The following is a 121,896-nucleotide window of genomic DNA, read 5'->3' as shown; positions in this document are numbered from 1 at the left end:
AGCATTATACTCTCAACCAAATACCTGACAATCTCCTATGTTCGTATGTTGCCCCACCCTCCTCCCAAATTCTTGGGCAATATTACCCATCCTCCCATCCCTAGCCCCCCTCAAGCTCACAAAGCCCCACCCAAAGGTAACCCTATGCCCCCACTTTATCCCTTCCTTGTACAAATACTTACCTCCAGTTCATCATAGATTTCACCCATGTAGGTGTCAGCTTACATCCTTCCTCTACCCCCCAATTTCCCATAAGCCTATCATCCAGTCTCTAGCTCTCCGAGGTAGCTTAGTTTACTTATTTCATATCATTGAGGTCATGTAGTATTTGTCCTCAATGCCTGGGTTGCTTCACTCAACATAAGGTTCTCAAGATTCATCCATGTTATCATGTGTGTTTGTAGTGTATTCATTCTTAAAGCCAAGTAGTATTCCATTGTATGTATATACCACATTTTATTTATCCATTCATCTGTTGATGGACATTTGGGTTGATTCCAACTTTTGGCAATAGTGAACAATGCTGCTATGATTGTTGGTGTGCATATATTGGTGTGTGTCCTTGATTTCAGTTCTACTGGGTATATACCCAGCAGTTGAACTGCTGGATCATATGGCAAATCTATGGCTAGTTTTTTGAGAAACTGCCAAACTGTCCTCCAGAATGGCTGGATCCTTCTGTATTCCCACCGCCAGTGGATGAGTGTTCCCATTCCTTCACATCCTCTACAGCATTTGTAGTCTTCTGTTTTTTTCATAGCTGCCAATCTTATGGGAGTAAGATAGTATCTCATTATAGTTTTGATTTGCATTTCCCTGATAGCTAGAGAGTTGGAGCAGTTTTTCATGTGCTTTTCAGCCATTTGTATTTCTTCTTTGGAGAAGTGTCTGTTTAAATCTTTTTCCCATTTTTTAAATGGGTTGTTTATCTTTTTATTTTTAAGATATAGGAGTTCTTTATATATGCATGTTATAAGTCTCCTATCAGATATATGATTACCAAATATTTTCTTCCATTCTGTAGGCTCTTTTTTAACTTTCCTGGCAAAATCCTTTGAGGAGCAGAAGGCTTTAATTTTGAGGAAGTCCCATTTATCTATTTGTTCTTTTGCTGCTCATGCTTTTGGTGTGAAGTTCATGAAGCCATTTCCTATTAAAAGTTCTTGTATATGCTTCCCTACACTGCTTTCCAAAGTCTTTATGGTCTTGGCTCTTATATTTAGGTCTTTGATCCATCTTGAGTTCATCTTTGTTTAAGGTGTGAGATGGTAATCCTCTTTCATTCTTCTACATATGGATATCCAGTTCTCCAGGCACCATTTGTTGAAGAGGCCATTCTCTCCCAGTTGAGAGGGTTTGGTGGCTTTATCAAATATTATATGGCTATATACATGAGGTTCTATAGCAGAATTTTCAATTCGATTCCATTGGTCTGTGTGTCTCTCCTTATGCCAATACCATGCTGTTTTCACTACTGTAGCTTTGTAGTATGTTTTGAACCAGGAATCAGGTAGTGTGGTTCCTCCAATTTTATTTTTCTTTTTCAATATGTCTTTGGCTATTTGGGGCCTCTTTCCTTTCCAAATAAATTTCATAGCTAGTTTTTCTAGTTCCTTAGAGAATGCTGTGTGGATTTTTATTGGGATTGCATTGAATGTGTAGATCAGATTTGGAAGGATAGACATCTTAATAATATTTAGTCTTCCTATCCATGAACAGGGAATATTCTTCCACTTATTTAGGTCTTCTTTGATTTCCTTGAACAGTCTTGTGTAGTTCTCTGTGTATAAGTTTTTACATCTTTAGTTAAATTTATTCCTAGGTATTTGATTTTTTTATTGACTATTGTAAATGGTATTTGTTTCTTGATTTCCTCCTGAGCTTGCTCATTATTGGTGTACAGAAATGCTAATGATTTTTTGCATTGAGCTTATATCCTGTGACTTTACTAACCTCATTTATGAGTTCTAGAAGCTTTGTTGTAGACCTCTCAGGGTTTTCTGTGTATAGGACCATGTCATCTGCAAATAATGAAATTTTGACTTCTTCCTTTCCAATTTGGATCCTTTTATGTCTGGTTCTTGCCTCAGTTGCTCGAGTAAGTACTTTTAAGTCAATGTTAAATAGAAGAGGTGAGAGTGGGTATCCTTGTCTTGTTCCTGATCTTAGAGGGAAGGATTTTAGGATTTCACCATTGTAAATGATGTTGACTGTGGGTTTTTCATATATACTCTGAATCATGTTCAGAAAATTTCCTACTATTCCAATCATTTGCAGTGTTTTTATCAAGGAAGGGTGCTGTATTTTGCCAAATGCTTTTTCTGCATCTATACGTATAATCATGTGTTTTTTTTCCTTCATTCTGTTTATATGGTGTATTACACTGATTGATTTTCTTATGTTGAACCATCCTTGCATACCTGGAATGAATCCCACTTGGTCATGGTGTATAATTCACTTAATGTGTTGTTGAATATGGTTAGCAAGTATTTTGTTGAGGATTTTTATGTCTAGGTTCATTAGAGAAATTGGTCTGTAATTTTCCTTTCTTATGGTGTCTTTGTTTGGCTTTGGTACTAGGGTAATGTTGGCATCATAGAATGAGTTAGGTAATGTTCCTTCTGTTTCAATTTTTTGGAAGAGTTTCAGCAGGATTGCTGTTAGTTCTTTCCAGAATGTTTTGTAGAATTCACCTGTGAAACCATCTGGCCCTGGGCTCTTCTTAGTTGGGAGGTTTTTAATGACTGATTCTATCTCTTTACTTGTGATTGGTTTGTTGAGATCTTCAATTTCTTCTTTCATCAATATAGGCTGCTTATGTGTTTCTAGGAATTTGTCCATTTCCTCTGAATTGTCATTTTTGTTGGAATATAGTTTTTCAAAGTATCCTCTTATGATAGTCTTTATTTCTGTGGGGTCAGTGGTGATATCTCCTTTCTCCTTTCTTATTTTGTGTATGTGCATCTTTTCTCTTTTTTTCTTTGTTAGTCTCACTTAAGGTTTGTCAATTTTATTGATCTTCTCAAAGAACCCTCTTGTTTTGTTTATCTTTTCAAGTGCTTTCTTATTTTCTATTTCATTTAGTTCTACTCTTTGTTCTTTCTTTCTTTCTTCTTCCTGTGGGGTTACTTTGTTTTTTTTTTTTTTTTCCTAATGCCTCCAAATGTGCAGTTAGTTCTTCAATTTTGACTCTTTTTCTTCTTTGATGTATGAATTTATGGCTATAAATTTCCCTCTCAGTACTGCTTTGCTTCATCCCATAAGTTTTGGTATATTGTGTTATCATTTTCATTAGTTTCAAGGTAGTTATTAATTTCTTTTGAGATTTTCTCTTTGACCCACTGTTTTTCTAAGAGTGTGCTGTTTAATTTCCATACCTTGGTGTGAAATCTGGACCTCTGGCCCTTGCAGATTTCCAGCTTCACTCCACTGTGGTCAGAGATATTATTTTGTGTGATTTTGATCTTTCTGAATTCATTGAGCCTTTCTTTGAGACCTAACATATGGTCTATCTTGGAGAATGATCCATGTGCCCTTGAGAAAAATGTGTATCCTCCTGTATTCGGGTGTAATGATCTGTATATGTCTATTAGATCCAGCTCCTCTAAAATACTGTTCAAAGTTTTTGTTTCTTTATTGATTCTCTTTTGAGATGTTCTGTCCAAAGTTGATAGTGGTGTATTAAAGTCTCCCACTGTAATTGTAGAGGCATCTATTCTTTCACTTAATTTTTCCAGTTTTTGCCTCACATATTTTGAGGTGCCCTTGTTAGAAGCATAAATATTTATGATTGTTCATTCTTCTTGAAAGATTGTCCCTTTCACTAATGTGTAGTATCCTTCTTTGTCTCTCACAATTGTTTCATATTTAAAGTCTATTTTGTCTGATATTAATATAGCTACTCCTGCCTTTTTTTGGTTATTGTTTGCTTGTAAGATTGTTTTCCAGCTATTCACTTTCAACCTCCATGAATCCCTGGGTCCAAGATGTGTTTCTTGTAGACAGCATATAGATAGGTCATATTTCCTTATCCAATCTCCCAGTCTGAATCTTTTGACAGGTGAGTTTAATCCGTTGACATTGAGTGTTATTACTTTCAAGGAATTATTTATGTTAGCCATATTTTGTTTGGACTTGTGTTTGTCATATTTTGTTTGTTTTTTCCCTTCTCTTATTGTCTTTTTTGTTGCTCTTACACTCTCCTCCAACACTGCCTCTCCTGTTTTTTTCTTTCTTCCTGCAGAATTCCCTTTAGTATTTCTTGAAGGGCGGGGTTCTTGTTGACATACTCTTTTAATTTCTGTTTATCTGTGAATATTTTGAACTCTCCATCATTTTTGAATGCTAGTTTAGCTGGGTAGAGTGTTCTTGGTTGGAAATTTTTTTCTTTTAGTACCTTGACTATATCATACCACTGCCTTCTTGCCTCCATGGTTTCAGATGAGAAATCAGCACTTAATCTTATGGAGCCTCTCTTGTATGTGATGGTTTTCTTTTCTCTTGCTGCTTTTAGGATTTTCTCCTTATCTTGAGCATTGGATAACTTGACAAGTATATGTCTTGGGGTGGGCCTGTTGGGATTTATGGTGTTTGGGGTGCATTGTGCTTCCTGGACATGTACATCCATCTCGCTCAGTAGATTTGGGAAGTTTTCAGCCATTATTTCCTCCAACACCCCTTCTGTCCCTTTTCCCTTCCCCTTCCCTTCTCCTTCTGAGGATGCCTATAATACGTATGTTTGTGCATTTTGCTTTGTCATTGAGGTCCCTAAGTCCTAGCTGGATTTTTTCTATCTTTTTATCGATCAGTTCTACTATCTGTTTGATTTCAGATGTATTGTCTTCCACATCACTAATTCTCTCCTCTGCCTCTTCTAATCTGCTGCTATTTACTGATAGTGTGTTTTTGAATTCTTGAACTGTGGTGTTCATCACCATCATATATGTTTTCTTTTTGCGTATGTCTGCAATTTCCTCTCCAAGTGTTTTCTTCATATTGTTAATCTCCTCCTTTACTTCATTAAGTTGGTCTCTAATACATGCTTTGAGATCTTTAATTACTTGTCCGATGTTCTGCTCCCCTTCCCAGTTTTTAATTTGTTCATTGGATTCAGCCATGTTTTCCTGATTATTGGTTTGGTTTGTAGTTTTTGGTTGCTGTCTGGTCATCATTTTATCTTGACAAGTTTAATCAGTTCCTTAGCTTCTTTGTCTAGTCTTGGGGATTAATTAGTTGTTGTTTGTTCACAAGTGTTATGTCTTCTCTTTGTCACTTTGTTCTTCTTATTCTAATTTCTTGTTGCTGGCTGAGTTCACTTTGAAGGAAAATATTAGGGCCAGGGAAAGCAAAAGAGTAAGAAAAGAAAATGAATAAAGTAGTATTGGTAATAAATGTTAGCAGAGCAACAATGCAAGATCTGGGAGAATGGGTATTAGACTCATGTAAGTTGTGTAGGGTTATAGCAGTAACTAGAATACCTATAATGAGACAGTCAACTGAATATGGGGAGGAATATAGTATGAATTAAAAAGCCAGTGTTTTCATGAGAGAGGGAAAAAGAAAAGAAAGACAATAATATCAAGAGTGGATAAAAGACAGAAAACAGAACAAAGGTATTAGAAATTAAAAGCCAGACAATTTGGGGGCCAAAGAAAGGGAGGTGGAATGTAAGAGAAACAGTAGATGATGGATGATGGTAAGATGTGGGGAAAGGGGATAGTGTAGGTGGCCAAAATCAATTCACACAGAAAAGAGGAAATGGAGGGTGAGGAAACACAGCTAGTGTGAAGCACTCCCTGCAGCACCTATTATGTAAAGAAAATAAAATAAAATAAGAAGAAAAAGAGAGAAATGAAAAAAAAAGAGAAGAGAAAAAGGGGGTGGGCAAAGAAAAGGGGAGGAAACAAGCAAGAAAAAGAAAAGGAGAAAAAAAACTAAATAAATGAAGAAGGACCTTGGGGGACAAAATGGGAGAAAAGACCAGGAGACAATGCAATATTAGCAACCAAGACAAGAAAAAAAGAAAAAGAAAAAAGAAAAAAACCCCACAAATGCTGAGGGCTAGGGTAATCAAGGACCTCAGATGGACCTCAGGGCACAGTGGATTCAGGGATGTGAAGTCTGTGACATTGCAGACTCAAGGTATGTGAGTGTCTGGAGTGTGGGTCACCAGGGTTTAGGAGACTCAGACCTGGGAACCACGCATCCAGTTAACAGGGGCCTGGGAGCACCGCAGCACAAAACAGCCTTCAGGGATCCCTGCAGCTGGGTGCCAGCCCTAGGGGGAGGTGTCCTGCCCGCACCCTCTGACCTCCGTGTCAGAAACCCAAAATTCTACCTCTCACAAGAGTCTCTTCTGTCACTGTCTCACCAAATCGACATCCAGGTACCTCCTGCCCTGCAAGCCCCTGAAACAGCCCACTGGGGGTGCCGCTGCACTACGAAGATTTCAGGGACTGCTACAGATGGGCTGCCAGCCCTAAGGGGAGGGGTTCCACCTAGAACTTCTGACCTCGGTGTCAGAAACTGAAAGTTCCACCTCTTGCAAGAATCTCTTCTGTCACTGTCTCACCAAATCGACATCCAGACACTTCCTGCCCTGCAAGACCCTGAAACAGCCCGCTCAGGGTTTGGGAACACCCCACACAACAAAGATCCCAGGGATCACTGCAGCCTGGCTGCCAGCCCTAGGGGAAGGGGCTCCAGCCAGAACCTCTGACCTCCATGTCAGAAACCCAAAATTCCACCTCTCACAAGAATCTCCTCCGTTACTGTCTCACCAAATCGACTTCCAGACACCTCCTGCCCTGCAAATCTCCTGAAACAGCCTGCTTAGGGCTTGGGAACTCCCCAGTGCAGCAAAGCCTTCAGGAATCACTGCCACCGGGCCGCCAGCCCCAGGAGGAAGGGTCCCACTCACAACCCCGACCTCTGTGAAAGAGACCCAAAATTCTACCACCTGCAAGAATCTCCTCTGTCACCATCCCAGTAAATCGATGTCAAGGCTCCTCCTGCCCTGCAAGCACCCAAAACAGCCCAGTCCAGCAGGACTCCAACCCTACTCAGATGCTTCTTTTCAGGAGAGATTATGAGGTGCACTCACTTAGATGCCATCTTGCCCCGCCTCTCCTGTAATGTGTTTTGAAACCCGGTAGTCAGTATGCTTTTAAAATTATTCAATTTCAGAACTTAAACAAAGAAAAGAAGTTTTAGCTTCCTGTAAAGAAAAAAAAGAGAACATTCCTTGCATAAACTATAATGGTTTCAATTTTATTTAGCTTGGGTGTAATCTCCCTTAGTTTATAAAATACCCATTAAATAAATTAACATTATATGTACAAAATCTTTAGAGTAATAAAAATTGTAAGTTCATATTAATGAAATTAAGCTAAAGAAGAAAATTGTAGATATATTCTCTTAACAAACTTTTTTGGTTGGTAATTGTAATTTAATAAGTTTATTTAAATGTAAAGTAACTAGTCTATGTGGTTATAGTCAATTATAAAGAGTTTGTAAAAGCATCTTCCAAACTAAAATGTTTAAAGAGTTCTAGTTCTAGAAGCCATTGTTAACTAAAAACCTGGACTGAGCGTATTGATGGCAAAGAATAATTCCGTGATAATAAAACCTGTCTGAAGGTCACCACAAAATGCATATTTAAGTAAATGGTAATGAAAAGTGACCCTAATTCTATCGGGACTCATCCATTTTTATTTTAACAATGAAAAATAGTTTTTTTCCCCTTCTACTACTAAAGTAAAATGCCTGCTAGTATCTTCATGGTAAAAGTGTAAAAAATAAACAGTCATTTGATACATAATGTGTTGCATTAAAAATGTTTAAAATATATATAAAAACAAGAGATAAACTTTAACATTGTCAGACTCTCTTGTGCATTCAAACCAGGTCTTGAATACATTATAGGTTGCCTCTCCATGTGAGTTATTGGCTAGGCTGCTCACTGACCCCTCAAATAGAAATATTTGCTATTTCAGCCTCTGGTTATGCTCCTGAAGTTGATGGAAGCTATGTTGCAGTTTCAAGCTCCCGCAGCAGCCAATGATGACTCAATATAGCCAAGAGTACAATGGATATCACCTCCAAACTGGCACTGTTCCATAGTGCCAGAGAGTACTATGCACCAGGCTAGTAGAATACTGGAAACTCTCTCTTGGATCAACAATGCTGAGACTTGCTCACTGTGTGAAGAACATGCTAAGTGGAGCCACAATTACCAGGATACTGTAAGTAAAACTTAAACACAATTGGCATTATGGCCTGCTCCCATGGAGAGATAACATATAAAATATTACAAACCTGAAACTTAAAACTATTAATTGCAACTCAGAATCCTTATGTATTAAGTAATACATTAATTAATATTAAGTGCTATACTTTTATCCTGTAGTAAATATATGCCTAATAATTATAACGTTATCTTTTCTATTCTGGATCAAGTACAAAAGTATATTAGACATGTTAAATTCCTGGTAACTTCATTTTCTAAATAGTTAATAAACATGTCTATAAAATAAGGTGGCAGTCTTAGCCAGGCTCTGCCAACTTACTATTGTACTGTACTCTACTGTGTAGCAAAAATGAGGCTTGCTTGCTAATAATGGGTCACCTATTGAACAGTCAAAATTATCAGAAATTGTACAATTAAAATTAAAATGTAAAAAACTTTATTCTGTAGTTCTTATCACTCCCACAGCTAAAAACTAAAGAATTTCCAACCTGGTGCACTTATCCTGAATGAAACCAACTGCCCAAAAGGTGCCAGTTCACCAGGAGCATCTGACAGAGCACATGAGTGCCAATCATTAAGCAGCCTGAAATGCATCTTCAAAACAAAGCTAAGTATCTGTTGCAATTTCTCTCTGAAAATAAATAACTTAAAAAAAAAATATATATATATATGCTGTTTCTACCAGCTTTTAAAAAGGAGTGCCATCTTTATAGGCACCTAACCTTGTCTACCTCTGTAATCCAATGTCCTCTTTTAAAAACCGGTATTCCAAAATTTTAATTAAGTTTGTTTCTTTCAGAATGAACATCTTATTAACCATATGAAAACTTCATCCAGCTTCATGCAGAATGCCAGATCCATCTTCCTCTAGTTAAAATAAAATAAGAGTTTTACACCTTGTTAGGCAATGACTACTGCCCATGGCCAGCAGGAAGCAGTTACAGAAAAGAGATCATCTCCCTTCAGCATCCCTTTAAGATTAAAGGTATAAATTCTTTAAGGGTAAAATAAAATTAATAGATGGATCTGGAGCATGACTGGAAATCCACGTGAGTGGTGGCGGCCCCAGGATGACTGCAGGGGGGCCCCGTCCCAGGGTTCTGCTGTCCAAAATGAAAACTTCTAAACTTTTAAAAACAGGATCCTGGGTGCTACACTGAAAATTGATAAGTAAAGTAATAAATCAAAACAATAAACAGCCACCCACCTCATAGCTCCATCAATAATTATGCCAAAGCTTAGCAACTTAAGCTTCGGCATAAGGGGTGAAAATGATGTGGGCTATGGGTGGGAGGCTGTTCATCTCTTCGTAGATAACCTAAGCTGTCTGTGTCCGGACTTGTGGGTGTGGGACAGTGAGAGGCTGCAGCCCTGCCCTTGGTGACCATGGCAATGACTCCAGTCCCTGGGAAACAGTTCATCAATGCAAACTCTATAAACTTTAAATATTCAGGGAGAATGCAAACCAAATGTGCTAAAAGCTTATCTAGAATATATAAAGTCCATGCTAAAAGCTTACCTAGGATGTGGAAGATATATGCTAATTCAAGCCTATTAAGCACTGAAACAAAAGAACCATTTGGCCCTTCCTCTCTGTATAAAAGGAACTCAAAATTCTTGTTTGGGGCTTGGATTTTGGAATGAGAAGCTCCAGAATGAGAACTTCCAAGCCCAGCTGGTCATAAATAAATCATATTTCCGGTCGTAAATAAAAGATTTTTCCTTCCCAAAAATTATTCCTGAGTCATGGCCTTTCTATACACAAATAATTGAACCTCTCTCGACTTCCACAACAGTGTAAGTACATATCAAGTAAGTGTTGATTCTTTCATCCTTTTGACAATCACTTAAAAATATTTTCTAAGATTTTCAGCATTGACCATTTTTGCTATTTCTTTTTCAACTTACCTCTACAGTTTCCAATAGTATTTTAGTCTCATTTGCTGTACTCTTGCAGTCATTTTTTTGAAAATAAATGAGTAGTTTCTGATTTTAATGTTTAGATATGACTGTTAACTATTACACAAGAATGGGCGCTACACACTGATTTTTGTCTTGCATTTTTTTTCTCTCCACATCCTCTCACTCTTCTGTTATATGTTCTTTGCTTATGGGAATAACTAGAAACAAGCTTAGGCAGTGACTTGATTTCTAGTTTTGGTTTGGATTTTATGATATTGTGCCTCAGTTATTTTTCCTGTCAAATAAGAACTTGAACTTTTGAAGAGTAATATTTTCTCCAAATATAAGGTTTACTTATTGTAAGGAGGTATAGATGCATATTTCAATTGACAAGACTGTAAAAATATATTTTGCATTCCCCACAAACTGCTTCTCTTTTGAATATGACTTATCTCCATTTTCTTCAAGATAAAGTTGCATACAACATCTCACATTGCTGATATCCAAAATATCCCTCCCTCCTTTCTTTCTTTGAATATCCGTTGAGTGCCTTATGAGGAAATCAGAGAGACATACACATACATGGAAGAGAAGCAGAATTCTGTCTTAAACAGCTCTTCCTCAGAATCCCAATGTCACCCACCACTGCACTGGGCTCATACTATATACTCAGTAAATATTTGTCATTTTGAATTTGAATTTTAAAATAATTTCATCATTCCTATTGTTATTTCAGTGGCAAGTAGCATCTTTTGGTAGAATACTCTTATTTTCAAAGTTCTGAGTCCAGCTTTGACCTTAAGGAAAGGAATCCCTTTTAAAGCTTATTTTAATCTATTTATCTGTTCTTTCAGGCAAAAATTATGTATTGGGGGTGTGGAGGGGAATGGGAGGGCAGGGGGTAGGGAAGAAAAAGGTAGTGAAGGTGAAAAAGCCAGGATACTACACTCTGATTTATTGGACTTACCCCACTCAGCTAACATGGAGTTGAAGAAGGTCAACCACCACACCATGGAGCCTAGAGGGCCTACAACTGAAAGCAGGAGGATTGCATCCAGTATCCATGTGGAATCTAAGCCCCCACTTGACATAGATGTGCAATGGACACAACCAATCCAACCAATCACAGAGAAAATGTGGCATTGGTGTGGGAAGGGTGGCCATGGTGACTGCTGGGTGCGGGGAATGGGAGGAAGAGATGAGAAGGGGAGGTGTTTTCGGGACGTGGAGATGTCCTGGGTGGTGCTTCATGGACAACTACGGGACATTGTAGATCCCTCCAGGGCCCACTGGATGGAACGTGGGAGAGTGTGGGCTATGATATGGACCATTGACTATGGGGTGCAGCGATGCTCAGAGATGTACTTACCAGGTGCAATGGATGTGTCATGATGATGGGAGAGTGTTGCTGTGGGGGGAGTGGGGGGTGGGGGCGGTGGGGTTGAATGGGACCTCATATTTTTTTGAATGTAATATTTAAAAAAAAATAAAAAGCCAGGATACTCATGTCCTCCTTTTCTGCTAGGCTTAAAGCTAATCATGCAAGTGTTTATTGAATTTGCCTCAAAGGATCAAATAAGAAAAATAAAGATTGCAAGGCTATCTAGCACAGGGTCTGATGTATAGTAGGTGCTCAATAGACACTAGTTTAACTCATTTTAATGTAATGGTCTATAAGTAGGAGACATTACTTTATTTCTACAGGATCTGCCATCCCATTTTCTTCTTTTCTCTTTCACTTAAGAATGATCTGTGTATGCTTCATTTTCAGAAACTATAAAATGAATTCAATGCTTAGCTACCTACTAAAGTGCAGAAAGAGCCTTAGGTCAGCATTTTCCTTGAATGTCTTCTATGGTTTAAGGTACCTCAGGGAAGGGATATATATACACTCCTCTATCAACGGATGATGATTTTTATCTTTATCAAGTGACCCACAATCTGGTTATGGGTGCAATAAGAAATTAAGAAAATAGCACACTTTGATGACTGTCATTTCACAGTCACTCAAATCTGAACTGGAATGCCACAAAAACAACTCCCTGTTAGCCCAGAGGGAAAAAAAAAAAAAAGAAAGATAGAAAGTAAAGGGGAAATTCAGATTAGTCACAAAGAAGTTCCCCCGCCTGCCTGCAAAAGCTGCAGCGTTAAAACTGAGAAAGTCCGCTCTGCTCTTTCAATCGCCTTTCATCTCTGGTCCTGGGCCCGCTGTTTATTTCTGATTGATATATCTTATTTTCCTTCATCTTCTCCTTTGTTGAGAAGAGGTCATTGTTCCCCAGGTTCCCTTCTGCTGCAGCTTTCATCTTCTCTGCATCCAGAGTGTGAACATGGAAGGGGCCCAACCCCTGGACAAGAATGTGGGAAACGCCCCGAGACTGAAATTCGGCAACAAGTTATTAGTGGCAGCCTCGGTGATTCAGGGGTTGGGGCTGCTGCTGTGCCTCACCTACATCTGCCTGCACTTCTATGCTTCTCAGGTAAGATGCACCGCTGGGAGTCTTTCTTCCTCTTCCTCATGCTGGTGGAGGCTCCATCAGCTGCATATAGTCACTTGGAAATAATCTGATGCCAAATTGTTGTATACAACTTTTTTTTTTTAACCCCTCAGCGATTGTAAAATGTGGTCAAACACCCTTCTGTCTCCCCTTTCCTTCCTTCTTTTTGGTGGTGGCAGTGGTAGGGCAGAGGGGAGAGAAAATGCAGACACTGCTTCTAGATTACTCAATTTTTCTTTGCAATGCAAGGATCCTGGTATTCTTTTATGGTCATTTTGAAGCTTTGAGCCACTGGTCTTGGCTTATCCATCCTGCTGGTAATGTGTCTGATAAGGGAATTAATATACAAAGGAAATAAGAGCCCAGTTCCACTTTACCATCATATTTGTAAACTTCATACACAATAAGGGGGATTTATTTTTAATGTGAAGCTATTAATATTAAATCCTTTTAAAATAGCTCACCTGTGCATTTAAAGGGCAAGGAAATGTGTCTGCATGTGGGTACATGCATATGTCCAAACATAGACCAGACAATTTAATAAGGTAACATAATAATCACAACTTAATGACGTCACTTTTCCTTTTTTTTCTACTTTGTCAATGTAATGATATAGTGGTAGATCATCTTTCTAATATTTTCCTCAGTTAAGATATTCTTTACATTTTTCCTTCTTTTCCCCCTGGTCTCATGCTTTTCCTTTTTTATATATATTTTTTATTAACTTGTTCAGATATACAAATATTAGGTTTCCGAGAACGTACTTGATTACAGGAGACTCCGCTGAAAAGAAAATAAATCTATATTCTCCTTGTGCTCTCCTCTTCTTGGGGTTAATCTTATAATTCCTGTTTTTCTGGCTTCTTGCTTTGGGTTGAAAAAGTCTCTCCCTGGTAAAGGCCAACGATTAGGAACTTTTATTCCTGAGGGTCATGTCAGAGACTGGACACTTTAATCTAAACTCGATAAGAAGGGCAGAGTCCTAGCAAATGCCTGGGCTTGTCTCTGCCGCAGGAAATGGGGGTTTTCAGTGCACGGCAGCTGGTGGGAGGGCAGTTGTGATCACCGCACCGCAGACAGTGTTTGAGTCCCCCAATTCCACAAGCTCGAGTCTCCAGACGACGTAGCTCCACGGCTCGCTCATCCTCTCCGCATCACCACGCACTTCTTTTAGTGCAGAACCCTATGGGTGAAATGAGAGTAGAGGATTTGGGGCGGGGGGTTGCCGTGGAAGAGTCATGTGCCCATGGCAGGGTGCCCAAAGCAAAGATCAGAAGTAGGCTGTTCTGAGAAGTAAACAAAGTAACCAAAAATAGAACAGCTGAGTGCCTTCGCCAGGTCAGGGAGCCCTCAAAGTGCTTTTTCAAATAACCACAGTGTTGCATACTTCCTTACACCGTGGGATGATAGAAAGAGAGGACAGATGGCTCCGACAAAGCTAATTAATTGCACTAGGGCTCTGAGCAGGAGGGAGCAAAATGTACAACAGACAGTTCCGCCGGGATGGTGGCCGGGATCGTTCCTGGAGAACTGATGCCCAGGGGACACCGAAGAGAGGTGTCCTTATCAGCAAGTCACCTAGCAACTGTGTGACAGTCAGGAAAGAAAGCTGAGTGCTGGTTTTCAGGACACTAGAAGTCACCACGAACCATCTTTGGGAGAGAATTAATGTTCTCTCATCCTGGCGCAAACTTCAAGAAAACAGCAGGTAAATTTTGCAGAATCGAAGCAAAAACGTAGGAGGTATCTTAGACCTGTTTGCTGAAGAAACTTGCTCCCATTTACTTTAGCTATTATTTTTGGCCCAGATATCTGAAATTCCTTTGGCATAAACTTTAAAATGTTTTCTTATTTCTTGCTAGACTGTTCTAGCTAGCATACTTTTTTATGCTGTTGTAGGACCAAGGTAAGCACAATGGGTCCTTACATCTAATCTCACATACTTTATTATGAGGACATCACACATTGATAGGTCATGTGTGGTCTCCCTGGAACTATATCAAATGATGGTATGGCCCCTTGTGTATGGGTGTGTGTGGGTGTATGGAGACAGGGAGAAAGAGAGAGGTATTGAGAGAGTGAGGGTATAGAGTGCTAAAAACGGGACACAGACTGGTAACCTTTTTAGACCCACCTACAAGATTGTTTGGAATTTTGGTTGAGGGGTGGGGTAGGTGGCATTATTGGTAATGTAAATCAAGCTTCAACTTTTATAAGACAGTATCTCATTGATGTACATGGGAATGAAATAGAGTGAAAATGCTCATCACCCAGTTAAACTGATTCTCTTCTATTATAGGAGAAAGGTATTTGGAAGATAGTCATACTTTTTTCCTTATTTTAAAAATTTTGTTTTTAGCCTTATAAAATAATTGTCTACCTTGGTGACTGTAAAAGAACAGATACAGCTATTAAACTCCATTTGGCAGTTAGTTTTCCCTTTGGCCAGGTTTATTTAGTAACCTCTATTTTCTTGCCACTAGGTTGAGTTTTAGTATAAATATGTGAAAACAGAGGTTTTCATTTTTGAGATACCAGAAAAAAAAAAGATAGACCTTACCCACTTTCCTGTTTGGACCAATTTTCTTATCGGTAACATGAGGTAGTTGAGATAGTCAGTGAGATATTTTTTAGCTCGATATTCTGTGAGTATATAGCTTGTATATTTATAGAATGGCTATGAGAACTTGAGAAAAACAAAATGTAAGTAAACAGTTTAGTAGATTTTTCATGTCTAAACCTACGGATTTTCCTGGGAATCAAATTTGCACATATATACTTAATTTATATACTTTCTACATATCTAAATAACCTATTCTCGGGTAACAAAATACCTTGTGTAGAAAGGGGAAATAAGTGCATGCTGAAGAAGAATGCTCAGGACAAGTTTTAAGAAATTGAGTGCTTTGGTTCATTAAGAACAACACAAAATGTTTGGATAATTATCCGGGCTCCTGTTGAAAGTATCAGACTTCCTGTTGTATCTGGAACCTCAGCTGGGAGTCCATTGTAGTAGAAAACTGACCTATAGGGTGAGAATATTTTGTAAATTATATTCATGAGCCTCTAGGCCATTGAAGCCTGGCTCTTCCAAGATTTTTATCTCCTTTATTATAGCACTTTATGGGTGTGAGTGTTTTTAGCAATAATTCCTGCCGATTAGTCATTCTTAGCCCTTTTTGCTGCTGGGAAAAACAGAAGTGGAGGTACCAGGAAAGTGAGCTGATCAGTTCTGTGACAATGTCAGCCAAAATTAGAATTCACATTTTCTTGATAGAGTTTCAGGCCATAACTTATTTGTATCATTGAGGAAGAGAAAGAGGAGCTTGCCTAAAAGGATCTCAGAATCGCTTAACATAAATTTCTCCCCATGTAATATAATATGCTTTGTAGAAATACTTATTTTTATGACAGACATGCAAATCATATAATTCTGAACACAATTGAATTTGCATTTCATAAACAAATCTATGGGAATTAAAATCAATTCAACCCCTCTGATGTTTCTTTTTCATTCCCATAGAGGTACTATGAAAACAGAATTGTTGGCTAGTTGAGCAGATATTAGTATATTTTCAGATGAACAGAAGTCCAGAGATGATAAGGGAATTACTCACGATTAACAGAAACTCCTGACTCCTATACTAGCGTTCCTTCTCTTAGCAATCTAGAGTACCTTTCTTGAATTCAGAGTATTTACATTGTGTCAGGTACCATTTGAGGCATTGGTTGCAAACATGCATTGGAGAAGGTCTCTGAGCTCTGAACTCACGGTGGAGAAGTGAAGGGCAGGATGCAAAAGGGGGAACAAGTGGAGACATGCTCAAGGTCCAATGAGGAGAGGAGAGGAGGGAGGAGGGTCTACCTAAGTCTTCTAGGGATGCAGGAAATACTGGGCAGTGTGGGGTAATGCTTGAACTGATATCAGAATGGGTAGCAAAATTCTTTAAATCGACAAGAGAGATGCAGTGGGTAGGAGGCAGGACGCTTTCTGGGCCGGGACAGCCCGTTGTCAAAATGGCTGGAGTAGTGTTCAAGGATGGACGTGACGGAAGAGGAAGCTGAAATTCTAAGCAAAGGGGGCAGATCACAAAGAGTTTTGTACGTCATGCTGAGGGTGCTCTCTATTTTCTGTTCCATGCAAAAGAAGATACAAGGAAAATTACCAAAAATGTTGCTGCTCCAAATTGCACTTCTTTTATATGTAGAGGCAAATATAGAAAGTGAGTCTAATCTCATGCTTCACTAGGGGGCACCACAGTAAAACTAAACATTCTCTGGTGGCTTTTAAAATAGAACCTACCCTCTTTGTCCTAAGGAATTAAGATTAGGAAAATTTTCTCCCTTTTTCTGTTCTCTGATCTCAGCCCCTAGTTACCAGACAAAGCTTTGTGTAGGGGCTGGCCACCCTGCCCTTCCAATTCGGTTTTGTTTAATAGCAGTTATTTCTGTGCCCTTCAGAGAACTTCAGGGATTTTCCCGTCATGGAAAATGAAAGTTAATCTTCTGGAGTCCTTTGAGTTAGAAGATAGAACATACAATATTGTAATCCTTATTTAGCAAATGGGAAACAAAAAGTACAAAGTAGCAAGGTTATTTTCCCACAGTCACAGATGAAAAGTGTCAGAATTGGGATGGAATCCTATCCCACAACATCCCATGCCTTGTGGATTTTCTTTGTAGCCACCCGTACTTTTGTAGTGTAGCCATCTTCATCTTTTCAAATGAAGGAACTAAAACACTTCCTTATGCTAAAATACAGAACATCTCACTGAGTCCCTGAGGTGCAGAAGAGAGTGCTCTGGACCAAAGAGGAGAAAAATCGCCTCCAGTCCAGGCTTTTAGCTTCTCTGAATTTCCCTGAGCCTCAGCTGAATCATTTCCAAAATTGGAGGTGGGAGTGTGATGGTGGGTGATACCATTCCTGTGTATCTTATTTGATCATTGTGGGTATTGAAAAGAAAAGAAGAGTGAAGGAGAGAATTTATGAGGGCAAAAAGTGTTATTAGGTTCAGTGTCTGCTTCTCAGGCTGTGTTTGAAAGTGGTTCAGAAATCTAAAATTATGCACTTAGAACACATAGCCCAGGCTATCTTTGTCTCTCTCCACTTCAATATACTTCAATCAATTCTTAACTGACATGGCTGCCAAAATTGTATTTACTTAGCTTCAGGAAACTATTATTTAGATGAGGCATGTGGTCTGGTGGCTCCTGTTTCACAATACTAGAAACATTGGGGATAGACCTGCTGTAATTTAAAAATTCTTTTCTTTTTGTAGACCTTTCATTCTAAAGCTCACCTTAGTTAAACTATTAATTTATTTAAATTTGTCTAGCTCTGATAGGATGCAAACACTATTTAAAAATACACCTGGCTGACAGATGGACAGACAGACCCCGACTTTAATTCTTCCAATACTAATTTAATAAGAGCTTGTAAATAGAAAACCTTGATATCCAAAGGATTATATTGTACAAACTGGGAACTGAGGGAACCAGAGAATTTAAGTGGAGCATACTCAGGGAGCCAAATCACCCTGCCGGGAGCCGAAGCATGAGCTTAGAGCTCCAGGGAAGCAGTGTCAAAGACCAGGATGAAAATGGCAATGAATTTATTTAAAAATGATAAGAAACATTAAAACAGTCATCAAAGGAAAATAGAAAAAACTTCTTGGATTATAAAGCAAGTTATGAAACACTCCTTTTACAGTTTAGTAATATAAAATATATATTGAATTCCTTGTGTGTTGGGCGCCAAGGTCTCGAAAGGTCTTAAACTGTTTATGGTCATTGTTTCAGAGGAGACTGGCTGCCTGGTCTCTGGGAACCCAAAAATTGTTTTGTTTTTTGCAAAGTTTTTCTCTACTTCTGTCCTTACTTATTGACTCTGACCTTGGAGGAAGATATGGCAGATATTTAAGTGCAATTTTACAAATGAGGACTTTTGAGGTATAGAGACTTGCCTAGGTTTTCACAGAAAGATCAGGGTTAGAAATTCCAGTCCTGTCTCTTTCCATTACACTCAGCTATGTCTCCATGACTCTGAGTTTTAAGAATGTTGACTGACTGTTTTTAAAATTTCTTTTCTTTTCTGATGTCGATTGCTTTTGGGAAAAATTTGGGGAAGGATTTATGTATGACCTGGTGCAGGGAAGACAGACTCTTTTATTAAGGGTTTTAAACCCATTTGCACAAATGTAGACAACATGATCAATGAAGCTTTAACAATGGCATAATACTTCAGATTTTTTTTTTTTAATAAAACAATCAAGCCAAGGTCCACAGGAAGGAGGAATACAGTAAGGATTAGAGTGGACTCAATGATATTCTATTCATGAACTATTGTGGTTAATAATCGAGAAAATGTGGCATTGGTGTGGAAAAAGTGGCCATGGTGGCTGCTGGGTGCGGGGAATGGGAGGAAGAGATGAGATGTGGAGGCATTTTCGGGACTTGGAGATGTCCTGGGTGGTGCTGCAGGGACAATTGCTGGACATTGTATGTCCTCTCATGGCCCACTGGATGGAACGTGGGAGAGAGTGGGCTATGGTGTGAATCACAGGCCATGGGGTGCAGTGATGCCCAGAGATGTACTCACCAGATGGAATGGATGTGTCATGATGATGGGGGAGAGTATTACTGTGGGGGTAGTGGTGGGGTGGGGGAGGTGGGGGTGAATGGGGACCTCATATTTTTTGAATGTAATATTTAAAAAAAAGTGAATAAAATAAAATTAAAAAAAATAAAATAAAACAATCATAGCATTGCATGTGTGATATATTCATAGAGGGGAAAGGGGACCTTGCTTTCTGGTATTAGCTCAGTCATTTATTTTCTTTTCTTTTTTTTTTTTTTTTAACAGTAAGGAGATTAGACTATATAGTCTCCCAGGGTCTTTCCAGTTCTATCATCTTCTGGTTATAACAATTACTTTGATGTGCGGGAGGGTGTGATTTGCATACTGTGGGCAAATATCTATTTAATCATTTATTCTTTTACTTATTCAACAATATTTATGGGGCAGAAGTTATCTGTCAGGCTCTGAAGGAACAATGGTGAGCAAGATAGACATTGTCCTCATTGCCCTCCCAGAGCTTTCACCGCAGTGGGAAAAGCAGGCCATGAAACAAGCAATAACGTAGTATGTGATAAGTGCTGGCTAAGCAAGGCAGGTACAAAGCTTCCGAGCCCAGGGCCTCAGCACCTGTGTTGTTTTTCTCTCCTATGACAAGAAGCTCCACAGCTTTGACACAGTTTCTCAACTGGGATTATAAATGAGCATACTTATCTTTTGCAGATGGGCACTTGATTTCTCTTCCATTTAAAGGAAGACTTTTGCTTAAAATGCTGTTATTGTCACATCATCTTCATCATTCCACTGCTATTTTGAGATGTCTAGGTTTTTTTGTTTGCTTTTTTTTTTGCCAGTCATGAGTCTCATTTTGTACCATTGTATTGTTCTTGACAGTTTTCCAAATGCGCTTGGGGCTTACAGCATCATCGCAAACACAAGACTAGGGAAAGTCTGGATTTTTCCTTAACTATAAGAGGAATCACATGGGAGGAGCAGGCCCTGCTGCTTTTGTTATAGCAAAAGGGTCTGTTGTGTTGAAGGTCTTCTTTCCAACCTTATTCACCCAACTTCTTAGAATTTCCCTTTTAAATATTATGATTTGTCTAATTTCTGAAATGGAGGGGTCCTAAGATATTATTTATTCCAAGCAACTTATGGATTGAAGCTGGAGATTGAGATAAGGAAATTAAAGACTGAGGAAGGGGAAGGATTTTCTCTGGCCCCAGACCAGAACCCAGGCATCTCTACTCCAACCCAGTGCCTTCCTTGTCCACCCTATTAGGTTGTCTTCCTAAGGCAATGGTGGTCCCTCCTTTTATATAGCAAATGAGAAGGGGAATGAGTGACTTCAAAAAGAAAAATATTAACTGTAATAATTCTGCTGCTCCATTTATACTTAAGGATGAATGGGGCAATTTTATAAACCTTGACAAATATATGTGTTAGATAGAAACAGCACCAGATATTATGTGCCCATGTGTAGCCAAAGGGGCTAAGTTCCACTTTAGTTCAGCAAAATGCTATTTACTAAGTGCCAACTATGTCTGAGGCACGGTAGGATTTTGAGTCACATGGCGTATACATTGTAAACCCACCCTTTCCGTTGCTTAGATGCTAAGCCAGTACTAGGATATTACGGTGGAGACTTCCTCAATCACGAAGTTAAGAAGGAAGTTCTCAGACATGTTTGGCAGATTCCTCTGTTGGTATACTTTAAAGATTGCCCCATGTGGAAGAGAAATCCAGGTGTAAGAAAAATTTTCTCTTGAGCATATGAAGAGTTGGTACATTAAGTCAATCACATAATTTTGAAGGTATGTTCATGCCACATGGACGATTTTGGCTGATGTGGTTATTGATATGAATACATGAGGTTCCTCTTAGGAATCTGTCAACTGCTAAGCATTAGGGGTAATGAAAATACAGTTCAGAAAGGGTCTGTAAAAGGAGGCCACAGGTAGGAAGGTAACAGATATCACATGGGCTGTGCAGTGGGGAGAAGATGGAGATTAAGGAAGAGATTGCCTCACAAAGGAACTGGCAAGCATGGTAAGAGTCAGAAAGGGAGAAAGAGAAGATTTTGAATAAGAATTAAAATGACTTTTCTTTGGGATCACTAAATCTCAATGAATTCTTTATTTAACTAGGTTTTCAAACCCACTTATCTTCATCTCTGAGAAATATAACTTATGGGATAAAGCTTTCTGAATACTGAAGATTCCTCAGCGAGAGTATGAGTTTTTGCCCATTCTTCCTATTTCTTTCTCTTTCTCTCTGGGTAGGGTTCTGAACTTCCCTAATCAGTACTGAGGGCCCTTTCTTTTGTGAGGGGGTTGCTTCCATGGAGAAATGAGTACACTCTGATTCCACCAGGATGGACCTACCTTCTCAGCTTACTGTAGTGGAGAAGGGTGGAAAATCCCAAATTCTACTTCGGAGGCCCCTTGAGACATACCCTGACAGCCTGTGAGGTCATGTTTCTGTGATCATTCAGATTGTCTCTGATTGATGGGAAGCCCAAGGTCAGGGAAGGGGAGGCTCACATCCTAGTGGAGATGGCATGCTGAACCAGGGAGTGTGCATCACAGATGTTTCCCTACCATCATCCACTGACTCACTCCCCACCCTCATCCCCATCCCCACCCTCCACCTCCACCTCCAAATAGAATCTTGACATTGTGGCCTGGTATCAAGTGAGGAAGGGCAAGACTCACATAATGAGTACAGAGTCCACTTCCTGGTTTCTTACCTGATGAGTATCATTCCATCCTGTCACAAATATCCCCCTTTAGGACAAATGCCAAATGAATATATGGTGGGCAGTCCCATATCACTTCCCAGTGAGTCAGAGCTGAAAGCTTGCACTCTCCAAAGAGGAGTTCTTGAAACAAGCATCACCTTCTTGAGTATACAGTACTAACTCTTGGAAAAATGCTCCACATCAAACACTTCCATCTCTGTTCTTGGGGAGCCCAGGGCTCAAGGAACTGAAGGGGGCAGGAAAGGACCAAATTCTGACTCTTCTGCTTGTCCCTGGTCCTGCTAACCTTTGCCAGGACAGTTGCACTTAACCAAAGCCCAGCTAATGATTGTGGCAACCGGGACTACACAGGCAACCCTGGGGATTGGCTAAAGAGCTCTCTCTGAAGGAGAATTTTTGGGAATTTTGAGATATATCAGAGTATTTTGAGAACTATCCAAAGAATATCTTCATCTCTTTCAATACTGATAATGAAGATAATCTAAATTAATCTTGGGACCTCAGATAAATGCACTTCTTAGGGCCTCATTACTCTTTTTTTTTTTTTTAATTTTGAAAGACACTTTAGATGGCATAAATGTTACATTGAGAATGTAGGGTGATTCTCGTATACCTCACCCCTCCCCTCCCCACTTTTTCTCATTAACAACATCTTTCATTAGTGTGGTACATTTGTTATAATTGATGAACACATAATAAAGCACTACTACTAACCATGGAATATAGTTTACATCATAGTTTACATTCTTCCCTGCATGATTTTATAGGTTTTGACAAAATGTCTAATGGCCTGCATCCACCTTTGCAGTGTCATACAGGACAATTCTAGTGTCCCAAAAATGCCCCCATATTACACCTATTCTTTCCCCTTTTTCCTCTCAGAACCTTTGGTGGCCACTACCATTACATCAATGGTAAGAGTTCTTCCTTTGCTAGAATAATAATAAGTCTATAGTAGAATAATAATAAGTCTACTTTAGTTCATTATTAATTCCCCAATCTTGAGGATTTGAGAGTGGTGATGCCCACTCTGCTTCTAATTGAGAGGGGGCTTAGATCCCATGGAACAGATGGATGGATCCATCTTGCTTGCAGTTGTAGATACTCTTTGTTTTTGGGTTGGGCATTGTCTATCATCATCCATTTGTCAATTGTCATGGGCATGTCCAATAAACTGGAGAGTAGATGTTGCAACTCTGCTGAGATTCAGGGCTCAACTGACATATAAACAGACTGAAGATTTAAGTCTCCGGGACATATATTTAATGAGTATAGTGCAAAATACAGGGTCAAATAAGAGGAGCAGAAGAGCCATGTGTAGGGAGATTATAAATGAGTCTAACTCTGTTGAGGAATATATATTCCAAGGTAAGGCGAACTGACAGGGTGCTGAATTCCTGAGATTATCTGCCCTGCCTATAGTGACTAGATATCTCTAGAGCCCTCAGGAGCCCACTTGTTTGAAGCATTGTTAACTGTGACAGTCAGTGAGTTCCTCCTGAGATGTGCATAAGCATAACTTCTGAAATGACCTTCCAACTCACTTTGAAATCTCTTAGCCATAAAAACTCATTTTTATTTAATATCTCCCCCTTTTGGTCAAGATCTTTTTTTCTAAATGCATCCCTAGTTGGCACTTGGTAATAATCCCTTGATGCCAGGAAGGCTCATCCCTAGCAGTCATGTCCCAAGCCAGGGAGAAGGTAGTGAATTTGTATACTGAGTTTGGCTTAGAGAGATACTACATTTGAGCAACAAGGAGGTTTTCAGAAGGTAACTTTTAGGCAGTATATAGTATTAGGCTAAGTTTCAATTTCACAAGAACAGGTTCATAAGTACATCCATCAATATTAAGGGCCTGGCATACTGGAGTGTTGGTTTTCACTCGGCACTGCCCATGTACTTTTAAAAAAAATTTTTTTTTCTCTTTATTTGTTTTTTAAATGTTACATTCAAAAAATATAAAAGGTCCCCATATACCCCACCCCCCTCACACCACTCCTCCCACATCAACAACCCCTTTCATCATCATGGAACATTCATTGCATTTGATGAATACATTTTAGAGCACTGCTGCACCACATGGATAATGGTTTACATTGTAGTTTACACTCTCTCCCAGTCCACCCAGTGGGCCATGGCAGGACATACAATGCCTAGCATCTGTTCTTGCAGTACCACCCAGGACAACTCCAAGTCCTGAAAATGCCCTCACATCATATCTCTTCTTCCCTCTCCCTACCCTCAGCAGCTACCGTGGTCACTTTTTCCACATCAATGCTACAATTTCTTCCATTACTAATCACAATAGTTCCATAGTAGAATATCAGTAAGTCCACACTAATCCATACTCTATTCCTCCATCCTGTAGACCCTGGGATAATTATGTCCACTTCACCTCTATATTGAGAGGGGCTTAGAATAGTCACGTTTTCATGAAAAGGGTTCTGAGGTGGTAGCAAACTTACATTAATACCTTTCTATTGCTGAGCAAGTTCTTAACAGCAATGTTCTCATTTTCCTTTCTGTGAAACAAGTAATTATTATTCCAATTCCATAGGGTTATTTTGAGCAGCAAATGAGGTGATGAAATTGAAAGGACCAGTGGAGTATATGACATGTAATAAATGCTCAATAAGTTGTTTTTATTTTTCTTGAACACCCCAAACATGGTCCCATTTTTAGACTTTACCTCCAGGTAATTATATAATGTCTTTTACTTATCTGAGTCCTCTTTCTTTTTCAAAGCCTATATCAAAGTCTTTCCTCCCTGGTGGAATCTTTCCTAGCTGTGAAGTCTGCAATGATATTTCTGTTTTCTGTGACCTTATCACTTGCATTGCCTGTGGGTACTTCTCATTTGGTATTTACTAAAGGTTACTTTTGTCATTTTATGTAGATGGACTATTTTTCAACTAGAAGATGTTTGTCAGTGGTTGGGTGAGGAGAGGATTGTGTGTTCCTACCCTTTAGTATTCCCTTAGTTGGCTGTGATGCCTGCCACATACCAGATACTCAGTAATGGTTGATGCCACTTCTAACTAAACCGCTAAGTAACATATAACCCTCTCGTTCATTCACCCACTGAATGATACTTCCAGTAGAGGGAACATTTCTTAAGCACTGACTTTGGAAAGGGCATTGCACAGGATGCAGTAGAAGACACATTCCTGGATTTCAGGCTCTAGAAGTTCACAGCTTAGTGTAGTTATTCTCAAAACTGAAACCTTGAGTGCTTATAACAAATGCAGATTCCTGGCTCCAACCAGACCTTTTGAATCTAAGTCTCTGGGATGCTGACCATTTGAATTTTTAAAAAAAAACAAATTCCCCAGGCAATTCTAATGCACATTAGTTTCATAATCATTGGACTAGCTGACCTTCCCATTTTGTCAAAAGCTGCTTTTACACATGATGCACATGCATTATTCATCCAATTGGTCAAATCACTCATGTATCAAGTGCGTATTTGGTGCTTGGCTTTTCCTGTTTTCTTGGATTCTCTTACAACAATTCCAGGAGGAAGCCTGGACTCTGGGCTTTCCTCATGCTTTGAGGTCATTGTCAGTCCACAGAGCTGGCAATCTGCTATATGCTGCAACTTCTTCTCTTCTCCAAGGTTGGCACTGAAATGGGCACAAGGGATGGAATATTAATGTACTGTTCATAGCAGTTTCATTTCATTTAAATTTGCACTGAAAGAATGAAAACTATTTGTGTAGCATAATGAAAACTATCTGAATTGGAGGGCAGGAATCCCTTCATTTTTGTGGACCTCAATTTCTTCATCTAAGATTCATTTAGAAGATGACTTATTTATACTCTTTCATGCTTCCTTCAAACTTCAGGGGTGTACTTTGATTCTGGTGTGGAGGCTCATCAAAGAAGTTTGCATTGTACCTTTGAGGATGGCATATGCTCTTCAGACTTACAGACTGAAGAAGCTTCATCTGATAGCCCATCCTCACATGGAAGCCTTCCTGTACCTTTGATACTTTCAATTTTATTTTAGTATCTGGAGTAGATCTTGGGATTTTGCTTTTTGTGATATCCAAAGACCACATTTGTCATGCAGATAGAAAAAAAAATTCGGATTGTTTTATGGTATCCTTTCTTATGAAGCCCAGATCCTTTTGGATTGTTCCTGTCAGCTATAGGGAGCCAGAGGACTGATACTTTTGGGAACAGTTGACTTTGGCAGTCTTTAATTTTTTAAAAATTCGTTTCTTTATTCAGTAAGCATATAAACATAGTATTATGTAGAATAAATTGAAAAGATGACATGGATCTTGTCTTCTGTGTGCATACAGGAATAAGAGCTGAAATTTATCAACCCCTTACAATGTTCCAGACTAGGTCCTGAACATTTGCATACCTTAAGGCATTTAAATATCACAATAGCCACCGAAATATAGATTTTTCCTTCCATTTTCCAGGTAAAGAAGCTGAAGATTAGCAAGGTAATGTAATTTTCCCAAGATCATACAGCCAAGAATGGCAGAGGAGATGAGACATGCATCTAGTGACTATTATAAGTCAATAAATGCCATTAGAGTTATTTTAAATACTTGCTATGGGAGTACAGAAACTAAAAATCTGGGAATTGACTTAGGCCTTGAAGGTGGTAAGATTTTACTGCACAGAAATGGATAGAAGGGCATTCTTGGTGTAGAGAACAAATGAAACAAGCATTTTTGAATGCTTACTATGTGCCAGGCAAACTGCTCAGTGCTTTCACAAATTTATCTTATTTCAATTTCACAGTCATCTCCTGGAAGATTCCAATGACAGCATTTTCGTTTATTTTCAGATATGGAAACTAAAGTTCAGAAACAGTATATAACTTCTAAGAAACCCTACAAAACTAGGGAAGTCAAAATTTGAACAGAATCTGACTCCAAAACCTTTGCTCTTTGTTCCATCATCCAGACTCTCCATCCAAGGGCAAGAAGATTCAAGCAAATGACACAAAATCATAAGACACAAAAACTTTACAAGGAGGTTGGAACCAAGCCATGGAGGTCCTTTAACTAGGCACTAGGGGGGTGTCTCTGGGCAGTGGGGTAGTCAACAGGAGGTATGCAAATATGGAAGTTGAGAGGGAAAATGGTGGAAGGGCAGGGAGCAAGAGGAAGCTCCCTCTTTTCCTACTTCATAACATTACCTATACTTGTCAACTTTATGCAAGTGAGAACCTTCAGATAATAAGCAAATTTTGACCCCAGGGTGATCTTCTGGGGAAGGCATGATTAACCCAAGGGATGAAGTCACATGTGCTTTTCCTTGCTTCCAGTACCATGGTTTCAAAGGATGTGAGCTTGCACACTACCACCCCTATGTCATCAGGGTACTTCACAGAGTTGGGAAATTTCCTTAATTTTCAGAAATCTTTGGATTTTTTTTAAAAGTCAAATAACCGCAAATCACAGGGCTTTTAGATCAAAGACTTGAGGCAGATTTAGGGATGAGGGGTGTCTTACTTTCTAGACTGCTTAGACAAATATCATACAATGGGTTGGCATAACAACAAGAATTCAGTGGCTCAGAGTTTTGGAGGCCAAAAGGCTTGCTTGCTTCCTCCTGGATTCAGTAGTGCTCTGACTGGCCAGCAATCCTTATGTCCCTTGGCTTTCCCATCACATGCTGATGTCCTCTCCTTTCTCTTCTGGGTTTCTGCCGCCTTCTGGCCTTCTCTGACTTCTGCTTATAAAGAACTGCAGTGATCAGATCGAGGCCCACCTTCATTCAGTTGGGACACACCTTAACTAAAATAACAACTTCAAGAAGTCCTTTTTACAAGGGTTCATACCCATAAAAGGAATAAACAGGAATTGGCTAAATTTTAATAACGCTCTTTTTTTTTCCTTCCATTTCTGGGGTCTACAATTCAGCCTACTACAAGGGGCCTTCTATTTTACTGAAATTGACTCAAAATGATAATTTATAGAATCTAAATCATGGAAAGGTAGTGCTGAAAAGGATGCCCGAGATCTTCTAATAAGTTTAAAGGTGAGGAAACGCAAGTCTAGAGAGGTTTTGAAATTTGCCTAAAATGACACACTATCTGACTGCCTGGCATTAGAACCCAGGTTGCTGGATATTGAGCTTCATGCCACCTTATAAACTACTTCTAATTTAACAAGGTCATGCTGGGACCCACTGGCCTGGAGAGAAGTGGAGGTATTTTTTTATCCAGGTGATTATGGTGATAGGATAAAATGCCTTTTGAGCAGTCTTCTTCCAGATCACTGTCTTCAGCACAAAGTAACTTATTTCAGGTGTCACAGAACGCTCACAAAGGGGAAAGAGCCAAAGATTCCCATTTCCACCCAAGTCAACACATCTCTTCACGTGCTCTGCACGAAGCACTAATATCGCTTCAGAGGTCTCAGAAACTGGCAGGTCTCAGAACCAGGCAGGTCTCAGAAAGACTTCCCCTTCTTCCTATTCTCCCTCTTGGTTTCAACTTGGTAAGGTGAATGGTTGTACTTAAAAGGGAGGATGGGAATTCCTCATTTGAGTGGACAGTTTGCAGTGGAATTCCCTTGACTGCAACTACTAGTTAGTGTGCCAGGAAAGGGGGGACAGAGATTCCACTTCTTAGGGTGTGAAAACAAATCCCTCCCCACAACTTTGGTCAGGACATCTTGACACACAAAAGACCACATCTGTCATGCTGATAGAACTAACCTTCTGGGAAGAGCTGTTGTTCTTGGCTGGCACAAAAGGCATTCTTTTTCCTTTTTTTTACTCTTTTAAAGGAGTTTTTATACAATAAATACAGGGTTTCATCGGGTTTTCCATGGGTAGTACTTCATTTTATAGCAGTTTGGAGTAAATAAATATTTCCTACACAAGATGGATATTTCATCTGGAGATATCATAAAATGACTGTTACCAGAACAACATTATGTATATTTCTGATTCTATAGGTTAACAATAAGTTCAAGTAGTTAATTATGTTTCATTTTTTTTACTGTGAAACAAATACAGGCATATAATAATATAATTGAATATGCATAGATTACTATTTCTACAAGTGTCCTTCATGCATTTATGTTATAGAAATTCTCACTTGTGCAAATGAGAGGAAAAATTTTGAAAGGACTGTTGCAATACAAAATTGACAAATAGGGAAGCAGACATGGCTCAACTGATAGAGCATCCACCTGCCGTATGGGAGTGTCAGGGTTCGAGACCCAGGGCCTCCTGGCCCATGTGGTGAGCTAGCCCATGTGCAGAGCTGCTTGTGCAAGGAGTACTGTGACACACAGTGGCACCCCTGTGTGGGGGTGCCCCATGTGCAACGGGGTGTGCCCTCCAAGGAGAGCCACCCTACATGAAAAAAGTGCAGCCCTCCCAGGAGTGGTACTGCACACATGGAGAGCTGATGAAGCAAGATGACGCAACAAAAAAGAGATGTAGTTTCCCAGTGCCACCAAACGTGCAAGTGGACACAGAAGAACACACAGTGAATGGACACAGAGAGCAGACAACTGGGGGTGGGGGAAGGGGAGAGAAATTAAATAAATCTTTAAAAAAAATTGATAAAATGATATTCATCCCCCCAGACAATACCATGCATTAGTTAAACTAGGTTTTTACTAGATGTATGTACCTTAAAAAGAGACATAAAATACAATGTTGTAGTAAATGAAAATGTTTTGGGGTGATATGTACAGAAAAAGAAAATTTAGGAAAATGTATAAGAAAATTCATTATGAATTCTTGAATCGATGCTAACAAGGGATATGTGGAAAAGTCCAAGGTTATTGTCAATAGTTTAAGTTTCTATTATATATAAAGTAAATATTTAAAATGTTTGAATTTTTAATTTACTGCTTGATTATTAATGATAATAATAGGTAAAATTAATGGAGTATTTGCTGAGTCTCTGACATTTTTCTAAGGTAATAGTTCTTAGCTTTAGAGGTACTTATGACCACCAATGGCCTCCTTAGTGTAGAGCTTCTGATTTTCTTGGTTCTAAACTATATCCTGGGCTTTAGTATATCTACATACGTACATATATATATATATAATTTTTTTTTTAAGTTGGAACTGGTACTTTATTATTATTTTTTTGTATTTAAAAATTGTATCTTTTGGAAGATAGTTTATCTTATATATGAGTTTATATGGCTAAGAGTCTTCAAAAGAGAGTGGGGAGGTCATCCGAGGGGTCTTGCTTATACACACCTCAGCAGGATCCTAGAGACAGTCAACATAGTTACAACCCCAGGTACTGGTGCTCCTGAGGACTACGGAGACACACAGGTTCTATGGTCATGGCAGATGGCTCTGGAGTTCAGTGCCTTGTCAGTGGGCCCCGCTTTGGAATTTCTGTTCCTGAGTGTGATGGGGTTGGACTCAGATGTGACCTTTCTACACATGCCTCTTCTGTCACTTTTACTGAACCTGTGGTTGGTGCTGGGGTTGGTATATACTCAGGAGACTTGAATCTCTGGACTGTCCGTGTGCCAGCTGTGCCCTGAGCCTCAGCAGAGTTGCACTCCTACTCTCCAGTTGTTGGTCTTACCCAGGTCAGCTAACAGGGAGGTGAAGATGGTCAACCACCACACCAGGGAACTGAGAGTGACCACAACTGCAAGCAGGAGAATCACATCCGTCATCCATGTGGAATCTAAGCCCCCTCTCAATATAGAGGTGGAATGGATGTCACCATCCCAGGGACCACAGGATGGAGGAATAAAATATGGATTAGAGTAGACTTACTGGTTTTCTACCATAGAGCTATTGTGAATAGTAATGGAAGAAATTAGAGCATGTGTGGAGAAAGTGGCCACAGTGGTTGCTGAGGGCAGGGAGAAGGAAGAAGAAAGTGATGTGGGGGCGTTTTCAGTGCTTGGACTTGCCCAAAATGATATTGCAGAGACAGATGCTGGACATTAAATATCCTGCCATAACCCACTGAATGTACTGGGGAAGAGTGTAAACTACAGTGTAAACTATTATCCATGCGGTGCAGCAGTGCTCCAAAATGTGTTCACCAATGCAGTGAATGTGCCACAATGAAGAAAGAGGATGTTGATGTAGGAGGACTGGGGTGGGGTGGAGTGTGGAGTATACGGGAACCTCTTATATTTTTAATGTAACATTTTTTGTGATCTATTTCTTTTTATTGTAGGTAATTCAAGTATTTGGTACAAATGTTTTAAAAATTTTTTTAAAGTAGACCTCAGGATTCCAATTCCTCTTTTAGGGATAGATTTTGTGATCAGTTTCATGGGTACTGTTTCAGATATATTCAATGGCCATGCAAGCGTTACTACTATTTTTTAAAAAAAACAAAAAGGGAATATGCTCTACACATGGTTTTGCCTTTCACTTTATTTCACTTACTGTATCTTGGAATATGCTCCATATTGATCTTCTTTGTTCTTTTAACTACCACATTACAACAGATGTTTTAGTGACTGGACGTCCTCTCTTCCGTGTTTTACTTCTTTTCTTGATGTTGAGTCTCCCTTGGTTCACATTAGACTTTTCAGACTGTTGAAGGGAAGAGAAAGGCCCCACATTTCAAAAGTTACACCCCAATCTTCTGAACTCTTAAGGACTAGGCCAATTTTTATTACCCATGTCCCCTGAAAATTTGATTCCCTCACTCTTGTCTTACAGTAAAAGAGCAATTAACTAGGACGTTTCTGAATTTCACTCCCAGTATGTTCTGGGATTCTGAGACTATGATGGATGGGTTGATTAATCACAGGATTCTCTAAGAGGAGATCTCTATGACTGAATGGGTTCCTTAACAAGATGATTATTTATATGACTATTCTTTTTGTTTGATTTTTTCTCTATTTTTTTCTAAAATGTTACATGAAAAAAATATGAGGTCCCCATATACCCCCCACCCCTCTCACCCCATTCCTCCCACATCAGCAACCTCTATCATCATCGTGGGGCATTCATTGCATTTGGTGAATACATTTTGGAGCACTGCTGCACCACATAGATAATGGTTTACACTGTAGTTTACCCTCTCCCCCCAGTCCACACCGTGGACCATGGCAGGATATACAATGTCCAGCATCTGTCCCTGTAGTACCACCCAGGACAATTCCAAGTCCTGAAAATGCCCCCACATTGTATCTCTTCTTCCCTCTCCCTGCCCTCAGCAGCTATTGTGGGCACTTTCTCCACATCAATGCTACAATTTCTTCCATTACTATTCACAATAGTTCCACAGTAGAATATCAGTAAGTCCACACTAATCCATACTCTATTCCTCCATCCTGTGGACCCTGGGATGGTTATATCCACTCCACCTCTATATTGAGAGGGGGCTTAGATTCCACATGGATGATGGATGCAATTCTCCTGCTTGCAGTCATAGGCACTCTTGGCTCCCTGGTGTGGTGTTTGACCTTCTTCACCTCCCTGTTAGCTGGCTGGGTATCCCCCATCCCCCAGTTGTTTGCATTCGCTGTCTGCTCTCTCTGTCTGTTCATTGTGTGTGCTCTCTGTCTGCTCTTCTTCTTTTTAGGAGGCACCAGGAACCTAATCCTGGGACCTCCCATGTGGGAGGGAGGTGCCCAGTTGCTTGAATCACCCCCACTCCTTGTTGTGTCCCTTGTTGTGTCTCCTTATTGTGTCATATCATTGTGTCAGCTTGCTAAGCCAGCTCATTGCATGAGCTTGCTGTCTGTCTCATCTTCTTTAGAAACACCGGGAACTGAACCTGGGACCTTCCATGTGGGTGGCAGGTGCCCAACTACTTGAGCCACATCTGCTCCCCTACAAGTTTTTGTATGCAAAAATTGTGATCACATGTTTTCATTTCTTTTGGATATATTGTCAGGTCATATTATAAATCTATTTTTAATATTTTAAGAACCTGGCAAACTGTTTTCCAAGGCATTTGCACCATATTACATTCCCATCAGCAAGGTATAAGCGTTCCAGTTTTTGCTCATCCTCGCCAAGACTTGTTATTATCTAACATTTTGATTATAATCATCCTAGTGAATATGAAGTGGTTTCTTGTCGTTTTTTAAAATTATTATTATCTTTTTTAAAAAAAGATACATAGATCACACAAAATGTTACATTAAAAAATATAAGAGGTTCCCATATACCCCACTCCCCACACCTCCACTCCTTCCACATTGACAACTTCTTTCATTAGTGTGGTACATTCATTGCATTTGATGAGTAAATTTTGGAGCATTGCTACACAGCAAGGATTATGGTTTATGTTATGGTTTACACCCTCTCCCAGTCCATTCAGTGGGTTATGGCAGGATATATAATGTCCTGCATCTGTCCCTGTAATATCATTCAAGGTAACTCCAAGTCCCAAAAATGCCCCAATATCACACCTCTTTTTCCCTCTTCCTGCCTTCAGCAATGCCCATGGCCACTGTCTCCACATCAATGATGTAATTTCTTCCATTGCTAGAGTCACAATAATTCTATAGTAGAATAACAGTAAGTCCACTCTAATCCATATTTTATTCCTCCATCCTGAGGACACTGGGATGGCGATGTCCACCCTACCTCTAAATCTAGAGGGGGCTTAGATCCTGCATGGCTAATGGATGGTATATGATTATTCTTATAGGTGACTATTGACTTTCAACATGGGAAATTGCTGCTTAGTAAGTCAAAACAAGGAATTTGGTGGACTTGAGAAAAGATCTTAGATGCTTGCATTAAAGAGGGAAATAGTCCTAACTCTTAAGAGGTGTTATAGAAAAGAAATGGAGGCAGATGAGAAGTCTGGGTATAAACTTGATGGACACAGCCAAGTTTTTTGTCAAGTTCTTGTCTAGTGCAAAGCCCTTTTGGAGTTTTCCTCTAAAGGCTATTGCATTTCAGTTTCATTTGATATGACTTGCCAATTCCATTTGTTCATTTTTTCTAAAAATGTGTCCTTTTTCCTCCCTCAGGTGCCACCTCAGTATCCTTCAATTCAAAGTATAAAAGTACAATTTAGAAGTAAGTATTGTCAAAAGTTCAATTAATTCATATTTTAAAACAAATCTCCTCTTCAGTCCCTTCATTTTCTCCAGAGCACAAGATTTCTCCCTTTCCTAGGGAAGCATTACATCCCAGAATTGTTGGATCCTGCATGTTATTTTCATTTGGGACCAAGAGAGTTGAATAAAGAAAAAAGGTGATTAATTAGATACCAAATGTGGGCTGGTTTCTGTACTAATTTCTTTATATGCCTCATTTAATCCTCCCAAGAGCTCTTTGAGGTAGGAATTATTCTCATTTTTCAGGAAGAAAGTAATGCTTTTCTTCTTATAAGTCCATCTGATTGTAAGACACATCATTTCACAAAAATTCTATTCTGGAACAAGATTATACCTCAATGAGATAAGACCTTAATGAGGTCCCATACATGAAGGCAAGGTGCCATTTCAATACCAGGAGAACATTGACCGGACCCATGATTATACAACCACCAATGATTTCTCTATGAATATTCATTTGTTTCTTAAGTTATCCTGAGTCTGAAAGGAAGTATATCCTGTACTCCATAACTGGTTCTTATTTTCAATTCAAAGATTATCCCATGGTCCTGGTACAAATGAAAACTTACTGAATTGTAGCTAGAAGTGGGGACCTATTCTTTTCTAGCACTAAGGGACAATGGACCAAAGCAGAGATTCCAAGACATGATTTCTTGGTCCTTCAGGATAATATTAGGGATGATAATGAAGTAAAAGAAATTTAGGCTTTTTGATTTACACTTGGATTGGCCCTGCATAAAGCTACCTAGCCTTAACTCTTTCTCCTGATACAACAACCCTTGCCAAGGCATCTTCCCCCACTGGCGTCCCCCCAAAAAAAAAACTGGCAATAAGAATGTAGAATGGGAAGCAGTTCCTTTTCCTTGAGCTCCCCAGTAGCTTCTTCTTGAGCCCATCCTGAGCCCACAGATATTCTGATATGCACAGCTGCATTATCAGGCTTAAGTGACTGCTGGCCAAGACCAGTAGTAAATGCTGTTTGTAATTCTAGTGCCTGAGACATATGAAGGGTATCATTCCAGTGCCAGGTGGAGGGAAAATAAGGAACAGGTAAACTCAATTGCTTTGAGTCAAGCTTTAAAGTGGGAACAGTGTTCAAGACCAGGCAAGGGACACTGCCACCCTCTGTCGTTGCCTATCTACTAAGAAAGAATGGGAGCACTGATGTTGCCAACATTACCTTGTTCCGAAAAGTCAGGGAGACCCTAAAGCCCCATTTCCTGCCGTAAGCCTGTTGTGACAATTGCCATAATCTCTCAGCTCCTGAATCACAGCCCCTTCTTGGCCACAAGAAAAATTAGCTTTACCTGTTCTTCCATTCACAGGTAACAGAGGCCCCAACACACATGTAGAAACACAGTGCTCTTTTGCTTTCACTCTTCCTAAAATCTCTCCCTATCACTTTCTCTTCACATGACTCTGGTTGTATTGGAAGTTTCCAGTTTCCTGCCTAATGTGGTGGTTAGGAATCATTCTTTTTTTTTTTTTTTTTTCCTCTTGCCTCTCCCATTCCAGAGTGTGAAAATGAGAAAGGTTTCATCATCACATCTCAAAACAAGCAAGAAGCCATGAAGGTGCAAGACAACTCCATCATCATCAACTGTGATGGGTTTTATCTCATCTCCCTGAAGGGCTACTTCTCCCAGGAGGTTAGTGTTGGCCTTCAATACCGAAAGAACAGGGACCCTCTTCTCCCTCTGAACAAGGTCAGGTCTGTCAATGCCGTCACAGTGGCCTATCTGCGTTTCAAAGACAAAGTCTACTTGAACATGACCACTCACAATACCTCCTGTGAAGACATCAAGGTGAATGGTGGGGAGCTGATTCTCATCCATCAAAGTCCTGGTGAATTCTGTGTCCACTGAGGATCTTGTGGCAGCACCTAAGGCAAGCACCAGCATGGAAGCCATGCAGGAGATGGACATGAGACTGATTCTTCAGGAGACACCCCAGCTCAGCATCCCATTACCCAAATGGCTTCATGGGACTTGACCAGAGGCAGATTCCCTCCCTTGCACCTCAGGGATATTTAAACTTATATTACATATCAAGTAACCTTATTTATCCTATCTTCTAAATCACCTAAACCTCACACACCTATGCCTGCCTCAAGTCTTAGGTACCTTTGCAAGAATGAGAAAATAGGCTCCACTTCCTCAAGACACGTTGTTGCCTTTGGTCAAGAGAGGATCATAGTAAACTAACCTTATTCAAAAGGACACTGACCACCATATGCTGGAATTTGGACATCTGGCATTTTCAAAATGAAGGGGAACAAGAAGGAAGGTTATGAGGTTGTCAAAGCTGCCTTTGTAACGTTAACTTATTGCAGTTTGCATATTGCCTAAATACCTCTCTTATTTGGCAGTGTTTGAAAGAAAAAACTACTGGTGAGCAGCTGTCAGGACTTGAAGATAGTTGTCTCAGGAACACTGAGTGCTCTGGGCCTTTTAAAAATGTACCACTCTGCTTTCCCAGCCTCAACAACCTCAATAAAAATTTCCCTTCAAATCATCCTGGGGATATGACGCTGAGATAAACCTAATTAGTAGTTTAGGGAAAACCAAGATAGATTTTTCTAAATAAGGAGAGTGAGATGATTTATTGTGAGGGTTATCTTTATTGTGTGGGGTAGCAGTGATGCTGGGTCTCAGGGTAAAATGCGATAGAAATTTAAGCAGTTAGTCTGGGGAGGAAAACATTCTTTACACAGATTGGCAAAGCAACACATACTCATCCTGCTTATGCTGAGATTCCCACTTGTCCTCTTGCCGTCTACACATAGAACACATTGTTAGTTTCAAACAATGATGTGATTCTATTTTAAGAGCTACTTTATGTCAAAAGGCACTAAGAAGCTATTGTATCTTTGTAAAAATTAATTGTGTCTCTCTAGGAATAACATAATACCACATATGATCTCACATTATTAATTTAGAATAGAAGGACCTAATCAGCCCATACCAAGGTGTCAAGAGAATAGGAGCTCCTTATATTTAGTTTACATGTCCCCTTTAACTTGACATAATGTACCATATTTATATCATTGTAGGTGAATGTACATCTGCATTGCACAATGACCTACATTCTCATAGGTCAAATTTCCAAATTTAAGTTCTCTAAGTGTCAAAACTTTTACAAAGTTAAACTTTTTGATAAAAAACTTTTAATTTAGCAATTGCTTCTCTTCCATTTTAAATAGAGTACATGACACATAATTGAATCTTTCTGGATAATTCTGTGTCATCAATGGAGTGATACATTCAGGATTTACAGAGCAATGGAGGGCTGTCCACCCCTACACTAAATGGCCCTTGTTACACATTTGGATTGTATTTTTTCTACTTGATACAGTTTTCCTATTTCTTTTTAAGTGTCTATCTTGAACTATATTCCTGCCCCTCTGTTTTAATCTGTTGCCGAAAGAAACTAAATAAATATTGTATTGTGAAAATAACCAAGCTCTGGGTGGCTATCAAAGCACTTATATATCAATAGCTACCATTTGGGAGGGCCTATGCCCCAGCACTGGGCTAAAGGCTTTACATGAATTATTCTGAGCAAGGACTTTGTAATCTCTGTCTGGCTACTAAGAGGATTTATCTATGTGTATGTGTGTGTGTTTATTTGTTTAATTCTTTGATATTGACTATGTTCTGCAGAGTTGATGTTACTCAATGAATGGTATCTGGATAAGCAAATGTTTATGACTTTAGGGAATATTTAAGAAAATGTGTGTTTACTTTTCAAGGTTGTAATTTCTGTGTGTATCTCTCATGGATGTGCATACACCAAGTCTAAGCCTAATTGTTCTATGGGTTAAGTTGTCTTGGGTGCCATGGGCCCTCCTCATGAGGCACCCACTCCCCTTGGTGGCGCCTGGCTTGTTCTTCTGTGCTGTCTGCCTTCAGCCACACAGAAGTACTACTAGCACCCACCAGCCCATCAGAATAGGCATCTTCTCTGTCTCAGTCCCTTCATGTCTTGTCCTTCTAAGGGACAATTAACTTTTCTCTGGGCATGACAAAGTTTTGTGGAAAGAGAACTGACTAAGAAGTCCGGAGATTAGAGTTCCAATTTTGACTGAGTCACTAATTAGTCAAGGGATCTTGAGCAAATAATTTCCTAGTTTCCTCTCTTGTTGAATGAGAGAAATGGACCAGGTGATATCTAAGTCTCTAACATTCTAGAGTCTTTGGCTCATAAGCTACCTGTTAATTCACAAATTACTTGTATATGTCCTGGTTGCTATGAATCAAGAGGTCTAAGTTTCTCTTTTATGAACTTTTTTTTTTCTGACAAGCTAAATTTTTTCCTCAGCCTTCTTTTTGATTTCTTCAAAAGCGGTAATTAGTTACTACTTATCGACTTTCTATTTAGAAGACTGCTGGTGGGATTCCAATCTTGATCCAAATCCTAACTTATTTTTGAGCATACCAGGTGGGTCCCCAATTTTAAGTCATAATTTTTTACTTAGTCTACTCCTGGCTCTCTGAGAGTATTAATATAGATATAACCAATATAGCTAAAGATAATATTGATATTTACATGGAAATAAAGAAAAGATCTTAAGATTCACTACTCACTGAAGTGTTGGAGTTTTTATTTATCCTTCTCTTCTTTTCCATGATTTGATTAACATGACTGATGAGGGGAGGACAGGATAAGCTTTCTGGTTTCCCAACTGCTTCAATTTTAGCCATCAGAGCTATGTTCAGGGAACAGTTGTGCTGGCAAAGTTAAGTTCTGACCAGACTTTTACTGGAAATCTTCTGGGCCCCTCTTCATGGTTCAAGAGATTGATTAAAATAGAATTCTACCATGCACTATTCTTCCTTCCCTCGGGACTTCTTGCCTCATCCCTAACCCTGAGATGATCTCTTTGCATCACCTCCCCTCCCCTTATTAGGAATTACATTTGTAGTTTGGAGAAGTGTTTACAACTCTGCATGGGCTGGTCTGGTGCAGTTTGGCCACTATGATCCCCGTACCACCTTCCTACTCGTGAGGACTCTCCTTTCTGAAATGTGCTTCTTCCCTGTCTGGTTTACTCTCCTTCTCTGCCTTTCTCGGCCTGCTGTCCCCCTACTCCCTCTCTGCCCACTCCTCTAATGCTAGTGTTCCTCTGGGCTCCATCCTCAGCTTTCTTCTCATCCAAGTTCACAATCAGGCCTCTATATGTGCTTCATTTGTTCGCTAAGTTGAATTTAGTTGCCAACATTGAAATATTGGAAAATGTATGGCATCTTTTGAAAAACTAAACAAAATAGGAGATCTGGTGATGCTGGGCCTGATTTTGGCATAACAGCAATCCTCTCAGGCGGAGTAGCAGCTACACCCGTTAGGAAGACTGTGAACTCTTCTTTCTCCAGGATTCTTCTTACACCAACTTGCTTCACTCATTTGCTTGCCTGCCCCATGTCATTGAGTATGTGATCTCTACCCTATACTGTTGCCCATCTTATTTTTTCTTATGCTTTTGATACACTAAGGATACAAAAATCACCCTCCAGTCCAGCTGTCTTCCACTCCAGCACCATATCTATTGCAATTATTTGTGTTATTAGTAATAAGATACCTTTTTTTGAGTACTTATCATGACTAGGCATCTTATTAGGCATTTTTTATAGAGAGTGCTTAATTATCTTCCCAACTGTTTTTTGAAGTAGGTATTATTATTCCTATTTGGCATATGAGAATCTGAGACTTGGAGAAGTAAAGTAACTTGTCCAGAGTCAAACAGTTGTTAACTGTTGGAGCTGGGAACTCAAGACTAGTGATAGCTGACACCAAAGACCATGCTCTTAACCACTGCTATCCTGCCTCTAGACAGATCCACATGGAAGTAAAGGGAACTTCAAACTCAGTATACTCACAATAGAACTTACTATTTTTCTCACCAAGCCCACCCCTCCTCTTGGTTCAAGACATTAATTTAAGGCATGATAATCATTCCTTAAACCAGAAGCCTTAGTGTCAGCCTGCTTTCCTCCTTTTTCTTGTCCCTAACTAAAAGCCTGTAGACTGTGACATCACTGGTTCTCAGGGCCAGTTTCAGTAATCTCCCACCAAACCTACTTGCCGTGGGGAGTTCTGACCTGGTTAAGAAGATACATTAGCTGAAGGACCTGGGTGTCTCCATAGCTGTCAGGAGCACCTCTGCCTGGGGTTGTATCTTCTTTGGCTGTCTCTGAGATCCTGTTGAGATGTGCCTAAGTGTAACCCCTCTGATGATCTCCTGACTCATTTTGAAGTCTCTTAGCCATATAAACTCATTTGTCTTTACCATTCCCCCCTTTATTCAAGGTCTTTTTCTAGTTGCATCACCAGCTGGTGATTGGTAGTAATCCCTTGGCATCAGGGATGCTCAGCCCCAGGAGTCATATCCCATGCTGGGGGAAGGTAATGCATTTGCATGCTGAGTTTGGCTTAGAGATTGACCACATTTGAGCAACATGGAGGTTCTCAGGAGGTAACTCTTAGGTACCCTGCAGCTCTAGGGTTAGTTGAAATTTCAAGCACACAGGCTCATAAGCATAGTCATCAGTATCAAGGGCCCATCATTGGGCCATCCTTCATCACTGGTCTTTGCCCTTGCACTTGGGGGATTGTTGCTGCTCCATTGGAGAATGTGACAGAGTTTCCCAGAATGGGAACTTAACACTCCCTCAGTTGTCATGTGAAACTACCCTTATGTCAATATCCAACGAACATTTGAACATACCTACATACACTATATGCATGCCCTGGAGAACTCCCTCCTACCCATGCATTCTCCATCAATGACACCCCATATCAATCCTCCTCCCCTAAGTACCCCCTTGTTTAGAGGTGGAATGGACCTCACAATCCCAGGGTCCTCAGGATGGAGGAATAAAATATGAATTAGGGTGGACTTACTGGTATTCTACTATAGAATTATTGTGACTCTAGCAATGGAAGAAATTATATCATTCACGTGGAGACAGTGGCCATGGATGTTGCTGAAGGCAGGGAGAGGGAAAAAGAGGTGTGATATTGGGGCATTTTTGGGACTTGGAGTTACCTTGAATGATATTACAGGGACAGATGCAGGACATTATATATCCTGCCATAACCCACTGAATGGACTAGGAGAGGGTGTGAACATAAACTATAATCCTTGCTGTGTAGTAATGCTCCAAAATGTGCTCAATAAATGCGATGAATTTACCACACTAATGAAAAATGTTGTTGACGTGGGAGGAGTGGGGGTGTGGGGAGTGGGGTATAAGGGAACTTCTTATTTTTTTTTTAATGTAATATTTTCTGTGATTTATGTATCTTTAAAAAAAAAGAAAATATATTAGCTGAATGAATGAATGAAATCAACAAACAAAATGAAATAGGGTGCCATACTGGAAAGATTATGGTGTTTGGAGCCAAGTTTTATATCCTGGCTCTGACATTCACTAGCAGGGTGACCTTGGGCAAATTTCTTTGTTGCTGTTTTTTTAAGAACCTGAATTTTACTGTAAATGGGGATATTAATACATACCTTCTGGGTTATTGTGAACATAAAAGATTATTCATATATAATAGCAAGTTTATTGCCTGGGACATAGTTCTTTTCAATACATAATAACTATTGTTAATTTACAAAAGTCACTTACTCTACAAGGCAGAAAGTTCCAAATTAATAAAACAATTATAGGGTTTATCAATGGAGACATCACCAAAATACAATGGGAGATCCTTGCAGGATTTGGATTGGAGGAGAAAAGGGAAGGAGGAGGTAGCAGTGGAAGAATAGTATGTGCAGGAGCCCAGGGGTAGAAATTTTCATGTTGTATTCTGGTGACAGGGACTGTCCACTGTGGTTATAGCATCATTAACTTATTCTTGAATTTGAGCACATTCTATCTTCCAAAATGGAAATTCATGTTTTTTCATGGTTGGAAATAAGGATTAATGTGCATTTTCAGGATGCAATAGTGGAGGCATTAAATGCCCACCTAAGGATTTTTGGATTACATTCCGCAAAGGGGAGGTACTGAAAGTTTTGAAATAGGAAAAATATAATTTTTCATTTTGACCCAGTTCATACAAATACCTAATTATCTGTCAGTTGGACAAAAGGTTTGAATTTTTTACTGGGAGAGAATAATAAAGAGAAATTGCTACAAGTGGCAATTTTTAAAATACTTTTGGAAAAGAATATGCAGATAGTTTCTTATTAATAAAGACCATGCTGGTGGTTCTTAGGAGGGTGTTTGCATTTGAAATTTCAGTATGAGGTGATTTGAGCACTAGAAAAATAATCCCTGAGGATTTCAAAAAACCTTTAAAATCAATACACAGTAATAGCATTTTATATTAGTCAGCCAAAAGTGTGCTGATTCAAAGTACCAGAACTCTACTGGCTTTTATAAAGGGTATTTATTTAGGGTAGAAGCTTACAGTCACAAGGCCATAAAGTGTGAGGTACTTCCTTCACCAAAGTCTGTTGCCACATGTTGGTGCAAAATGGCTGCCAGTCTCTGTGAAGGTTCAGCCTTCCTCTTCCTCCTAAGGCTCAGTGGTCCCAGCTCCTTCCATTCTCACCTATAGGTTAGCATAAAGCTTGTCTCTCTCTGGGGCTTGTTTCTTTCTGGGCTTTCTCTGCTATTCAGGAATCTGGTCTCTTCGGCAGGAAACTATCAGGCAAATGGCGTAGCTCTCTGCCTAGGGCTCCAGCATCAAAAACTAAATTCTCTCTGCTGCTGTGTTGTTTTCTCTGTGTTGAGTCCTTGGTGGGTGGGGACTCAACATCCTACTGATGTGGCCAAATCAAAGCACTAGTCATAATTTAATCAAGTAAAAGTGAAACCTCAGAATTTAATACAATCTAATGCACCCAGAGGAACAGACCAGATTACAAACAAAATCCAATATCTAATTTTGGAATTCATAAGCAAGGCCAAACTGCTATACATTTGTTTATTACTTATTACTTAAATATATCTAATTTCTAGAATTCGACAACACTTTGGAATTTCAGAGCCATATATATAGCAGTAGCCTTCCTTACAGAGTATGTGGATGGTTTTGGGAGCTACTCAAATAACATCCTTAGTAACCAGCCATGGTGGCTGTAGTAATGCAGTAAATAAAGGTTACCTAGGCGAGCTGATATGTGAAGCTTATTAATTCTTTATCCTAAAAAACCAGAACAACATAACACAAAACACAAACAAACAAACAAAACCCATCTGGTCAGTTGGGCCATTCAGATCTTGATACCATGTCATGCAAGGTGCATTAATTTTGACTGAGAGCCTGGGGACTACTAGGTTAGCACTTGATCCAGAAACAAACAGGAAGTTGTCTTGGGAAGGGGAGGCTGAGAACCCAGAGTCTTCCACCACTCTGCCACATTCCTTGAAATTCTGGAGCTACTATGCCATGGGGCATTGTCAAACATGGGAATTGACCAGTCTTTTGGTCAGTGGAACTGGTTAACTTTGTTCATCTTCTGTGGCCTGTCTGTGGAAGAAAGCAGAGGGATGTCAGAGTTAGAACAGCCTCCTGGCATTTGGATTTCCTCAGAGTCCTGCCAAAGGCTTAGAAAATACTTTTACTTTCACATACATTCCCTTTATTGCTAATGCATTCATTTTCACCTCATCTATGTCATTTTGATCTTTTCTTGGGTATTTGAGTCTTGAGGTTAAAAGAATAAGAAGAAAAACAATAATAATAAAATAAAAAAACACATCAACATGAAGACATGAAATTGTAGCAACATAGAAACAGGAAACAACCACTTTTCAGTCCATCCATCTAATTTTGTCTAGGATGAACTATTTATTTACAAGAACATATATAATTTCAGCAATTTTTAGAATTTGACAATCTATATCCCCCCTTATAATCAGTTTCAAAAGGTAATGTTCTATAATCCTATGACCATTCCTTAAGGCAACTTGAACCTCTCAATTTATAAAAATCCCATTTGATATTATAAATAAATCAGTAGTCAGATATTCAGCATAAATTTCTTCTACCCCTACAATATGTCAGGTCGTGTGTCAGGCACTTGGTGATCCTTTATTTCCTCATGGGAATGAAAATAAGTTGTTGTTTTTGATCTTTTACCCTCAAGCCCCTAATATTCCAGCTGTTAGATCTACTGTCCATGTCACCCTACATGCACATGTATTGCCCACATGTGCTTCAAAATACTATACCATCAATAAATAGCAGGGCTAAAATGTACGAAATTATTTTTATATTTTTATCATTAATATTATTTCTATTTCCTTAATCATGTTCATGCTATTTTAAGTACCTGAAAATTGATCCAAACTCACTTCTGTAGTTGAGGAATAAACAATTCTCATTCTATTTACAGTTAAAACTAATTTTATTAGAGGTTACATAAGCAGTAGTTTAGATGAAGCAGACATAAGACTGTCCAAAATAATTTCATCTGTGTCCTTTCATTCTTAAAGTATTGAATTCACAAGAGAGGGAGACCAGAGACAGAGTTAGCAGATTTCCTAAAACATTCCTTACACAATTGATGATACTTTAAATACCCATTCTATTAATTACCTTACACTTACTTATTGAAGTCCAGCTTTGTGTTAACATGGACTTCCTGAGCTGAAAATAGAAGGCAAAAATATGAAACACTTTCTTCCCAATATGTAATGAGTACAGTATGTAGAATTAATTGGAATGGGGAGAAGCTAGAGGTCAGAGTATCAAACAAGAAGCTGAGTGCTGTCTAGAAATAAGCATATTATCATGTGTTAATAGTATTAACTTTACATCTTACATTTTAAGTTATGGGACATGAAAGGGGGAGTATGACTCAGCTGGAAAAGGAATGAACATCATTCAAATATATATAAGAAACTTTGTATCATATTTAAAGGAGAGGGTTAACATGTACAAAGAAAGCCGCATCATTGGGTAAAAGCGTAATTTTGCTATTGTCTGTAAAAGGCCTGATAGTAAATATTTTAGTCTTTTTGAGTCATATGATTTCTCTCACTACTACTGAATTTATATTTACTCAAAGAGGAATAAAAACATATGTCTACACAAAAACCTGTGCATGAATGTTCGCAGAGGAATTGGTCATAATAGTCAACAGGTAGAAACAAACCCAAGTGTCCATCAATCAATGAGTGGATAAACAAATGTGGTATATTCCCACAATGGAATATTATTTGGTGATAAAAATGAGTGAAGTGCTGATACATGCTACAACACAGATTAACCTTGAAAATACTGTGATAATTGAAAAAGGGCACTCACTGAAGACCATGTATTGGATAATTATATTAATATTAAATGTTCAGAATAGAACATTTTAGAGACAGAAAGTAGTTTAGTGGTTGTCTGGGACTCAGGGGATAGGATAAGTGACTACTAATGTGTGAAGGTTTTTATGAGGGTGGTGGTAGTGAAAATGTTCTAAAATTGATTATGGTGATGGTTGCACAACTTTAAATACACTAAAAACCATTGAATTGTACACTTAAATGGATGAATTTTATAATATGCAGATTAAAAATCAATAAATCTGTTATTGAAAAAAACACAAAGTTATGGCAGTTTGGGAACAAATTTAGAGTTTGAAGTACTACACACAGTCTACCACTCTGTCAATTAAGGAAAAAGGTTTTCAAATTGTCCCAAAGAATAATTGCATCATATACAACCAAAGCAATAAAAAGACTATGAGTTCTGTATTAGTCAGCCAAAGGGGTTCTGGGGCAAAGTCCCAGAACTTGGTTGGCTTTTATAAAGGGTATTTATTTGGGGTAGAAGCTTATAGTTACCAGGCCCTAAAGACTCCAACTCGATGTACCATAAGAGCTACTTTCTCACCCAAAGTCTTTTGGCACGTATTGATGCAAGATGGCAGGTGATGTCTGTGAGGGCTCAGCCTTCCTCCTTTCTCCTAAGGCTCTGTGACCCCAGCTTCTTCAGATATCAGCTGTAGGCTGGCATAAGGCTTGTCACTCTCTCTGGGGCTTGTTTCTTTCTGAGCTCAGCTGCTCTGTTCTCTTCACAAGGTCAGCTATAGACTATCAGGCTCATCTCTCTTCCTGGGGCTGTGTCTATGGCGTACTCTCTCTTCCTGTGTATCTGCTTCTCTGTGTGTCTACTGTCTTACTTCTGTGTGAAAGTCTGTTTTAGCCCAACCAAAGGGGTAGGCCTCAAACCTGGATGCCCTAATGACATGGTCAAATAAAAGCCCTAATCTTGAATTAATAAAGTAAAAGTGAAACCTCTGAATCTAATACAATCTAATATGCCCAGAGGAAAAGAGCAGTTTATAAACACAATCCAATATCTATTTTTGGAATTCATAAACAATATCAAACTGCCACAAATTCAGTTCAAAATCACTTTTTAAAAATAAGATTTATTTATTTATTTATTTATTTCTCTCCCCTCCCCCTCCCCCACCCTGGTTGTCTGTTCTCTGTGTCTATTTGCTGCGTCTTTGTTGTCCGCTTCTGTTGTCAGCAGCATGAGAATCTGTGTTTCTTTTTGCTGTGTCATCTTGTTGTGTCAGCTCTCCATGTGCGGCACCATTCCTGGGCAGGCTGCACTTTCTTTCGTGCTGGGCAGCTCTCCTTATGGGGTGCACTCCTTGCGCGTGGGGCTCCCCTACGTGGGGGACACCCCTGCGTGGCAGGGCACTCCTTGTGTGCATCAGCACTGCACGTGGGCCAGCTCCACACAGGTGAAGGAGGCCCGGGGTTTGAACTGTGGACCTCCCATGTGGTAGATGGATGCCCTAACCACTGGGCCAAGTCTGCCGCCCAAAATCACTTTTTATAGTCTTTTCTTTTTATTAAGTGGTTTCACCAGAGGGTATGATTGTAGATACAATAGGTGAGTACCTGAAAAATGTGCTGAATGACCTCACTCTGAACCTGTCTGAACATCAATAGTAAAACCACCTGAAGCCAGATGAAGGAGGGAGAAGGAATGTGTACAAAGCACAACGTATGTTTGAAGACTCATATGCCAGAGAAAGGGGAACAAATTGGAGAGAAATATATATGACAACAATTTTTTTCTGAAATGTTAATTTTTTTGGTTTACAAACTAGAAACAAGCTCGGCTTAAATAAGTAAATTTAGTTTGAATAATGGCGCTTTGTGAACACTGGCCACAATGCTTCTTAGAGTAGATTTTACACTTGAGCAGTAACAATTAATATCCCACCTCACTAAAGAAAAAAATACACCATGGACTCAATTCCATGTCAGTTTCTGTCCTTTATCTATAAAGGGAAGTAATTGCATCACTGTTCTCAAAGGAAATAGCAATAATAACTTTTCTTTTATGGAAAAATGACATGGTTTAACCGTGAGATAAACTTGATCCTCAAATTAGCATCTTTAGTTGATTTTGTTCTGGAAATACACACAAGTTATTGAAGGCAGATACAGTAAAAAATATATATTCTCCAGGAGCTGTTAGGGTGTATGAAGAATCTTCTTATTGAAGTCCAGAGTGTCAACATTCATCTTTATTTCTCTTACCACCTATACATATTTTCTTGAACTACATGATGGTTTGAGGTGTTGCTGCTTTCTTATGAAGCTTCCAATGTAATATCCCCCACCCACCTCCCATGTATTTCTATCAAACATTCTCAAGAACTTGTATGAGCCAGTCATGATGGCACTTTCAGAACTGACCATTAGCACTCAAACCTGTAAAAAAAATGCAGTCATTTTTGTACAGAGAATAAAGCATGCTTTCAAGATATTTATGAATCTGATGTGTCTCAACAGAGCTATTTTCCATAGTCAGGTCTCTTACTTCAAATTTAAGGTAGTCTTTTGTCATAACATTTCAACTTCTATGACTAAATTTTACATCAGATGTGAAAGATATTATTTCAGAAAAGAATGACCTACTACTGGGATCATCAGAATCTCCAAAAAATTTAGAATGATATTTACACTAGCCTGAAGAATGCAGATTGCAAAGTCTTATAGTTTTTTATTTTTGCTGGAGACACATGCAATATGCTGGTGCAATGTACCAACTACATTATACTGGTGTAATTACTGCTACTGTAGTACCACTCCTGGCAGTTCTTCCATGTCTGTGGGTTTTATTTCTATAATGTTATACATTAATTCTTAGCTCATCTGCAAAAAGATGGATTTCATGGTCACTAACTTAAATGGAATTTATGTGATGCATGTGTGCATTTGCAAAAATCCATGGTGGTCTTACTTCTAACATAAGGTCCATAGGCTTCAATATTGGGACTTGTACTGCTATAATTCTGAAATGATTTTTTATTTCATAAAATAAACTTTATTTTTAAAGATATTTTAGATTATAGAAAAGTTACATCAAAAGTATAAGGGAGATAGGAGTGCTAGGAAGATGGTCTTGGAGTAGGCAGGAGAAAGGGACAAAAACTGTCTGAGGGACCTGCTTTGGGGGTCAACAGACCAGGACAGTGCTACAGAACTCACAGGAGGCTGAGGGATAGAGAGATGAAGAACCTGAAATAACAAATGTGACTTACCAAACCCCTGCCATGGCCAGGAAGGGCTCCCAACCCCAAGATATTAATCTGGGATAAAACCCCTGACTCACTGCAGTTGACTGTAGGGGGGAACAGATATCTTCCTCCCTGTCAGCTGTTACAAGGGAAAAGGAGGGGAGACAGGGGGCTTCTCTTCAGTGAATTCAGCCAGCAGAGCCCACTTTGAATCTCAACTCTGGTCAGAGCAAAAACAGGAAAGTGGAGGTGGAAAGAAACACCTCCATATAAAGGTATGCTGACAGACACCATTTCTGACTGGACTGGAAAATGCACAGAGATAAGTTGCTTTTAGTGTCTCTTAACCCAAACTCTTGGCAGAAAATCTGCAGTGAGTCCCTGGCCCAATCTTGATAACTTAAGCTGCACAACTTGAGAGACATATAATAGGTTGAATCAAATATCAAAGAAGAGCTGTGGGACAAAAAATAGGCAAGAGGGAGAAACTGGCCAACAGAGTAAATTCCCCACCATATTAGATGTCTAAACATCAGCAAAACAATACAAGCCATAGTAGGAAACAGGAAGAGATGGTCCAGACAAAGGAACAAACCAAATATCCTAAATAGATACAGGAATTAAGGCAACTAATCAATGATAATCACACAACTCTCTTAAATCAATTCAAAGAATTGAAAGAAAATATGACTAAAGTGATAAAAGATATTAAGAAGATACTCAGTGAGTATAAAGAACAATTTGAAAGACTGCAAAGAAAAGCAACAGAGCTTATGGAAATGAAAGACACAATGGATACAATTAAAAATACATTAGACCCCCCAGCATGGGACATGACACCCGGGGATGAGCCTCCCTGGCACCGAGGGATCACTACCAAGTACCAGCTGATGATGCAACTAGAAAATGACCTTGAATTAAAGGTTCAGTGCAGACCAGCAGAATATCCCTGTCTACATATAATAACAGGAGTTTAAAATGCTGTTTGACCTAATGTAAGGGGGAAATGGAAAGGAGAAATGAGTTTATATGGCTATGAGTCTCTAAAAAAGAGTCTGGAGGTTGTCAGAAGGATTGCCCTTATGCACAGCTGAGCAGAGTCTCAGAGACAGATAAAGTAGATACAACCCCAGGTATTGGTTCTTTTGAGGGCTAAAGAGACCCACAGACTCTATGGTCATGGCAGATGGGGTTCACTGCCATGCCAGTTGGCCCTTCTTTGGAGCTGGTGTTTCTGTGTGATGGAGCTGGACACAGATGGGATCTCTTTTCACAAGACTTTCATGCTACTTTACTGGAATTGTAGTTGGTGCTGGGGTTTAAGATATATCTAGGGGATTTGAATCTCTGGACTGACAATAGGATAGCCAGGCCCTGAGCCTCAACAGACTTCAACTCCTACACTCTGATTTATTGGACTTACTCTACTCAGCTAACATGGAGTTGAAGAATGTCAACCACCACACCATGGAGCCTAGAGTGCCTACAATTGAAAGCAGGAGGATTGCATCCAGTATCCATGTGGAATCTAAGCCTCCTCTTGACATAGATGTGCAATGGACACAACCAATCCAAGGTCCACAGAGAAAATGTGGCATTGGTGTGGGAAAAGTGGCTATGATGGCTGCTGGGTGCAGGGAATGAGAGGAAGAGATGAGATGTGGAGGCGTTTTCGGGACTTGGAGGTGTCCTGGGTGGTGCTTCAGGGACAATTACTGGACACTGTAGATCCTCCCAGGGCCCACTGGATGGAACGTGGGAGAGTATGGGCTATGATGTGGACCATTGACCATGAGGTGCAGCGATGCCCAGAGATATACTTACCAAATGCAATGGATGTGTTATGATGATGGGAGAGAGTTTTGCTGTGGGGGGAGTGGTGGGGTGGGGGTGGTGGGGTTGAATGGGACCTCATATTTTTTGAATGTAATATTTTAAAAAAATGAATAAAAAATTAAAAAATACATTAGAGGTGCATAAGAGCAGATTTGATTTGCTTGGAGACAGAACTAGTGATTTCAAAGTCAGAACATCTGAACTGGAGAAGACAGGAGAACAGAAAGAGAAGAGAATAGAAAAAATGGAACAGCATCTCAGGGAATTGAATACAATGCCAAATGCACAAATATGCATTATTGATGTCCCAGAAGGAGAAGAGAATGGAAAAGGGGCAGAAAGAATATTTGAAGAAATAATGACCACAAACTTCCCAACCCTTACAAAAGACATAAATATCTATATCCAAGAATGACAACCCATCCTACACAGAAAAAATTTGATTAGACCTACCCCAAGATACCTACTATTCAGAATGACAAATATCATAGATAAAGAGAGGATTATGAAAGCAGCAAGAGAAAAGGAAAGCATCACATAAAAGGGAAATTCAATAAGATTAAGTGCCAACTTCTCATCAGAAACCATGAAGGTAAGAAGAAAGTGGTATGACATATTTAAGATACTGAAAGTGAAAACCTGCCAGCCAAGAATTCTGTATCCAGCAAAGCTGTCCTTTAAAAATGAGGGTGAGTACAAAGTCTTCACAGACAAAAACTTATAGAATATGTTACTAAAACCAGAATTAAAAAGATTCTAAAGGGAGTGTTGCTCCCTGAAAGGAAAAAGCAAGGACAAGAGACTTGGAAAAGCATGTAGAAATGAAGGCTATTAAAGGGTAAAAAGACTGACAATAGTAAGATAGGACATAAAAAAGCCAAAGAACAAGATGAATGAAGTAAGTAATGCATTTACAGTAATAATATTGAATGCTAAAAGTTTGAACTCCCAGTTAAAAGACATAGACTGATGGAATGGATAAAAAGGTATAAACCATCTATATGCTGTCTACAAGAGACCCACCTCAGAAGTAAGGACACAACCAGGTTAAAAGTGAAAGACTGGGAAAAGTTATTCCATGCAAACAGTAATCCAGAAAAGAGCCGGAGCAGCAATACTAATATTGAACAAAATAGATTTTAAATGCAAAACTGTTAAAAGGGGTGAAGAGGATCACTATATATTAATAAAAGGGGCAATTCATCAAGAAGAAATAAGTATACTAAATACTTAGGTACCTAACCTTTGTGCCCCAAGATACAGGAGGCATATGCTAGGAAAACTGAAGAGAAAAACAAATGTCTCTACAATGGTAGTTGGAGACTTCAACACCACTCTCAGTATTGGATAGAACATCTAGACAGAGGATAAATAAAGAAACAGAGAGCCTGAATAATACAGTAAGTTTACTAGACCTAACAGACATCTATATAGCACTGCACCCCCAAACAGCTGAATATATGTTCGTTTCAAGTGCTCGTGGATCCTTCTCCAGGATAGACCATATTTTGGGCCATAAAACAAGGCTTAATAAATTTTAAAGGACTGAAATTATACAAAGCACTTTCTGTAATCATAATGGAATGAAACTGGAAATCAAGAATGGATATAAAAAAGGAAAATTCATCAATATATAGTAATTAAACAACATACTCTTAAGTAATCAGTGGGTCAAAGAAAAATTTGCAAGAGAAATCAGCAAATATCTTGAGATGAATGAAAATGAGAATGCAACATAACAAAACCTGTGGGACACAGCAAAGGAAGTGCTGAGAGGGAAATTTATAGCCCTCAATGCTTACTTTAAAAATGGAGAAAGAGATAAAATTGAAGATCTAACTGCACACCTGGGAGGAACTAGAAAAAGAACAGCAAATTAATTCCAAACCAAGTCACAAGTAAGAAATAGTAAAAATTATAACAGAAATAAATAAAACTGAGAACAACAACAACAACAAAACTATGAAATAAAACAATAGAATCAACAAAATCAAAAGTTGGTTCTTTGCAAAGATAAAAAAATTTAAAAACTTTGGATAGATAGATAAAGAAAAAAAGAGACAAAAAAAGACACCAAGAAAAAAAGAGAGAAGATATAAATAAAATCAGAAATGAGAAGGGGACATTACCAATGACCCTGCAGAAGTAAGAGAGATCATAAATGGACACTATGAACAACTGTATGCCAAAAAACAAGGCAATGTAGACATGATAGACAAATTCCAAGAAGCAAATGAACCACCTACACTGACCATAGAAGAAATAGAAGAACTCAACAAACCAATCACAAGTACAGAGATGGAAACAGTCATCAAAAACTCTCCAAATATGAAAAACCTGGCATCAGATGACTTCATAGGTGAATTCAATTATTCAAAGATGATCTAATACCAATCTTGCTCAAGCTCTTTAAAAAAACTGAATAGAAAAGAGTATTACTAAACTCTTTCTATGAAGCCAACATCACCCTAATACCAAAACCAGGTAAAGATACTATGAAAAAAGAAAATTAAAGAACAATATTTCTAATGAATATAGATGCAAAAACCCTCACACACAAAAAAATACTTGCAAGCCAAATCTAAAAGCACATTAAAAGAATTATAGGACTTCCAAGAAGATGGTGTTGAAGTAGGTAGGCAGAGCTCAGCTCTCTCACAAAAAACAATGGAGGAAGGGAAAAACTACATTAGGGAGCTGCAGAACAGGAGAGTGCTCTGCATCATCCAGGAGGGAGAGGGATAGAGAGACTAAGAAGCCAAAAGAAAACTGTGAGTTACCCCTTTGGCTGGGAATGGCACATATACCCTGCCCACAAAGCAAATCATCCTAGTAAAACCCCTGGCTCACAGCAGCCAACTGAGTGGGAAAGAATGTTCCCTGGGAGAAGGAGGGGTCTTGCAGAAGGTAGAGAGTGGTTTCTTTTCAATGAGTTTGGCCAACTAAACCTCCATTGAATCTCTAAAAAGACCCCAGCTAGCACTGAAGCAGCCCCAGGGATATCTGATCAAGCAGGTTGTTACACTCAGCTGCCCTGGCAGAGAGGAACTAAGTCAGTGAGGGGGTGGAGACAGGGGCTGAACCAGCCCCGCTCCAGCAAACTACTAGAAGCCCAACTTGTCTGAGGGAATGGGGGCAGGAAGAGCTACATAAGCTTTCAGAAGCCTACTTAACCTTGGGAATGGGTGTAGCTCAGTGTAGGAACTCTTGCCTTGCATATATGAGGTCCCTGGTTTGATTCCCAGTACTTCCTAAGAGAAAGGATTAACTGTGTTATCAGGTATCCAGTTGGCAGCTTATGACAGGGGACATATAGATGAGATTTTTTTGTTTTAGGTTTTTTTGATCTGTTGTTTTAAAATTTTTATCTTTTTAAAAAGTCTTTATCTGTTAAAACTGGGTACTTCACTTGTGGAGGGCAAGCTGCAGGGTGATTGATTAATGAGCACTAGCAGTCTGAGATATTTCCTAAGGGATTAAAAGGGAATCCTATGTTTCCTGTTTTTTGTTTGTTTGCTTGTTTGCTTTTTGTTTATTGCTTGTAATCTTTTCCCTTTCCTTTTACTTTTTTTTCTATTTACTTAATTTCTTTTCTTCATGTTCCCATTTTTGGTTTCCTATTGCTTTACTTTCATTCCACTTCCTATTTGATATACATTTTTTTTTCTTTGACTCATTTCTTTCTTCTTTTTTTCTTTTCTTCTCATCTTTCTGGTCTTTTAATCTATTCTATTTTTTCTTGTCTCTTTTTTTATTCCACCTTTCTCATTCTTATTCCTTTATATTTTTTATTATTTTTAATTTATATTATTTATTTTCTTTTTTTTGCAAGCTTAATTTTACTTTTTATTTATTTTTCATTTTTGTAAATTTAATTTTTTTGAAGATAGATACATCACAAAAAAACTGTTACACTAAAAAATATGAGGTTCCTGAATACCCCTCATCCCCCCATCCCAATCCTCCCACACCAACAACCTCCCTCATCATTGCAGCACCCTCATCGCACTCAGTGAACACATTTTGGGGCACTGCTGCACTACACAGATAATAGTTCACCCTGTAGTTTGCACTCTCCCCCAGTACATTCAGTGGGTTGTGGCAGGATATATAAAGTCCAGCATCTGAACCTGCGTTATTAAAGCAACTCAAAATCCCCAAAATGCCCCTACATCACATCTCTTCTACCCTCTCCCTGCCCTCAGCAACTACTGTGGCCACTTTCTCCACCTCGATGCTAAAATTTCTTCTATTACTTGTCACAATAGTTCTATAGTAGAATATCAGTAAGTCCACTCTAGTCCATATTTTATTCCTCCATTCTGTGAACCTTCCACCTCTATATCAAGAGGGGGCTTATATTCCACATGGATGATGGATGCAATTCCTCTGCTTATAGTTGTAGGCATTCTTGATTCCCTGGTGTGGTGGTTGACCATCTTCACCTCCCTGTTAGCTGACCTGAGTAAGACCAATGAACTAGAGAGTAGGTATCACCACTTTGCTGAGGCTCAGGGTCCAACTGACGCATGGGCAGTCCAGAGATTCAAGTCTTCTGAGTATGGACCATCCCTAGCACCAACCACAAGTTCAGTAAAAGTGACAGAAGAGGCATGTGTAGGAAAGTCACATCTGAGTCCAGCTCCATCACACTCAGGAGCACAAATTCCAGAGTAGGGCCCTCTGACATGGCACAGAACTCCAAATTCATCTGCCATGATTATATACCCTGTGGATCTCCATAGCCTTCAGGAGAACCAGTACCTAGGGTTGCATCTATTTTGGCTTTTTCTGGGGTCCTGCTGAGGTGTGTGTAAGTGCAACCCCTCTGATGACCTCCCAACTCTTTTTGGAAGACTCTTAGCTATATCAACTCATTTGTCTTTGCCATTTCCCCCTTTTATTCAAGGTCAAAGAGCAATTTTTAACACTTGATCCAACATGTAGGCTGAGATATTCTGCTGGTCTGAGTTGACCCTTTTATTCTAGGTCTCTTTCTAGTTCCTTCTCCAGTTAGTGATTGGTAGTAATCACTCAGCACCAGTGAGGCTCATTCCCAGGAGTCATGTCCCACATTGGGGGAAAGGTAATGCATTTACGTACTGAGTTTGGCTTAGACAGTGGCCACAGTTGAGCAACATAGAGGCTTTCAGGAGGTAACTCTTAGGCATCCTACAGCTCTAGGCCTAGTTCATATTTCAGGCACACAGGCTCCTAAGCATAGACATTAGTATCAAGGACTCATTATTGGACCATCGTTCCTTGTTGGCCTTTGCCATTGCACTTGGGGGATTATTGTTTTTCTATTGGGGAATGTGACAGAGCTCCCCTGGGTGGGAACTCAGCACTCCTTCAGTTGACATTTGTAACTGTAACTACTGTAAAAATACCCAACATATATCATATTTATATCCCCTATATACATGCCCTGGAGAACTCCCCACCACCCTTGTACCCCCCATCAATAACACCCCACACCAGAGTTCCTCCCTTGCCATAGTTGAATCTGTCTGTGATCCAAAACTTCTTCAACAATGAATCCTTACATATTGACATATTCAATTAATAGGAAATTGAAATATAGTGATGGGTTTAAAGTTTAGAAATAGAATACATAGTAATTTAGAAATACTAAAATAAAGTAAAAATAAATTGGTGTATTAATAAAATGAAAAATATTATAAAGATTTGTTTCTAACGTTTTGCCTTTCATCATTGTAATAGGTGTTGCCCTGTATGTACAGTGGCAAGGCACTTTCATTTCTTCCTCAGTGCCTACATGCTTTTTTTTCCTTCTAATTATTAATTTTGTCTTCAGAAAAGTTTTAGATCACAGTAATTCACATACACAGTATAGGGGACTCCAAGATATCCAACTTCAAACCCTTTTCCCCTTTCCCCAGCAATGATCTCTTTACACATTCATGCTATATTTGTTGCCAGTGATGTACAAACTTTGAAACATAGCTATCAAACATGGTTCCATTTTGGTTTACATTATTGTTTATATTTTAGACTGTACAAGTTTCTAAAGTTTTAATTTCCTTATGTTTTATATTATGGCTTACATTTTAGTGTATAGACTTTTATACACTTTAGATGTAAGTTGTCATGTCCATCATTGCATGATCTTGTGGAGCACTTCCATTGCCCCCCAGTTCCCTGCTTCCATTCATGCTATACCTTTCTCCCCCACCCCTCAGGGCACACCATGACAATCAATCTTCACTACTTGAGGAACCAGATTTACAGAAACTGCAACAATGCTGAGGGCTTGACATAATAGCCTGCCCTAACTAATTGGGAGCCAGCAATCCTCTTGAGAGACACAATTCCCTCTCTTTGGGAACATCAGGCATCCCCAGGATGTGGGTACACTGTCACACTCATATGGGTCTCCACCCAATGATATAACACACTATGACAAAATGATCACTCACATACTCCTTAGAAGCTTGCCCCTGTGCCAGATGCCCCCCCTTAAGCACCTTAAACACATGATCCTTCCTTATTATATTTTCTAAAGAGTTTTCTCAACAGTATAGTTTCAACCATATACCTGACATTCTCCCATATTCAGTGGCTCCTCCCTAGCTTTCCCCCCAATTCCTCGGGTCATCTGACCCATCCCCCCAACCCTAGCCCCCTTCAAGCCCACAAAAACCCACCAAAGGTTTCCCTATGCCCCCATCTTATTCCTTCCCTGTACAAATACTTACCCCCAGCTTGTCATAGACTTCACCCATCTAGGTGTCAGCTTGCAACTTTCCTCATCCCCTAGATACCTTCAAGCCTATCTTCCAGGCTTTAACTCTCTGAGACAGCTCAGTTTGCTTGTTTCATATCAGAGAGGACTTGTAGTATTTACCCTTCAATGCCTGGTTTGCTTCACTCAACATAAGATCCTCAAGATTCATCCATGTTATCACATGTGTTTGTACTGTATTCCTTCTTATAGCTGAGTAGTATTCCATTGTATGTATACACCACATTTTATTGATCCATTCAACCATTGATGCGCATTTGGGTTGATTCCATCTTTTGGTGTATATATGTTGTATAATGTGTATAATGCTGCTATGAACATTGGTGTGCATATATTGGTTTGTGCCCATATTTTCAAATATTCTGGGTATATACCCAGCAGTGGAATTGCTGGATCATATGGCAAATCTACAGCTAACTTTTTGAGAAACCGCCAAATAGTCCTCCAGAATGGCTGGATCCTTCTGCATTCCCACCAGTAGTGGGTGAGCGTTCCCATTCCTCCACATCTTTTCCAGCACTTGTAGTCCTCTGTTTGTTTTTTTTTTTGATAGCTACCAATATTATGGGAGTAAGATGTTATCTCATTGTTGTTTTGATTTGCATTTCCCTAATAGTTAGTGATTTTGAACATTTTTTTATTTGCTTTTTAGCCATTTGTATTTCTTCTTTAGAGAAGCATCTGTTCAAATCTTTTTCCCATTTTTTAAATGGGTTGTTTGTCTTTTTATTTTCAAGATATAGGAGTTCTTTATATATCCGGGATGTAAGTCTCCTACCATATATATGGTTACCAAATATTTTCTCCCATTGTGTACCTGTTTTTTCACTCTCATGACAAACTCCTTTGAGGTGCAAAAGGCTTTAATTTTGAGAAAGTCCCATGTATCTATTTGTTCTTTTGCTGCTTGTGCTTTTGGTGTGAAGTTTATGAAGCCTTTTCCTGTTACAAGTTCCAGTAGATGCTTCCCTACATTGCTTTCCAAGGTCTTTATGGACTTGGCTCTTACATTTAGGTCTTTGATTCATCCCTAGTTGATTTTCGTATAAGGTGTGAGATGGTAATCCTCTTTCCTTCTTTTGCATATGATATCCAACTCACTAGACACCCTTTGTTGAAGAGGCAATTCTCTCCCAGTTGAGTGGGCTTGGTGGCCTTGTTGAATATCAGATGACTGTATATGTGAGGATCTATATCAGAACTCTCAATTTGGTTCCATTGGTCTGTGTGTCTCTCCTTGTGCCAATAATATGCTGTTTTCACTACTGCAGCTTTGTAGTATGTTTTGAAGTCTGGTAGTGTGATTCCTCCAGTTTCATTTTTCTTTTCCAATATGTCTTTGGCTATTCAGGGCCTCTTTCCTTTCCAAATAAATTTCAGAGTTAGTTTTTCTAGCTCATTGAAAAATGTTTTGTTGATTTTTATTGAGATTGCATTGAATCTTTAGATCAGTTTTGGTAGGATAGACATCTTAATAATATTTAGTCTTCCTATACATGAACAGGGAATATTCTTCCATTTCTTTAGGTTTTCTTTGATTTCCTTGAACAATTTTGTGTAGTTTTCACTGTATAAGTTTTTTACATCTTTGGTTAAATTTATTCCTAGGTATTTGATTTTTTTATTTACTATTGTAAATGGTATTTTTTTCTTGATTTTCTTCTCAGATTGCTCATCATAGGTGTACAGAAATGCTACTGATTTTTGTGCATTGATCTTATATCCTGTGACTTTACTGAACTCATTTATAAGTTCTAGAAGCTTTGTTGTAGACATCTCAGGGCTTTCTATGTATAGGATTATGTCATCTGCAAATAGTGAAATTTTCACTTCTTCCTTTCCTATTTGGATTCATTTTATATCTGAGTCTTGCCCCAGTGCTTGAGCTAGTACTTCTAACACAATGTTAAATAGAAGGAGTGATAGTGGGCATCCTTGTCTTGTTCCTGATCTTAGAGGGAAAGATTTAAGCATTTCACCATTGTAAATGATGTTGGCTGTGGGTTTTTCATATATACTCTTTATCATGTTCAGAAAATTTCCTTATATTCCAATCTTTTGCACTGTTTTTATCAAGAAAGTGTGTTATATTTTGTCAAATGCTTTTTCTGCATCTATAGATATAATCATGTCATTTTTTTCCTTAAATCTGTTCATATGGTGTATTACATTGATTGATTTTCTTATGTTGAACCATCCTTGCATACCCCCAATGAATCCCACTTGGTCATGGTGTATAATTCGTTTAATGTGTTGTTGCATATGGTTAACAATATTTTGTTGAGGATTTTTGCATCTAGGTTCATTATAGAAATTGGTCTGTAATTTTCCTTTCTTGTGGTGTCTTTATTGGGCTTTGGTACTAGGGTAATGTTGGCATGAGAGAATAAGTTAGGGAATGTTCCTTCTGTTTTATATTTTTTTGGAAGAGTTTCAGCAAGATTGGTATTAGTTCTTTCTGGAATGTTTTGTAGAATTCAGCTGTGAAGCCATCTGGCCCTGGCTCTTTTTAGTTGGGAGGTTTTTAATGACTGATTCTATCTCTTTACTTGTGATTGGTTTGTTGAGATCATCAATTTCTTCTTTCATTATTATAGGCTGCTTATGAGTTTCTAGGAATTTGTCCATTTCCTCTGAATTGTCCTTTCTGTTGGAATATAGTTTTTCAAAGTATCCTCTTATGATAGTCTTTATTTCAGTGGGGTCAGTAGTGATATCACCCTTCTCATTTCTTATTTTGCATATTTGCATCTTCTCTCTTTTTTTCTTTGTTAGTATAGCAAAGGGTTTGTCAATTTTATTGATCTTCTCAAAGAACCAGCTCTTGGTTTTGTTAATTTTTTCGAGTGTTTTCCTATTGTCTATTTCATTTTGTTCTGCTCTGATCTTTGTTATTTCTTTCTTTCTTCTTTCGTTGGGGTTAGTTTGTTGTCTTTTTAACTAATTCCTCAAATTGTTCAGTTAGTTCTTCAATTTTAGCTCCCTCTTATTTCTTGATATATGAATTTATGGCTATGAATTTCCCTCTCAGTACAGCTTTTGCTGTATCCCATTAGTTTTGCTATGTTGTGTTATCATTGTCATTAGTTTCAAGGTAGTTACTGATTTATTTTGAGATTTCCTCCTTGACCCACTGTTTTTCTAAGAGTGTGTTGTTTAACTTCCACATTTTGGTGCCAAATCTGGGCCTCTGACCCTTGCAGATTTCCAGCTTCACTCCACTGTGGTCAGAGAAATTAGTTTGTATGATTTTGATCTTTCTGAATTCACTGAGACTTTCTTTGTGGCCTAGCATGTGGTCTATCTTGGAGAATGATCCATGGGCACTTGAGAAAAATGTATATCCTGCTGTATTTGGGTGTAATGTTCTGTATATGTTTATTAGGTCCAGGTCCTCTAATATATTGCTCAAAGTCTTTGTTTCTTTATTGATTCTCTTTTGAGGTATTCTGTCCAATGGTGATAGTGGTGTGTTAAAGTCCCCCACTATAATTATAGAAACATCTATTCCTTCACTTAGTTTCTCCAGTGTTTGCCTCATGTATTTGGAGGCACCTTTGTTAGGGGCATAAATGTTTATGATTGTTCTTTCTTCTTGAAAGATTATCCCTTTCACTAATATGTAGTGTCCATCTTTGTCTCTTACAAGCATTTTGCTTTTAAAGTCTATTTTGTCTAATATTAATGTAGCTACACCTGCCCTTTTTTGTTATTGTTTGCCTGTGAGATTGTTTTCCAGTCATTCACTTTCAATCTCCTTGAATCCCAGGGTCTAAGATTAGTTTCTTGTAGCCAATATACAGATGGGTCATATTCCTTATTCAATCTTCCAATCTGAGTCTCTTAACAGGTGAGTTTAATCCATTGACATTTAGGGTTATTACTTTCAAGGAATTACTTATATTAGCCCTATTTTCTTTGGATTTTTGTTTGTCTTATGTTGTTTGACTTTTTTTCCCTTTTTGTAGTTTTAGTTGTTCTTACTCTCTCCTCCAATTCTGTTTCTCCTGTTTGTTTCTTTCCTCCTGCAGAACTCCCTTTAATATTTCTTGAAGGGCAGGTTTCTTGTTTGCATACTCTCTTAGTTTCTGTTTATCTGTGAATATGTTGAACTCTCCATCATTTTTGAATGCTAGCTTTGCTGGATAGAGTATTCTTGGTTGGAAATTATTTTCTTTTAGTACCTTGACTATGTCATAACACTGCCTTCTTGCCTCCCTGGTTTCAGATAAGAAGATCAGCACTTAATCTTATGGAGCCTCCCTTGTATGTGATGGTTCTCTTTTCTCTTGCTGCTTTTAGAATTTTCTCTTTGTCTTGTGCATTGGATGATTTGACCAGTGTATGTCTTGGGTAGGCCTGTTGGGAATTTATGCTGTTTGTTGTGTGTTGTGCTTCCTAGACATGTACATCCTTCTCTGTCGGTAGGTTTAGGAAGTTTTCAGCCATTATTTCCTCCAACACCCCTTCTGCCCCCTTTCCCTTCTTTTTTTTTTTTTCCAAATTCTACTCAATTTATTCATTTTTTAAAAAAGATATTACATTAAAAAATATGAGGTCCCCATTTGCCCCCACCACCCCCACCCCACCACTCCCCCCCCAATAACACTCTCCCCCATCATCATGTCACATCCATTGTGTCTGGTGAGTACATCTCCAGGCATCGCTGCACCCCATGTCCCATGTTTCACACCATAGCCCACACTTTCCCACATTCCATCCAGTGGGCCATGGGAGGACATGCAACATCCGGCAATTGTCCCTGGGGCACCACCCAGGACAACTCCAAGTCCCGAGAATGCCTCCACATCTCTTCTCTTCCTTCCCTTCCCTGCACCCAGCAGCCACCATGACCACTTTTTCCACATCAATGCCACATTTTCTTGATTATTAACCACAATAGTTCATGAATAGAATATCATTAAATCCACTCTGATCCTTACTGTATTCCTCCTTCCTGTGGACCTTGGATTGGTTGTGTCCATTCCACATCTATGTCAAGAGGGGATTTAGATTCCACATGGATATTGGATGCAATCCTCCTGCTTTCAGTTGTAGGCACTCTAGGCTCCATGGTGTGGTGGTTGACATTCTTCAACTCCATGTTAGCTGAGTGGGTTAAGTCCAATAAATCAGAGTGTAGGAGCTGAAGTCTGTTGAGGTCGGGGCCTGGCTATCATATTGTCAGTCCAGAGATTCAAATCCCCTAGATATATCTTAAGCCCCAGCATCAACTACAATTCCAATAAAGTAGCATAAAAGTCTTGTGAAAAGAGATCCCATCTGAGTCCAGCTCCATCACACAGAAACACCATTTCCAAAGAAGGGTCAACTGGCATGGCAGTGAACCCCCCCTTTCCCTTCTTTTCTCCTTCTGGGATGCCTATAATGCATATGTTTGTGTGTTTTGCATTGTCATTCAGGTCCCTAAGTCCCTGCTGGATTTTTTCTCTTTTTATCGATTTGATTTCAGATGTACTGTCTTCCACATCACTAATTCTTTCCCCTGCCTCTTCAATCTGCTGTTATTTACTGAGAGTGTATTTTGATTTCTTGGATTGTGCTATTGATTCCCATTATCTCTGTGATCTTTTTGTGCATGATCTCAATTTCTTCTGTATGCTCTCCAAGTGTTTTCTCAATATGCTTAATCTCTTCCTTCACGTCATTAAATTGGTCCATGATACCTGTTTTGAGAGCTTTAATTACTTGTTCGATGTCCCACTTCTCTTCCTGGTTTTTAGTTTGTTCATTGGATTGGGCCATGTTTTCCTGATTATTGGTATGGCCTGTAGTTTTTTGTTGCTGTCAAGTCATCATTTTATCTTGTTGGGTTTATTCTGTTAGGTTTATTCTGTTGATTATCTTCTTAGTCTACTCTTTGGGTTTAATTAGTTGTTTTTTTGTGTGTGTTTTGTCTTCTCTTTGTCACTTTTTTCTTCTTATTCTAGTTCCTTGTTGTGGGCTAAGTTCCCTTGAAGGAAAGTATTAGGTCCAGGGAAAGCAAAAGGGGTAAGAAAAGAAAAATATAATAGTAGTATTGATGGTGAATGTTAGCAGAAGACCCATGTGAGATCTAGGAGAATAGATGTAGAACTCATGGAAGCTGTGTATAGTTATAACATAAAAAGTGGAGTACCTATAATAAGATATTAAACTGATTATGGAGAGGATATAGTATGAATTAGAAGGTCAGTGTGGTCAGGAGAGAGGGAAAAAGAAAAGAGAGGACAATAATATAAATAGTAAATAAACAATAGAAAGCAGATTAGAGGTATTAGAGATAGAAAGTCAGAAATACTGGGGGCTAAACAGAGAGAGGTGGAATGTAAGAGAAACAATAAATGATGGAGGAGAGAATGATGTAAAGGAAAGGAGATAGTTTTGGTAGCCAAAATCAGTACACACAGAAAAGAGAAAATTTAGGATGAGGATGCATAGCAAATAAGAAATGTTGTCTGCAGCACTAATACAAAAAATAAAATAGAAAAAAAAAGAACAAAGAAAGGGAGAAGAAAAAAAGCAGAGCAAGAAAAAGAGAAGGGAGAAAAAAGGAAAAAAAGGGCAGTGGGACGATAAAGAGGAAGAAAAAACAAGAAAACAAACCAACAAAAAAGACCAGACAAGGCCTCAGGCAGAGAATCCTCTTTGCAATTGAATAAACTGTTTAGGAGTCTGACCTTCTCCCTTTCTCCTTTCCTCACTTCCCTCTCTCCCAAGGCAGGAAGGCTATGTGAGGGCTCCTGTAGGAAATTCAAATGGGTCCCTGGTGAACCAACTCACCTGAGAAAATAATGTCTCTTAATTTCTTGAGAGAGCACCCACTCCTTGCCAGGAACCCTAAATACATATTGGAAGCCTTTAAAGCATGTCCTCTTGTCCCTCTCCCTTAGGTATGCTACAAGGGGTCTAGTTAATTTTCTGACTCCACCTTCTCCCAGACCAAGTTTCCTATCCCAGAGCATTTAGGTAAATTGGGCTCTCTCAGCAGATTCACTTCTTCTCTCTTCCTAGGCTCTCCCCAAGTCAGCTAATATGCTCCTCCAAACTCAGTAAAAGGTGGGAACCAGAAAATTGAACCTGTACTCCTTGGCCCCTCTGCACCTCCCACCTAAACTCTCCCACTCCTGGAGTTAGTCCATGCCTGGAGGGGTATGGTAATGCCAGATTTCTGGGAGTGCTGGGCTCGGGAAACAGAGGTCTGGGAGAATGTGGGCTCAGGGTATGTAGGTCTGTGAAACATGGGCTGTGGGGGTTCAGGGGACCCACACTTGGGGTTCACAAGTTTGGGAAACATGGGACTTGGAAACTGTGCTCCATGACCGGCAGTTCTCAGTGAGTGCTGTGGCTCTTAGCCCTAGGGGGAAGGAATTTACCTTCTCACAGCTTCCCAGTTCAGTGTTAGAAACTAGCAGTTCTTCCTTGAACAAACACCAATTCTGCTGTAGTCTTGCCAGATCAATGTCCAGACACCTCCTGCCCTGCAGGTTCCCAAAACAGCCTGCTCTGGTAGGACTCCATCACCACACAGCTGGTCTTTTGTAAGAGAGATGACAACGGTGTACTTACTCAGATGCCATCTCACCTTGTGTAATTTTCAATGTACAAACCTTTTACATCCTTAGGTAAGATTATTTCTAGATATTTGATTCTTTTAGTTGTTATTGGAAATGGAATTTTTTCTTGATTTCCTCCAGATTGCTCATTATTGGTGTGAAGAAGTGCTACTGATTTTTGTGTGATCTTTATTTTTAGTTTAATTATTATTATAATTATTATTTTAAAAAATTTTTATTCCTCCCTGAAATGACTCCCTCATCTGTCCACTAACTGCTTGTCTTCCTCAGGAGGCACAAAGAGCCAAATCCGGGACCTCCCATGTGGGAGGTGAGTGTCCAACTCCCTGAGCCACTTTTGCTCATGGCTCCCAGCAGCTCCCAGCAGCTTCCTACAACTCCCAGTGATTCTTTGGGCCTGTCTGTGGCTCATCCTTTTCAGGAGGCATGGGGAACTGAATCTGAGACCTCCTTTGTAGGAGGTGGGTGTCCAACTGCTTGAGCCACATCCAGGTGTTAATCTTATATCCTGCCACCAACAACCAGCTCTAGAAGCTTTGCTATAGATTTTCAGGGTTTTCTACATAAGGGAGCATGTCATCTGCAAATAGTGAAATTTTTACTTTTCTTTTCCAATTTGGATGCCTTTTATTTCTTTTTCTTGCCTAAGTGCTCAAGCAAGTACTTCTAATAAAATGTTAAATAATACTGGTGACAGTGGGCATTGCTGTTTTGTTTCAGATCATAAGGACTTTAGCATTTCAACACTGAGTATGATGTGAGTTGTGAGTTTTTCATACATACCCTTTATCATGTGGAGGAAATTTTTTCTATTCCTATCTTTTGAAGTGTTTTTACCAAGAAAGGATGCTGTATTATGTCAAATGTTTTTTCTACATCAATAGAAATACCATGCGATTTTTTCTTTCAATCTATTAATATGATTTATTACATTGATTGATTTTCTTATGTTGAATCATCCTTGCATACCTGGGACAAAACCCACTTGATTGTGTTGTATGATTCTTTTGATGTGTTGTTGGTTACAATAAGCAAATATTTTGTTGAGGATCTTTGCATCTAAGTTCATTAGAGAGTGGTCGGTAATTTCCTTTTCTTGTGGCATCTTTATGTGTCTTTGGTATTAGGGTGATGTTGGCATCATAGGATCAGTTAGGTATGGTTCCCTCCATGTCTATTTTTTGGAAGAGTTAGTGTTAGGTCTTTCCAGAATGATTGGTAGAATTCACCTGTGAAGCCATCTGGTCCTGGGCCCTTCTTAGTTGGGAGGTTTTTGATGACTGACGCTATCTCTTTACTTGTGGTTGGTCTGTTGAGTTCACCAATTTTTTTCTTTTATCAATGTAGACTGCTTACGTGTTTCTAGAAATTTGTACTTTTCATCTAAGTTATCCATATCATTGGCATACAAGTTTTCAAAGTATCCTCTTACGATACTCTTTATTTCTGTGGGATTAGTGGTGATAGCCCCTTCCTCATTTCTTAGTTTATATATTTGCATTGTCTCTCTTTTTTCTTTGTTACTGTAGCTAAGGGCTTGCTAATTTTATTAATCTCAAAGAACCAGGTTTTGGGTTTGTTCATTTTTTCTAGTTTTTTTTTTTCTCAATTTCATTTATTTCTGTTCTAATATTTGTTATTTCCTTCTTTCTGTTTGTTTGGGATTGTACTTTTTCTTTTTAAAAAAATTCTTCCATGTGTGCAACTAGGTCTTTGATTTTAGCTATTTTTCTTTTTTAATATAGATATTTATGGCTATAAATTTACATAATATTTTTAAATTCATTGAGACTTGTTCTATCCTGGAGAATGATCCATGTGCACACTACAAGAACGTATATTCTGTTGTAGAAGTGTAATGTTCTGTATATTTCTACTAGCTCTATTTCCTCTAATGTATTATTCAAGGTCTCTGTTTCTTTATTAATCCTCTGCCAGGATGTTCTATGTAATGGAGATAATCGTGTATTAAAGTCTCCCACTATAATTGTAGAGACATCTATTTCTCCCCTTAGTTTTGCCAGTGTTTGCCTCATGTATTTTGTGGTACCTGGTTAGGTGCATGCATATTTATGATTAATCTTTCTGCTGGATTGATTATGTCTTTTTATTAGTATATAGTAAAATGTCCTTCTTTGTCTCTTACAACAATTCTGTATTTAAAGTCTATTTTATCTGATATTAGTATAGCTACTCTTCCTCTTCTTTTTTTAGTGTTTGCATGTAAAATTATTTTCCAACCTTTCCCTTGCAACCTACTAGCTTCCTTGGCTCTAAGGCAAGTTTCTTGTAGACAGCAATAGATGGGTCATATTACTTTATCCATTTGACCAATTTGTGTCTCTTCATTGGATAGTTTAATCCATTAACATTAATGTTATTACTGTTGAGAAATTATTTACATTACCCATTTTTCTTTAGATTTATATATTTCATTTTATTTTTATTTCTTTTTATCCTTTTAGTTACTTTTACTAATATTATTCTTTTCTACACTCTCCTCCAACCCTTTCTCACATGTTTTTTTCCCTTTCAACCTTAAGTATTTCTTAAAGACAGGCTTCTTGCTGACAAATTCCCCCAATTTCTATATATCTGTGAATATCTTGAACTCTCCCTCATTTTTGAATGCCAGTTTTGCTGTATATAGTATATAGTGTTCTTGGCTGGCTGTTTTGTTTTGTTTTTTCTTTTAGCACCATATCTATGTAATGCCACTGCCTTCTTATCGCTATGGTTTCAGATGCGAAATCAGTGCTTAATTTTATTGAGCTTCCCTTATATGTAATGGATCTCTTTTCTCTTGATGCTTTCATAATTCTGTCTTTGAGTGTCTGACAATCTGATAAATATGTATCTTGGAGTAGGCCTGCTAGGATTTATTCTGTTTGGAGTGCATTGTGCTTCTTGACATGTACATTCATGTCCTCAGAAGAGATGGGAAGTTTTTGGCCATTATTTCCTCAAACAGTCCTTCTGCCCTCTTTCCCTTCTCTTCTGCCTCTGGGATGCCTAGTATGTTTATGTTTGTTCATTCCATGTTGTCATTCATTTCCCTAAGTACCTGCTGAAGTTTTGTCTTTTTAAAATCCATCTGTCTTACTGTGTGATTTCAGATGTCCTCTCTTCATTACTAATTATTTCCTGTTCCTGTTCAAATATGCTGTTAAGTGCTTCCAGCATATTTTTAATTTCTTGCATTGTGCTTTCATCACCATCAGATTATCTTTTTATATTTGCTTACAATTTCTTCTATATATTTTCCCAGTGTTTAATATCCTTTATCTCTTCCTTCACTTCATTAAGTCGATTCATGATATTTGTTCAAACATCCTTGGTTAGTTGTTCCATGTCCTATATCTCCTCCTGCTTTTTAGTTTGTTCGTTAAACTGAACCATATCTTCCTGTTTCTTAGTATGACTTGTACATTTTTGTTGTTTTTTAGGCCTCTGTTTTTCATGATGTACTTATGCAGTTGGTTAGCTTCTTTTTTTTGTCTAGGGTTTTATTTTATTTTATTTTGTGTTGAGTCCTCTTTGACATTTGATTCCACTAATTCTATATCTTTGCAGTTGTTCATGTCCCCCCTCCCAAAGAAAAATTAAGTCCACAAGAAGGAAAGAGAGAAGAAGAAGAAGAAGATGATGATGATGATGATGGTGATGATAATAATAATAATAATAGTAATAATAATAAAAGATGGAAAATGAACAGTAAAAAATAGCCAAGGAAAAATAAGTAGTAAGAGTGAAAAATCATAAAACATAAAAAGGAAAAAGAATAAAAAAGGTGGAAAAAAAATTGGTTAAGTCCAAGGAACTCTCTGGTTTATTGGTCAGCTAACGGGATGAAGATGGTCAACCACCACAATAGGGAACCAAGAGTGCCTACAACTCCAAGCAGGAGAACCACATTCATCATCCATGTGGGATCTAAGCCCCCTCTCGCTATAGAGGTGGACTAGGCATCACCATCCCAGGGACCATGGGATAGAAGAATAAAATATGGATTAGAGTGGGCTTACTGGTATTCTACTATAGTACTATTGTGACGTAATGGAAGAAACTATAGCATTGATGTGGAGAAAGTGGCCCCGGTTGTTGCTAAGGGCAGGGAGAGGGAAGAAGAGATGTGATGTGGGGGCATATTCGGGACTTGAAGTTGTCCGAAATGACATTGCGGGGACAGATGCTGAGCATTATATATCCTGCCATAATCCACTGAATCTACTCAGGGAGAGTGTAAACTACAACGTGAACTATAATCCATGTAGTGCAGCAGTGTTCCAAGATGTTTTCACCAAATGCAATGGATCTGCCACAATGATGAAGAAAGTTGTTGATGTGGGAGGAGTGGGGGTGTGGGGTAAGTGGGAACCTTTTATATTTTAATGTAACATTTTTTTGGAATCCATGTATCTTCAAAAAATTAGAATAAAAAGTGAAAAAAAGGTGGGAAAAAAAGAAACAGGAAAACATAAAATAAAAGACTGGAAAGTTGAGAAGAGAAGATAGAAGTGAAGACCAAAACTTGAGAAGGTAGAATAAGGAAAACAAAAGGAAGAGTAAAAAATGAAAGAAAGAAAATAAATAACGAAAAGAAGAACACACAGAAAAATAAAAATAAAAAAAAAAAAAAAGAAAAATAGGCCTCCACCTCAGGCCACCTGCAACTATCTCAGACTGCCTGCATTCACAATCAATCACCCCACAGCCCACCCTCTGCAGGTAAGGTACCTGGATGTAGATGTTAAAAAAGTAATAATAATAATTTTTAAAAAGTTAAAACACCTCAGTCCAAGTTCCCCTATGTGTTTGCTTGTCCTGCAGTTCCCCCTACCACAGCAATCTGGCTGAATGCCTGACAGACTGATGGTTTGCTCTCTGGCTCCCTTCTTCTATCAGCCAGTTGGGTACCTGTCAGCTTGGTGGCTGTCTCTGCAGGCTCTCCTTTCCCTCAGGCTGGTTGGGTGCCTCTCAGCCCACCCCTTCACTGCCCCAGTTTTGTCTTTCCCAGGGTAGAAGAGTGTGTGTCAGCCCGCCTGATCAACTACCCCCTGCCCTCTCCCCGGAGCTGCTTTAGCACCAGCTCATGCCTCTCCTTTTCCTGGGAGGCAGCTGAGATCCAGTCTGCCTGCCCTATTTCACCCCATCCCACACCTCTCTCCCCCCTGAGCTAGCTAGGTGTCAGCTCACACTCCTGGTTACTCTGTGGTTCCCCTTCCCTCTACAGTGCCAGCAGCAAATGCATTTGCATCACTGCTCTCTTCTTCCCCAAGCCAGCTGGGTGGAGGTCCCATACCTGATTGCCCCACAGCTTCCCCCACCCCTACCTCAAGAGCCCGGTGGGCACCAGCATGCCCACCTTGTTGCCCAGTGTCCTTCCTTGATCTTGGAGCGCCCTGAGCGTTGGTCTTCCAGTCAAATCACTTCCCTGATTTTCCTTTCCCTCTAAGCTGGTTGGGTGCCAGCTTGCTGCCCTATCTCCATGGCTTCCTTCTTCCCCAGCTAACTGGGTCCCCCTTTATAGCTGCCCTCTCTGATTGCCCCTGAAGTCTCCCAGCTTTACTTCTTCCAAGTAAGCCTGCCTATCTTCCCACAGTTTCTGGAGGAGGAGTGCAGCCTGCCATTCCCTACTCTGCCATCTTAAACCACCTCCCTAAATGGATCTTGAGGTTCAAGTTGTAACCATCTGCTCATTTCTCCCATTCACTTATTTTCTGTGATTTAATAGTTTTATTTCTAGGTAGTAAAAACAAGCAGCATTCTATTGTGGTCACCACCTAATTTTATCAAGTTTTCTCTCAATGTCTAGACCTTTCAAATAGTCAGACTCTGGTTCTTGACTTTGAAAGGTGCTATAAATATTTTGTTCTCCCCTAGGAAAATGTTGCTTTTATTCTCTGTTCCCATTGAAAAACAACTCTCCTTTTGCAAGAAAATCTACTGAGTAAACTTAACAGTTGAAATGACATCAGCTTTGCCTTGTGCTTATTGATGCCCCTTTGAACTTTCAGAAGATCCCTGGAAGTTAAGACGATGACAGGGCAGCTGACCACCCGAGAATCTCAGCTGCATCTGCAGCTGTTACCCTTGCAGCTGGGGCAGTTTACTAATATTTTATTTGGGATTTTTGTGTGTGTGGGAATATTTTCAACTGCTTATTCAATTTATTTAATAATTATAGGCCTCTTCAGAATTTTCTTTTATTTGCTGAAGCAGTTATAGTAACTTATGCTTTTTAATGAATTTGTCTATTTCATCTAATTTTTCAAATTTATTGGTATATTGTTTTTCATAACTTAATTTCTTTAAAATCTATGCAACAACAATGTTGCCTTTTTTTTTTTTTTTTTTTACACCAAGGGAGTCATACTCTGGGGTCCAGCCTTTTTTCTTCTACATTAGCTGGTCGTCAGAACAGAAGTTCAAGGTCACCAAGGTTCAGTATATGTCCCAGAATGAAAATTAGAATAACTCTCTGTATTCCTGCTTTCCTTCAGATTTGGCATGAGGATTCTTTATTTATAATCATCTTAAAATTAAAAAATTAAAATAATACTTTATCCAACATTTTCAATTGTTTTTAATGGGAGGGTTATTCAGGTTATGCAGTAGGTAATACTGCTGGAAATAAAAGCTTCCAGCCTAATCTTTGCTTCATACCTTTAAGAAATTGTACTACTGTTTATTGTCCATACATCTTTTCCACTTGCCTGCATCAATACCTTTACCCTTGCTATTCCTTTCTGTCAGAATTCTCTCCTCCTTATTTAATATATTCCAATCCTCCTTATTTTTTCAAGTGCAAACAAAACTCCTCCTTGAGGTCTTCTTTAGTTCCTTTTGAAAGAAGAAATGTTTTTCTTTCTTTGAATTCCAATTATACATTAGGTACCACTTTTATGACACCTCTTACTCCTGATTTTGGATTATAATGATTTCAATGCAAGATTTGTATCTCAAGCACCTTAAAAATGCATGAATACTTGGCACAGTGCCAAACATGTAAAATGACCCAATAACTTCTGAGTGTGTAATTAAGTGAATTATTTACCTTGAAGAAACTCAGCAGGTACAGAGATAGAGCATTGATATTGCTAATAAAATTCTCAAACTGGGTCCACATTTCCTCTTTCTCAAAGTGATGCAACATCAGAAGAAGAGAGTATCCTCATTAATAATAATAATGTCTCCTCATTAAAGAGTGAAATGTTCCTTCCATAAATCAAGATACTGGCCTCAGGTGAAATTTTTAAATTCAGACTGGAATTGTGGGAACAGCTCCCAAAGGTCTCATCATTGTACTGTTTACTTAAGGAAGTTAGTTCCTACGGATATAATTTGTTAGGAAAGTCTCATAAACTATAATTATCTAACCTCAAAAAAACCCCACAATTATACCCTTAATAATTACTTACCTACAGCTTCCTTGTACCCAGAACAATATACCTTGCATAGAATGTAAGGAAGCTATAGTATTCATTCTGAATGTATAGCCCAGCCATGTACTTGAGATTATAAGCACAAGACATTTGTGAGAGGAGGCTTCAGCCAGATGATCATAGGTCATAAAAAGGACATAACTTCTTGCTGGTTTGGCAGACTGCCCTGTTAGTTTAGTGTCAGCTGAAAAAATAATCCATCATTCAACAAGAGTCTCACAAAGAGGAATGAAACATAGCTAAGTAGCCAGGGGAAAGAGTGTCTGACATTCAGTCTAGACATGCCTACTATTGGATCTAGATCCACATTCCACAAGATGAACTGGCTCTGAATGAATTACTTTTTCCATAAAATCAAACAAGACAGGACTGTTCTTAAATTACAGTAAATCATGCTTTTCCTAAGACCTTTATCAGAAATTCTCCACTGGCTAAGTGGCAGCACAATGTGTGCAATAACTGCCTAAATACAAGCTTCCTCCTGAGGGGGTGAGGGATGATGGTGGTGGCGATGGCTTTTAGCAGCATCAGGAAAGCGTGAGAAAATGTAAGTGAGGAAAAGTAAAAATAAGGGAGACACAGAAAAGAAAATCAATTAAGGAAGGGACAATATGGGTGGTCTTAAAGAAGATAGATTTGCCCTAGAGATTTATTAAACTTGAGAGTGTATAAAATTCAGTTCAATGTATTTGAATAAGTATTTGTTCAATTTCTTTTGCCTGACATTGTGCTAGGTATTCTGGGAATTTTGAGAGAAGTAGAAAAACACAGACTAGTATGGTTGATATACAGCACCCAAGATTTGGGATCAATGGAGACTTGAGTCCAAGTCTGAACTTTACCACCATTTGTCAGCTATGTCTTTCAGTTAATTCCTTTATTGTAACACCCTCTGCATTGCCATTCACCATTCAAACCAACAGGGATAATGAAGCCAATTTCAGTGGATTGCTGTGAGGATTAAATGAAGTACCAAGCCCACTTCACAGTTCATGACATTTTGAAGGTGTTTGATAATTTTAGTTACTACCTGTAAAAGCCACAATCTCTGCCCTGTAGGTTCTTACTGTTTCACAGAAGTAAAGACTTAAGAACTTCTAAAAGAAGTAGAGAAAGCTTCAAGTTCATGATTTTATAAGCAAAATGAGTAAGTGGAATATCTTCCATTATTAGCAAATAGTGAGGATTTTATGATCTGTCTGAAATGCTAGACCTGTAATTTGTTTTTTATTGAAAATGCTGTGGACTTAGAAAAGTTTTTTTAAAAAGGCAGACGCTATTTGACAAATGAGAAAAATAAGATTTATAATAGCAGAATACTAGCTAATCAATGAAAAATTTTCCTTTTATTTCTTGTATTTCTAGCCTCCCTTGCAGTTTGACTGAATTCTAACCAACAGGATGTGAGGTGTGGCCCATCCTACTTGTCTTCCTCTATGCTCTTCTACTATTGCTGACTGGATATTGACTTCCAGGGCAACTCTGGAGCCTTCTTCAGCCTTGGTCCTTAAATGACTGATTTGCCTTCTCTTGCCACCAATCAAGAATAGCTTCTTGGGCTCTCTGAGCAAGAAATTTCAAATATTTTAAGTCACTGAGATACCAGAATTTTTCTTTTACGGTAGCTAGCATTGCTCTCATGGTGAGACTAAGAAATTGACTAAATATAGAACCAGTCACAGAGCCAGGTTTATAATCTGAGCATCAAGGCATCAGACCATAAATCTAGTTTGTTTTTTTTTTCACACCTGCTGCATCTTTAGACAATAGCTTAAAACTCATAAAACTGTGTTAGTCTGTGGCCATCTATAAAATAGGGGTGACTAATAATATTCACCTCACAGAATCATTGAGCAGATTATTTCATATATGGAAAACAGTTAGAAGAGTGCCTGACACATAATAAATACTAGTTACATATTAGCTATTACTGTTAGGATTTCAGGGTTTGTCATGGCCCTGGGGAAAATATGAGGCCTCTGAGTCTCATATTCCTATCACCGTTCATTATCTATGTGGATACAAAAATCATGGTAATAGGTAACTAGAAAGCATGGATGTTTTGATTCTCTATGCATAATGACTTTTAAATATACAGAAATATTGCTAATATTCTGACTCTTAAATTGGATAGTGGATTACGACTGTTAGTTTTATTATTATGTTCCATAATGTTAATATACCTGATATATATTGTTTTGTATGCAATGAATATTTTGCTAAAATGATGGGATTTGTGAAACAGTCACATTTATGTATTTATATGAAAGTGTATGAATGGGTATGCATACGTAACAAGAATGGACTTTTAGCATTTAAAGAATGTCATAGGATGGGTGCCCCAATTTCCCCAATTGTAGAGTTGTAGCCAAAGGGCTGAGTTAATTGTAGTGTTGGCTTGCTTTGCTCAGAAGAATGGGGCTGAGATGGGGATGAGCCATCTCAGATATAATGGTAAGGTGGTTGAGGTTTGTTTTTGGTGACAACAACAGGAACTTTCTCTTCTTCAAGCTCCTGGTTACTCCTGGCCTCACCTCCTAAACCTATCGAATCATACTTTATGGCTGCCATCACCTATTGCCTAGATTTTTCTTCCTCCTAAAGGTCTCCCTGCTAACAATCATGTCCCCTTCATTCCTATCTCTACTCTGCAGCCAAAAGGTGCTTTTGAAAATACAAATTTGACCATGTCACTTTTTGACTTGAAACACTTGGATGAAACACTTGAAACACTCTGCACTGTATTCACAATTAACATGGGTGGCACAGCATTGGCACCTAGTTGCCTTTAATATCATTTTTTCCTTTTTCCTTACTAACAGAAAACAATTATTTTGTTAGGGAAAGTAATTGTGTTCAGCTAGGAAACTATATTTCCCAAGTGCTCCTTGAGCATAGCAATAGTTGTATGGTCAAGTTCTGGCCAATAAAACATAAGCCAAAGTTTTGAATGTGGCATCCAGAAGAGTCTCATGAAAAGGGAACTGACTCAGGCAGACTGTACTTATGCTCTTCTCATCTTCCATTTCCCTGCCTGGAAGGAATATCAGCTAAAGTTGTGGTCAACTTGAGACCATGAGGTGGTCTTATGGATAGAAATCTTGCACTAAGGGTGGCAGAACTGAAAGCTAGAATGAGCTTGGAGTCTTTGATGTTTCCTCTGTTCTGGACATAGGTTGGACTGCCATTCCTGAAGTTCCTTTATGTGAGAGAAGAATAATCCTCTATCTTATAGTAAACCATTTTTTTTGGTGGTTTCTGTTACTCATTACCACACACTATTCACTACCACACACTATTCATAGATGGCACTCATTTATGCCTGGTCTCTGCCTGCCTATTCAGCTTCATCTTCCCCTCATATCATCCAGTTTTGCTCTCAACTCTCAAAGATCTACATCGCAAGCAAAATAAATTACTTTCAGTTCCCCAAATTTGTTGCTTTGTTCTCTATGCCTGAAATATTTTTCCTTCCCTTTTACTGGTTAATCCTTACCCTTCTTTCTACTTTTGGTTATCACTTATTCCAGGCAGGTTTCCTTTCTACTCCAAGTCTGGATAGGTGCCCTTCCTAAGTACTTCCATAGAACATTCTGTACTTTATATCTTGTCTGGTATTAATTTAATTGCCCACTCACTTGTCTGTTTCCTTCCTTAAGTCTTAGGTTCAGTAAGCCCAAGAGCTGCATCATGTCCACAGTTTAATCCTTAACACTCAGCAGAAATCCAGGCACCTTACAGTCATTCATTAAACCAGCACTGGCTAGTGAATGACTGGATGAATGAATGGGTGGATAAATTTACACCAAAGTGGAAATGATGAATTCATCCTAATGAGCTGCTTCTGTGTTATTTTGCCTGTCAAAAGGGGCCAGAGTTTAGCATCTATGAAAGAGGTGGCAGTCCTTTTGGCTCTCCTGATATGGCATGACATGACCTCCTGTTTAACAGAAGTAGGTGAAGATAGCAGATTTCCACTTTTGTCTATGATTTGCCCTTATCAATATGCACTACTCACTCTTCCTCCTCCTCTTTACTCTTTCTCACACACCATGGCTTAGAGGATGATTCAATAAAAGATGAGTACTTCTCAGAGAAAAAATTACCTCTAATTTAAACCAAACCAAACCCAGGGAGCCTGTCTCTTAAAGTTGAATAATGGGTCTGGAGGAGGGTGTTGGCTGTGCCAGATGCCGCACTGATACCACTGACTTTTGCGCAAGTTTGACTTCTTTCCAGTTTTTATTGTTACTCACACTTTCATGCTCTTTGTTTCATTTCTGAAGAAATAATTTTCTAAAACTTGGTTTCTCCTAGGATTTGGGTTTAGGAAGAGACAGACACATGGCTGGAAAAATTTGTTGGCCAAGCGTGAATTATAATGCTTATGATTTACTTGGATGATTTTGTGAGTCTAAGATAATGTATAAAATTGTTATTAAAGAAGAGGACCTGGGATTTCGAATGATTCTTATGATTTGGTGAAGGAAGGAAACGCTTACTCTCAAAAACTGAACAAATGAAGTAAAGTTTCAAGAGTTTGAAAATGAGGTTTTTATTTCCCTCACTTTATTCTCTGTGACTAGGTAAAAGAGTACCTTCTAAACTTTCCTGCTTTATGGTACTCAGATGGAATTCTAAAATTCTAAAAAGGGGATTCGGGGCTGAGAATCAGAGACTTATGTGTCAACTCTTACTCATATTTGTTTAAAAATTTATTGATAATATATTAGAAAAACTCTTGTCAACAGCCAACCACTCCTATCCACCCTGAACAATGTCAGAACAGGCTGAAATGTACATAAAATGTACGGTTTACAATGATTCTTTTTGGAGCTGTAGCAAATGTGGTCAAAGTCAGCCAAATCTTTGAAAAGTTGTTGTAGAACAAATAGGCATACTCTTGAAATGCCAAGTCGGAAAGGAGGCTTGGCTTCTTTTCATCAGAAACACCCAATACACTTGAGTCCCACACCCACTGATGGAAACTTGGCCTGCAGAAGAGAGGTGATGGTGAGGAGGGATGGAGATAAGGTGAGTGGGAAGAGAATAGGTTTAAGTGTCTCATGCTGTCACCATCCTCTACTGCATGGCAGACATGGCTAATTGATTCAGACATTCTCTTCTGCTGTGCCCAATTTAGCTTCATAATCCTTGTTAACCTAGTGTTCCAGGTAGGTACTAATGATTGATTGGCATTAGTAAGATAGAGAAAACTTGTTGTAACTGAAGTATTAAAAAGGAAAGTGTAAACTTAATGAAAATTTAACTATGGAGATAGGCTTAAGTTAGGAAGCACTCTGAAGACCTGGGATTAAGGGACTATTGGTTTGTAATAAACACTAGCCAAATAGACTGAGATATTTACTATATACATCTGTGGATGTGGAACTTTGAGAAATACTGGGAGGATAAAAAGTGTACTGGATCTAATCCATAGAGAAACCAGTCCTTCAAAATTATAAACCAAATCACAAACCAGAGAAAATAATAGTTATGACAGTTTGAAGTTAGTTTATGAATCCCAAAAGGAAAAGGATTATGTTTTTAACTAATCCACTCTTGTGGGTGTGAGACCCTTTTGACTGGACTACATCAGTGAAGCATGACTCAGATTGAGTCTCCCCCCTCATTCTTGTGGGTTTGATATAAACGGAGACAGAGAGAGAGAGAGACAGAGAAAAAGGAGCCACCATATTTGATCCTGCAATGTGAGAGAAAGGACTTTCACTTTTATCCACAACTAAGCCGCAAGGATAGAAGCCCCCAAGAGGCTCAAAGACTTGAGGCCCAGGGACTGATGAGCCAAATGCCGGACAACTTGCAGCTGAATGCTCAAAGAAGGCAGAGCAGCCAAGACTGAGCGGAGGCCAGGGAAAAAAGAAGTTCTATGCCTGGTTGCTCACAGCTGAGCTCTGGGAGCTGTACTCAGAAGAGACAGGGGAAGGCAGAGATCCCTTGGCCATCTTGCTTCACCACGTGGCTGCTGATTTTGGTGAGAAAACATCTCTGTGGATGTCTTAATGTGGACATATCAAGGCTTCAGAACCGTAAGCTTTTACCCCACATAAATCCCCACTACAAAAGGTGACACATTTCTGGTATTTTGCATCAGCAGCTCTTTGGCAAACTAAAGTAATAGTAGAGGTAGGAGTAGTTTGGGGTCTTCCAAACCTGGAGTCCACAGACACCAGAAGTGTGAGGGGATTCTGGAGCCTTCTGCAGGGTGATGAGTTGAGTCACTGTACTTGGAGTAATGAGGCTATTGTGCTGAGAAATGGTAGCAGTGGTATTTGCCTATAGTCTAAAGCAGTGTGTGTGTGTGGGTGCTGGAGGTAGACAAGCAAGGCTGAAGTCCAGCTGCATGTCCTGCTTCTCTCCCAAGATCACCAAAGGTGGGTGAGGGTGAACAGAGTAGGCAGGCCAAAAACCAGTTTTTCAAAAACAAAGACAAGCAAACACTTAAGGAAAACCCAATACTATGAAAAAGAAGCAGCAGATCCAACAACAAAACAATTTCCTGTAGTTAGGAAACAGTATGCTAGAAGAAAGTCAACCAAGGAAGCAGGGACTGATTTTCAGGGGAGGTGGTCTTTTGATGTCAATCCAGACCCAGTTGCTTGTGAGGTTGTATTTGGGCTCAAGAGGCTCTTCAGGAACCACCAACACAAGTTACACAGTTTGTATATGACATGTCCTCATTACTAACAACTTGATGTTACAGAATTGTAAAGATGATCTTGGGATTCAGCAGGGCTTCTGGGATTGGCATTTGAGTGGGCGGTGACTTTGAGGCAGGAGCGGGGTCAGCAATACTGAATTGGGTATATTTTGTGGGCAGGTGCCTGATTAGGCACTGGGCTGGGGTGGGTGATTGCTGAGAAGTGGCAAAGCTTTGATAATATGACTTTGGATTATTTTTCAGAAGCTTACTACTCAGTCGTGTCTTAACTTCTAAATGAGGCAATTACACATTGCTGAATATATACCAAACATGGGAAGTATATATGTGAATGTCTGTGAAACTATATAATTCATAACGTAATCAGAGAACAAGTTCATTTCACTCACCATCCCTTTAATGTTTATTCAAAGGGAATAATCTTTTCCTACTCCAGGAAAAAAAAAAAAAAACTCCAGTGGATCCCACAGCTTTTCTATTCAGGGGGTATAGCCAATTTAAGCACTGAACACAATTTTAAGTCAACAATTAAAATGTTCAGGAGAATATATTAAGCAAATCTCAAAAAACTTTAATGTCATACCTCCTTCCCCCAATTCAGCCTGTTTCAGCCTAGAAATCTCTAGTGGAAAAGGGGTACATGGTTGCTTCTTCTCTCTGCCTGTATCTTCTCTTCTTTCCTCCAGAGCTTATTGGCTAGGAAGTGTAAAAGGAATAATAGTGATAACAATAATAATAATAATAATAAAATCCTTAATCAAACTGACCAAATAAAATCAGTTTAAACATGGCAGATGTTTAAAGCAGAATCTTTCATGAAACACTCATGGCTCTTTGGACGCCATGATCAGGCCATCCAGACATCAGTCCCCTTCTCCTGACTGGATACTTCTCTCATCTGGATGGTCACTTGTGTATCTTTTTATAACTCCTGTTATGTAGCACTCACCTCCAGCTTTTTTCACTGACCCTTTAGGTGACTATTTAGGACAAACACCTAAGATGACCCCACTCATTTCCCATCACCATGCCTTGTCCTGACAAACTCTAATAGTGTTGGCTGATTTCAGTATAAAATACATTGCCCTGTCCTTGCCACTCAAGCAACTAGCCCATATGTAGTATCTAGATTTCCTAGGTGGATATCAGACACTAAACCCCTATGTCCTTCAGTGGTAATGGTCACATATTAAGCTATCTCAGTAGCCCTGTGGAAGCCCACACACCTTCTGTGTGTGAGAAGAGGGGGCATGTGTCTGCCCTGTGGGTCTAGCAGAGAGGCTCACAGAAGATTTTTCTATAAAGTGATCATTCTTACAGATCCTCTTTTTTGTCCATATCCTTCTCTGGCTGAGGAGTCTAAGAGTTGCAAGCCAGGTTCTTGGACATTTGCATTATAAATTTCCCATGTAGATAATAATTTCACAATTACCTGGTATTTGTCTTGATTTGCCAGGGTTGCTATGAAAAACACCACACACTGTTTGGCTTAAACAACAGGAATTTACTAGCTCACAGTTTTGGAGTTCAGAAGTCCAAAATCAAGGTCTTGGTAGGAAGTGCTATTTCCCAGAGTCTATAGCATTCTGGCTTGCTGCAAACCTTGGCTTGAATCTCTGCCTCTGTCAGGTGGTGATTTGCTTCATTCTCTGGCTTCTACACTTCTGGTTTCTACTGGCTTCTGCTCAGTTGTCTATGTCTCTGTCTAGATTTCTTCTCCTAAGGAGTCCAGCAATAATTATTTAGGCCCACCCTGATTCAACTTGGCCTCATCTGTATAGGACCTTTGAAGATCCTATTCACAAATGAGTCCACACCTTAACTAAGAATAACATCTTCCAATGTTCTCCTTACAAATGGGTTCACAAGTACAGGAATGCAAATTAAGACTTGAACATATCCTTTCTGTGGGCTTGATTCAATCCCCAACAGTATTTAATTAGTATAACTGGTGCTTCAGTCAAAACTGAGGCAGGCAGAATCCTTTTCTAATATCTTCTTAAAGAAATAAATTACAGGTATGTGTTTAGTTAAAAATAAAGTACTTTGAAAATTTAATAAACTGAATTAGACAAATACATGTGTAGTAGCTTGTGAGTTAAATAATGGGGATTCAGAAATGAATAAAGCATGGTGCTTCTGCCCCTTGTAGCAGTTTAATATTATTGATGAATTCCAAAAAGAAATATTGGATTATGCTTGTAATCTGATCTGTACCAGGGCATGACTGAGATATGATTAGGGCATTGAGTCCCCACCCCTTCTGGGGTGGGGACTCCCAGATAAAACACATGGCAAAGAACAGAGTTGAGGCTTTCTGATGTTGGATTTTGATGCTGAAGACTTAAGCTGGAGCCCCAGGAAGTCAGCATGCAAAGGAGAGAAAAGCCAGCCCCAGGAAGGAAGGAAGCTTGAAACCAGAGAAAAGCAAGCCCCAGGAACATAGGAGAACATGAAGCCTGAACCCTCGCAGATGTCAACAGCCATCTTGCTCCAAATAGACTTGTGCCATATCTGTAAACTCCTACCCCAAATAAATACACTTTATAAAAACCAACCAATTTCTGGTATTTTGCATCAGTACCCCTTTGGCTGACTAATACACCTATGTAGCTTATTTGTAATTGCAAACGAATAATTGCAGTATGGTGTGTATCAGGGAGAAATGGTGGCATTAATCACTCTGCTGGAGTGATTTGGCCAGAGGAGTAGCTACTTAGAGTATAAGGAAAAATATTTTTAAGAGAAACCAAACCCTATCAATGCAATGGAAAATATATGGATGTTTGAAATTGACAGAAAAATATGGGCACCATGACAAAGAAGACTACGCTAAGAATTTGGCTCATTGAGGAGGGAGTATTCCTTCAATTTGCTGCAGAGCAATTTAGACTGGGATGTCTTATCTTGAAGATACACCTTAAGTGACATCTGGAGGTTCATGACTTCAGGCATCTATGTAAATTATTTGACTGAGAATATCAGCAAATGTCAACACTACTCTTTTGCTTCTTTAAAATGCTCTCTGGGAAAAAAATAAGCCAAGGACTGGGATTGGTTTATAGGAAAATAGCAGAATTATTTCTCTAAATTTGGCTAAAGCAAGGTTGTGGCTTTGTTGAGCCTGAACCTTTCTCAGCCAGGTACCCAAATAGGCATTCTACCTGAGACAGAGCTGGAGAAGGAGTGGTAGACAAAACATTAAGAATAACAAAGATTCTGAGAATGAAGGATGAAGAAATCTGATCTGCAGCAATTTGACAATATCAAATTTCAAGGTTTTATTCCACAACAGGCCAAATCAGTAAAGAGCTGTAGCAGTTTCAAATTGAGTCCACACAAACAGAGAGGCTTCTGTAGCATTTCCAAACACGTAATTTAAAATATTCCACCCCCCTCCCCACTCCCCTCCCACTGGAAGACCACAATGAGTCTGAAGAAGGAAATGAAGTCTTCTCTCTATTACAGGAATCTTTTGCTTGCATTCTCTAACAGTTAGTAATATGACTTGTGTATATATTGGCCTGTGCATGTATTCAAACTTATCTAATTCTGTGTCCAAGTGTGCCTAGTTTCTGGAAAGCCACTTAAGTGGTAGACTTATAGGCTTTGTGTATTCAGGAAGGATATAGACTGAACATGTATTCAAGCTTACATCCAGACAGAATGTGGGTGGCATGTTAATTCAAGCAAACCCTAAGAAACTAAAAAAGGAAGTTCTTTTGGTGCCAAAAACACTGCTTGACCCCCATTTCTAAAACCTCTGCATAAAAAAGGACCTGGAAATCTAGCTCAGGGCTCGTTTTTTTTGGATAGAATTCTGCTGGGCCCAACGGGTCATAATAAATCTTCCTTCTCAGAGAATTCTTGTGCCCTGGCCTTCAATACTGTAGTCACCAATTTCTCTTTGCTGCCACAACATTTCTGGGAGCTCATCCAGGATCACTGTGAAGGCCAGAGATGGCAACATTTGGTTGCCCCTCTCAGACACCTCCAAGGAAGCTGGGAGGGCCCAGGTAAACCCCACCCCAGGGTGCCCCTGGAACCCTTTAGTCCAGAAAGAGGTTGTGGACTCCTCTGGAGCCCTCCTTGAAGAAACCAGAGGCACCGAAGTATTTAGAAGAGACCCTGAGAATGAAACAGAAGAACTCTGCTTAGCAGACAGGTAAGTCCCCTGGGGGCATGGCGTAGGAAACACCTAATTGTAAATCTTAGAAGGGGAGCCTGATTAACTCCTGAGAGGACCCTAGTACTCCCAGGAAGTTCAGGGTAAGCTATCTTCTCTAGGTCTGAAAAAGAAAAGTGGGTGGTTGTGTGCATGTGACTGGAAACCAAGTGAGATGCAGAAACATACTTGTGTGGGGCAAGAGCAGAGTCCTATTCCACAGTTCTGTTGCAACCTCATCTGGTCAAGGGCAGTGAAGGCACCCTCTGGGGCTCTTCATCCAAGTTGGGGGTTTATACCAACCTGCTGTTTGGTTTTGGCTAACTGCAAATTGGCTTTTGGTTTACCATCACTAAAGTAGTAAAAGTTTGACAGTAATGAGAGAGATTTCATAGGCTAAAATCCCACTCCCTTATCAATATCCCAGTGCTTCCCACTGGGATGCATCCTGAAGAATCAGTCTAAATTTGGAAGATCTGATTACAGAAAAATGGATTGGTTTTTGTCCTAAAGCTTGGTCTGAATATGAATTGAGCAATGGAGAAGTCTGGCCAAAAATAGGCCTTTAATTTTAATGCTGGATTGCAATTGAGCTTGTTTTGTAGACAGCAAGGGTAGGCAAAGGGTTCTGTTCGTCCTAACTAAGTTTGCAATAATTAACAAGCTGTAACTCAGTTCCCCCTGATATGTAGTAAAAAAGATAAGCCCCCTCCCATAACTCCCACAGCTCCCTGTCATAGTGTCTGAAAACATGACATTTCCCCAAAGGTTTTAAATTAATGCTGTGTGAGCCCTCTTAGCTCCCAGTCAAAAATCTTAAAAGCAATAAAAATAAAAAATGTGAAATGATGGAAAGCTCGGAAAACCATACCAAAGGAGTAAGAGTTAGGAGTCAAATTAATGAACTTTATGCTTCTTTCTGTGTGCCATAACTCTTTTTGTGTTTGTCAATTTGTTCAGTGCTAGTATGTATTTTCATACCTCTGGATAATAATATTAAATTAGGTAAAATGGTGAACTTTGGTGAAGCTGGGATTCTGGGATGCCAGGTCAGCCCTCTAAAAAAGGTGCTTCTTTATTCTTCCTAAAATAATAAGCATGGCTTCTGTCATACCAGCAAACTCCTCATGAGTCTCTTCTCAGGAATCAGGAAATTTAGATCTGAAACCTAGAAACCTCATATCATGTCTCCTTAAAGAAATGAAAAAATAAACCTCAAACTTCCTTTAGTGTAAACTCAGTTGTGTCTATAAAAGATGTGAATAGTGATCAAGATAATAAAAGCTCATATGCCATCAATTAAAATCAAAGAATTCCTAGAAATGCTAAAAGTATAGAATTTTCTCTTCTGTTTTAATCTGTGCTTAACTCTGTGTTCAGCTTTAAATCTGCATTTCACTTTGTCAATTTGCTTATGCCTAGGAAATCAGATTTGGAGTTCATCTGTTAAAAATTGAATAATGGTGAAAGGTAACCTAAAAATAAATCTTTAAATGTCAATACTGTCTTGCTAGTGAATTTAATGCATAAATCAGAAGTGAAATTTATTTAATTGCTGAAAAAACAGAGAAACTTCACTAAGTTGTTACTAATAAAGTTATTTTAATTGCTTAGTTAATAAATAATTGATTTTAAGTGAAAATTTTATAGAAACTGAGAGTTAAGATCATTGTATAAATGCCTTTATAAATAAAACAGCAGAATAATAATAACTGAAATTATTATAATTGAATAAATGTAACCTAGATTTCAGCTATTGTAAGGTAGTTTATAACTACTTCAAGTCTATCTTGTGCTTGCTATAGTAATGGTAATTATAACTTAGATTTACCTTTAATTATGATTATTTTGTAACTAGCTTTACCTAGCCCTTAAACTTCAGCTATTGTGATGGTAATTATATACTGAATTTGCCTTTGTTTATGGTAATTGCAAGTCTGGCCTCATCCCTTGCCTCTGCTTATGGTTATTTCTTAACAACTTCTACCCCTGTGGCTCAGGAAAAGCAAATTTGAGACATCCCTGTCTCATGTTCTACTGGTATTAGTAACCCTGCTTTCTCTCATGCTCCAAGGGTGGACTATATTGCTGCCTGGTGGAATTCTTAACCATTGAGGTTGGATGTCCACTCTTCCAGTCTAGCAGGCACCAGAATCCTGTTATCTCTGAAGACTGGGGAGTAAAAGAAACCTTCTGTCTTAACTGTCAGGGTTCCTAAAAGTAGCAATTCATGAGAGAAACCAGTTCCCCTGAAATAATCCAAAGTCTGCTAAAAGTCAAAGTAAAATACAAAGTTCTGAAGCAAAAGAAATTTGTATTAGAGCATTGGGGGACATTTTGGTTGTAAGCCATTAATTAAGAAACAAAATTCTTGTATAAAACTGCATGGTCATAGTGAAAATTAGAAAAAGCCTTCTGGGAAATCTTTCAAATCTTGTTTTACAGTTAAACTTGTTTTTTAAAAAAATGAAAGTTTTAAGTAATGAAGTTGTGTTTCTGTGTCAAACTATTCATGTCTGCCTATTTACTCAGTGTATATCTTCATACATTAGGATGATAATATCAAATTAACAAATAATTCTGAAAAGAGCTCTATTCAAAGTGTTAAAAATTAAATATGCAGTTATATATGTGATGAATATTCCTAAAGCCCAAATTAGCCTAAAAAAAAAAAGACAAAAAAGTCATATAGAAATATAAATATAGCAAATATTGTAAAAGGGAAAAGGATTTTCCTGAGCTCTTTAACCTACCCTGCCCCCAGGACATTCTCTTTGCAAGAGCTTTAAGGGAGGGACTAGGTGTAGCAGATTAAAACAGAAGGAATTAAGAATCAATTTGTGTTAAAAAGGGGTTTAGCCCCCTGCTAAGAAATGAAAAAAAATCTCTGTATAAACTATAACAGTTTCGATTTATTTAGCTTGGGTGTTATCTTTTTGGTTTATAAAATACCAAGTTAATAAATTAACATTACATGTATTAAATCTTTAAAATATAAAAATTCTAAGTTCATATCTAATGAAATTAAGTTTAAAAATGTACATCCGCCCTCTCTTAAATGCATAAAGTAAAATCCATCAGTTGCTAATTGTAATCTAAGGTAAATTAACCAATCTGTGTGGTTGTGGTTAATTATAAACAGTTCATAAAAGCATCTTTTAAACTGAAGCATTTAAATGGCTAGTTCTAGAAAGCCATCATTAACTAAAAACCTAAATTATTTTAACGGCAAAAAGTAACTTCATAGCAATAAAATCTGTCTGAAAGTCACCTCCATGTTCATATTCAAGTGGTGGTAATGAAAAACTACCTTGATTCCACTGGGAGTCTTCAGTTTTCATTTAAAAAATGGAAAAAAAAATAGTTTTTCCTCTACTGCTAACGTAAAATACCTACTAGGTAACATCTTCATGGTAAAAGTGCAGAAGGAAAAAGCAAAGTCCTAAAAAGTTCATTTGATAATTAACACATTGCATTGGAAATGTTTAAAAGGTGTATAAAAATCAGGAGATAAACTTCAGCATTGTCAAACTCTCCCTCAATACACTGCAGATTGCCTCTCCATATGAGTTTTTGGCTAGGTTGGTCACTGACCCCTAAAACAATAAAAGTATCTATTACATCTCTGGTTGTGCTCCTGAAGTCAATGGAAACTACGTTGCAGTTTCAAACTCCTGCAGGAGCCAACAATGGCTCAGTGCAGCCAAATGTACAATGGATATTGCCTCCTGACTAGCACTGTTTCATTATGCCAAAGAGCACTATGCACCAGGTCGGTGGAATACTGGAAGCTACTTTCCTAGCTTCTCTCTAGGGTGAATGGTGCTTCAGCTTCTGTGAAGGACATACCAAGTGGAGCAATAAATACCAAAGCACTGTGAGTAGAACTTAAACACAATTGGCAAAATAGCTTGCTCCCATGGAGAAATAACATGTATGGTATTGTAAATCTGAAACTTGAAGCTACTAATTGCAGCTCAAAAGAGAAACTTATGCATTGAGTAGTATTTTAATTAGTATTAAGTACTGTACCTATATCCTATTCTAGATATATGTCTGATGATTATGGTAATATTTCTATTAAATCATATGCAGAAGGACATTGAACATGTTAAAAGTCCTGGTAAACGTCATTTTCTGAGTAATTAATGACCCTGACTATAAAATAGAGGATAACCACCTTGCCGAAAACAGTGGGGCCAACAGCCATTTTAATTGAAAAAGCCATCAAACTAACTTGGGGGCAACCTCTCACAGTTTTCACCCCACACCAGGTGAAAAACATGCTTGGAGCCAGAGGCCACAAGTGGCTTACAGGTAGCTGAAGACCCCTGAAGTGCTGATAAGGGTGTGTCAGACTCTCAACCCAACCACCCTGCTACCGGTAGAGAACCCAAAGTCAGATCCTGAGGGGTCCTTTCTCCACTCCTGCCTTAAAATTCTTAACAAGCTTAGCCAAATGGGTTTTCAAAAACAGCCTAGTAAAAACAGTAAAAAAAAAAAAAAAAAAAAAATTACCAGGAATTACTCAATTAAAGTTAAAAATGTAAAGAACTTTACTCTATAGTTCTGATCACTTCCACAGCTATTAAAGTTAAAAGAATGTCCAGCTTGGTGCACTAATTCTGAGTGAAGCCAGCAGCTGCCCAAAAGCACCTGATGAAATGTGCATCACTGGATGCCCTGAAACACCTCTTCAAAAAAAAAAAAAAAAAGGCTAAGTAGTGTCTATGTCAAAGTCAGTTGCTCCCTCTAACTCTAGCCCAAATACCTATTGCTAAAGGGAAAACAAACCAAACATTCCTTAAAAAAAACCTTATCTGTTTTCATCTGTAGCCTAACTGAAAAGAGAAGTGCTTGGCAAATTATACCTAACTCTGTTGTCTATTACAATTTCTAAAGTTAACCAACAGCATAAAAGAACTCAAGGGGAAATACTGTTTCCCACCAACTTTGAAAAAATGCAGCCTTTGCAAGCACCTAGCCTTTTCTACTTCTGTAGTCCAGTGTCCTCTTAATGAAACCATATATTCTGAAAATTCTAATTAAGTTTTATTGCTTTCAGAATCAGTATCTTGTTAGCCATATAAAAATTGCATCCAGTTTCACCCAGGATGCCAGATCCATCTTCCTCCAACCAAGATAAAATAGCAAGAGAAGTTTTACACCTTGTCAGGCAGAGCCTACTGCCCCTATCCAGCAGGAAGTACAAAGAAAAAGATCATCTCCCTTCAACACCCCTTCAAAATTAAAGGTGTAAACTCTCTGAAAAAGGAAATAAAGCAGCCAATAAGATAGAAAATTGGTGGATGGATCTGAAACCTGGCGAGGAGTCCATGCAGACGTCAATGGCCCCCAGGATGGCTGCTGGAAGATTCTCCCCAAGATTCTCCCTCTTGGAAGAGGACCTCCTCCTGAGGCCAGGAGAGGCTCCAAATATTCCCCAAGGACTTTATCATTGAACCCTCCTGAAAAATTGGTGGAAAAATGGGCAGACAAAGCAGTGAGCAGCTGGAACTCCTACTGTGATTTCATCATACTTCCCTGCTTCCTCCCCTTAATAATAGCTAAGGTACGGACTTTAATAAATGATGCAGTAAAAATACAGACAGTCACCCACCTCATGACTCTGAAAATAGTGACGCCAAAGCTTAACAAACTTACGCAGGCATTAAAGAAGGAAATAATATGGCCTGTGCTTGTACTGGGTGTGTGTGTATTCAAACTATCTAATTCTGTATCCAAGTGTGCCTAGTTTCTGGAAAGCCAATGAAGTGATATAGACTCCATAGGCTCTGTGTATTCAGGAAAGATGTAGACTGAATGTGTATTCAAGCTTACATCCAGACGGAATGTGGGCGGTATGTTAATTCAAGCTTACCTGGTATCCAAACAAACCCTAAGAAGCTAACAAAGAAAGTCCTTTACACACCAAAAGCGCTGCTTGATCCCCACTCCTAAATCCTCTGAATAAAAAGGACCTGGAAATCTTGCTCAGGGCTCAGTTTTTCAAACAGAAGTCTGCTGGGCCCAGCTGGTCATAATAAATCTTCCTTCTCAGAGAATTTTCATGTCTGGTCCTTCAATACCGCGAACACTGACTTCTCTCTGCTGCTACAACATTAGCAGTGGGCAGTGTGAAGCAAAAGGTCATTTGGGGAACAGAATCCCCTTATATTCTCTCCTTTTATCCTGAATCAGGAATAAACGTGTACTGCTAGGTTCTGCTCATCAAATTAAAAGGTGTAAGCCACCCTGACTAAAGCTGGGACCAAGAACATTCTCTGTGCCATGGTTGATGCTGACAAGGGGCTGTACTGACTCAGGCCCCTTCAAGTCACTTCATCCACATTACAGTGCATTTACTAAACTATGCTCCAATCCTGTCACAACCCTGCTTAAAATCCTCTAAGGATTCCTACATTACTTTTAAAGCAAAACCAAATATTTTAGGATGTTATATAGATCATTGACAATCTTAAACACTGGCTGCTTCCCCACTCTAGCCATTTCAAATACTTCAGCTTTCATGAGCATATACATTTACCAAATCTCTCATCAGTAGTGGCCCATCCCCTAAAATCTCCAAAGCTGAATCAATGAAATCTCTAAGACTTTGGGCTTGGGGGGCGGGGGCGGGGGGAAGAGACAGAGAGAGAGGATATGAATCTCTCCCCCATTCCAATTGGGTCTCACTACATGTTGACCTGGCTAACACTTACACATCTTTTAAGTATGTACCTTAGACATTACGCAGAAATAAATAAACAAATTCCTTTTCCCCAGTGAGAATACCTCTGTTAGTTAGCCAAAGGAGTGCTGAAGCAAAATACCAGAAATTGGTTGGTTTTTATAAAGGGTATTTATTTGGAGTAGGAGCTTACAGATACCAGGCCATAAAATATAAGTTGCTTCCCTCACCAAAGTCTGTTTGGAGTAAGATGGCTGCTGACATCTGTGAGGGTTCAGGCTTCCTGGGTTCCTATGTTCCTGGGGCTTGCTTTTCTCTGGCTTCAAGGTACCTTCTTTCCTGGGGCTTGCCTCACTCTGGTTTCAAGTTTCCTTCCTTCCTGAGGCTGGCTTCCCTTTCTTCTGTGAGCTTACTTCCTGGAGCTCCAGCTTAAGTCTTCAGCCTCAAACTCCAACATCAAAACTTCAACATCAGAAAACCCTCAACTCTGTTCTTTGCCATGCCTTTTATCTGTGAGTCCTCACCCACCTACCCACCAAGAGGTGGGGACTGGGTGGGGACTCAATGCCCTAATCATAACTCAATCATGCCCAGGTATAGATCAGATTACAAGCATAACCCAATATTTCTTTTTGGAATTAGTCAATTATATCAAACTGCTACAATGCCATAAAGAGCAAACACTTCAGTTTAGAGTGCTTGGAATAGTATTCATTTATTTCTAACTTTATCCCTGATTCACCTGGTTGTCTCAGGAAAAAAAGTTTTTTTTCTATCTTCTCAGCAATTAAGATAGAAACCTTGCTTTCTGAGCTTTATAAAATATACAATAAGTTGAATATGAAAAAGAGAATATGTTTGGAGTATTCATTGGAAAAAATACAGATTATTAAATATTTTTCTTTAGCCAAAATTCCCCTCAAGTGCAAATCCAGGTTAGCAATATTCAGAATGCAAGCAAGAATGCTAGGAATGAAGTTAGAGTGTACTGATTATCTGCAAAAAATTCCCTTTAGACCTCATGATTGAGCAAGTTTGCTGTTTGAAGTTGAGATGTGGAGACTTACACCTAAGAAATTTCCCTTTCATTGTTAGCACAAGTCAATACCCAGGCAACCACTTGACTGAAAGTGCAGTGGGATGTGGCTTGTAATGATTCCTTCCTTTCTTTTCACAGGTACCCAGCTCAGTTCTCACCACCTCTAGTTCTCCAGGATGTGTACAGCTGAGGGTCTTCAACCCGGGGTACCCCTTCCCTGCAGGTAGGGAAGGAAGCCACAGAGCATGTAGCCACAGGTAGTTTTAGAGAAATCAAGCTCTAGATACTCAGTTTCTAAAGCCCTTCTTGAGAACGAGCTGGGTTGTCCTTTCCAAACTTCTCTTTAAAAAAATCCTTCTCCCTCTTAACATAAGTAGCTTAAGAGAGGGGAGGAAGATCTGAAGTATAGTACCCATAAAGCCTATTTTAATTAGGTACTAGTTAGTGTTTCCCTTGCATATGTTGCATAATTTCCCGAAGTAATATGCTGGAAATTGTATCCTATTTAAATTTATGATGAAAAATTTTAGATGTTTACTTGTAAATATTTGAAGCAATAAAGTCTTCACTTGGCAAGGCAAGGGCATAAAAATAACCATGCAAGCTGAAACTGTGCAAAGCAATTGTAAGGGAAAAATAGTGACTGTTCCATGACCTTTAAAGTTTTTGTCAAAACATTAAAAACTCTCCTGTTGTCAATTGTAAATGTGTGGGGAAGTGAAAAAAATAGTGAAACTAATATTTATTTAGCATACTGTAACTTAAAACATAAGAAACAAATTTTAAAACATTGAGAACTAAAAAACTTATCAAAGTAGTTTGAACAGTACTTGCCTTCTTCTCCTTGTAAGATTTACAAAACAGAGCTAGAATCCTTTCCATGCCTTGGTGAGTTTCCCTACTCCTTTCTAAGTTTGGATCCGAGTCCAATAAATTATCCTTTGTGCTCCCCATGCTGTAAAATATCTGGGAATTCCCTTAATATGAGGTTTTTTTGGCCAACATCAATTTCTCTGGGACATGCTTAAGTTTTTCATCACAATCACTTCCCTCCTTTATGCTGATAACTTTATCACTAAATTCCCAGTGCATCTCTGGAGTGTCTTGAAAGGAGGCAGTGTCACCATTTCCAAGGTGAGCTCTTTCCACTACAAGCTTTCCACAAATCTTTTAAAGCATATACCAGTAAAAAGCTTGAAGACCACTGGTCTAGAGGGAAACCATCACAGACAATCTTGACGACAGATATTTCCTGAAGGCATCTTTTAGGTGTGCCTATCTTTATCTGTGCTAGGCCTGCTGGTAGAGATTTTAGTAAAAAACACAAACCTCTTTCAAAAGTTTAAATATCATTGGAAAGACCAGGCACACAAAAGAATGAACAGTAAAAACACTGTAGAATTTCAGAGCTGGAGGGGATAGAAGACTTAGTCCAGGTGGCCTACATGGATACTTGATTTGTGCAGCTTTGAGTTTAAATCCTGCCATTTTATAACTAAGAAAGCAAGCCCAGCTCTCTAATTCTCACAGATAGTCAAAGTCTGGGTAGAAGCCATGTCTCTGAGGATGATCTGATACATTATTCTGTTAAAAATATGTGGTATAAGCTCTATAGCAGCAGGAAGAGAAAAAAAACTCACTGGCTCTCAGAGTAGATAGGGATGCTCTCATTTACATGTAAGAGATGGTGGTAATTTGAGCTTAGAAGGATAGGTCGAATTTGAGCATGCTCAGATGGAGAGGGAGAAGTTGGAAGAGACTGGGAGTGTGAAAATCAGAATGACTCAGTTTATGCTGGGGGCACAGTGAGGAGATGAGCCTGCGTGGGGTGGAAGGTGTGGTTGGCAAGACAGCTTAGGGCCCAAAACTCTTGAGTCTGTCCAAGGAGGCTATCCAGGTTGTATTTCATCATGCAGAGGAAAGAATATGTAGAAAATCGGGGAAAATTTAGGCAAGTGCAGTTTAGGGAGACAAGATAATAGCACCATGGAGGAATTTCCATTCTATTTAAGTGACACTGTCAGGATTCAGGGTTTAGGATGCTGCAGTGATGAGAGATCATCCTTTCTAGAAGCAAGGCAGAAACAGAAGGAAAGATATCAGTATGACTGAAGTTTAAAAGAGAGATCCCTGGGGGAGAGAGGGAAAAGAGTGGGGGAGTGGGAATCCTGGGCAAAACTTTGTCAGGGTACGCTGAGGTCCTGGGAAGGCAGAGGTGAAGAGAGAGAGCAGTCAAGGCCCATCTCTGACAGTGCTAAATGCTCCCCAGTCCCACAGCCTCAGTTTATAACCTCAAAAGGACTGTGGCTGTCCATGTACCAGCTGGGCCCTGAGCCTAAGCAGAGTTCTAACACCTACTCTTCAGTTCACTGGACTCAACCAGGACAACTAACAAGGAGGTGAGGATGGACAACCACCACACCAAGGAACTGAGAGTCCACAACTGCAAGCAAGAGAGTCCCATCCATCAGCCATATGGGATTGAAGGCCCTTCTCAATTAAAGGTGAAGTGGGTATCACTGTCCCAGAATCCTTAGGACTGGGCAATAAAATATGGACTAGAGTGGACTTATATAATATTCTACTATATACTTTCTGTGATTCAAGCAATGGAAGAAATTATATCATTGATGTACAGACCGTGGCACTGGAGGTGCCGAGGCAGGGAGAGGGAAAAAGAGGTATAATATGCAGGCATTTTCAGGACTTGGAATTGTCCTGAATTACATCACAATGACAGATACAGGACATTATATATCCTGCCATAACCTACAGAATTGAGTGGGAGAGAGTGTAAACTACAACATTAACTATAATCCATGCTTAGTGGCAGTGCTCCAAAAGGTGTTCATCTATTGCAACGAATGTACCACACTAATGAAAGAATTTGTTAATGTGGGGAAAAGTGGGAGGTGTGGGGAGTGGGGCGTCTGGGAATCCCTTATATTTTTTAATGTAACATTTTATGTAATCTAAGTAGCTTTTAAAAATAAATTTAAAAAATAATAATAATAAAAAAAGGACTGTGGCTTTTCAGTGTCTGGGCCATCAGTCTCCTAGCCTGGATGTGCCTGGATTTAAATCTGACCTAGTCTGTTCCAGGCCCTTTAGTCTTCCCCACCGTAGAAACCATCCCAGATCTCCTTGTTGGGTATTAGGCAGACAAGACTTCATCAGACTACTGAATTTTTTGTTTGGAAAATCAAAGGCTCCCTTAACCAAGATTTAAAGGTAGAACTGGGGCTCGGTGAAACCCGAAAGGAGGAAGTTGTTCATCACTTCTCAGCTCCAAGGCTCCCTCTTCTCTTGGCTAACCCGGCAAGTAGCTGCAGCTCCGCAGGAATCTGCTGAGTGAAGAGAGCAGATGGTTTCACTTTTAAAAGCTGTTACGGCCTAGAGAAACTGGCAGAGATAAAATCCCTCAGGGCTTCCACTTCTCAGTGACGCAACTGGGGGAAGGAGGGGCCCGGGAGTGGCAGCTGTGATGCAAATAACTTGGGCCATCCCAGGAGGAATCTCTGAGGCGTGGAACAGTCAGGGGATTTTCTCTCCGCTAGCATAAAAACTGGCATTCCTGGCCAGTGGGAGGAGAAGGCAGCGAAGACTTTTGTTTTCTTGAATCTGCCCACGGAATGGAGACACAGGGACATGGGATGAAATCTGTGTTCCTGCTTGCTCGGCTCCTCTGACTTTAAGGAACAGATATTTTTACCCTTCTTCTATGGAAGGAGACTTGTTTTAGACCACCTTAAGCAAAGAATAAGTTGAATTACTCTCCTCAGGAAAGGAAATTGTTTCACCAGACCTGGGCCAGCACCTATTTTTCAGAGTGTATTCCTGATGACTGGTCAGGGAGTCGGGAAGCTACAGTTCACAAGAGTCCTATGATGGTAGAAAGTAGAAGGCAGAGCAAATTAAATAAATGCCAGCACTTAAACTGCGTGTGCAGGAATTGAAGAATTGACTCCATCTGCAGGATATGTTGTCGCTCTGCGTTAACACAGAACTGCTGACTTCAGTTCACACGGTGAGCCAGAGTGTTTGCAGGAGTGATGCCAGATTTAAGATGGCCTGTGGAGACTTGTACTTTCATTTAGTTAAACAATTAAGTAATCAATTGCACCCTTTCTCCTTCTAGAAAGGATTTTCGGTGGCTTACAAAAACAAACAAAATGAGCAACCGTATGATCACAGGAGAAATGGAAGATCAGAGACAGAGAGAGAGAAGAGTTTGGTTAGTGAATTTACCAAAAGGAAAGCTAGTATTGTTACATGAATTGAACATTAAAATGGATTCTGAGCTTCCAAGTAGCCAAAAAAGGAAGAAGAAAGGAAAAAAGGAAACTAAAACTTATTAAATACCCGGCATTAATACTATCATGCTATGCAATTTTCATTGCTTGTTTCCTCTAGAACAACCCTACAAGGGAGGTGTTATTGTCCCATTTTCTGAATGAGGACAGAGATTAAGCTAATCAGCCCAAGGTTACAGGACTGGTAGCTGGGACTAGAATGCAGTTTTTTCTCTCTGTTCCCAGTAAGGTTCCAGGAAATAGTGAGATCCAGTGGTTAAGAACACGGGTTTTGGAGAACCAGACTACCTCGGCTCAAGTCCTGTTTCTACCAAATACTGGCTCTATGCCTTCTGGCACATTCTTTAAACTCTCTGTGCCCCATCTCTGAAATGGAGATTAAAAAGATGTATCTATCACTTTGGAGTTAAGAAGATTACATGAGATAATCTGCATAAGGCAAATTGAACAGTGTGTGGCACATAGTAAATGTTCGAAAATATTAATTATTATGCAGAAATTGGTGGGGATGGGTGGGGCACCAAATATGTTGTTCCACAAACTCATGCCTATTGGTGGCTGACAGACCTGAGATCACAATTCTGGTCCTTGTGCCAAAGCCCTTTCAACTCTGGCCTCGCTCTTTTAGTGAGCCCCGCTCACACTTATTAACAGTGACAATTTCACCCAAAGGCCTCTGAATTTTAGCCTGTTGCTCAGGTGTGGAATCTGAGACTGAACCAGACAACATATTCTCTTCTTAGGTTAAGTTATTAAGTGCAGTGTATTTTGGGCATTAAGTTTCCTAGGGCTGCCATAACAAAGTACCATAAACTGGGTCCTTAAAACAATAGCAATTTACCATCTCCTGGTTCTGGAGGCAGAAGTCAGAAACCAAAGTGTTGGCAGGCCACACTTGTTCTGAAACCTGCAGAGGAAAATCCTTCCTTGCCTATTCCTGGCTTCTGGTGAGTTGCCAGTAGGCCTTGTCATTCTTTGGTTTGCAACTACAGCACTTCAATCTCTACCTCCCTCACCACATGGTGTGTGTTCTCCTCTCTGTCTATGTCTTTTCCCTTTCTTATAAGGAGTCTAGTGTGACCTCATCTTAGCTAATTCTCTCTATAATGACTCTGTTTACAAATAAGGTTCATTCACTGGTACTGGAGTTAGGACTTGACTATATGATAGGTTTCCCCTATCATAGATGTGTTTAAAATTAACGGAGAATGATAAAGTCCTTTGTATTCCACCCTCCCTTTTTCCCCCTCTAACCTCAAAAATACATGCATGCTCATGTGCACAGCTACACGAGATTCCTGTAAATACTGGAACCCTTGTTCTCACTCTGAGGTTTTTCTGGAGCTTCCTTCCTCCTCTTACTGCTCTAGGGCATTTTCCAGCCAAAACCATGACTTGAAAAAAAAAAAAAAACCACATTTCAAGAATAAAGAAAAGGGAAGGGTTACTGTCAGTACATGGAAAACAGAAAATAACATTCTCATATTCCCCTACAGAGATGTTGCAAGCTTTATCAAGTTCAGGAACTGCTGACACCAATTGCATGATTTCTGGTTCTTTGCCTTTCTCCTGTCTTTCCCACCAATGTTTTTTCAAATGCAGGTTCTGGGCAGTGACTCTTGATTGAAACCATGTGACTGAGGGCTGCTATCACCAGAACACTACCAACTCCTGGAGAAAACATTTTCTTGTTAACAGCTTGATTTTGGACTTGCCTTCAAAACCATGAGAAAATAAATGCTTATTGTTTCTTGAGAGGAATCATGTCCAGGTTATGGGCAGAAGATAGATGATCCTATGACATAGATACTCTAGGAAACGTTCCCTATTATCTGGGAAATTGGAAGGACTGAATGTAGAATATATGACTGCATTTTTTACCCCAACCCTTCCAGTTCTTCTTCTAGTCACAGCAACATTCCATCCCTAGTTAAAAAGCAAACCTTGAGAAAAAGCTGTTTGTGAACTTGTGACTGACCAGGAAATTTTGTACCATAAATGCTTAACTTTCTCTTATAGGGAATTTAAGAACAAAATATTCTGAACTCATATCATAGGCCTTCTGTGATTATGTAACTTCTACCCTATTGATAAATATGTAACTTCTACTTTATTGATAAACTTCTACCCTACTGATAAACATTTGAGTGTCCATTCCTCTGAAATCTGTCCTAAACACTGCATTCTGTGGGAATCATGTTCCCCGTTGTGTGCAGGTAGACATGTACTATAAAAGACCTCCCTTGCTTGTATGGAAGTAACTTCTCCCACCACCAAGGACAAGGACCCATGTTAACCTCTTACTTGCACACCAAGCTAGAACTGTCAGAGTCTTTCTTTGGTCTGATGTATCCCTCAGTTTGGTGGAAAACTGTCATTTTACATAGCTTCTTTCCTACTCTCTGATGTTTTTTTCTAGTTTTACTAGAAATTTAGTTGGTACTGAAAATTCAGGTCTAGACTTGGGCTTGCAACATCTCCTAGATCCTAGTCAGTAAATATTGTTAAGATTTTTTGTCAGCCTCTATCCATCTTCCACTTTTGGATGGAATAAGAAATGATAAACATGTTAAATTGAATTATCATCCCTTGTTTTTTTCTCACACTTTCAATGCCCTCTCACTACTTTTCTTATAAAACTTTGACTCATCCTTTGAGATTCAAATAAGATGTCTCCTTTTCTATGAAGCTTACCTTAATCCCTGATCAAATTGGGGCTTTGTCCATTTGCTCCCACATCACTTTTTTCTTAAAGTACTCAACATACTGCATTTTCATTAGGTTACCTTTTATACAGAATTATAAACTCAGTTTTAAGGATTGAGTTTTATTTAGCATTTGACCAATGGAGGTTTAATATGCCCTACATATCATTACAGTTAAAAGAGCACAACCATGGTAAAAAGCACTGCTTAAAGGAGAAAAGTATTCTGTATTGGTAGAGTAAGGCATTAGGGAACCCACTCTTTCACAAAAGCATAGAAAATACTAGCAAAACAATGAAAAACCAATCATTTAAGAACTCTGGATATTAACCAAAGCCACATAATGAAATGAGAAAAATGAACTGAAAGAGAAACTACTGAATCTCCATAAGAGATCTAGATCTGTATAATTTTAGGTTGAAGCTATTCCTCTACCTCCTCCTGCTCCAACTCAGTGATGAGGTAATATGAAAACCCAGCAGTCTCACAGTCAATGCAGAGGACTGACCTCTTTGGGAACTCTATCAAAAACCCTATTCACAGAACACAGTCAGTATTTTGTCTGATCTAAGAGCTCTCTGGAAAATCTCTATTCCTAGAGTGTCAGAAATATTTGGTGTAATTCATAGCTCAGCTCAGCAAAAAAAAAGCCCTATGTGCTGGCAACATCACAGCGGCTGTGCGAGGCTGAGATTTCAGTTGGGGCAAACAAGATCATGACTAAAAATCTAAAAGGATGTCATGTAGAACTAGAAACCACAGGGGACTTTAACAAGTTCCAACTTATTTCTAGGGTTCTAGAAGTGTGCATGTACAGCGCTGGACCTACAAAAAGAGAAGCTTCCAGTCAATATCTGACTACTATTGAGAACCTGCCAGGCAGGAAATGAAAGCTAAGGCTGTCTTGTAAACTTTCTGAAATTTGAAGGTGTGCCTTCACACAGATCACCTTGGCAAAGGGTGAAAGACACACAGACAAAACATTTAAGTAAATCTTCTGACAGATCATTGACTGACAACTGAATTATACTGAACCAAGGATGTCCCCTTGGAGCTAGAATTAAAATATAAAACAATTCAATGATAAAAAGACAAATGGCCTGATTTTAAAATGGACAAAATACTTGAATAGACGTTCCTTTCCAAAGAGGAAATACAAATGGTGAAGACACGCATGAAAAGATGTTCAACATCACTAGCTATTACATAAATGCATATCAGAGCTATAATGAGATAATTTCACACCTATTAAAATGGCCACTATTAAATAACAGTAAATTACAAGTGTTGGAGAGTATGTGGAGAAATAATAATGCTTATTCATTCTTGGTGGGAATGTAGAATGGTGCAGCCACTTTAGAAGACTGTCTGGCAATTCTTAAAGAAGTTAAATAAAGATCCAGCAATACCACTACTAGGTGTATTCCCAGAAGACCTGAGAGCAGGGACATGAACAGACATCTGCATGCTGATGTTCATAGCAGCATTATTCACAATTGCCAAAAGATGGAAACAACCCAGCTATCCATCAACCAACAAATGGATAAACAAATTATGGTATATACATACAATGAAATATTACTCTGCTTTCAGGAAAAATGAAGTCTTGATGCATATGACAACATGGATGAACATTGAGGACATTGTGTTAAGTGAAGCAAGTCTGACACAAAAGGAAAATATTGGATGAGTTTACTAATATAAACTAAATATAATGAGTTATCACATGGACCTAATAGCTAGAATAAAGGTTACTAGAAAATAGAGAATGGAAAGATGAGGCTTTAATTTGTGCAGAATTTGTAAAAAGATTGTTTGTAAATATTTGTAAAAGGATAGAGGTGATGAAAGCACATTATAGTGTCTGTAATGGGCAGCGCTAATATATGGGTATTATGGTGGTTGAAAGGAAAAGTTTAAGGTCATGCATATCACTAGAAGGAAAGCTAAAAGATGAAAATTTTACAACAGCAAACCCTCTTGTGGGCGTTGAGTCCAGGTAATAGGGCATGTATAAGAATGTTTTTCTCTGAAATATTACAATGTACTTTTAACAATGTTAATAATAGGGTGATATTTGGCAAAAATATAACAAAATGTAAATATAAATAAATTTAGAGGGATGAAACTAGATTAGCAGTTATGTATGGCAGGGGAAGGATAGAGGGATTGAGAGGTGACTATGAAGGGGTAGATTTTTACTTTTTGAAGTAATGAAAATACCCTAACATTAATTGCAGTGATGAATGCACAACTCTGTGATTATACCAAAAGACTTTGATTGTATACTTTAGGTGGATTGTGTGGTTTATGAATATGTTTTGATAAAATTGATTTAAAAAACAACTTGTTTGACATTTATTGGAAATTGGCAAAACATTTAAAACAAGAGTTCAAAAAAAAGCTAGCAGAATACTCAGTGGGCATACTTTGCAGCATTAGTCCAAAAAAGTTCTAAACAAATAAGCAGCAACAAAGAAAACAAGCAAACAGACAAAAGAAACCAGTAATAATAACAAATATTTGGAGGTTGGTCTGATATCATAGTTGTTGCAATGTATTACCTAAATTACAAAAATTATGAGGCATGAAATGAAAAATGAAATATACCACATACACAGGAAAAGGGCAGTCCAAAAGAAAAATATCACCAAGGTAGTCCTGACAGTGAACTTAGTAAACAAATGCTCTAAATGAGTTATTATCAATATGTTTGAATGAATAAAGAGTAAAAGGAAAGTATGATAATGATGTCTCACCAATTAGTGAATATCAGTAAAGCAATATAAATGGTTTAAAAAACAAAACAGAAATTCTGGAGTTGAAAAGTACAATAACTAAAATAAAAAGTTTACTAGAAGGGCTCAACAAAAGATGTGAGCTTGCCAAAGAAGGAATCAGTGAAATTAAAGAAGGTTCCATTGATATTATCCAGTCAGAGGAACAGAAAGAAAAAATAATGAATAAATTAACAGTTACTCAGAGACCTCTGGACATAGATACAAATGGAAGTACAGGGAGACAAAATAGAGAAAGGGAAAGAAAGAATATTTGAAGAAAAACTACCAAACTTGATAACAAACATTAATCTACAGATGCAAGTTCAAGTAGGATAAACTCAGAGATCCTCACTGTATTAGTCAGCCAAAGAGGTGCTGATGCAAAATACTAGAAATTTGTTGGCTTTTATAAAGGGTATTTTTTGGGGGTAGAAGCTTACAGTTACCAGACCATAAAGTGTAAGTTACTTCCCTCATCAAAGTCTGTTGCCACATGTTGGGGCAGGGTGGCTGCTGACATCCGCAAGGATTCAGCCTCCCTCTTTCTCTGAAGGCTCTGTGGTCCCAGCTTCTTCCAATATCAGCTGTAGGCTGGGCTAGTCTCAGCCCATTCCTGGGCTCATTTCTCTCCAGACTCAGCTGCTCCACTCTCTCCACAAGGACAGCTATAAACTGTCAGGCCAATGGCTGGTCTTACTTCCTGGGGTCTCTGCTGTGTCTAATGGAGACTTCTCTGTTTCCTCACATATGTGCTTCTCTGTGTTCTGCTTCTGTGTGCTTACTTCCTGGGGCTCCAGCTCAAAACTCCAACCTCCCTTCTCTGCAGTGAGATTTCTTTGTGATTCTGGGTGGGGATTCACTGTCCTACCAATGTGACCCAATCAGAGCTTTAACCATTATTTATTCAAGTAAAAGTGAAAGCTCTGAATCCAATATAATCTAATATGCCTGGAGGGACAGACCAGTTTATAAACATAATCCAATATCTATTTTTGGAATTCATAAACAATATCAAACTGCCACAACTAATATTAGACAAAAGAGATTTTAAGAAAAGAACTATGACCAAAGAAAAAGAAGAATATTTTGTAATGATAAAATATATAATCAATTGGGAAAGCAAAATAATTATAAGCATTTATGAGCTTAACAACAGAACTTTGAAATACATAAAGCAAACACTGACAGAATTGAAGGGAAAAATAGATTATTAAACAATAATAGTTGGAGACTTCAATCCACAAAAAGATCAATAAAGAAGGAGAAGACTTGAGCAAAGCTATAATCAACTAGTTCTAACTGATATCTGTACAACATTCCACCCAACAACAATGAAATACTCATTCTTCTCACACATAAGTATGTTCAAATAACTATAGATAAAAGTATGAGATGATACCTTACCAATTATAGAATGATTTAAAAAATAAGTTTACTAGAGGTTTGCAGCAACACATTTGTGCTTGAGAAGAAAGAATCAGTTAACCTAAAAATGTCAGAAGAGATTATTTGTTAGACCATAAAATAAACCAGTAAATTTGAATGGATTGAAATCATACAAAGTGTTTTCTTTGACCTCAGTGGAATTATACTAGCAATTAATAAGAAGAAAAATTTTGTAATTCACAAATATGTCAAAATTAAAATATAAAATCTTTTAAAAATATATTTTTTACTTTTTAAAAAGATAGATTACACAAAATATTACACAAAAATGTATAAGGGATTCCCATATGCTCCACTCCCCAGACTTCCCACCCTTCCCCACATTAACAATTTCTTTCATTAGAGTGGTAAATTCATTGCAATTGATGAACACATTTGGAGCATAGCCACTAAGTATGGATTATAGTTTACATTGTAGTTTACACTGTCTTCAACTCAATTCTGTAGGTTATGGCAGGATATATAATGTCCTGTATCTGTCATTGCAATGTAATTCAGGACAATTCCAAGTCCTGAAAATGCCTGCATATTAAACCTCTTTTTCCCTTTCCCTACTTCGGCACCTCCAATGCCACTGTCTGTACATCAATGATATAATTTCTTCCATTGCTAAAATCACAGTAAGTATATAGTAGAATACCAGTAAGTCCACTCTAGTCCATATTTTACTGCCCAATCCTGAGGCTTCTGGGACAGTGATGCCCACTCCACCTCTAATTGAGAGGGGGCTTCAATTCCATATGACTGATGGATGAGACTCTCTTGCTTGCAGTTGTAGCCTCTCTTGGTTCCTTGGTGTGGTGGTTGTCTATCATCACCTCCTTGTTAGTTGTCCTGGTTGAGTTCAATGAACTGGAAAGTAGGTGTTGCAACTCCCCTGAGGCTTAGGGCCCAGCTGACACATGGGCAGCCCAAAGATTCAAGTCTCTTGGATATACAGCTACCAACTCCAGCATGAACTATAGGTTCAAATAAAAGGGACAGAAGAGGCATGTGTAGTGAAGTGACATCTGAGTCCAACTCTGTCACACTCAGGAGCACCAACTCCAGATTAGGACCCACTGACAAGGCACCAAACTCCAGGACTATCTGCCATGACTGTAGGACCTGGGTGTCTCCAGGACCCTCAGGAATCTCACTATTTGGGATAGTATCTACTTTGGCAGTCTATGAGATCCTGCTGAGATGTGTATAGTGTTACCTCTGGGATGACCCCCTGACTCACAATGAAGTCTCTTAGCCATATTAACTCATTCATCTTTACTCTTTCTCCCTTTTAGTCAAGGTCTTTTTCCAGTTGTATTGCTACTTGGTGCTTGGTAAATCCCTTGGTGCCAAGGAGGCTCATCCTTGGGAGTCATGTCCCACAATGGGGGAAAGGTAATGCATTTATATGGTGAGTTTGGCTTAGAGAGAGGTCACATTTGAGCCACATGGAGGCTCTGAGGAGGTAACTCTTAGGCACCCTACAGCACTAGGCAAAGTTGCAATTTTGAGAGCAAAAGCTCATGAGCATAGTCATCAATATCAAGGACCCATCAATGGACCATCCTTCTTCACTAGTCATTGCCCTGCATGTGGGGGATTGTTGCTGTTCCATTAGAGAATGTGTCAGAACTCCCCAGGATGGGAATTCAATATTCTTTTGGTTATTCCATGAAACTCCACCCACTGTGACAATAAACACATGTATATACCTTATATGTATGCCCAGGAGAACTTCCTCTCATGTATCCACCATCACTGACACCCCACACCAATAATCCTCCCCTGCCACAGTTGTAACCATTCTGTGGTCCAAAACATCTTCAAAACTGAAGCCAATAAAATAGTCAAGTATAATTAATAAGAAAATGAAATAATAATGATAGATTTAAGCATAAGAAATAAAATACAAAATAATTTAGAAAAACAAGTAAAGTAAAAAAATTGGGATACTAAAAAAAAGGAAAATATTAAATTTTTTTTTTTACATTTGCCTTTCATCACTATGATATCTGTTGTCCCTTATGTACAATATTTTCTTCCATTTCTTCCCCAGTGTATTACTTTTTTCATTTTGTCTTCAAAGAAGTTTTAGGTCACAGTAAGTCACATACAGAACACAGGGGACTCCCATATACCCAACATCCTCCCCCTTTTCCTCCTTCATGTGTCAATAACCTTTGTATATGTTGATGGTACATTTATTACAAATGATGTACAAATATTGAAACATAGCCACTAACCATGGTCAATGTTTTATTTATGATCTACACTCTAGACCATACACTTTTATAAATTTTTTATGAAATTCAATATGGCCTGCATCCATCATTGCAAGATCATGCAGAACACTTCCATTGCCCCCTAAATAATCCCTCTTCCATTTACTCTATTCCTCCCTCCCCCTTCCCTGTGACCACCAGGTTCACTCCTTGAAGGACAAGATTCAGAGTTACTTACAACAACACTGAGGACTTAGCATACTGGTCTGTCCTCCCCTATTAGGAACTGCCCATGCTCTAGAGAGACACCCACTCCTGTTTGAGAATGTGTCAGGTCTCCCCAGGATGGAAGTCCAACTCCTTCCTGCTCATTATGTGGGTCTCCATCCACTGATACAACACACTATGACAAAATGATCACTTGCAATTTCTAGAAGACTGCCCCAGGTGCACGTCCCCCCATCCAACACCCTAAACCAGTAACCCTTCCTTGTCATATTGCCAAAAGAGCTATCCCAACATTGTAGTTTCAAACACATACCTGTCAATCTCCAGTGTTCACCTGCTACCTCTCCCAACCCTACCCCAGTTCTATGGACTGTCCAACCCACTCTCCCCACCCTACCCCTTTGTCAAACTCGTACCACCCAACCCAACATATCATTACACCCCTGTCATATCCCTTCATTGCACAACTACTCACTTTCACCTTATCATAGCTTTCACCCATATGGGCATTGGATCACAATCTTCTTCTTCCTTTCTTTTTCCTGTAAACCTATCTTCCAGACTCTAGCTCTTTGAGTTGGCTCGATTTGCTTAATTCATATCAGTGAAGTCATATAATATTTGTCCTTCAATGCCTATCTTGTTTCCCTCAACATAAGGTCCACAAGATTCATCCATGTTATCTGTGTTTGTACTGTATTCCTTCTTATAACTGATTAATATTCTATTGTATGTATATAACACATTTTGTTTATCCATTCATCAGTTGATGGCATTTGGGTTGATTCCAATTTTTGGCAATACTGAATAATGCTGCTATGAACATCAGTGTGCATATATCTGTTTGTGTCCTTTCTTTCCATTTTTTTGGTATATACCCAGCAGTGAATTGATGGGTCATGTGGCAGATCTATAGTTAGTTTTTTGAGGAACTGCCAAACTGTCCTTCACAGTGGCTGCAACATTCTACATTTCCACTGGCAGTGAATGAGGGTTCCCATTTCTCCACATCCTCTCCAACTCTTGTAGTCCTCCGTTTTTTAATATCTTCCAGTCTAATAGATGTAAGATGGTATCTCATTGTAGTTTTGATGTGCATTTCCCTAATAGCTAGTGATGTTGAACATCTTTTCATGTGCTTTTTAGCCATTTATATTTCTTATTTGGAGAAGCATCTGTTCAGATCTCTTGCTCATTTTTAAAATGGGTTGTTTGTCTTTTTATTTTTGAGATATAGAATTTCTTTATATATGCTAGATATTAGGCTCCTATCAGATATATGGTTACCACATATTTTCTCCCATTGGGTAGGCTGTCTTTTCACTTTTTTGACAAACTCCTTTGAGGTGCAAAAGTTTTTAATTTTGAGGAGGTCCCGTTTATCTATTTTTTCTTTCACTGCACATGCTTTGTGTGTGAAGTTCAAGAACCATTTCCTATTACAAGGTCTTGTAGATGCTTTCCTACATTATGTTCCAAGGTCTTTATGGTCTTAGTTCTTATATTTAGATCTTTGATCCATCTTGAGTTGATTTTTGTGTAAGGTGTGAGATGGTGTTCCTCTTTCATTCTTTGGGATATGGATATCCAATTCTCCAAGCACCATTTGTTGAAGAGGCCATTCTACCCCAGGTGAATGGGCTTGGTGGCATTGTCAAATATCAGATGACTATAAATGTGAGGATCTATATCAGAACTCTCAGTTGGGGTCCATTTGTTGGTATGTCTATCCTTGTGCCAATACCATGCAGTTTTGCCCACTGAAGCTTTGTTGTATGTTTTAAAGTCAGATAATGTGATTCTTCCAATTTCATTTTTCTTTTTCAATATGTCATTTGGCTATTCAGGGCCTCTTGCCCTTCCAAATAAATTTCATAGTTAGTTTTTTAAATTTGGTAAAAATTGCTGTGTTGATTTTTATTGGGATTGCATTAAATCTATAAATCAGTTTGGGTAGGATAGATGTCTTAATGATGTTTAGTCTTCCTGCCCATGAAAAGGGAATCTTCTTACATTTATTTAAGTCTTCTTTGATTTCCTTTAATAGTGTTGTGTATTCTTCTGTGTATAAGTCATTTACATCTTTAGTTAGATTTTTACCTAGATATTTGATTCCTTCAGTTGCTACTGCAAACCTTCTTTCATCAGTGTAGGCTACTTGTGTGTTTCTAGGAATCTGTCCATTTCCTTTAAATTATCCTTCTCTTTGGCATATAATTTTTCAAAGTATCCTCTTATGATACTCTTTATTTCTCTGGGGTCAGTAGTGATGTTCCCTTCCTCATTTCTTATTTTGTGTTATTTGTACCTTCTCTCTTTTTTTCTTTGTTAGTCTAGCTAAGAGTTGTCAATTTTATTGATCTTCTCAAAGAACCAGCTTTTGGTTTTATTTTATTTTTTCTAGTGCTTTTAAATTTTCTATTTCATCTAGTTCTGCTCTAATATTTGTTATTTCCTTCTTTCTACTTCTTTGGGGTCAGTTTGTTGTTGTTCTTTTTCTAATTCCTCTAGGAATGCAGTTATGTCCTCAATTTTAACTTTTTTTCTTTTTTGATATATGCATTTATGGCTATGAATTTCCCTCTCAATGCAAGTTTTGCTGCATCCCATAGGTTTTGATATATTGTGTTGTCATTTTCATTCATTTCAAGGTAGTTACTGATTTCTTTTGTAATTTCCTCCTTGACCCACATTTGTATAAGAGTGTGTTGTTTAACTTGCATATCTTTGTGCACAGTTTTGTTCTCTGGCACTTACTGATTTCCAGCTTCATTCCATTGTGGTCAGAAAAATTACTTTGTATAATTTCAATCTTTTTTAACTCATTGAGAGTTGTTCTGTGGCCTGGCACGTGGTCTGTCTTGGAGAATGACCCATGTGCCCTCAAGAAGAAAGTATATCCCACTGTATTTTAGGGTAGTGTTCTGTATATATCTTTTAGGTTCAGATCTTCTAATGTTTTATTCAAAGTCTTTGTTTCTTTATTGATTCTCTGTCAAGATGTTCTAATAGTGATAATGGTGTATGAAAGTCTCCCAATATAATTGTAGAAGCACCTATTTCTCCACATAGTTTTTCCAGTGTTTGCCTCATGTATTTTGAGGTGCCCTCATTAGGTGCATAAATGTTTATGATTGTTCTTTCTTCTTGAAAGATTACCCCTTTTACTAATATATAGAGTCTGTCTTTGTCTCTTAAAATAGTTTTGTATTTAAAGTCCATTTTGTCTGATATTAGTGTAGCTACTCCTGCCTTTTTTTTGTTATTGTTTGCTTGTAAAATTGTTTTTCAGCCATTCACTTTCAGCCTCCTTGAATCCCTGGGTTTAAGGTGAGTTTCTTTTAGACAGCATATATATGGGTCATATTTCCTTATCCATTTTGCCAGTCTGTGTCTCTTCAGTGGTGAGTTTAATCCATTAATATTCAGTGTTATTACTGTTAAGGTGTTACTTACATTAGCCATATTTTCTTTAGGTTTATGTATATAATATGATGGGGTTTTTAAACATTTTTTGTTACACTCTCCCCCAACTCTATCTTTCCTGTTTTTCATTTCAACCTGCAGAACTCCCTTAAGTATTTCTTGAGGGGCAGGTTTCTTATTAGCATACTCTCTTAATTTTTGTTATCTGTGAATATTTTGAATTCTCCATCATTTTTCAATGCCAGCTTTGCTGGATGGAGAATTCTCCATTGAAAGTTTTTTCTTTTAGCAGCTTAACTATGTTATACCACTGCCTTCTTTCCTCCATGGTTTGAGATGGGAGATCAGCACTTCATCTTATCGAGCTTTCCTTGTATGTGATGGTTCTCATTTCTTTTGCTGCTTTCAGTACTTTGTCTTTGTCTTGAGCTTTGGGCAATTTGACAAGTATATGTCTTGGTATATGTCTTGGAATAGGCCTGTTGGAATTTATACTGTGTGGGATGTGCTGCACTTCCTGGGCATGTGCATCCATCTCCCTCAATAGGATTGGGAAGTTTTCAGCTATTATTTCCTCCAACACTCCTTCTGCCCCCTTTCCCTTCTCTTCTCCATCTAGGATGCCTATAATGTGTATGTTTGAATGTTTTGTCTTGTTGTTCAGATTCTTAAGTCCCAGTAGGATTTTTTCTACCTTTCTTCCTGTCTTTCTACTATCTCTTTGATTTCAGATGTACTATCTTCCACATCATTAATTCTTTCCTCTGCCTATTAAAATCTGCTGCTATGTGCTTCCAGTGTATTATCTTTTAAAAGATTTATTTTTCAAAAATGTATTTCTCTCCCCTTCACCACCCCCCCCAGTTGTCTGCTCTCTGTGTCCATTCACTGTTTGTTCTTCTGTGTCTGCTTGCATTCTTGTCAGTGGCACTGGGAAATTGTGGCTCATTTTTTTGTTGTTACGCCATCTTGCTGTATCAGCTTTCTGTGTGTGTGGTGCCATTCCTGGGAAGGCTGCACTTTTTTTTGCATGGGTCAGCTCTCCTTACAGGGCACACTCCTTGTGCATGGGGCTCCCCTACACAGGGGACACCCCTGAGTGGCACAGCATTCCTTGTGTGCATCAGCACTGCATGTGGGCCAGCTCGCCACATGGGTCAGAAGGCCCTGGGTTTGAACCTTGGACCCCCTATGTGGTAGGTGGATGTTCTGTCTATTGAGCTAAATCTTCTTTCCCCAGTGTATTTTTTATTTCTTGGATCGTGCCTTTCATCACCATCATATCTATTATCTTTTTATGTATGTTTACAATTTCTTGGTTCTTTGAAAATTTCAACAAAATTTACAAAAAAAGACAAAATTGCTAATATCAAGAATGAACATCAATATCAACTTTACAGAAATAAAAAGGATTATTAGGAATATGGTGAAAAACTATATGGAAAGACGTTATATAGTTTAGATGTAATGGACATATTCCTAGAAGAACATCACCTACTAAAATAGACTAAAGCCGATATAGAAAATCTGAATAGATCCAAAACAAATAAAGAGATTGAATTAGTAACTAAGAAGCTTCTGGAGGAGACACGGCCATTCTAGGGTCCACAGGATGGAGGAATAGAGAATGGATTAGAGTGGACTTACTGATATTCTATTCATGAACTATTGTGATTAGTAATCGAAGAAAGTGTGGCATTGGTGTGGAGAAGTTGCCATGGTGGCTGCTGGGGATAGGGAGTGGGAGGAAGAGATGAGATGTGGGGGCATTTTTGGGACTTGGAGTTGTCCTGGGTGGTGCTGCAGGGACAGTTACCAGACATTGTATGTCCTCCTATGGCCCACTGGGTGGAATGTGGGAGAGTGTGGGCTATGATGTGGACCATTGACCATGAGATGCAGCAGCGCTCAGAGATGTATTCACCATTTGTAATGACTGTCTCATGATGATGGAGGAGATTGTTGTTATGGGGGGGTGGGAGGAGTGGGGTGAGGGCAGTGGAGGGTATATGGGAACCTCATATTTTTTTAATGGAATTAAAAAAAAATAAATAAAGGAAAAAAAAAGCTTCTATAGAGAAAATTACAGGTCCAGATACCTTCATTGGTGAATTCTAGCAAATATTTAGAAAAGAATTAATAACAGTCCTTTGCAAAATATTCTAAAAAAATAGAAGAGGAGGCAATGCTTCTTATTTCATCCTATGAGGCCACCATTTGCCCTATATGAAAATTAGAGAAAAACATTGCAAGGAAACCATAGACCAATAACCTGCATGAATATAAATTCAAAAATCCTCAACAAACTGAATCCAGCAATAAATAAATTAAAAAAAACACTATATCCATGATGAAGTTGGATTTATCCCAGGGATGCAAGGTTGTTTTAACATGTGAAAAATTAATAAATATAAAATACCATATTAACAGAAAAGAATGAAGTGGAACCCTACATCACATCACATTCTAATATTAACTCAAAATGGATCATAGACCTAAATATATGAGGTAAAACTATAAAACTCCTAAACTAAAGGTTAGAAGTAATTTTGAGGACCTTGAGGTAGGCAACAGTTTCTTAGGTATGACACCAAAAGCACAAGTAACAGAAGAAAAAAAGTAGGTAAACTGAATTTCATCAAAGTTAAAAACTTTCATCCTTCAAAGAATACTGAAAAAATACTGCCCCACAGACTGGAAGAAAATATTTGCAAATCATTTATGTGATAAATGTTATATCTCATATATATACAGAAATCTTGTAACAGTATTAAAAAGATAAATAACCCAATTTTTAAAATGGGCAAAGTATTTGAATAGACATTTCTTCAAGAAATATGTACAAATGGCCAATAATTGCACGAAAAGATATTCAACTTCTATAGTTATTAAGGAAATGAAAATCAAAACCACAATGAGATATTGCTTCACACTCACCAGGATGGCTAAAACAAACAAACAAAAAATACAATAACAAATGTTGGTGGGGATGTGGAGAAACTGGAACCCTTATATGCATTGTTGTCAGAAATATACAATGAAGCAGCTACTTTGGAAAGCAGTTTGGCAGTTCTTCAAATTGTTATCATAGAGTTACCATATGATCCAGTAATCTACTCCTAGGTCTATATCCAAGAGAAATGAAATATTTGTAAACAAAAAAATGTATAGATTTGTTCATAGTAGCATTATTTTTGATAGCCAAAGAGTAGAAATAACGCAAATGTCTACCACCTGAGGAATGGATAAAAACAATGTGGTGTATCCATACAAAGGAATACCATTCAGCAATAAAATGGAATGAAGTACTGATTCCACTCTTATGTATATACCAAAAGAAATTGAAAACAGGGACTCAGATAGATACCTGTACTCCACTCCTCATAGCAGCATTATTTTACAATAGCTAAGAGGTGGAAATGACCTAAGTATCCTTCAACAGATGAATGGATGAACAAGATGTGGTGTATACATACAGTACAATATTATTCAGACATAAAAGGAATGAAGTTCTGGAATATGCTATAACATGAGTAAACCTTAAAAACATTATGCTAAATTAAATAAAAGGATAAATATTATATAATTACATTTACATAAAATATCTAGAATAGATAAATTGCTTGAGACAGAAAATAAATTGGATGTTACCAGGTGGTAGAGATTGGGCAGTGGAGAATAGCGAGTTATTGCTTAATAAGCGTGAAGTTTTTGTTTGGGGTGCTGACAATGTTTAGGTAACAGAGAGTGATTATGGTAGGTTGAATTATAAACTCCAACAAACACATATTATTGTTCTCCGACTTAATCTGTGGATGTATGAAAACATTGTATTCAGGCCTTTTGGTGATGTTATTTTTAGTTAGGATGTGGTCAACTGAACCAGAGTGGGCCTTAATCTGGATTGCTGGGGGCCTCATGAAGAGAAGCCGAAGTCACAGAAGTGAGGAGAGGATATTGCCAAGCAATGGGAAGCAGAAACACAAGCCAAGGAGCCCCCACAATGCTACAGTCTCTGGAAGAAAGCAAGCCTTGCCAGGATCTTGATTTAGGACTTCTTCTAGCCTCAAAATGAGAAGCCAATAAATTCCTTTTGTTTAAACCAATCCATTGTGTGGTATTTGTGATAGCAGTTCTGGTAAACAAAGACAGGTGATAGTGTGCCTCATTGTAAATGAGATTAATGCCATTGAATTGTCCACTTAAAATAGTTTAAGTTGTAAATTTTATGTTATATACATTTTACCATAATAAAAATGTGAAAACAGCAAACAATAAGGGAATAAGTACTGAGAGAGGCTACAAAGTAGATGAACCTTGAAAACATGCTAAAAGAAAGAAGTCAGTACAAATGTCAACATATTACATGATTCCATTAATACGAAATGACCAGAAAAGACAAATTCATAGAGACAGGAAACAAATCAGTGGTTACCAGGGGCTCTATCAGTCAGGGTTCTCTATGGAAACAAAAATTAACAAGAGATAACTGTCAATTGCATGCAATTTTATGAGTCTCTCACATGACTGTGGGGATGCACAAGTCTAGGTTCCACAGGCAGGCTATGACCAGGGGCTCCAATGAAAGTCCAATGAAAGTTCTTGACAAGTTCTGGGAGATTTTGGCTGTCCAAAGACAAGCTGGGAAATTCTCACTTGATGCTGGAATCACTTCCCCTTTTAAGGCATTTGATTGATTGGATAAAGCATCACTCATTGCTGATGGCAATCTCCCTGATTGATGTAATTGTAATCAACTGTCTATTATTTACCACTGCAGTAAAGTCAGTGGTGACTAAAGTCCATAAATGCCCTCATATTACAGTTAGCCCAGTGCTTACTTGACCAAACAACTGGGCACAATTATCTGGCCAAGTTGACGCAATAGCCTAACCATCACAGTCCACCCCTTGTCAACTTGGCAATCATACACATTACCTTAAAACATACTTAGTCTCTAAGTAAAAACAGTAACAGACATGCATATATGTATTTCTGCCTAACAATATTCAACTTTCCTGCATACAACCAGAAATACGTTAATTCCATACAGAATAGGATACAAGTTCTTGAGTAATATTCATTCCCAAACTTGACATCCTCAAATATTATGACATGAAACTGATACAGCTTATTATACGATAAGGGAAAAGGTTGGGGAAGAAGACAAAGAAATTTGTTTTGTGTACATATACAGTCATCATCATAATGAAACAAGGAAGCAAGATTCATGACCACTACAGTCCTCATTTCTATAATTGGTCATGTGGTTGATGATCATACTTATCATTACCTTCTTCCACTACCATTCCATGTTTCCATTACCTTCAGCAAGCACTTCAGCTGGCCATTGTTCTTTGCCTGGTAGGGTGATCCAAACTTTCATTCTTGAAGATTCTGGGCCATTATTTGCCCTGCTTGTTGGGCTGTTGCAATTTCCCATTGACTTTAGTCATAGGACATGGCAGTACTAGGAGATGCCCCAGAGGATCTCCTGAATTCCAGGCAAACTCTTCTTTACCCCCATTATGTACATGCAGTCCTATTTCCCCTTGATAGTCAGGGTCAATCACCTCAGCCAGTACAGTAATTCCCTTTTTTGTTTATTCATAGGTAAGAGGAGCCCAAAGTGGCCAGGTGGCAGTTTTAATTTCCAGTTCAATGAAATCATTGTTGTGTTCCCTGGTGACAACACTCCTCCTTTTGGGACTAAAACCTGTATACCAGCAGAGTTTGAGGTTGCAGGCACAGGAAGCAAAAATTTTCCTAGTGGGTTACTAGGGGTAATAGTGAGAGGTGCCGCTCCCATTTCCACCCCGTGATTCCTGGACGCATGGCTCCTGGTTATGGGAGAAACAGCTCCATAGAGTGGATGCTGATTTAGAGCATACACAACCTCCTGGAGAACAGTGCCCCAGTCCTGCAAGTAATTGCCACCTAGTTAGCACTGTAATTGAGTCTTCAAAAGGCCATTCCACCATTCTATCAATCCAGCTGCTTCAGGGTGATGGGGAACTGGTAAGACCAGTGATTTCCATGGGCACATGCCCATTCACACACATCATTTGTTGTGAAATGAGTTCCTTGATCAGAAGCAATGCTGGGTGGAATGCCATGGTGGTAGCTAAGACCTTTGGTAAGTACACTCATGGATGGTAGTTTTGGAAGAAACATTGCATGCAGGAAATGCAAACCCATATCCAGAATATGTGTCCATTCCAGTTAAAATAAATCACTGCTTTTTCCATGGTGGAAGTGGTCCAATGTAGTCAAGTTGCCACCAGGTAGCAGGCTGGTCACCTCAATGAATGGCACCATATCAGGGGCTGAGTGTAGGTCTCTGCTGCTGACAGATTGGGCATTCAGAAGTGGCTGTAGCCAAGTCAGCCTTGGTGAGGGGAAGTCCATGTTGCTGAGCCCATGCATAACCTCCATCTCTACCTCCATGGCCACTTTGTTCATGAGTCTATTGTGCAGTGACAGAGTGGCTAGGGAAAGAGGCTGAGCATTAGCCACAGAGCAGGTCATCTTAACCACTTGATTATTAAAATCTTTCTCTACTGAAGTCACCATCTGGTGAGCATACACATGGGAAACAAATATTTTCATGTTTTTTGCCTACTCAAAAAGATTTATTCACATACCTCTTCCCCAGACATCTTTGTTACCAATTTTCCAATCATAGTCCTTCCAAGTCCCTGACCATCCAGTCAAACCATTGGCAACAGCCCATGAATGAGTGTACAAATGCACCTCCAGCCATTTCTTCTTTGAAGCAAAATGAACGACCAAGTGCACTGCTCAAAGTTCTGCCCACTGGGAGGATTTGCCCTCACCACTGTCATTCAGGGATGTCCCAGAGGGGCTGCAGTGCTGCAGCCGTCCACTTTTGGGTGGTACCTGCATATCATGCAGAACCATCTGTAAACCAGGCCCAAGTTTTCTCTTCCTCAGTCAACTGATTGTAAGGGACTCCCAAAGAGACCAAAGCTGTGGGTTGAGAAAGAGAAGGTAACATGGCAGGAGTGGTGACCATGGGCATTTGAGCTACTTCCTCATGTAACTTACTTGTGCCTTCAGAACCAGCTTGAGCCTTCAGAACCAGCTTGAGCCCTATCTCATATATATCACTTCTACTTTATTATGGAGTGCTGCTGTGCATGCCCAACTTTATGGTTTGGTGGGTCAGACAATACCCAGCTCATGATAGGCACTCAGGTCTAATGGTAACTTGATGGCCCATGGTTAAGTGCTCAGTCTCCACTAAGGCCCAGTAGCAGGCCAAAAGCTGTTTCTCAAAAGGGGAGTAGTTATCTGTAGAGGATGACAGGGCTTTCCTCCAAAACCCTAAGGGTCTGCATTGTGATTCTCCTATAGGGGCCTGCCAAAGGCTCCAGACAGCATCTCTATTTGCTACTGAACCTTCCAGCACCCTTGGATCTGCTGGATCATATGGCCCAAGTGGTAGTGCAGCTTGCACAGCAGCTTGCACCTGATGCAGAGCCTCTTCTTGTTCTGGTCCCCAGTCAAAAACTAACAGCTTTTCTGATCACCTGGTAAATGGGTCAGAGTAGCACACCCAGATGAGGAATGTATTGTCTCCAAAATCCAAAGAGACCAACTAAGCATTGTGCCTCTTTTTTGGTCATAGGAGGAGCCAGATGCAACAGCTTTCCTTCACTTTACAACAGAAATCTCATTGTGCCCCACACCACTGGACAACTAGAAATTTCACGGAGGTGGAAGGACCTTGTATTTTAGTTGGATTTATCTCCCATCCCCTCTCCCTCTCACTAGTAAGTCTAGAGTCTTTGCTACTTCTTTCTCACTAGGTCCTACCAACATGATATCATCAGTATAACGGACCAGTGTGATGTCTTGTGGGAGGGAGAGCTGATCAAGATCCCTGTGGACAATATTATGATATAGGTCTGAAGAGTTGATATACCCTTGAGGCAGGACTGTGAAGGTATACTGCTGGCCTTGCCAGTTGAAAGGAAACTGTTTCTGGTGGTCCTTACTAATATCAATTGAGAAAAAAGCATTTACCAAATCAACAGCTGCACACCAGGTATCAGGGGATGTGTTGATTTGCTCAAGCAATGATACCACATCTGGAACTGCAGCTGCAATTGGAGTCACCACCTGGTTAAGTTTACAATGATCTACTGTCATGCTTCAAGATCCACTTGTTTTCTGTACAGGCCAAATAGGAGAGTTGAATGGGGATGTGGTGGGAATCATCACCCCTGCATCCTTCAAATCCTTGATGGTGGCACTAATTTCTGCAGTCCCTCCAGGAGTCTGGTATTGTTTTTGGTTTATTATTTTGCTAGAAAGGGGAAGTTCTAGTGGCTTCCACTTGGCCTTTCCAACCATAATAGCCCTCTCTCCAATGTGTGGATTCTGCCAGTTACTAAGTATATCTATTCCAATTATGCATTCTGGAACTGGGGAAATAACCACAGTATGGGTCCAGGGACCCGCTGGACCCACTGTGAGATGGACCTGAGCTAAAATCCCATTAATCACCTGGCCTCCATAAGCCCCTACTCTGACTGGTGGACCACAGTGATGTTTTGGATCTCCTGGAATTAATGTCACTTCTGAGCCAGTGTCTAATAATCTCTGAAATATCTAATCATTTCCTTTTCCCCAATGCAGTTTCTCTGGTAAAAGGCTGTAGATCTCCTTGGGGAAAGGTGGGAGGAAGATTAACAGTATAAGTTTTGGGCAGTTTAACTGGATTCTTCCCCAAGGAGATCTGGCCTTCTCCTCATTCAAGGGCCTCTGGGTCTGTAAACTGTCTCAAGTCTGGGAATTGGTTAAAGAGCTGTGATTCTCTGCATCTGTAATTTGAGTTAAGGTTTTGTTCACTTCACCTAGAAATATGTTTATACAGATCCACAAGAAATTTAGTAGACTGCCCATCTATTTCACTTCTAGGTACCCCATGATATATTAGCCAATGTCATAACTCTACAGGACTCAGACTATTTTGAGTGCTTTTTTGAATCTGCTTTCATTGCAATAGACATGCCCACCTTGACTTTTGTGATTAACTAGGTACTTGACTTAACAATCCGATATTTGATCATCCCCATAATGTTTAAGGATTCTAATTTCATTACAGCCCCCCCTCCCCCCCCCCCCCACAGTAATATCTGGACTACAGAGAAGGGCAATCACAGAGTTCTTCAGGGAAGATGGAGTTAGTCTTACAAATTTATTCCTCACAGTCCTGGATAAAGGTGTGTCCTCTGGACATTCCTGGGGTGAATGGGCAGCTCTCAAATGGTAAATCCATTCTAGCATTCCAATATCCCTAAGCCTTTGAATTCCCTCATCTACTGTATATCAGGGCAAATTGGGCCTCTCAATATTAGACATGGTAGGCCATCCTCTGGTCCATGTTTCAGTTAGCCACCTGAACAAACAGTTAGAGCCCTTTCTAACCCCTCAGGCTACAGCGTTGAATCCAGAATTTCTGCTTAGTGGGCCTATATCAATAAATTCAGCCTGATCCAACTTTATATTCCTTGCACCATTATCCCATACCCTTAGTATCCATTCCCACACATATTCCCCTGATTTCTGTCTATGTGAGATGAAAACTCCTGTAGTACTTTCTGAGTATACCTTACTTCCTCATGGGTCACACTTTGTGTTTCACCTTTGGGGGCTTGTTGTGATTTTAGTCTAGTAATAGGTCTCAAAGACAAGAGAAGTGGTGGGGGTGGGTAAGGAGAAGGACTAGAAGTGCCTTGCAAGCTACTGACCTTAGGGCTTTCCCTTGCATTTTCTTCTGGTAAGACAGGGTGAATCTCTTCAGGCAGGGGTTGGAAGGCAGTTTCCTCAGGGCAGACTGGAGGCTTGGCAGTGCATGCTGGAGTTTGGTTGGTATATGCCTCAGGGCTGGAAGTTGTTTCAGACTCCCTGGGGCAGGCTGGATGATACAAGGTTGACAAGATGTGTTCTGGACAGGGCAGGCCATCTCAGTTTTATCTGGTAAAGTCTCTGCAGAATTCAGGGTTCCAATGGCTCCACAAATATTATCATCATCCCATGTCTCCATCCCAATTCTCTGGATTCCACTCTTTTCTAATCAATGCCTTCACTTTAACTGAAACCCTGCAGAGTTGAGATTTGGTTTCCTTTGTAACTCTACTACCATACAATGGGAATCTGAGTTTGGCTCTTGGATATTTTGAGCCTGTGGCTACAGTAGTCAAGATTTTCTGTCAGAGCACACACAAAAACTTTTCCATCATTCATGTGGTATTTAAGTTTCAAATTTGAAGCCTTTAATTCATCTCTTTCTTTTGCAACAGTATTCAGAGTATCTAGGAGGAGCCAGCCAACATCATGCCAACTGTTTGACTGCACAAAACTGTTAAGGTACTGAAAACACTCTCACCCAGATCCTTGCTTCTTATAAGTGTGGAAATAGGGGAATCCAGTGGTGATATTTCACGTATCTCAATTGCCAACTTGTACCATGGACTGTTAGCAGCCTCTTCTTTATTGGAAAGGGAGTCATTAGTACCCTTGAGTCCAATGAGAGTAGAGAACTAATTGCAAAATTCCCAGAACCACCCCACTCCTGGTACCAAGCTGTATTATTCAGGGTTTTCTAGGGAAACAGAATCAACAAGAGATATCTGTCAATAGTATGCAATTTTATAAGAGTTTGTCATGTGACTGTGGGATGCACAAGTCCGGGTTCCACAGGCAGGCTATGACCAGGGGCTCCAATGAAAATCCAATGAAGGTTCTTGACAGGTTCTGGGAGATGTTGGCTGTCCAAAGACAAGCTGGGAAATTCTCACTCAATTCTGGAATCACTTCCCTTTTAAGGCATTCAACTGATTGGATAAAGCATCACTCATTGCTGATGGTAATCTCCCTGATTGATGTAATTGTAATCAATATCTATGATTTACCACTGCAGTAAAGTCGATGGTGACTAAAGTCCTAAATGCCCTTGTATTATAGTTAGCACAGTGCTTGCTTAACCAAAGAACTGGCACAATTACCTGGCTGAGTTGACACAATAGACTAACTATCACAGGGGCTAAGGGTAGGGAGGCATGGTGAATGATTGCTAATGGATTGCTATTTGATGAGATGAAAATGTCCTAAAATTTGATAATGGTGATAGTTACAAAACTCTTTGAATATACTAAAACCCACTGAAATGTATGTGCTCTATAGGTACATTTTAAGGTATGTGAATTATATCTTAATATAAGCTTTAAAAAGAAAAGAGATATACCACAAAAAATGTGACAGAAGGAGGAGGGAGTCATGAAATCTCAGGCTTCCTTCAACAGTGTCCAACTTGTCAGTGAACATGGCGTTGATACTTAGATACTTTTGGAAATATAATCCAATATATGTTTTTGGAATTCATAAACAATATCAAACATAAAATGGTGAGTTCCCTTGCTAATATCTACTTAAAAATCCAGATTTATCCAGATTTCTATATTTCTAAGCACTAATTTTAAACAATTAAGCTAAATTATATGGTATACAGATGATACTTCACATACATTAAAATGATTTTATGTGACAGTTTATTTGGCCAGAAAGACAGTTGTTATTAATGATTGTATTGGTCAGCCAAAGGGATGCTGATGCAAAATACCAGAAATCTGCTGGCTTTTATAAAGGGTATTTATTTGGGGTAGAAGCTTACAGTTACCAGGCCATAAAGCCTAAGTTACTTCCTTCACCAAAGTCTTTGCCATGTGTTGGAGCAAGATGGCTTCTGATGTTTAGCCTTCCTCTTCGTCTTAAGGCTCTGTTGTCCCACTTTTTTCCAATATCAGCTGTAGGCTTGGCTAAATCTTGTCTCTCTCTCCTATGGCTCATCTTTCTCTGAGCTCAGCTGCTCTGCTCTCTCCTGTGTGTTTACTTCCCAGGCTCCAGCTCAAAACTCCCAGCTCCCTTCTCTGCAGTGCACTTTCTCTGTGATTCCCCTCCCCCTTGGTGGGCAGGGACTCAACATCCTACTGATTAGGCCCAATCAAAACCATAATCACTATTTAATCAAGTAAAAGTGAAACCTCTGAATCCAATATAATCTAATATGCCCAGAAGGACAAACCAGTTCACAAACATAATCCAATATCTATTTTTGGAAATCATAAACAATATCAAACTGCTACAATAATCCAAGGAAATTTTAATTTCTTCTTCAATGAAGTACATTATAAGAATTATGAAAGGAGTCTTAAATAATTTATTTGGGAAGACTTTCAACAGTGTTTCCCTAAGTGTGTGCCAAGGAAAATCAGCTTTATAAGTGTTTTGGGGAGGAAAAAAAAGAGTTCCATAATAAAAAATGTTAATAAACTATATACAGCATTCTTTTCTTGGAAATTCACAATGGGCATGAGAATATGAAAGGCTTTGAGAAGTTATTCATTCATTCAGCCAAAATTTATTAAGTGTCAGGCACTGTCTTAGGCACCAGGGGAATAGCACAGAACCAGACAACATTCTTGTTTTCAAGAAGCTTGCATTTTAATTTTGCCCAGAGAAATCTATTTTAATTATTTCCTGACTTATTTGATGACAGAATAGTTTTTCAAGGAATACCCATTAGCATTCTACAGAATGTACTTTGTGAAATACACATGTACATTTACCAAACTTACCTTACAATAGAAATGCTAAAAAGTGGGAGAAGAAGCAGCATATACAAACATCCTCGATCATACAGAAGCTTTATTTTTAGTCCTTGAAATATATGTGAGCATATTTTAGGTGATGCAGTTTTCCAACCCTTTGCAACTATGAACTAGTTGACAAAAACCAAATGCATTTCTTGAGGGTACTACAGAGTAGCAGGAACATATGTACGAAATTAACATATTCATTAACTGTGAAATCTGGGAGTAAGGAATTGTAAGTTCTCTCTTTTATCTGCTGGAGGTAAGGAATTATAAAATGTATTAAAGTGGCAGTGAACTACAGGGAATTCAGGAACAAGAAAAAGATAAGGCTGGGCAAAATTAAGGCCAGAGCAATTTTCAAAATAAACATATTTTCATCAAAAGCCATATATTTTTTAAAAATTTATTTATTTATTTTAAAATTTCTCTCCCCTTCCCATCCCCATTGTCTGCTCTCTGTGTCCATTCACTCTTTGTACTTCTGTGTCCACTTGCATTCTTGTCAGTGGTACTGGGAATCTGTGTCTCTTTTTGTTGCATCATCTTGCTGTGTCAGCTCTCCATGTATGTGGCGCCACGCCTGGGCAGGCTGTGCTTTCTTCATGCAGGGTGGCTCTCCTTGTCGGGGCACACTTCTTGCTCATGGGGCTTTCCTACTCGGGGGATCCCCCTGAGTGGCATGGTACTCCTTGCACACATCAGCGCTGCACATGGGCCAGTTCACCACATGGGTCAGGAGGCCCTGGGTTTGAACACTGGACCTCCCATATGGTAGGCAGATGCTCTATCGGTTGAGCCAAATCTGCTTCCCCAAAGGCCATATTAAAGGTTATGACTTTCCTAGTCATCTGTAATTTAAAAAATCCTCTTTAAACCCAAACTCACTTTTCTTGTAAAGCCCAATTTCTTCTTCCCAGTTGACTTGATCTTGGATTTCCTTCTCATCCCTGTCCCTTCACCACAGTCGAGTTACAAACTTTTCTTGTTTGAACTATTACAGTCTCCTCCTCTTTCAGTATCTTGGCTTTCAAGACTGATTGGATTTTGTGTTTTCTTTCCCATCCTAACTTTTAATGAGGCCATTACATCCTACTGCTTCAAGTGTAGATTCTCATTGCCTTTCAGTCAACTCCAAATGCCTCCCTCACCCAAAGTCTTGCAAGGACATTCTAGGCTATATTTCTCTCACCCCTGCCCTCTTCCTTCTTTTTAGCCCTTTCTTACCTTGCCTCAGATGGAGCTGCTCAGAAGTCTAACTTCAAACCTCCAGAGTACTTTACAAATCAAAAAGGAGCTGCTCTCTCTTCCTGGGAGGAGTAAAACAAACTTCTGATTCCAGGTTGAAATTAGACCTACTTACTCTAAATCTTAGAGTAAGGTCCCGTCCTTCACATAATCATTCTTATTTCACAGAGTGCAGAT

The 121,896-nt window shown here is 39.0% G+C and overlaps 1 protein-coding gene and 1 pseudogene across 1 annotated transcript; one reads left to right on the top strand and one right to left on the bottom strand.

Annotated features, from left to right (window-relative positions):
• Positions 1-12,480: 12,480 nt before the first annotated feature.
• TNFSF4 (TNF superfamily member 4) lies at positions 12,481-38,561 on the top strand. The gene is made up of 3 exons (XM_004469418.4): positions 12,481-12,630; positions 33,899-33,947; positions 35,504-38,561. Exons 1-3 carry the CDS (start codon positions 12,481-12,483, stop codon positions 35,851-35,853), a joined length of 549 nt encoding a protein of 182 aa, XP_004469475.1. The 3' UTR covers positions 35,854-38,561.
• Positions 38,562-47,436: 8,875 nt separating this feature from the next.
• Positions 47,437-48,226, bottom strand: LOC101417651 (serine/threonine-protein phosphatase 2A 55 kDa regulatory subunit B delta isoform pseudogene; annotated as a pseudogene).
• Between the last annotated feature and the right edge of the window lie 73,670 nt (positions 48,227-121,896).

Source organism: Dasypus novemcinctus, chromosome 13 (assembly GCF_030445035.2).
Source record: "Dasypus novemcinctus isolate mDasNov1 chromosome 13, mDasNov1.1.hap2, whole genome shotgun sequence".
NCBI classification, from domain to species: domain Eukaryota; kingdom Metazoa; phylum Chordata; class Mammalia; order Cingulata; family Dasypodidae; genus Dasypus; species Dasypus novemcinctus.
The sequence above is the reverse complement of the archived record's forward strand: the minus strand, read 5'-3'. Positions and strand labels throughout refer to the sequence as shown.

Bases quoted from the DNA above. Each gene is read 5' to 3' on its own strand.
- TNFSF4 (XM_004469418.4), top strand. From the start codon at position 12,481: ATGGAAGGGGCCCAACCCCTGGACAAGAATGTGGGAAACGCCCCGAGA. The intron at 12,631-33,898 runs GTAAGATGCACC...TTCCTCCCTCAG, and splicing joins TGCACTTCTATGCTTCTCAG to GTGCCACCTCAGTATCCTTC. The intron at 33,948-35,503 runs GTAAGTATTGTC...CTCCCATTCCAG, and splicing joins TATAAAAGTACAATTTAGAA to AGTGTGAAAATGAGAAAGGT.